This window comes from Gymnoscopelus braueri (genome assembly GCF_963280865.1).
Source record: "Gymnoscopelus braueri genome assembly, chromosome: 9".
Classification (NCBI taxonomy): domain Eukaryota; kingdom Metazoa; phylum Chordata; class Actinopteri; order Myctophiformes; family Myctophidae; genus Gymnoscopelus; species Gymnoscopelus braueri.
The window spans coordinates 34,778,072-34,897,088 of record NC_137610.1 but is presented as its reverse complement, the minus strand read 5'-3'; the positions used below and the strand labels follow the sequence as shown (position 1 = coordinate 34,897,088).

The following is a 119,017-nucleotide window of genomic DNA, read 5'->3' as shown; positions in this document are numbered from 1 at the left end:
ATAACAGATCAACAAGCTCACAACGCGTCGCAAGATACAACACCAAAGGTTAGAATATGGAGGTAAGAGGTGTCTGCCCGACAGCAGCAATAATGGTTTGTATAGTGTCTAAAGTTTAAACACTGAACACAGGAAATCTAATGGTTTGTGGTGTCTAAAGTTTAAATACTGAACACAGGACATCAAATGGTTTGTATAGTGTTTGTGTCTAAAGTTTAGTGCAGCTCTCAGGGCATCTGGGGTCAGCTGGTGCTCAGGGGAAAATAGATCCAGTGTTGTTAGAAGAACCATTAGACCAGTGACACCACACCAATACACAAATAGTCCCGTTAATAATCCTCCTCTCTCTCTCTCATCAGATCCCTTACCTCCTCTCTTTTCTCCTAGCAGTCCTGCATGGCCTCAGTAAACCCTGGTGGTTAAGAGAAAACATCACCCTTTACTTAAAAAAAGACAATCACCGACTGTAGGATTGAATTCAACTTTATGATCTATAATAAATTGCACTTCTTGTTGTATATAGCACAAAAAAAGAAAAGAAAAGGCTCTCCTAAAAGCTTTTTATAATTGTATATAGGCCTTGATTTATTATCCAAAATAGGAGGTCAAGTTTGTGTGGACATACTGTATATTCAGTCTGCAAAGGTTTACCTGGGGGGTGGGTGTGTGATCCCAGTGTTAACTCTCAGAGTCAAATGAACACTCAGGGATATGCACGGTTGTGGGGTAATGAGGTTAAAGGAGGATTGGAGGTCTTAAAATGTCTCTGGTAATTCAGCCCCAGTTTGACATCTCACAGATTAGAGTTGTCAGCCTAAAGCACAAAGACAGCTACAGAGAAAGCTACAGGGAGACACTCGATCGATACTCTTGCAAACTCTCTAAGCTTTCATTTAGAAGGCTATTTATTAACTTTCAGATCAGACTCATGAAATATTGGCTTTACAAGACCAAACTGCACCAGAACTAAATGAAGATGGCACAAAGATAACAACAAAGTACCATGGACTTGGGAGGAAACATTCTGATACCAAATGTGGATTACAGTCCCTTCTTACAACTGAACTGAAGCCGTTTTACGGAAAAGGTATGAAAATGTCGCTTAACAACTTTCAACCCAGCATCCCTATTGTGGTTATGTCACTATAGGCCATAATGTTCAAAATCTTTCAAAAACATTTTTTAATTATCTAACTCTAAATGTTCCACAAATCTTCCCAAATTGTGAAAATAGCTGATCTACATGATCACAACGTGTTGTGATCTTTTGTTCTGTTAGTTGTTTTGCTCTGATCAATTGATAGATGGTTGTATGGCCGATGACCTTGAAGCTTTGTGCAGTACCTCCTGTATTGAAGGACCAATATGATGACATTTTGTTTTGTTGTTGTTTTAAACCACTTGAACACTCTATTCGTACTTTTGAAGTAAAACAGACCTGAGTTACAACTGTAGTTGGACCGCTTTTTCCTGTCTACACCAAATCTCTTTGCCTGAAATAGCTGCCCTTGTAGATCGGCTATTGTTGGCAAAACGTTCACCCCAGATTAGATGCTGGGGTCTCTTTTCTGGGACTAAGCAAGTGCATTTTTGGATTTAGGTTATTTGAAGATTCAATATTTAGGGCGGGTTAAAGGGGGTGTAAGTGATTTTTTATTTTATTTTATTTAAAAAAAAATGAAAATGTTTTGGTTAAAAGGTTAAAGCTCTATATTCTGATAGTAATCATTGCAGAGTGTTTGTTCAATAACAACGGTTTCCCCATCTCTCCACTTTAACAGAGAATATATTTTTAGGTTGCGATACCAAACCATTGGATCATTTATCAGCTTGAATGTGATGTGTTCCAGTTCTACATTTTCTTCTCATATTTTATTTTTTCACCATTTCCTCTATCCTGTATGAGTTCTCTCTACTGATTGGATAAAATTGGTATCCTGAGCTGGAAAGGTATCCTATTTACTGTTTACAAATGAGCTGGATGGGGGGACCTCTGTTACCAAACAAACACTCTATAGTATAGAGTCTATACTATAGAAATGATTGTTATGGGAATATAGAGCTATTTAACACTTATTTGAACAAAACAACATTGATATCATGATAGGCTATTGTTGTGCATGCAGTGTTTTAAAGATCAGTGGCTTAGTGGTCACACTTTTAGTTAAATGACAATTTAGTGACAATTTAGTAAGGAGACAAAAAAATCACCTAATTTTAGACATCTTACATTGCAGTGACTTATAACAAAACAAAACAAATAACATGATATCACTAGCCTGATTATCAGACAAGAAGCAGTCCATTCAGTGGAGTGGGCGGGGTCTATGGTCTGGAGCCACACAGGCTAATGCTATCACTGTCTTATCCTGGGTTAGGAACACTACAGCAGAGGATTTGTGATGGAGTGGATCTAAGCTGATTGTGTTAGCATCATGGGCCAGACACAGAGTGGAGATGAAGAGGTGGATGATGATGAGGAGGTGGAGCTGAGGCAGATCCAGACACTGTACGCAGCGTTCATCAAGAAGTGTCCCAGTGGAGCTCTGCACCTTCACGAGTTCAGGAACATGTTTGGAATTCATAGCTCTTCTGAAGAGGAGAGTTTATACATGGAGACTCTCTTCAGATCCTTTGATACTAATAGGGTAGGAATGCTAATGCTAAAGAGAGAGAGAGAGAGAGAGAGAGAGAGAGAGAGAGAGAGAGAGAGACTGCATACCTATGACAGGAGCAAGCCCAACTTCTAACACCAACATAATAAACTTGACAACATATCCCGAATACCTACTGTATGACACATGTACAACACAAACAGAGTCAGAGAGACACACAGTTTGACATTACTGAATCAGTCTAAGTATTATTAAGTACAATTATTGGGGCGTGTCTCCTGGCAGAGATTTGCGCTCCACTGAGCGCCCATTTCTTTCTCATTATTATTCTCCCTTCAAACATAGGGTAAGGTAAGGGAATGGTGATGGTGATGTAAACTCAACATAAATCTTCATGTAACAAAATGTTACGTTTTGATACTTAAAGGACAACTTTGGTTTTTTACAACCAAGGTTTATATTTGAGCTTGTAATTAAAGTAAATCAAAGATGAGTTTTTTTTTTTTTTTCATTTACTGCTTTCTATAGTTTTAGCAATTTTCGTGATATTTTTTACAGTGGGCGGGGGCATTCTGTCCGGTGGCTAAATATGCCTTTTTTACACAATAAAAAAGGTCCTGTGGTCTTTGATGGCCAGATGTGAGTTATTGGGGGCTAGAAGAGAATTATAATAAAGAAAACACCGGGTTATTGTGTAAAAAAAGACCACCGGACAGAATTCCCCCGCCCACTGTAAAAAAGATCGCGAAAATTGCTAAAACTATAGAAAGCAGTAAATTGAGAAAAATTAACACTCATCTTTTATTTACTTTAATTACAATCTAAAACATAAACCGTGGTTGTAAAAAAACAAAGTTGTCCTATAAGGATAGTAGCATGTGGTACTGGCATCAACTTTAATTTATTGATTGTGAAGCTGTACATTTTTATCTACAGTATATCTCCTCCAGGCCCAAGGCCAGGGATGGAGATTATGTTTTCACCCATCTCTGAGTGTGTGTATGTACAGTATGTGTGCGTGCGTGCGTGCGTGCGTGCGTGCGTGCGTGCGTGCGTGAGTGTGTGCGTGCGTCTGTCTGTCTGAAGCTATCTTGCAAACCGCTAGATAGGGAAACTGGAGATAATATGTTCTCTGCGGAGTGCATATCTTTTTGTCTAATTATATATTTTTTGTAAAAATAAATGAGCAACAGCTAGTGCTAATATGATGATAATATTCCTACAGGACAATGTGATAGACTTCATGGAGTTTGTTGCTGCATGCCATCTGGTTCTAAGGGGCCGCCCAGAAGATAGGTTGAAGTGGACCTTTAAAGTTTACGACCGAGACGGAAACGGAAAACTGGACAGACAAGAAGTCAAACACATCATCAAGGTAAGACTGGAAACTGCAAGAAGACAACATATGCAATATAAATCTATCAAAAATCCAATTCCAATCCAAAGATTACAGTCAATTCCTGCACATACTTATCCTCTATAGTAAGACAATCATACAGTGACATACAGTGGTGCTTAAATACATGATGGTAAATCCACAGCTGTGTTGGAGGTGTATATCCTCGCATGCATGTGCACGCACGCACGCACGCACACACACACACACACACACACACACACACACACACACACACACACACACACACACACACACACACACACACACACACACACACACACACACACACACACACACACACACACACACACACAATGTATGTTTTGACAATTGAGGGAATCTCAAAGTTTGTGTGCTATGATGGATATACCTCCAACACAGCTGTGGATACATAAGTGTAAATAGTAAATACACATGTAATTATGGGCTGTATTTAAGTACTATGTCACTTGATTTTTGATAGATTTTCTTATGTTTCAGATACTCTACAAGATTAAAATGAACCATGATGTAGAAGGAATGACACCAAATGGCATCTGTGACAGAATATTTGAGGCGGTGGATCAAAACAATGATGGTAAGTCTCTATTTTCCTTCCACTGTCAGGGGTGGCCATAGCTAAATGAATGGACTGAGACTAATGACACTAGTCTGTTTGTTTGTTTTACTAAACCACCTTTAGATATAGATGGATTACATTGATGAAAAAAAAATATTAATATTTATCATTCCTGTTTCAGGTCAGATTACACTTGCAGAGTTTATGGAGGGAGCCCAGAAGGATAGCTGGATCATGGACTTTATGAAGGTAGATGTCAATGCCAGTAGATGGTTCAAACGGAACTTTAAAGAGTCGTGAAATAGAGAGTCAGAGACTTGTCAGATAGTTAAATACATACAATACCATATTAATGGCATTGTGGTTAAAGAATATTGCCTGGAAAACTACACATTTGCCTTTTTATTGCTGATACCTCGGAGAATGCATGGATGACTGATGCTTGGATTGCACAGGGCTCTGGCTATAGTATAGAAGAAAGTGGATAAGGAGACAGGGCCCTTTGCTATTGGACAGAAGAGGGGACAGGGTCCTCTGCTATTGGACAGAAGAGGGACATAGTCCGCTGCTATTGGACAGAAGAGGGGACATGATCCTCTGCTATTGGACAGAAGAGGGGACTGGGTCCTCTGCTATTGGACAGAAGAGGGGACAGGGTCCTCTGCTATTGGACAGAAGAGGGACATGGTCTTCTGCTATTGGACAGAAGAGGGACATGGTCTTCTGCTCTAGAGGGGACAGGATACTCTGCTATTGGACAGAAGAGCGGACAGATGCGGACATACTGCTTCACAGTCTGAAACTGCTTTCTCACATGTGGAAGCCATGGTCGCGTTCCATTGACAGGCCTTCTTTATTGACAACAGTCCAGTTGCCCTTATCTTTAATCTAAGTGGAAAGTCTGATTGGACGAGCAAGCATGCTATTGATCTCTGAACTGATCTTGAGTCTCATACATTCTACTTTATGTCCTTTGCCTTGTCGTTTGATGTCACAGAGAGGTTATCCTCTCCTCTGACCTACTGTAGGAGCATCTTGCATGCTCAGTATTTCCTCCACAAAACAATCAACGGCAAAAACAAAACAGCTCAATGTACATGGCAGGTTGGATTACAGGGTAAGCAGGAGGAGAGGGGAAGACTTTTCAGTTGCCCATGTTATCTAAAGTCACAATTCACTATTGGGGTACAGCTTTAGAGATGAGCCAGATTTGAGAGCCACAGCAGGTTAATGATTTTATTTTAGACACAGACATGTAAGAAGAGACCACTATATAATAATTGTCTTAAACATTGTAGTGATATGGCTTCCTTTCAGGATAGCTGGTGGTATGCTACAAGAGGATACAAACTGCTCAAAGACACAAATATGACCATTATTGTTCAATAACAGACCTGGGCACTGTGGAAAGTTTTCTTTGTCCCATACTGAACATCACTATTGACCAACACGGCTGCCATGTTGCTTTTACATCGTGTGTGTGTGTGTGTGTGTTTGGCAGTATGGTGGTCTATTCTAAACACCTGTCACGTAACACAAACCCGACCCAATCCCCCCAAGCTTATAGCAGCTAGAGGGCTATAAGGTTCAAGTCACCCAGAGGGATAAGCTGTAATAGAGCTTATCCCTCTGGGTGACTTGAATCTTTGGTCTCTCCAACTGTGCTTACGCAACAGCTACTGTAGTAGGTGCCCTGAAACACTGACATCACTTTTTTCATTGAGCAAGGCACCAAGGCACCTGCTGTTCATCAGAGAGCAGCACAGTAAATTGTTTAACAATGTGTGCAACAGGGTGCTGGTGCAGCAAGAAGAAAGTTTGCCACCTATTCTTGATCACTGCCAAGAGTTTCTGGCAGTGATTCCCAACCTGTGGGTCAGGACCCACTGGTGGAACATGAGGGTATTGCAAGTGGGCTCCCCAAATAATATAACTAGAAATAAAAATCATAGTATTTTTTTCTTTAACCCATTCAATCCGGCAACGCATCTACAAATGCTCAAACTTTTTCATGTCAAGGACCACCCAAAATGATATGCATTTGGCCACCGACCCCCATCTCAAAATATTTAGTTCCAGTGACCCCCCAGAAGCAAAATAATTTGTTACAAATGTTATGTTAAAAAACATATATTCAAAGATTTCCACAAATTTTCACAATATATTTTTTTTGCAGATCTACAAGCTCATAGCACGGCATTCGGTGCCGCACTATGAGCTTGCATATCTGCTATTTTTTAATAGCCAAAGAAATCTAAAATGACACAGATGCGTTCCCGGATTGAATGGGTTCAAATCAAGAAAAATTTGTTTACATTCTGATACCAATAAATCAGAACTTAAATTATACTACCGGTACGTTAGTTCCATCGATCCAAGCCAGAACACTATCGATAGATTGATCAACATGCTCTGAAAATGCACCCATCTGACCACTTACAACATTTTCAAGTGGGCCCTGATCCAGAAAAGGTTGGGAAACACTGTTTCAGGGAAACCACTCTGTCTATGACTGTCTATTCCTGCTAGTACAAGTGAACTTCTCCCATCAGGTAGAAGCACCTGCTGGTAGAAGCTGGTACAAGCACTGTATGTTGAACAGGTAATCATCTTAGTGGATTACATGTTCAACATATGGTACTGTACAGAGTGCACTACCCTTATTGTTCATCCTCTCTCTAAGACCCCCAGTGTTAACCCCTAACCCTTAACATTTACAGATAAAAAGGTAAATGGAAGGGCAATGTGTAAATAGTTCCATAATCTTTGAAGGTTTTGCTTTTAAAGTTTCATTTTTATTTTTCAAATGGTTTAATCTTTTCCACTTGTCTTTTGAATTACACATTCACTGCTTATCATTTAAATTCAACCCTTGCCATCTATTTTGATGCTGTTCCAAGCATATTTGTAAATAATAAAACATTTGACACTTAATTTAATTTTAAATCGTTTGTTCCTCCAAGAGACTGGACTTATTATGAAACCCAGAAGACATTAATTACAGCAAGACAATGACGCATGGTAAAACTATATTTATTATAGCTAAATAAATCAAAATTACAACAGTAAATATAAAAGACATGATTTCAGATTCATCACATGCTTCATTGTGTGCCTCTCTAAAATCCTATTTACACAAGATATTGTACAACATGGCTAGTGTGGAGTGCGATCATTGGGGAAAATGATTAATACTTTTGTATATTTGTGAACATCTGGGTAAAAAGAACAGATTCAAAGTGCAACACATTCTGTCTTTTGTCACTACAGTGTGAAACTACATTAATTTGTTCAGGTATTCTGTGGTACAAGTTTCCAGAAATCCTTAAATACTTAGTGATCTCTCACAATCAGGATTAGTCTCTTCTCGTGCATGTGTTCTATAACTCTAACACTAAAGGTTATACAGCCTCTACTTAATGATACTACAGTTGTAATAAAGTTATTTTTACAATTAAGAAATAACTAAATGATTTATAATGCCTTCTAGAAATGTTGGAAAATATACAGTAAATAAACAACATTAGAAGAACTGAGTTCATACCGTAGGTCATATCAATGTAATGTAATTATACAATTATAATGTTGGAAAGACAATCATTATTGTGTCACATAATCAGGACCCAACTCTCTAAAACAGAGCTGAACATGGTCCAGTTGTATCAAAACTGTACAAAAACTGAAGGCCCTTCGGTAGATATAGCTTCAATGGCCAAAATACGACCCTGCAACAGTGCTATATTAGCCTTCACATACACAAAGGTAGCTAAATGTGCTTAAAAATATATATTGAACTTCAATATAGTCTTTTATTTGGTGTCTCCCATTTTTTTTTGCTGGTTTATGAGAGGATAGAGGTAATTTGTTTTATATTGTTACTCTAAACATAACATATTCACATTTACAGAAAAGGTAAAAAGCCCTGCAAAACTACTGTATCCATTTCACACATTGTCTACACACAGTAAAATCCTCAGTTAATTTAACTCAGAGAGGGTACACATGGAATCAAATGGACCCATATTAGACAATATTAAAGAACCATGGCCTCTTTGAACGAATCAATCCATCTGTAAAAGAAATGGAAACATTATGCTTAGAACAAATTAAGCATTAGTCAAATGATGAATGCGAGTAGACTTACACATAATCATTAGTACTATGTGTATACTCATATGAACTGAGGAATGGAATGGCATTCATTTTGAACTATGTACCTCTGGGCTGTTTGGATGTCATCAGCTTTGAAAATGTAGTAGAGCGTGTTTTTGTGGTAAAGCTTGAACTGTAACTTCTGAGACGAATCTTCCTTTAACATGAATCCCAACAGGGGTTGACTCTCCAAGGCTGCCACATCCTACAAGGATAAAAAATAAAACATCATGGCCATTAGATCTTCATAACATTTTTTATTTTTTTTTAAACTCATCACTACCTGATTTAGGGTTTTCACGATGGTAAAAGCCCATGTAATTAAATAAATACGGTGAAGGAGAACTCACCTCACTGGCGGCATACGTATAAAGGACCTTGTCCTTGATGACAAACCACAGCCTCTTCACCTGTCTCTTATTGGCCTTTGATCTCTGCAAGTAACCACTCATCGAGGAGTTGTCTGTGTTTGCCGTAACCTTAAGGCAATTAAAAGCAATCAGATGAGTGTTCTAATCTACAGAAGCAATCCTTCTTATCAAGCCAGTGTGTCAGGCCTAATTTATAATGACTATTTTCAGTGCATGACACTGTTGTACGACGGCGTATACTGTATATCAGGCTTCAGTCACCTCTTTGAGAGCAGCGGGTATCTTCTTCTGCTTCCTTGTGAAAGGTAAGACTGCAAAGGTAGACTTGGTACCAGGGGACAGAGCCATGGCCTGTGCTTGTTCACCTGGTGAAATGATTTGTGAAATATGGCTTTAGTTATCTTTGATTTTGAAGTTGTCCGGCGGAAACATTGTATCTCCATATGTCATCTTTTTATGTTTTCTTCTTATATCAATAACCTATTTTTTACTTTGTCATATGAGTGCCAAACAAAAGGTTGTCTGTTTTGGGTTTCTGAAAAGTAACGGTTATGGGTAAGATAATGGTTTCCACCCGACAGCGACGGCTCAGTGTCAGTACAGGTGATGTTCTCAGAACCTAATTTGGGTCCTGCTCTGGAGGTAGTACTAACCTGGGTTCTGGGAGCCGAGAAATAATCATTTTTTTCCCTAAAATACAGTAGCAGCTCTACTAAGTAACTAACTAAGTAAGTAATCTGGATATAATGGAAACGTGGGTTCCGGGTTCTGGAAGGTTCTAGGTTACCCAGTAGAAGGCATAAGGAAACCCTTCAGTAGCGGAAACATTGTATCTCCATATGTCATCTTTTTATGTTTTCTTCTTATATCAATGACCTATTTTTTACTTTGTCATATGAGTGCCAAACAAAAGGTTGTCTGTTTTGGGTTTCTGAAAAGTAACGGTTATGGGTAAGATAATGGTTTCCACCCGACAGCGACGGCTCAGTGTCAGTACAGGTGATGTTCTCAGAACCTAATTTGGGTCCTGCTCTGGAGGTAGTACTAACCTGGGTTCTGGGAGCCGAGAAATAATCATTTTTTTCCCTAAAATACAGTAGCAGCTCTACTAAGTAACTAACTAAGTAAGTAATCTGGATATAATGGAAACGTGGGTTCCGGGTTCTGGAAGGTTCTAGGTTACCCAGTAGAAGGCATAAGGAAACCCTTCAGTAACTTACTTCTCTTCTGCTGGAGGACGGTGAAGCACTGATCACACACGCGTGCCAGCTGGTTCTTTAGATACTCCAGGCAGTACTTGTTGGAGGAGCACGCCTGGCACACCACCTAATGAGCCATTTACACAAAATCAATTAGGACAATTGTTTTACTTGCAGTTTCAATGGATGTTAATGTGCTGCATTCTCCTATTTAGATACGGTATATTTTGGAATTTGTATTTTATCACCTGTTCCGTGTGCATCTACATATTCCTAACTAGAAAGACTGCAATCTGCAATCACAGCGGAGCATCCTACAGTATGAACTATATTTAAAATGTTTTCAAAATGTAAAAAAGTGGAAAAGTGGAAATAGCCGATTTTGGGGAAACAAATTAAATGTAAATGACTGACGATTATGCAAAATAATTGTGATTATCTCAAATAACTGCGATTATCTCAAATAATTGCGATTGTGTAATAATTGTGACAGGAAGCCTCACCTTTCCACATGCTCTGCAGTGGTGCCGCCTCCATGTGAGCGTGAACTCACAGGTGCAGATCATACACATGGTGGCTCGTAGGTCCGGGATCCATATGGGGGCTTTGGAGCCCAAACTAGCACTGTCGCTTGGTTCTATCTGAATATGAAACAACAATCATGCATGTTTTTTATGTACTCTTTCATGTTCATTACAATATTTAACTATTAATTATTTTAACCACTTAAGCCCTATCTAGTTAGTTGACTGAGTAGTCCCCAAGGGGTCTATCCTAGCAGGTCTACTCCCTTTTGCTCTCAAAACCAAATCTCTTCAGTGAAAATAGCTACAATATCTACAAGCTCACAACGGGTTGCGTTTGCATCTGTTAGTTATTTTCACAGGGTTGTCTGCCTCAGAATAGTGGTTAATAATATCAAAGAATAAAGATGGACTAATACTGTATGTGAATCATACTGTACAGTACCTCCTCTGGAGCTTTGCCAGATATAAAGGTTATCTTTTTCCTGGTATAGTCGTTGATCGCCATGGAGATGGCCTCCAGCCACTCATCTCTCTCTGTGGCAGAACTACAGCAAGAGGACAACATGTGCTCACTATGCATGTATAGCTACAGATCGTTGCTGTCGGGTGGAAACCTCATATGTCCAACACTGTACTTTTCAGGATAGCCAATCTACAAGCTCAAAACGCAGATTGGCAATTTTTTTGCTAGTTTTGTGTAACATTGTAAAGTAGAGCATTAAGTTACGAAAAAACTAAAAAAGTGAAAATATGGAGATAAGTGGTTTCTACCCAACAGCGATTATATGCTGTGTTTATTGGCCTGCGTAACGCAGGGGAAAATATATTTCTATTGTTTTTAATACCACAGATTGTCCTTTATCATAACAATAAAGATTTGTCTCTTCCTCTTACCTTGCAGAGAGAATAAACGAACGCTCCACACTCTCAATGTTCAGCTCATTCTGAAAGGCTTCTTGATTCGGCTTGCTAACCTGCAATTATTTTCCATTGTGAGCGGAGAATTGATTACACACAGTCAAATCCAAAGTGTTAATGTGACAGTGCGCCCATTCTCATGACAGGCTTGAAATGGTCAGGGTCAGATCATAGCACAGAAAAAAAGTATTCACCTTCATCCCAGCCAAGGACAGCATATTGTTGAGTTTATACTGGCCCGACTGAACAGGAGTGGTGTACAGCAATGTGTCGTTGAACTACAAGAGAAATGTTGGACATCAGTCACTTTTAGTAGTCTATGCTGTAAAATCCTGAGTTTAAATGTTGCATAGGGAGTGTAGAAATGCCCATACATACATACATACATGCCCATTGAACACTCTCAGAGAAAAATTTACACTCTGGATTTTACAGTGTATAAAGGATTAATACAGTACAGAATCCCCCATTGGGACACAATGCCCATGAGGAATGAATCCCTTCTGAAGGTTAGGAACTGTACCAGGAAGAACGTCCTGGGTTGCATGACCTTCCTGGACAGCTTCATCAAGATGCCTTCTTTCAGAAACACCTGAAAAACAAACATCATATGCTTTCATATGAATTATGACGTTATTTGAAGCAGATGGCACACCGGACTACAGTAGGTGGCCAGTGACTTTGACCAGTTTCACTTTAAAAACCTTTGCCTCATGCACACGCACACAGCACCAATGGTTTTGATAATGTGGATTGTGGAAGTTAAATGGTGGATTTGTGGATAGGACTCTATATGAACAAACTTGTTATATCAACAAAATGCATCGCATTCTGTTTGTGTGACATGCATGCATGATGCAAAGGTTTTGAAAGTGAAACTGGTCAAAGTCACTGGCCACCTACTGTACATGTATATGTGCTGCCATCTTTATTGTAGTTTGGACATTGTACTGTGCACTTATATACAGTAATTAAAGTTTGAATTGGCTTCACAATAATTTGCAGAAACATCTCTTGGGTGGGAAAAGAAAGCTTTGTGCGGTACCCACCCTCCCAGGCTGGACAATCTCATGGTGGCCATTCAGACGACACTGGACCTGGATCAGCTTCTGAAAATTATCCTGAGAGATAGTTGAGATGTTAGGATGGTCCGTCTGCATTCATTAACTATTCATTCACTCACTCACCATTCATTCACCATTCATTAATTCGAGTGGATTTATTTTAGTCTGGCCCTCACCCCTTGTTTCATGATATCATTGGCATGATTAGCCACCTCTTTGACAATACCAAGGGCAGCTGTATGGATGAAAATGTAAAACAATTTAAGTGAAGGAATAGGTGCATATCACATAAATAACAGGATGAGTTTAAAGGAGTAAGTAGTTCAGCCAAAAAATCACGTATTTCCTATCAATTACACACCCCACGAAACACTGAATTAATGTTTTTTTTGTCACGTTCCTAAGCCAATAATTTGATTACCGTGGTCTATCCGGTAGGAGACACAAAGAGTCTCCTTTGTGTCTCCTACCGGATACATAAGCATCTTTATAATTATCATCAAATTATTGGCTTAGGAATGCGACAAAAACAAAAAATCTCCATGAATTCAATGCTTTATGGGGTGTGTAATTGATAGAAAATAAGTGTTTTTTTGGGTGAACTATCTATACTATACTATACTGTCAGAATAGTTCACATTAGCAGGTTTATTGCTGACCATCACATTTTACCTTGTGTGTCTTTGTAATCCACTGAGTCTGGGGCCAGGTTCTTCAGATAGTCTGAAATTACAAACCATTTGAGAGGCAAAGAAAATAAGCTATAGAAGGAAATGAGGCATTTGACAGTACAATGGGTTTTAAGTACTGAGTAGTACATTCTTCTACTACAATTAAATGGGAAAACCCTGGATACAAAATACGCAGGTGCTTACATATTATAATTATACAAGTGTGACGTCAGAAACATTCTTCACATTTTGGCGCTGAACCATGGCACCGCTTATATCACTTACTGTGTGTTAAAGCTTGTTATGTCACCAAATCTGATTTAGTCTGCCTTTAAATCTTATTACATGTGGCTTGAAGGTACATGAGACAAATGCCACACTGAGCTCATTCCTATCACTAGGTGGCAGTGTAACACCTGTGATGAGAGACCTCAAGGTTTGACCATGTTGATCTGATTGAGTATGAATATTGGTTAGTTATTTTTATGTTGGGGGAAAAATGCTTTAAGGAAATAGAATGAATATAGAATGAGAAATGTGCAGTTCAAATGAAGAGAATATTGTGGAAATGTTACCTGTAAGCAGCATCTGATACTGTGGGATTCTTTGAATAGGCTTCAGCAAGTAATGTCTCAGCGCCAGGTTGGCACAGCGTGGACTGGCCTGGCACACAATACACATATTATAATGGGTGCAACAATTAATCAAACTAATCAAATCAGTCAATTATATAAAAACATTTAATAAAAGAATCAAATGTCAAAAATACCGAAAATAGCAGATCTACAAGCTTGCAATGCATCACAAGTTTGTAGATTGTTGCATGACACCGTGGTACGACAAAGTATAAAACAAAGTATAAAATATGACTTAAGTGGTTAATCAGACTATTCGATTAATCAGAAAAAATAATCAATAGAATCATCACTAATGGACATCAACATAGTGCTACAGGGATGAAGAGTTTTTGTAAGCCAACATGAAGGTTTCCTTCACCGTGGATTCCCACCACAACCACAGCTTTCCAATAGACTTTTTGCATTGGATAAATGGTTTGGATTTTGTTCAACAAGATAATCACATAATGGCTTCAAAATTCATAGCTGACGTGCAGTATTAACGGTGATACAAATATACATTTTTCAAAACAAAACTCAAAATGCAAACTCTCTTAGGTGTACAGTATGTTAACCACATGGACTTTACTTTCTGCAATAATCAAAAAGTGCGTGGGGGAAAAAAGGATTGGAAACCTGGCGAGGGAACTCCTTGTGTACTCAGTCATCTCCGGATTATAGGATTACAAATTGTAGTACTCTATATTGCATAGTACATCTCTCTCTGACACCAATCAACCCTCAAAAAAATTAAAAGACCCAAAGACACTCCTCGTAAACAAAATAGCAGGTTGATCAAAACAGGTCTGTCAAGCTTTGTTACCTCAAATTCTCGGAGCACTCCAGCAAACACAGAGTTCCTCTTTGTCTGCTCTTCCAGCTGGGTGACATTCTTGTCGAACTCACGGATGTATGTGGAGTACATCTTTAGATAGGGCCCTTTCTTCACAAAGATGTCTGCTAGCCGGGCACTCTCATCCCTATGAGTAAAACAGCATCCAGACATTTATGCATCATAGAAACATCACCTGGCTGGAAATAGATCTGAAAAGGACATGCTTACAGAGATGCAGCTGTTCATGTCTAGTGTAGACTCAAACTATATTTATTCTTATTTTATCTTAATTTGCTCTTTACTCTCATCTCCCTACTCTTACTTGTATGTCTCCTGTGTTTCATAGTTTACTGCTATTGCCGCTATGATAGTCTCTCAGGCCAGACTACTCTTCCACAATCTATGAATGCTACAGAGTCTTTAACTGCTCCTCGCAATAGTTAGGAAGTAATTTCCGTCAACGAAAATATATTTTAAAATATCTTTAAAATATATTTCTAAGGGCGCTGAGGTGGCGCAGTGGTAAAGTAGCTGCGGAGTCTGGGAGTTCGAATCCACCGCGGTAAATCTTGCTTTGTCGAGCATCTATACAAAGACAATTGGCTTATGTTTGGGTGGGGGCTCCTTACTGGCAGGTGAGCCAGTAGGATACAACAGCAGTGACAACAGGAATCGATTGGCAAAACGACTAAATTGGGGAGAAAAAAGGGGTAAAAAGCAAAGTATGTATTTCTAATATATTTTGCAAAGCAGCAAGCTAGATAGGCTTTGACTAACTTACAGTAGGAGTTATTGACACAACTGTAATGGCTAAATGCAAGTGGGACAGATATGTACAACATACAGACTGTTAAGCAGAAGCATTTGAACATTGTGTGATCCAACAGTCTGAAGAGATCGCTGCTAGGACACTTAAATTACATGGGGATGAATAAAGGTTTATCTTATCTAATCATCAGGTATGACAGACACATGTTGAAGCTTGCGAGCCTGGAATGTGATTCATGTGTGTAATTGTGCCACACATAGAGCCCTTCTAGAGCCCGAATGAAATATCGACCATTATTTAACTTTTTTGATGACAATTGGTATCATCAGTTATGTAGCTGATGTGTCCCGATTAGGGACATAATATAATTAAGCCCCAATTAAGCCCATCACGATGCGTTGTGAGCTTGTAGATTGGCTATTTTACTTTTTGTAAAAAAAAAATACTTTTTGAAAATCTGTGAAAACCTTTGCCAATAATGACAAAATAGGAATGCCAGGTTGAAAGTGGTTAATAAAATACACGTTTCTCAAATTGATTAGAAACATTTCAACTTTTTGACAAAATACAGCGCATCAGTCAGAACGTCTGTAATCAGCAGGCCAGTACTCTCCAAAATCGGGATTTCATCTGAAAAATTAATCTGCAATTGTTTGGCCTCTATCAGTTTTCTAATTTAATATCACATTGTGTGGTTGGTTGTGATACCATTTGGCAACTCTTTGCTCCAGCTCTCTGAGCAGGTCTTGGTTGAGCTCGTACAGCTGGGGAAGGTTGTACAGAATCTGGTTGAGGACACGTTCTTCTATGACGGGCTTCCCACTCTGACGAGACGCCTTGGCCACGGCATCACGGAAATCCTGCAAAGACACAGACAGAGTGCTTAGAATATACTGTATATCAGGGCTCAATTTGTAAAAAAAGAGGGGGTGACATTTTATTATTAAGCCCTACACGTACAGTATATACTTCTTTATATGACCAATATCAAAATTGCATAAATAGTCTACATTTCCTAAAAGGAAATGGATGTATTTAATTCAGTCTGACCAGAAGGAGGGATAATATGTTTATTGCCGTTTCTGTTTTATCCCTGCTTCTGGGATGTCAAAAGCAAAGGCATGGATCCACCCAATCCCCCTAGCAAATCCATCCATGCTGTATATAGAAAGATAGATGGATGGTCACACAAAGTCTCATATCCTGGTAGGTAATTTACCTGGGCATGTGTTTACCCAACTGAGGGCAACGACCAATGCCTGGGCAATCATTTGTTTATCTCATACGCATAGGCCTATGTTTATGTATAGCATTTCATCAACACAGCAACCATGGTGCCCGTCAATGTTTGACGTGTTGAGTTCCTTTCACAGCGAGGTGAGAGCTCACTGCGCGGTGCAACTTTAGCTCGCGTTGATTGTCAGCTACTGCTGTATCAGCCCTTGGGGTTATTAGTTATCAGCCCTCTGGGGCTATCAGATATCACCTTCTCGGTCCTTCTAGGACCACGAGGACAAATAAAGGCTTTGTATGTGATAAAGTCATTAGCAATCAATCTGTCTCAACTCCACAGCAAAATGAGTGACATTACAACACCAAAAACCGTCAGCACTTGTAAATGGGTGAAGGGAGCACACCAGATACGGCAAGTTTAAACATCATCTACAGGTAGCCGTTAAGCCTGGCCCCTGACCCTTACACAAAGCTGTCTTACATTAAGAATCCTTACACTTCCAGGATCCTACAAATCCCTGTACGAAAAAAAGTAGAACAGCAGAGCCTCGGGGTGCCTGAGAAAGCTCATTCTGTCTCACTTTCTGATGACACAGAGTTACTTTGCAGTTTATGGGACACGAGGCTCAGAAAGTGCTTACAGAGAAGGGAACCAGTAGACAGTACCTGTGGTTTACACAGGAGGACCATGGATGATGTTGGAAAAACTTGGATGGTCTTAAAAATAACAGCGACCCGTTTTGATTCATTGAAGCAACGCTGACAAGATGACACGACGTTGCAACTCAAACCAAAGCAGGTACAGTAAAGTAGATACTGGAGTCCTATACACCTTATCCACATGAACCCTAGCGTCCCTAGCGTCCGTTTTCTGCTCATGTCATAATAGGCGAACATTATCAAAAATAGCAGATCTACAAGCTCACGACGCATCACGTTGCGAGATTGTAAATCGAGATTTGATGTAGAAGGAAAAAAGGAGGGGGCCAAGTACAGAGCCCTGGTCAAAATATAGCATTGTGAGGAATACTCTAGGGGTGCATATAAAAAAAACCACTCTTTCTTGTTATAACTCAAACCCTGTTCTTAGTTGACCATATTCCCAAGGGTTCTAGGCCCCCTCCTGTTTTCACTCGACAACAAAATATATTCGGTGACAATAGCTTAATATATGTCTCAAGACTCAAATGTGCCACAAAACGACTCTAGGTTTCAAGTGGTTAAGAACTGGGCCAACGCCAAGTGGCATGTACTGTATATTATCAATAAGATTGTATTGATCATATTTTTCATTGTGACACCAATAAATTGGAACTTAAACTATACTCTCCATTGATCCAAGCCGGAACACAATTAATTGACTCATCATTTATTTTTTCTTTTTTTTTCTTTTTTTTTTTATCCCACGATTTTGTAACCCGATTTTTTTACACCCAGTGCCAATTGTCTATGTAATCCTGGGCACTACCTTCCCTCTGCCAACCTAGGGAGGCCAGGGCCGAGCTCATGCCTCCTTCAATGCATGAGAGCCAACTGACCTTCTTATCACCTGACAGGGGAGAGTTTCCCTGGTTGGACGTAGCGCGTGGAAGGAACACGTTATTCCAACCAGTTCCCTTCCCCTCCATCAGGCGCCCCGGCTGGCCAGGGGGAAGCAGTATAGTGACCAGGATTACTGCATGTTTTTGTGAGGGTACCTACCCTGGGAGACACGGGGAGAACATGCAAACTCCACACAGGAAGGCCCTTTCGCCAACCCCACCTAATTGACTCATCATTAAAATAATCTTTCTCTGAAAATGCACGCGGCCCAACCATCTGGCCGTGTTAAGTGGTCAGGTGGGTGGACGCTTTCGAGATTTTCAAGTGGGCCCTGACCCACTTGGTTGTGAATCACTGGGGTAGAGTATGTCTGTGTTCATGAAACTGTTTACCTCCTCCCCCATCATCCTGTGAAAAGCTGGATGAGTGGAGAGCACTATGACACATCACCATTCCTTTAAATTTGGTCTGACTCCTGTCATCTTTTTGGGGCTTTTGTGCTAAAACAACAACAACTAAAATCTTTAAACGTTCTTCTCGTCCACCTACTGTATGACACAATACATCTGATAATATTCTGAAGTTTACTTAGTATCATTTTGAGTTTTTCTCAACAACAGGAAGAAACAACGTGACTCACTTTCTAAGTTCAGACAAACGTTTGTTATCGTCAGTTCACAAAACCACTGAAGTCTGGGTGAAAAGACTGTGAGGAATGTGAGCGAATGTGGGCGAGACTGAGGAGCAGGACTGCAGGGTCCATACTGTCTATCCCACACGGGGTGTGTCTCAGTGGCTAACATAATCAAACACATATGGGCAATCTTGGCTCACAAGCTGAAGCTCACAGCAGATAACACACACACACACACACACACACACACACACAGTCACACACAGTCACACGCACGCACACGCACACACACCTAAAGCTCTGCACTCACGTTTCACATTACATTACATTACAGTCATTTAGCAGACGCTTTTATCCAAAGCGACTTACAATAAGTGTATTCAACATAGGTAGGGAACGAAAACTACTAATCACCAGAAGTCTTTAGTGCATTTTCTGCAAAAACAAGCAACCAAGAGTATACCTAGCGCTAAGGTAAAAGTGCAATATATCAGCTACCTATTTCCTTAAACAGATGAGACAAAATAGCTAAATCAAATGAGCATGAGCTAAAACAAATAAGTGTATCGACTAAACAAGATCCAATAAACAATCCAATAATCCAATAAACAATACAGCAATAGAAAACAAGCGTTCGTACAACTAGTTAACAACAAGTAGGTCAGGCAGAGAGGAAGGGTAGTGTTTCCTGAAGAGGTGAGTTTTCAGCCTGCGGCGAAATATGGGCAGTGACTCTGCTGTCCTAACATCAGTGGGAAGTTCATTCCACCACTGTGGGGCCAGAACAGAAAAGAGTCGTGACCGTGTGGATCGGCCACGCCGAATATAGGGAACTTAGGGAACTTGTTTTTGTGCTGAGAACCAAATGTATCAACAAACAAAAAAATAAAAAAGGGATACTTACGATATGCAGCAGCTTCAAGACGTCTACGAACCTAAACAGACACAGGAAGTGGGGAGAGTTAAAAATAAAATAAAAAGGGTTGTTGTTGTGAATGGTTGAGGTTGTACACAGTAACTCTAACTTGAACTCTAAATTAATGCTCAGGATTGTAGAGCAGTGGTTCCCAAACTTTTTAGCTCGAGACCCAAAAGATAATTTTGTTGTCTCCTGCAACGCATTGTGAGCTTATAGATCTGGTATTTTCACTACTTCTTAAAAGGTTATTTTTTCTTTCTTTTTTTTAAATGTATGAAATTCTGTAAAAAACAACAATTTTAGTAAGCTAAAAAAAAGGGATATTTACTCGTGACCCATACAAATGGGTGTTTTGGATACACTGTGGTCCTTGAGGGGTTACCAGGGGTCCCCAGTCAAATGATTGATAGTTAAGAACCAAAATGGACCTTTTCAGATCTGTAACTCAGAGAGTGTACTGATGGAACCAAATGGATTTTACAGTATAGATTGGGCTCACAGATTTAAAAAAAATGATATCAAATGGGGCTCCATGGTCTTATGCATATCAAACTGGGGGTCCTTGAAATTAAAAAGGTTTGAGAATCGTTGGTGTAGACTGGAGTGAAAAAAAGGACTGTGCTCTTACACTTTCTCAGAGCTCATGATCTCAGTGGCGATGTGGTGGATCTTGCTCTTTGTTGGTCCGTCCTCAGTCTAACACAAAGACAGAGGTCGTCACAAGGAGTCATTATGCAGTGCACATTTAGTCAAGAAATGTTGCAAAACATGTTTTGGGTACATGTAAAACGTCTTTGAGTACCTATCTGAGATGTAATCATTATGTACACTACAGGATACAGACAACGATATCAGTACATTGGAGGTACATTTCTCATAGCTACACAACACCTGGATATTGTACTGTACAGAATGACATTAATGTAATTGCAAATAGGCTCTGTGCATAACTGTAGCCCCAAGTGGTGTACCCGCTTCAAGTTCCAATTCATTTTCCTATAGCTTCGTGTGATTGGCTCAGCAGCGGATTTGAACCAGAACCTCATTATGTAAGTGTCATATTATGTTTCTGGGTTCAAATCTTCGGCTGAGCCAATCACATGAAGCCGAACAGGAACAGGAAACGAGTATGCCACCTTCTGGAAACTCAGGACTACAGAGCCACAGAGCCTATTAGTGACCATAATTATCCATAAAGCAGAAACAGCCCCATGGGATCAAAACAAAGTATATCCGTTATTTCATCTGATGCATCAAAATGTCTGCTGTGACATGGCTCCATTGTGAGTTCACTTGAGTACACACAGACACTTCTCAACACAAATGCCTTTTTTTCCATTGCATAGAACCGGCTCAACTCGACTAGCTTCGTTTTCCACTGCAGATAGGGCCCCTCAAACAGAGCTGGTCACCATAGCGACGTTCAACCCTCTGCGTGAGAGTGATAAACAATGCTGAAGTTAAAGCTAATGCTAACTAGTGCCGGGAAAAAACATTCATCATTTCAGTGAACGAACATTACATTACATTACATTACATTACAGTCATTTAGCAGACGCTTTTATCCAAAGCGACTTACAATAAGTGCATTCAACATAGGTAGGGAACGATTTAATTTACGTTCACGGCAATGATTCGTTTAAATGATTCGTTCACGTTCTCGTTCAGTAGCGCTTCCAGTTCCGGACGGCAGCGAGTGCGCATGGTGTGGTAAACAGCGCGCATGGTCCGGTGACAGGTCTAAGCTTAGCCCGCGCCCTCCCGTCCTCCTGTGTGCAGTGCGGAGGGGGGGAGGGCGGGGGGTGGCGGGGGTATGAACAAAATCGTGAACGTAACAGTTTCAGGAAGTGAACAGGTTCATTCACGTTCACGGCAAAGAACTAGTTCTTATGAACGAATCGATCATGAACGACACATCACTAATGCTAACGTGAATGCTCTCTGGAAACGATCACTATTGTATCTGTACAGTCCAACAACAAAAACTGTTTCTGATAGCGTTTTAGGCGAGAAATAAGCCATGCAGTTGCTCAATATTGATTTGTTTCACATTTTAGAAAGAGTTTAAAAGATTATTAACAGTATTCGCGAGCTTCCATGAAGTATAGAGGAGTTCATCCTGACACGATTGCGCAATGACGCTTGATTCTCTCTGACCAATCAGTAGTATGCTCTGCAGCTCTGTGGCTCATTTAGCCTATTAAAACTGGGCAAGCATCTGTGTCTTTTTAGATTTTTGCGTTGGCTATTTAAAAATAGCTGATGTACAAGCTCACAGTACATCTGCTATTTTTGAACATTTTTTAAAAATCTTGAAAGTGTGAGAACTACTGATTTTCGAAGGCATTTGTAGCATCAGCCTCAGGTCTTAATGGCTTAGTTCTTGTAGTCGAATAGAGCCACAATGGAGCCTCTTGCTCACCTCCCTCTGCTCTTCCTCTTGGTGTGCAGGATCTCCTTTACTGGAGGTGGAGCTGCCATCATCCTCATCAGAGCTATGGGCCATGATGATGTCATCGTCCCAGGAACCATCATGTAACTGGTCCACCACCTCTTCATCCACAGAGCCTCTAAAAAGGGACAGGATGTTATTTTAAGACGGGTCAAAACAGTCCAAATGAATGAAGCGAGCCCTGCACATACTGTACCTGTGCAAACACATGCAGCTGCACACTTTAAACACATGAATATACGGTTTACAAACAGTTGCACACCAAAAACATCACGCAATTATATATGTAATGCACATACCAAAGTGTGAGTGCAGCACACCCACACATACTGTGAATGCACTCACACTTTGGGACACATAGTTTGGTCATCATGAGGGAAAGATAGCCTGTGAGTTCTGTAAGTGAGGGTAGGACTTGGAATAAGAATAGCTGCATCAGCATTTTATTTAAGGGAGGGTGTCTTTTTTTTAAATAAAAACTGAATATCATAATACAGTGAGTCCAGCACGTATTCTAACATTTCCTGCTCAGAGAGCCAAAAAAAAGAAAAAGAAAATCAGCATGCATGCATTGCATACAGGAAATGGAGCGCTTAACAGAGCAGGAAAAGCCATTTCATGATAACCATCAACACATCACACAGCCCTCCAGCCCTGGACCAGATGCTTCGGTCAGTAGAGTGGTCTGGCTGTGTGCCGGCCACCTCCAACCAAAACAGTAAAATGGCTCAATTCCAAACGGGCTCACTCCCCACTAATTATTATGACTTATGAGCCTTTGTTGATTTGACCTTGAAGATCTGAAATGATTAGTAGATTATTAATAATCTAGCAAAGAGGTGCTGGAGCTTCTATCGTACAGAATAATTTAATTAATAAGACTGTTGAAAGGGAGCCCATCCTTGGAATAACAACAAAAAGAATAGGTTCAGGGTGGCAACTTGATCCCTTTAAATGTTGTTTTAGTACGCAGGAGATTCTGAAATATATGCTCTACCTTCTTCCTCAGTGTACGTGAGGAACAGTCCCGTTGTGTATATAAAACTATTCCAATTCTTTATTTGTTAAGAACTGTCAATCAAATATACTGACTGAGACAGTATATCGTGGATAAAAGTCTAATGGTACTCTTAGTCTCTTCCATCGATCTTTATTATTAACCATTATTGGTTAATAAGAACAAACTCCATTAAATCATCAATGTATCCAGCAAGATAGCTGGGGTACAACTTGAGAGTATGACATCAATGTATGAGACCCTGGTACTTAGGATGGGGAAAGCTAGGGATAGAACACACAGTCAATACAGTCAATACAACCTTTGTATTGCAGCCTTGCAGGCTAGGGCTTGGGATCTTTGTCCCCCACAAGTATAGGACTTCTGAACAAACAGGCCCTATCTCAGTTCTGTACATAAAATGTGTAATGTGATATGTGATGCCACTAGAACTATGACTGGTAGTCTACTCTATTTTCCTCTCTGTAAGAGAGGAGTTGTGTAGTATTGTCAATGTATTGTGTGATCTGCTGTCTATATATTGTGTATTTATGTGTTGTGATTTTTGTGTCCTGATGGCCGCTTGGCACTAAATGAATTTCCACGAGGACAAATAAAGCATCTATCTATCTAACTCAGCAGGCTAATGTTTCTTTGTGATCTTAAATTGCTTACATGGCTCTGGTATACAAGAGCGTATGCTTTGCATCATCACTCCGCTTGGAAGCAGCTCAACGTGTTTTCAACATGTGATTGTTGCACAGTGCAGACAAAAAGGGCTGACATACTAAGCTGCTCGGAGGCACACCGTACTGTACAACGCGTAATCCTCAGACTGCATTTTTTAAGCGCAGACTGACTTTTGGATTGGTAGATATTCAATAAGAAAACTGTATGCATTTTTTAATACATGCATATTTTTGTTATTGCTCTGAATTGACCTACACTACAGACATAAACTGATTAACCACATGAAGCCTAGCGTCCCTATTCTGAAAGAGCAGATCTACAAGCTTTACAACCCCTTGAAACATGATACATTGTGAGCTTGTAGCTTGGCTACTTTCGCTATTTACGTACTAAAGCACAAAAAATATTGTCCCATACAAATTTCACAAATTTCAAGTCTTACAGTCTTTTGTGAGATGGCAAAACTGGTCAAAATCCGAGTCTAAAACTTAAAATATCCTCTGAGCCTGAGCGGCTGTGTAGGTTGTTGTTAACTAGCTGACTCTAATCAACTGTTGCCAGGACCGAGATTGTTTGCATCTAAACATTCTTTCCCAACCAAATGTCCCACATCAAAGTGGTCTCTCTGACAAAGAAAAATAGCTACGGTGAGAATGTTTATTTATGAAAAGTGTGCCATCCTGCCGCTTGTCTGTCTGCTGGTCTGACAGAAAAGTCAACAGAAATGTACCTGCGATGACGTTTCCTTTTTTTACTTCCCTTTAGAATATTGTTGACAGAGAGTCACTCACCTCTGCACATAAACAGCTCCACACAGTCTGTATGACCTATCATTTCTGGTTCTCCCATGATGTCAAAGTTGAACGCTAGAGTCTTTGTCCTTTTTTGGCTTTTTCAATTTGTGTTTTTTTAGTCTTCCTGCTTTGTTTAGTTTTCTACTCTCAATCCGTTTTGTCTAGTCTAGTTAGACTGCAGTTGGTCTCATATAATCCTTGGTGTTTTGTCAGAAAATAAATAAAACGAGAGAGAGAGAGAACGGCAGAGAGAAAGTGAAACACAGATGTATTGAGGTGAGGACAAAGAGAGACAGAGGGAAAGATTTAAAGCCAACTTGCTTTACCTGTCACTGCGCTTCTGTTGGTGCCCAGTGTGTTTCTGCGTGGGGACCATGTAAGGTTCCTGCTCCTCATAAAGGTTCTCATCATCATATGTAGAGTTCTGGTGGGATGTCGCTGCTCTCCCCACAGGTAGGTTCATATAGTCTGTTATCTCCTCATAGTGAGGACTGTTCTCATAGTCCACCGACTGCTCGACACCAGAACAGAACTCATCTCCATCCACATTCTGCTCAAATCCAATCTGCGGGCAGGAGAACTTCCTCACGGCCCACAGTCTAGCGTTGTCCACGTGCTCTTGGGAGCCCCGGAGTCCGTCTCGGTCCCCGTCCACACATTGCTCCGTTTCAGCCGCGGCGCAGTCCGGTGTCTGGCCTCCTTTGGCTTTCAGCTTGGGCAGCATCTTCACAGAGAGCTTCAGGTCAAGGAGCCTGCGGAGAGAGTTCTTTTTCGGTCCCCCGGCATGGATGAGGTCAGCGGAGGTGAAAGACTTGGCTCTCTGCTTGCCCAGGACTGAGCGAGAATCTTTACGGCGTTCAGGAGACACCAGAGTGGGAAAGAGGCTTCTCTTGGTTGTCTTCTCTGGAGGCAGAGGCAGCTCTGTTATTGTCCTCTCCCTCAGGGCTCCATCTTGGACAGTGAGGTCAAGCCTCTTTTCAATGTCTGGGGTTTTCCCCTCCTCCATCTCCCCTGATGGGTCCTTTTCCAGCATCCACGCCATGTGAGCGCTGTGTCTTTGGGGCTTCTTGGGCGCTATCTTCGTAGCCCCATTTACCGGTGACGACTCGTCACCGATTCCCACGGCAGTAGCCGGGTGACGACTGAGCTCCGGCTGGTTTTGTGGCCCGCTGGAATGAGGGAAGTGCGTAACATCACCGTAAACTGCCCCCCGGTCATCTGTTCTTCCTTCCACTCGTGCGGCCTCCCCAATGCCCACGCCATCCACTGAACATTCCATCTCATAGACACCGTTGTTCAAGTCAATATTCTCCTCCTCTGCATACCGTGAGGGTGAGCAAGGGGCAGAGGCGGGCGTCCTCTCAGGTGCGGACAGAAAGGGCTTTTTCCTGGGCGGAGGTGCCGGCGGAGGGCAGGCCTTCCTTGACGACAGCTGCTCGTTCTTACCGACGGTGGTGCTCTGGGCTGGAACAGGCACGTTGACAGACAGAGTTGACAGGCTGCTCTTCCTCTCCACCGACACCTTCACCTCTCTGACGCTCATTTCCCCTCCTCCTCTCCATTCCTCATCCTCATCCTCGTCCTCGTCCTCCACCTTTTCCTGGCGAGCCAGGGCAGCTTTCCTGGGCTTCCGCGGTATAGGGACAGGAAGGGGCTTCTTAGGGCCTGTTGGGAATGAGGTGGGGTTGGCATGGGGCGCGGCTGACGCACGATTAGAGCCAATGGACTCTTCTTCTGGTCCGACAGCGCTTGAAGGAATGACATTACCATTAGCCTCGTCACTCCATGTTCTGAGAGGTAGAGAGGGCCTCACGGTTGCCACTGGGCTGAAGACATCCGCGTGTGACTTAAGGTTTTTATTCTCTATCAGTTTATTTTGAACAGGTGTGTCTGGTACTGGTTTATTGTTAGAACAGTAGGTAAGGATTGTCGACTGTAGAACAATGTCTGTCAGAAGGTTGACATTGGTCACTTGGGACACGCCACTGTCCATTTTCTCCCCTCTGTTATCCACTCGAACCTGAGATCTAGGGAATGATGTTCCGGATTCCTCTGTTTTATTTTTGTGCAATTTTTTCAAGTCTTTCTCACTTTTACCTGAGACTTTGTCTGTTACATTGCCCACGCACTGACAGTTTTCTTGGGTACACAGGCAGATGGGGATGATGTAATCCCAATCTGGCTTCTTGTTCTCTTGCTGTATTCCATTTTTCGAGTTCTGGAGACCAATGTTCTTTGGGATGTCATATATCTCCGATACGGACGTAAACTGGTGAAGGCTCTTTGAAGAGACTGAGTTGGATTCCGGTGCCGCTGCAACACTGAGTTTGGACAGGCAGGGTTTGGGTGCTAATGCCGGTTTGACCCGCTTTGGCGTGCCAGGCGAGGTGTGGGGGAGGCCATCTCGTCTGGGGGTCGAGGGAGATAACTCTGACCTCTGGGGTTGGTTGAGCTTTGGTTTAGGGGCCAACGGTGGCTTTTGCATGCCTGGAGAGACATTATGGAGAGACATGAAGGAAAGAAGTGCTTAAAAAACATGATTAAAGCCTTAAACTGAAATTATAATTTGGTACAACATGAAAATAAGAGCCAGTTTGAATGGCCAAACGGCATGCTTCAGATACTTGAATTAGTCTGACAGATGTTATGATAAACTTTGGTGGGTATCTGTATAATATATGTAGGCCTACTGTACATACAGTATATTATCCAGATACGCACTGTCTAATCTATCAATAGGGAATATGAGTATATCAACAATGAATGTATGAGTGAATATACAGTATGCGAGTCTCGCAACAGTTATCCTTAACAGTCATGGTTATGTATTGTACATTCCAGCAGTCCGTGTACGAGTGTACCAGTCAAGTAGTCAAGTAGTCAGTAATCCAAAAGAACAGAACAGAACATGGGGGTCAGGCTTGGTTGTTGAGCCTGATGGCTACTGGTACAAACAAAGGACTGTTGACTGATGATAGGTGAAGTATGGGCTTATTATCTCCTAAATTGCTCTGTAGTGGACCTGTCCTTAAATCCCCCCCCAGTATCACTAAAGCTATTGTTTGTATTGTCTGAACTGTGTAGTGCTTCCTGCAATGTGATGCCAAGCAAGCTAACAATTAGGGATTGAAGTGAACAGAATTGGCTGAGAGCCTCCTGGAGAATAATACCAGATACGACCAAGTACTACTACAACACTCCTTCCTGCCCAGGGGGCTTACATATCACATGCAGTTGGGTTGCCACACTTCTCAACAAGCCAGTAATCCTGTTAATAAACCAGTCAACAGGCAGCAGGAGGAGAAGAGGGGCAGGTGGGATGGGGTGGGGTGTTGTTGGTACACTTGTTGAAAAGTCAAGATACTGACTAAGCGTCTGTGGTGGATAAAAGTGCAACATGCTGACCTACTAACAGTAACAGATAGTGACAGGCAGTGGGAGAGGTTTGTTGGTCTTGAGTAAACGCCAGTTTTCTTCTCCCCAAATCAGTGTTATTTTCTCCACTCAGCCCTGATCAGCAAAACTATAGAACCCAACGTCTGTTAATGTGTTGACTAAGGTAAACTGTTTAGTGGTTTGGGACAACGGCCACAGGAATTTGACATACATAGAAAATGAGGAACATTAGGATATATAAGAGAGATTCTAATGTATAACCACCCATTGTAGCCTATATGCATATAGCCTGCTCGAAACACAGCTATATAATATAAAGACACGCACATGATGATCTTTTACCAGATTTAAGCCCACAATATGGCATTTTGTCGGCAAAAAAACAATGCGATAGGCATGTTCAAAACACAGTAAGATCATATTAAACTGTGATGAGTGAATCGCTTACCTGACTTCATATTTAGGTTAAATCCACGTCTTCTTTTTGATAAATGTTATACATCAACTTAATGGAAACCAACAGCTCTCTTCTTCTAGACACATTGTTGTAAACAGTGGCGCACAATATTCATTTCTCACAATCCAATCTTTGGAGTTTGTCAGCGCTCCACTGTGATCTTGTCCTGGCAGTAGTTGCGCTCGCCGCTCCTCTGTGTGTTTGTGGCTGTCTGCTGTGCTGTGCTGTGCTGCTCCACACTGTTGCCTGCGAACTCTGAGGCACAAACACGCCACTAGGGGTCGCCCGGAACCGCAAATAAGAGAATACTTACTACCAACCATTCAACCTAATTTATATACAATTAATTAGTCGAATTACTCTGAGGCACCTTGAAAATTATTTCAAGGACCCCCATATTGTACAATAAGATTGTATAATATGATTGCTACATCTTATGATAATAAGATTGTACAACTCTCAAAACAATTGCACAATCTCAGAGTTAAGCAGTCCTGTAAGGCTAATTTGGAACCCTGAGGGTCCTGGAACCCACTTTGAGAACCACTGATTTATACAATTAAGCTTGTTGAATTGGCTCTTATATAAAATATCGAAGAACCCTTTCCATTCAGAGTTTTTGTTTTATGTTACCGATAGTTTACCACAAATTATGAATGAAAAATTAAGAATACCACGGTGTACAACTATATGCACTTCAAGCACTTAATATGTCTTTCCACATGACATTTCTACATCATCATTTCTATTAATAGCGCTGGGATGAGTAAGCAGGGGACAATGTGTCATTTGTGTGCGTATGAGCCAGTGTAGCCAATACCTGCTAACTTGAACACTTTTTTAGAGGAAGTGAAACTCAAAATACATAATTTTATCATCTGTGTGTTAATCAGTGCTACTTTTAGACAAGATGTAGGCCTACGTGGCCACTTTGTCACTACATTCGCCAATGAGTCACCTTCAGACAGGAAGGAAGTGTCATTCCTTCAGCTGAAAGAAGACAAATAAGTAGCATCTCTAGACATTAAAAAAGAAACCAAAGCATGGTTATTTTTGTTTCACTAAAATCTTTATTCCCAAACTATAAAATACAGATGTATGTGTCATTCTTTGTGCAAAATGGTTTTGCTCAAACTTTTTCATTTCAAGGACCCCAGTTTTATATGCATTGGTCCATTTGATTTGATAAAAAAATGAATATCTCTAGGAGGGACCCCAATCTAAGGGACCAAATCTAAAATCCTGTTAATTTAACTCTGACAGAGTACAAAAGGAACCAATTTGGTTCCTCTTGTCCACTGTCGTAGTTACAGACCTGTAAGGGTCCATTTGGTTCCCAACTAACAGTCATTTAGCTGTGGACCCCCTGGAACCCCCTCAAGGACTCCTGGGGTTCCCCGGACCGAGAACCAGTGGCTTAGTGGGTAGAGAGGCCTTCTGGTAATCAGGTCCCAGGGTCACCTGTCCAGTATGTGTCGAAGTCTCCCTGAGCAAGACACTTCTAACCCCTATAACAGCTCCACCCCCAAGCACTCATCATGGTCATCTGAGCAACAGAATTTCCCCTACGGAATAAAAAAAATCACACCCAGTGTGAAGTGGGCGGTGTGGTCATCACAGTGGTCATCATAGTGATGGAAGCTCACTTAATTTTTTTTGATTTTTTTAAGTGCATAATCCTATTTATAGGTTATTAATGTCATCATGTGTCTCGCTAGCCAATCACAGTGCTGAATAGAGTCAGCCAATAGAGTCAGCCAATCACAGTACAGCTAGGGGTGTACTAATGAGCCAATCACAATACAGCTAATGAGGTGTCCCAACCCCACTTATAGGGGCGGCTACACCGCCCAAAAAGGCCTATTCTTTTTTTGAGCGGTGTAACCGCACCTATAAGTGGGGTTGGGGTCGCTGTACTGTGATTGGCTGATAAGTATTCATACCCTTTGCTCAGTACTGTGATTGGCTAGCGAGACGCATGATGAAATCCATAACCTGTACTGTGATTGGCTGATAAGTATTCAGACCCTTTGCTCAGTACTGTGATTGGCTAGCGAGACGCTTCCATCACTGTGATATACACCGCTCATTTCACACTGGGTGTGATTTTTTTTCCGGACCCAGAGGGTCTGGCTTACATGAGGCTTTGTACCTGTTTCGTCCATACATGGGCATGGTCACTTTGTCCTTAGGCCCCAGCCATAAAAGTCTGTCCCCCTTTCGTCCATACATGGGCATGTTTTGTACCTGTTTTCTCCATACATGGGCAAAAAACAGGTTTTGGTCACTTTGTCCTTAGGCCCCAGCCATAAAAGTCTGTCCCCCTTTCGTCCATACATGGGCATGTTTTGTACCTGTTTTCTCCATACATGGGCAAAAAACAGGTTTTGGTCACTTTGTCCTTAGGCCCCAGCCATAAAAGTCTGTCCCTCTTTCGTCCATAGATGGGCATAGACACAGGCTGGCAGAACCAGGTCTCCTGGTCTTGTTTACTCTGAGTGTGTACAAAAAAATCCATTTGTACACTCTCAGAGTTAAATGAAAACATAGTATTTGTCAGTGTACCGTTAGTGGTCAGTGGAAGCGGTGCCAGCACTGTGCTTATTGAATCTTTCCCCCTTCTTGCTTTATGAGGGTTGCCAACTGATGTGTATCCTACTGCCAGTGCCAAACATTAAAACCTGTTCTGCATCCCAAATTTCCAATTACAGCATTGTGAGAGCGGTTCAGTTCAACCCAATTCAACACACCTTATTTGTCCCCAAGGGGCAATTGCAGGCAGGTAGTGATGCAATTAACAAGTAACAAAATACATCTGTGGTGCGTGCTTGCCTGCCAAATAAGCCAATGGAGGTGCTTGCAAATCTCCTTACAAATTGACCTAGCATTTGACCAGGTGATGAGCCTTGAAACCGATGCCGGAGAAGCTCTTAACCACTAGATTGTGTTCAGTGTGTTACTATGGACACAGGACCAGGAGGAATCCTTATGGGCTTCGAGGTAGTGTCTCTCTTCTGTAGCGGTGACATCCCTGGACAGTGAGCGATCGTCCTAATCAGGGTAGAGATTTCACATCAGACGCTAATGCCTAATTCATGCTCCGTCACACGATGATGTCGCACGTCGGAAATAGCTGATCTGCAAGCTCACAATGTTGCATCCTGGAGGCGTTGTGAGCTTACAAATTGTCTATTTTCGACACATGACACCTGACACAGTTATACAATGAATCATACAAATCAGGCTTTATCATCAGACCAGAACAGACCAGAACATGTGGGTTCGTTAAAATTCAGCGGTAGCAACTTGAGTGATGATGAGAATACTAAACATTAACAGAAAAACGATGAAACATACAATACGCAGATCACACTGTAAAATCATCAGTGTCAATTTAACACTGAGAATGTAAACATGAACTCTTAGTAGGGTACCCACCTTGAACTAGTTTGATTCCTTTCCTTTTCCAGTGAAGGAGTTGTCCCTTCAGGGCCTCCTACTTCTGCTGGAGTTGCTGTTGAAGGATCTCCTGAGTGATGCCATATCCTGGCACCTGGTCCATTTATTTTAACACTGCAAGCAATTATGTTTGTTTATGTTCATGTTTATGTTAACATTTTTATTTGTGACAGAGAATATACCCTTAAAATCTCTATAGACTGTATATAATATATATTCAACAGTTGAAGCGCTATATGTCCATATATACACACACGCACGCACACGCGCGCGCACGCACCCACACCCACCCACACACACACACACACACACACACACACACATGTTTTTTTATTTGTTTTAATTTACCACTACATGAAAACAACATATTCAATATATTTCTGAATATGGATAACAATAGATTCAGATCTGTTTGGGTTCTTACAGTATATCAGATCCAGACCCAGTATGGTACCTGAACTTGTAGTCTGAAGGGAGACTCTGGCCCAGTCTGTAGTCTCCTCTGGTTCTAGAGATTTGCTTCTGAAGGTTCCTGGCTGAGCAACAGTAGCTGTTGAAAATGTAATCTGCAAACAGCAGCTTCCCTCTGATATACATCTGTCACATTAAAAAAGAGACCTCATGTTATCTGTGGAAAATACTGCAGCTGGTATGCTATGTGCACAAATAGATTAAAGGTCATTAATCCTATTCATGTTGTATCATCACCCACATGTTTGCAAGACATTGTGGGTGCTGTGGCCATTTCTGGTTGTGATACATCAAAACAGACCACTTCCTGTATTAGCCCCTTTCCTGACATGCTACTGATCTTTGTGTATTCTTACTCAGTTTACAGGGAAGTGATCTCCATCATCCATCATCTCCGTAGTGTCAACTCACAAAACAATTCAATTAGTCATTTATCAATTCCTGGCTTTAGCTTTTCATAACAGAAGAACCTGTTTATCCTGTATGTGACACTCTCTGTGAACAAATTAGAGCTAAGATCTCTGTAAGCCCAAGATCTCATAGTATTATGATCACTTATGACTTTGATTTATGACCCAAAGAGGAAATGTTTCATTATCTGCATTGCAAATCATTTTAGGGACTGCCGTGGGTGTAAGCAAGATTAAAATTTAAAGCTCCTGTCACTAATGGATCAATGCTGTAATTCAAGGGCAAAGTACATAACATGCAGGCCCTACAGTCACCCACCTCCCCTTTTACCCTGAGACCAACTGTGCTGCCACCCAGTGGGACACAAAATGTTTACTACAGTATATACAGTATACAGCAAGCTCATTGATCTTGACAGTATATCAGCTGGCTTTCTTTTTTATATTTCTTACGGTAATATTGTTATTTATTTCTCTTTCTGTCTTTTTATTATGTTCTTTGATTTTGTTTATAATTTTTTATTATACAGCACTTTGGTCAATCCTTGTTTTAAATATGCTTTTGTCCATCCAGTGAAATCTACATGACACTTTATCTGGTGTTGAAATACCCCTTATTGCACTAGTGAAAATGAAAACAAACTAGAAAAAGTGCTCCTCGGAGCACAGGTCTCCGCCAGGTCAGGTACGTTATTCTGGCCTCCTGGTGGCGCTATAATAGGCCAATGTGAAAAGGGTGCCAACCGTGCCATTTATTCTTGCATTGACATTCATGATTTGAGGCATTTTGTTCCAAAAATGTGTTTTGCTAAATTAGACCTGCTGGTGGCGCTATAACAGGCCAATGTGAGAAGGGTGGCATTTCTTCCTCGGCCTAGTGGGAATGTGCGTGTGAAATTTCACGGAAATCCCAAGCTGTGTGTATACTTTGAGGCTTTTTGTTCAAAACGGACCAATCCTGCAAACTTTGGAAGCCAACCTTAGGCAATGAGGATGGAATATGGGAAATCGGACAGATCCGTGTTGATCACATGACTATAGTAATACTGTGTACCGATTTGCATGACGTTTGGATAACATTTGTAGGAGTAATATAAATAAATGGGTTTTGCACAAATTGGCCTCCTGGTGGCGCTATAACAGGCCCATGTGAAAGATTTGGGGCAGAGGTTCTGAATTGGCATCCAGGGAGTGTGTGTGCACAGTTTCGGAGCGACCGGGCCAACGGTGCCGGAGATTAGCTGGTGACAGACGGACACACGGACACACACACGGACACACGGACGGACGGACAAGGGGTAAAACATACTCTCTCGCCATGCCTTCGGCCTGGCGGAGACAATAACAGGGTGTAAAGCCTAACTTATGGGCACTGCTGAGAACACTTGAAATGTATATGTACATTATATACATACATATACTATAGCACAGTGACTTGGGATTTTTTGAAACTCCAAAACAAAAAACAATACAGCCAAATATCCAATGAACTACACACTTTCAATGATAACCTCTCATGGATAATCAGCTGCACTGCAGGCAGGGACATACAGCACTACAGTTCAAGTGTACTACTATGGGTGACAGTGCCCCTTAAGAGAGAAGTACTGGCTTCTCTCTTAAGCCTGCAGCCATCTCACTGACCAGCACCATTCCTGGACCAGCGTTGTGTCTCTGTTGCAGCAGAGCGTTGTGTTGGACTCCAGGACAGGCCTTCCCTGTAAACACCTCATATCTCACCAGGCGGAACGAGTCCATCTGACACTAGACATAAGGAGGAAGTCAAGTCTGTTACTGTTATAGAACAATGCACCATTCTAATGATCGTCCATAGCACATTTGATTTCTCCACCAATAGCACCCAGAACCCCCAACCCCACCCCTCATGCCTTTTCTTGAGTTGGTAAATCAAATCATTTGTATTGTGTGGTGTAATTTTTACTACAGTACACTGAAACTGTTAAGAAATTATGCACACACTTTCATAGGGGGAGAAAGGCGGTGGGGGGTAGTATTTTCTGGTCCCCGGGGGAGGGGAAATTACTGCTTCACCCAGCAGATGGCTGCTCAGATGCCTCTGATGAGCGCACTGTGGGGGATCGTTGATGACACGTAGACTGGGCGAGCCTAGGGTCAAACCGACAACCGTTCCGATTCCCAGATGGCCTCTCCACCCGCTCAGCTACGGCCGGGCCACATCTGAGCCTGCGTGTGTAAGTCTGTGAACATTTGTGTCAAGTGTGCAAACCGCTGTTCAGACCTGCGTGCACGGCGTGGTCCTGCTCTTGTTCATCCTCTCGTATAGCTGCTCAAGCGCGTCCAGCTGGCCGGACAGGGTGTGTGTCTCGAGGAGGGGCTGCCGTGGCGGAGTCACACACACTACTATGATCTGCTCACTGTGTGGGGGCTGGCCATTGATGAAGACATCGTATTCCAGGTCTGTCACAGGCGGCATCGATCTGCAGCTGCAGCAGCACAGCCAGCGCTGCATCTTCTCCCCCAGCAGCGCAGCCCTCAGCAGGGCAGGGCACGGGCTGGGGGGAAGGGAAGGGATGGAGGAAGGCTGCACCGGTACAGAGGGGATGGCAGCGGAGGGCTGCAACTCTGGATTCCTGGGAACAACCACTGAACTGGGTGAGGGATGGGGAGCACAAACAAATGTGACTGTTAAGCCTGATTTATACTTAGTCATACGAAGGTGTCCTGCTCCGGCCATAGCCTACAAGCTCACAACGTGATGCGTTGTGAGCTTGTAGATCTGCTATTAATTAATTTCAGACACTGGTGCGCAACAAAGTATAAATCAGGCTTTAAGCTCATTTTATACTCCATTGCGTGATGGAATATAAATTAGGCGTGAGTGCAGATGAATGCTATGGTAATAATGAGGAGCATTATTGCTTGATAGCTGTACAAACATGGGGTCTTACTCCAATTTGATGTTGCTGCGAACTCGAAAGGTTCCTATTTGAGTGACATGGGACTCCTCCTTCACACGCTTCTTTGGAGTCCTGATAACACACAAATGCCCAAATTAAAATGACTATAAATACACAACATAAACACTTTTCATAACGGTATAAATACAGCTGCATTAATAGTGGGTACCTTTGATGTAGCTGTATCAATTAGCAATTATTACTGTTATTATTGACTAATGTCAGTGCTTCCTTCTTCTATAGTTTATTAGTTTATTTGTGAGGGAAGTGCAGAGAAACATTGACAGCTGCAGAAGCAATGTTCCATGCACTGTACACGTGTATATAGCCAAAGCTCATTTCCAACACTCTCTTGATGGACGTCAGTAGTTGGCATGCCTAAACCAGACTCATTATTAATTTAATTAGCTGCATCTGTCTTCGTTCTGCTATGACAAGTGCATGAAATGGGTCCATTATCTACATGTCCCATAAAAGCTGGGTTTTCCATGTTGAATTTCACAACACATTTTCTCCGTTGAACTCAAACGGCTGTGCATTTTCTATGAGTATACTTGACGTGTGTACCTTGGCAGCCTTAGGGTGCGGTCACACCGAACCAAACTATTAAAAAATTGCAGATATACAAGCTCATAGCGCAGCACAGAGTGCCGCGCTATGAGCTTGTAGATCTGCTATTTCTTTAAATGTTCGCTTTTTAAAGCGAACATTTGTAACTCAAATCTTTGCTTCTGGGAACTAAATATTTAGAGATGGGGGTCGGCAGCCAAATCCTCCTATAATTTGAGAAACCTCTGTGGTGGGTGGTGGTGAGGCCAAAACTGTCTGCCCGGTTCTCCACAGTGGCTGGAGCAATTGATCTGAATTTGCACACAGCCATTGACCATTACCATGTGCACGGAACTGCCTCCCGGGTTGCCAGATCATGTGCGCATATCCCCCCACGGATGCGTCGACCGGGTATGGACTAGTACTTATAATTTTGGGGGTCCTTGACATGAAAAGGTTTGAGAACCACTGATATAGTTTTTCAGAAAACTGTTAGGATTTAGAAGACATTTGTAGATGCGTTCCCGGATAGAATGGGTTAAGGAGAAACCTACCGTAGGAGGTAATCTGCCGCTGGTGCAGACAGGTGTCTCGGCGGGCCCTGCTGTAACTCCACTCTGCCCTCCACTGGATGTCCTTGTTGAGTGACTGCCTGCTCAAGTGGGGTCAGAGAGGGCAGGGCGGCTGACTGTACCTCTCTTCTCAGCCTGGTCCTCAGTGGGGCATCTGGCATCTGCTCTATGTCGGGACACTTGATACCTGAAGGACAGGAAGAGGTCATTCAGAACTGCACACACACACTGAGTGACACAAGTGACCGTGAACAGGATCCTTGTGGAACTGTTCAATAGTGTTGAGGTTGCAAGTTGCAATACAGTAACTTTTGCTCTACTGAACAACCCTATACTGTACAAGTTTGATTTGTTCGAATGTGTCTTTGTAGCACGTTATTATGTACTATATTCATAGCTTTTTATATCAAATCTAGAACAAATTCCAACTTGATCACTACCCGGGGATTGGAAGCAGTATGCAATACATACAGGTCTTATACGGTACATCAAAATGTAGAGCAGGTATGCTTCCTCTGATTGACTCCTTGGCTGTGGGTACTCAGCTACAGTCAATATTTAGTATAAAAAAGCATAAATGAGCGGCTAGCTCCAAAACATTTAAATTAAAGACTTTGGCTCAGATTCACATTATTATTATTTGTTTCTACATCAGGTTGCTAATGTGTTCACCAGAGCATGCGATGAAGGCTCTAGGCTGAAACATGCTAGCTGCCTTTTGTTAGCAAAATCAACGCTGTATGTCCAAAACCGTAAAGCTGGCCTAACCTTTCAGGAAATAACAAAAAAATGGCGCAATGCTATGAGCTATTTTCTCTTGTATGATGAAGTAAGGCATTCATTTGCGAAAAAAAAATTTAAACCTAAAAAGTTGAAATATCTCCTATCTATATTATGGAGATTTCAAGGTTTCTGTCCGACAGCAATGAAATGTGAATCTGAGCTTAAGTCTTGCACTTTTATCATTTGGATGAATTCTGTGGTTTTTAATACTAGGTCTTATACATCAGTATAAAAAAACTGTATTAAAAATTCAAGAGACACAGCTCCAAATGGCTGGCGTAGCGGTCCGGGCACCTAGGCTGTTAATGCCCCGCGGGTTCGAATCCCAATCCCGACGACCTTTGCTGTGTGTCACTCCCCATCTCTCTCTCCCCATTTCATGTCAGTCTACTGTATACTAACAATAAAGGAAGAAAAAGCCAAACAAAATATCTTTGCCATTTTTTTTTTCAAGGGACACTAAAAACAGATTTGACTGAATTGATCGAAACGTTGAAGACGCAATAAAAATACAGTGGAGCTTTTTCAGCATCACCAGTGTGCAGACTCCTCTTTTATGATACTTTTGCTTGTCTTGCACTTGGGCCACAGATGTGCGTGGACTTCCTCATGGACACTAAAAACTGTTACCATTTTAGTTTAACCTCATAAACCGTCATATTTTGGTCACGTAATAGGCAAACTCAGACGATGTATAAGCTCACAACGCATTCAGTGAAGAGATTTGGTGTAGAGCAGAAAAGAAAGGGGACAAAGTCAACGAAGTATATATGGTTGAAGTGGTTAAGAAAATAGTAGTGCATAAAGATCTCTGGCTGGTAAATACGTTTGGGGAATGTGTTCTGGGAACACCAGAAACCTCTGAAATGCATTCGGGTAACATATAATATCCTGGGAACACCACTACAGTATTGGGATCCCTGTAATGTACACTCTGAATGGAGCAGAGACTTGAGAAACATTATATATAATATTATATAACACAATGCTCCCTATGAAGAAGAGCTTTCCATAATTTATTCTTTGTGTTGGTGCGGTAGTGCTGGTGCGTACCGGTGGCTATGCGGTAGTGCTCAAGCCAGTCTTCCAGGGTGTTGCGCACTCTGTGCTGAAGTCTGGTCAGCTCCCTGCCGTTGCGTGCCCTTCCTCTCCACATCAGTGGAGGCTGCTCCTCCAACCCCTCCATCTCCTTGTCCATCTGGAGCACCTCCTGGGAGCACACACACACCTGCCACATATCATTAGATGCACGCTAGAGTAAATGCCATATAACATATGGCATTTAGCAGGAGCTCCTATATCCATATTGACAATGTAGCTAGTACTCTAAATATGGTCCAGAGTTAATGAACCACATTAACCCTGGCATATTGGGCAAATTAAAAATATATATTTATTTATTTTTCCCCCAAAACGTTTTTTTTTTTTTTTTTTTTCTTTCTCGAAAATAGCAGAACTACAAGCTTAGATTGGTTCTTTCTTGATATAGGGCTTATGTGATTAACTAATCAACGATATAACTTTAGAATGTATGTATGACAGGGGCTAACATCAAAATCATGTTCTATACATTTCATTCTCATACGAACTTGTCTCTCCTGATTGTACTGTATATACTGTAGTCTTCATCATCACATTGAAAACATTCTCACTGGTTTTAGTGCCAGGACGCTCTCGCTCTCAGTAACGGTTTTCTTCCTCTTTTTTGCCTGCATGAGTTCCTGTGCTGCATTGGAGGTAAAATTTCCCACTGTCTGCAGACCAGGCTGTAAGGACAGAACCCATAGCACAGATTAGATTCGTCATCAGCCTGAAAGAATTATGTGCACTTCGCTGCCTGACGGTTTCATTCACCAAAAATAACAGATAATTCAATCGTGTTGTCCTTTACAATTAACCTCTTTCATCCTGGTGTACATATTTTGGGCATGTCATTATACTGTAGGTGAAAATCTCTTTTAATTCTAAAACAGCGAAAATAGTATCTGTACAAAATCATAATGCAGCAAGCTTACTCTCATCATTTCCTTTGGTGGGGTGACGTTCGATAGCGCAGAGAGAAACAACTTGACACATTCATTGTGAGTCCTAAAACTGATCATGGCAGAAGTACCACTGAACAGCCTGATTGAGATGAACTCTGACACCTGCAGGGGGACAGAAAGACACAGAATGAGAATCAGAATGAACTTCATTGTCATCATGACACCGGTTTACAGGTGTAAAGAATTATAATGTTTTGTGTGCAAGCTCCATCATTATGTAGTTTTCAGAAAGGGAGGAAGAATAGAGATAGAAAAACCCATTTAGCACATACCATAAAACGGAGGCAATCTTTGGTTTGGCATTATGGAAAGAGGTTATCAATGTCAGGAGACAGTCATAAATTGCTTTTGATGTATTCATGACCATCCGGCTATCCGGGTGATGGCTCTATTCTCAAACAAATGACCCAGCAGTCGTGGTGAAATGCGAGTCTCTTTGTGCTGTCAAATGCTGACAATGATTGTCCATCAGTACGTCATACTTCACGGCCCACATCCCCTGCTTTGTTGTCCTGACCATTAACTTCCCTACATGCACTTTATCACAGGCTATCATATAACCGAGGGATGCAGGCACTTTGCTCGTCTTGACTGGTGTTGTCATTGAATGGTGGTCTTGTTTGGGAAGTACAGACTTTATGTTGTAAGCTGAACTGGCCTGTTTTGTCACTATGCTGTTGCTAAGCAGTTTTGTGTTATGCAGGGACACACTCTACGGTACATATTAAAGTCATAGTGTCTCAGTGCTCACATGTGTTTCATCAACACAGTCTGCACAGACAATGCGGTTGTTCTGATGTTCTGTTGTTAAGAAGAAAATAAAAGAAAAACGGTCCACTACAAACTGCCACTGGCATTCAGGGTGTCACAGCTGTTGTCGGATGAACGACTTTAGATTAGCTTGTGTTTTTCACGGAGACAGAGCACATTAATTAACATAACTGTATTTTAAAACAGAGTTAGCAGAAATAAAGTGTTCCCAAATAGCTCTTTCTCAACTATGGCTAGCAGCATGTTTGCTGTACAGTACCTGTAAAACTGTCTTCTCCTTCAGCTGTGCTCTAGTCTGCCAGGTCCACTCCTTAGTCACCGTCCCATCTGGGTCAAACATAAGTCCACCACTCTGATCCCACACAGCTGTAATGGTGCCACTAAAGAGAGAGACATGTACGGACGGACAGGGGGGTACAATGGTGACGCACTGGGGATTTAAGCTGGGACACCAGAACCCCATGTTTTTCCAGGTCAACTTAAACCCTATACTCAGTTGAACGGAGTCCCCCAGGGGTCTCACTCATTTTCCCTCTACACTAAATATCATCTGGGGAAATAGCAGATCTACAAGATCACACAACACATTGCAATGCAGTGCGTTGTGAGCATGTACATCTGCTATTTTCACCAAATGTTTGCCCAAGAATAGTGATGTTAGGGTTCAAGTGGAAAATAAATACCAATACCAATATTAAATACTACTAACCTGATAGGGTGTGTAACAGTCCCGTGTCCAAATGCTGTAATACTAGCGAGTGTAATAGGACAGTCGCTCTCGCAGAATACATTGGTGTAAAACCCTCCACAGGGCAAACCTGAGTGGCTCTGGCATACAGCCACACGACCCGATGGATAGCTGAGAGGTCACGATCAAGGGGTCAAAAGTCAGCCAGGTTGCTTTATTATCTCCAACAGTGGATGTTCTGGCTAAGCGGGTCAACAAGAATCAATATTCAGCATTATTATTATGAATAAACATGATGAGAAAAGGATACTATATGAGGGAAGAGCCATCGTTGATTCTGTAGTGCAGTTTTTGCGACAGGGGGACCTCTGCTTTCACCTCTGGTATCCGAGGCATCCCGTTAACTAAAGTGACAGGATGGGCCTTGGTCTCTGCTCTCTTCTTCAAATACGGGTTGTCATCGCCATAGTAACGAAGGATGAGGGGCTTGTTCAAGCCCTGCGCTGCTTCTTCAGCTGCTTGCAGTTTTCTGTGGCAGATCGATGAAAAACATTTTTTTTAAATGGCCACTTAGCTTGGACTAAACTAGTTAGCTGGCTCAGGAGTGTTCACCGATATGGGGTTTTGCCAAAATGGCTCTGGCAGTGGCACTATGTCGGGTCCACTGCCAGAGCCTTTTCTACATAGCTATTTGGGTCAGTATTCCATGACAGCATGTAAAAAAAAGAGTACACCTACAGTACTCAAACAAAATTATACTGTAAGTGAAACTCATCTTAGATTATTCTTGAGGTTACTTGTTTTAAGGAGTAAAATGTTAACCAATCTGTATGGCAGTATGTTAATACAATATAAAAGCACATCTACAGTGGTTGGAGGTACTGTATCCTCCGTAAGGTTCCATAGAGAAATTCTGGGTAGGACATCAACTGATTGACAATGTCAATAAAGTAATTTGAAGCAGAAGGCAGAACATTTTAATTACATCTTTCCATTGGGAGAGGGAGAAAGCAGACTTAAAAAAAATTGTAGCTTTAACCTAAACACAGATTTAGTGATTTATTACATCCTTTAATAATTTGTATATTTGCTATATTGAGTGATTATTAAATACCCTTTTCTAAGTAAAAATGAAGCATCCTTGCATAGCGTTTTAAATTAAAACCCAGAGGTAACAACATGCATGCAGAAATACCAACATGAACATGTGAACAACATACATAGGAACTGTTGCCTTCTGCAGTCGGTCTACCACCCATTGACTCGTCTGCTGAGGTTTGTAAAGGAATGAGCCCTTGCTTGGCTGAATGATCCAACCTAGACGCAAATAACATTCAACTGACTCAGCACACTGCAAAGATCACGAATGTAAACTAAGTGTAAAAAACAAAAACAGTGTTAACCACATAAGCCTTAGCATCCCTATTTGTCTTAATCAAATTTTTTCACAATGCGTCAAGATTTGTTAAACTTTTTCTAAAATTAGCTTACAAAGTGCAGCTATTTTCAATATAGAACGTGTAAAATAGGGCTTAAGCTACGGTCACACCTAACTTTGTGTCTGCCTATGTGGCCGTCTTTTTGCAATATAGTTTTCAATGGGAACGGAGCATTTTCACATGGAAAGCTGCACAATGGCAACAAAACCCTCCGTTCCCATTGAAAACCATTGCAAAAAGACAGCCACATACTGTAGGTAGAATTAAAGTTAGATGTGACCATACCCTAAGTGGTTAAATTGAGAATTGAGATTTTGCAGTTCAGTGATACACAGCAGCTGGAGAGGCATAATAAGCTGACATAATAACAAGTCTGTACCACAGCTTACCTTGCTCTTTGCAGATGTTCGATGACATTGAGAAGCTGATTGTCGTGGAAGCATGAGCTGTTGGGAAGTCATCAGAAAGGGGATGCTTTAGCTAAATACCACCCCAGGCATAAAAATCACAACTTTGCATTGGCATCTGAATGTACTGTACACTCCTGGCGGTGCCAAACACAGTAGAGTGGACTCTCAATCATGTATTCAAATGAAGACATCTGCATTGGAATGGGTATAGGCCTACATAATGTTGTGTTGCTTGTTCCTGCTACCTTCACACATCCTTGTGTAAACCAACTCTGTCTCTCCCACTAGATTGTAATCCTAGATGTGATCTCAATTAATGTCAATGAGAAGCACTTAAGAGGTGTTCAATCTTTAATGTCCATTTTCATTACTTCTCACTATCAGGTGAGAGGATAGGTTTTTTAATTAAAACTGCTGACTTTGGGACTGTAAAAGGGCAGTTCTGCAGGTCTACTAATACACTTCCATAATTTACACAGACCACAATGTCCCCCAGGCTCTGCTTTACCTCTCTGGCCATTAGATAGGCCTCCTGACCACTTCGGGAGTATATTTGTGTTGGCTTTTGCTTTTCTCCCCGGACGACCGACATTTCCCACAACAACCGGATTTCCATTTTCAGTTTTCCTCTTGTCATAGTTTGCATTCAGCCTTTGGAGGGTTTCGTCAAAGGTTATGGAGCCTTTAGACTTTTGAGATTTCCCACCCTCGCCACGTTTGACGTGGCTCGCCCCTGAGGTCAAATCCCGCCAGGAACAGTTCAAGATGTTCACAAACCCGTGTGGAATGCATCTCTCCTCAGTCCCCCTGTGTTGTGCAAGTAGGAAAGCCAGATCCTTTAGTAGCTCAGGGGCTCTATGCTTGTATATGTCCACCGAACTGTCATCCATCCCTTCAGATGTCTTTATCTCTGAGCTCCTCTTGGCAGTGGATGGGGCAGGATCATGTTTATCACTCCCATCACTTGGCATCATCTGCACATTGTGCTCTTCACTTTTGGATTCCTTTGCCAAATTGCTGGAAGAAAACCCACTCTCCATTTTAGTTAATAAATGAATACAATTAATAAATGAAGATAAATAAACATGTGAATTCTCAGACCAAAACATGACATTGTAATAAATTCGAGATTTTACCTTGTAGGCCTAATTGTATTTCCTAATCGAGCTCCTGCAATGGCTAAATTAAAGCGTAACATGTTGGTTCTTGTGCCTTTTGTCCGATCCCGTCCAGGCTGGAAATATTCAATTAAATAGTCAAAGTAGAGCTAATGTAGTAGTTTGTGTATGTACAACGTTTCTTTCACCAACAGTATAATGAATGTTTAGCCTACCTGGTCAAAGAAGAACAACGGTCCAGCTCTAAACTCTTTCAGGTTGCTGCCTGGTGGTGAAGTCATCATTTCTTAATCCAAATATTCTCCAAAAGATGTGATGAACACAAGATAATCTTTAAATAACAAAAACAAAAATTGTCATTTCTTTAAATAACAAAATCAACTAAACCAATCATTCAGCCACTGAGTTGTTGTCCCAAAAGCCATGATCTATCCTCACCGTAGCTTACTGTAAATGTAACCTTTATCCCCTCAGTGTATCGGCCTTGTTGCTTGGATACACTGTGCTGCGCCCGTCTCCAAATGCACCATTACGCGCTATAAATTATCAACTAGTCGTGGTAACAATTTCAAAAGCTGCTTTTACCACTAGATCGCCAAGCCTTTACGCGCTAACATGGACCCTCTGAGTGCTGGGCATTGTGAAAACACACCAGTAATGTGACACATGACAAGCTGCTCCCCCATGCAGGTGTGCATGCAGTCAGGACGCAGTAACTTGAGCCTCAGCAGCAAGGACATAATTGGAGAAAGTGCTTATTCTAGCATGCACTGCAAGCATTTACAGGTCATTTAGCGAGGACACGGTGCGCATTATAGCCAGGGTTTGAATCTCCAGCGACATTCACTTAAGAGTTTAGACGAATATCAAAACGCTCGCCCCAAAACACAGTCGCTCCCAGGGCAAATCCGGCGACGTCGGAACGGTCGCCACCTGGTATTCCTAAACGTAAACTAACCTCAGTAAATGCCTAAACTTAACCTTATAAACGGTGCCAAAACCTAACCTTATTCCTATACTTAACCTCAGCAAAATTATGCCTAACCCAGCCTAAACTTATTTCTAACCTCATCCTGAACCGCTGGGGGCAAGCAGTCCGCGAAAAGAAATGGGGGCGATTGTGTTTTGGGCCGACTTATCCGGTTGCCCTTTTGACTTGTTATCTGCATGATACAACATGTAACCTTTATCACAAAACTCGGCCAGCTGTTCGTTTGATGATAAAATAATGTAGTTCCCCAGACAGGGAGTGTCTCTTCTGTCTCATATTCGGGTCAAGTTGTTGCACAGAGATTAGTCTTAATAGCACATTATTGGCTCAGATCAGCAGACCGTCCGGTTCCAGCAGCACCATCATCTCTGACCACTGGAGGCTCCCAGCAGCTTATGCGTCACTTTACTTCATCTCTCAGTCTTGGATCATGGCGGAGCCTCAGACAGAACATGAAGCGGAGCCCGAAGTTCTCAACGGGGACGAGCTGAACGGGGAGAGAGAGGACGCCGACGCCTCGGAGTCAGTGAAGAAAAGGAGGAGGAAAAAGAAGAGGAATAAGAATACCGCATCAGGTAAGATGCATCACTTTTATTGGGGCTTGAAAATCACAGAGGGAAATGTAGCGCAACATTGTCTCCCTCCTGTGCCAGGCAAGAGAACAAGAGCATCCTCTATGCGGGACAGGTCCGACAGGAGGAGACTTTTCAACCTGTCAGAGGAGGGCTCCTGTCCCAGCGCCGTCTCCTGCTGGGACAGGAGGTCCTGCAGAGGGGCCAAGAAGACAAAACTGTTCATCTGGAACTGGGATAGCTATTTACTCAATGCTGTAATGATAAATGATGAACATTTCGTCGGATCAACATATTAAAGCAAACTCAAATATATTTTATTTAAATTTAAGATTTGAACGTGTTCTAACATATACATTCAGTTAGACCATGTGCCATCTGTAAAAGAAATGTTGAGATTTTGGTGCAATCTGATGGCAACCACTGGCATTGTATGTATGCAAAATGAATACTAATTGCAGCCTATACCCATTGGTATTATGGTGAAATTCATGAGTTGCTGAACGTAACCCAACTGTATGTCAACTGTTGGTCACAGAGCAGGCTCTCTGTCATAATGCTGCATGGTACATATGCCCTTGAGGATATTGATTCTCAAGGTATAGAAACTAATTATGCATGGACCCTGCCAAGTTCTGATCACAGTGAATGCACTTGCTTGAAAAGACTCAGAACCACTATTACTCACACTGTGTGTGTGTGTGTGTGTTTGTGTGTGTGTGTGTGTGTGTGTGTGTGTGTGTGTGTGTGTGTGTGTGTGTGTGTGTGTGTGTGTGTGTGTGTGTGTGTGTGTGTGTGTGTGTGTGTGTGTGTGTGTGTGTGTGTGTGTGTGTGTGTGTGTGTGTGTTTTTTGTTTGTTTGTTTGTTTGTGTGTGTGTGTGTGCACACAATATGTGTGCATGGGCTGTTGTGTGTGTGGATATGTATGGTTGCACACCTGTGTGTGCACATGTGTGCGTGCATGCATGTTGCATGCATCTGTGTTCACATCCATGCGTGTGTGTGTGTGCACATGTGTATGCACGTGCATGTGCATGTGCACCGGCCACATGTGTGCATGCGTGTGTGTATGTGTATGTGTGTGACTTTGCAGCAGGGACAAATGAGGCTGAGGGGAACGGAGACACTGGAGGTGTTGGTGATGTGATGAAACTGTTGGAGCAGCAAGCTTTGGAGGACAAGGAGAAAGAGGAGGATGGAGATGAAGGTAATTCTTCTAGATTTCATCATCCTCACCATTTCCAGCATACAGCCAAATCTGGCCAGTTTTCACTGCAGTGGTTTTTTTGGGTCTGCTCTGCTGTCAATGTTGGTCACCCTAAAAAAGTTTGTATCGAAACAAGTGATGTTTTCAACAGACGGAGATGAAGGGGAGAACTCTGCAGGGAAAAAGAAGAAGAAGAAGAAGAAAAAGAAACGCTGTAAGTTTTGCTGCATCACCATCTTTCTCTGCCAAATGAGAGAATGTTCCTTTCTTTCTTTCTTTCTTTCTTTCTTTCTTTCTTTCTTTCTTTCTTTCTTTCTTTCTTTCTTTCTTTCTTTCTTTCTTTCGATAAGCAATGTTGAACTGAAATTCTCTTTCAGTTCAAAATTCGGAGTAAAACGGTCACATAATAACTTGTCAAATTGTCGACATTTTCATGGCACATCTTTTCCAGTGTATTGTCGTTGATAAAATACACTAAATGACTGAACTGAGAGTGAGTTCACCCCAGCCTTTTACTGTAAAAAGATACATTATACATTTTGCATATTTAACCTGTTGTTATAGCACATATGATTTTTTTCACATTAGATGGTTTTACAAAATTACTGTGTGTTTGTGTAATGTGTTACTTCCCTACAGTACCTTGCTGATATACGATACGATATTACTTTATTATCAGCTCTCACTGAAATTTGTCTTGCGACCCAGCAGCCAAGTATGCAACACATAATACAGACATTTGACATAACATAGAAACAAAACAAATTACATACATAAAAACATGAAGACAAGAGCAATGTCCAACACTCGTCCTACCCCTGGCCAGACTCTAAATTAAGCCTCAAAGTCGACTGATGGACAAAGGACTTCAAATCAAAACCACCTAAGTGGAAAAAAGCGGCACTCCAAAATAAATACTGCAAGACGGTGGCTCAGATGTAGTTTCTAATTTTATTGCGAGAAGTGAACGCTAACGCGTTTCGGCCGCTGCCTTCCTCAGAGCAGATTAGATTAAAAAGTCGACAAAGGACTTCCTCAGTCTGACCTTATGTATGACCTTATGTATGTTGGAACGCCGTATCTCCTTCCTGAAGGCAGCAACCTATATTCCCCATACAAAACATGACTAGTGTTTGAAGTGATATTCCTTGCCAACCTTAGCATACTGTTATTATATGTAGATGTCTCTCAAGTGGTTGTCCAACAATCTTTGAACAAATGTTCAGTTGTTGCAGCAGTTGTGACTTTAAGGCAACAGACAAACATCCATACCAGGTGGTACTACAGTACTGAAGAACACTCATAAAAACAAGTGAAAAACAAAAGAAGAATCTGTCTACTTGTACCAAAATATCAGCGAAGAAAATACATTCTTTGCTTTGTTTTCTTACCCACTGATTCAATTTGATCTTTCCAAACGTCTTTATCAAACGTCCATGTGTTGAATATACTGTACAAAGGCTAACTACTGTTTCCTTCTCTCCTTTTTTCTATCTGGGGCAGTGAAGGGACAGACTGACCCTCCCTCAGTTCCTATTTGTGAGCTCTATCCCAGCGGAGACTTTCCAAAGGGAGAGGAGTGCGAATATCCCCCATCAAAAGACGGGTGTGTGACCTCCAAACTGTCCCTCACTCTTGCCATTACAACACAGCATGAGATGTTCAGCTCATATGTAGGTCTCTGTGTGTGGTCGCGTCACCGAGTGCGTTCGCTCTCACACCTTACGTTTCCCAGACGCAGCATTTAATTTTTTTGTGACGTAATTTTTCCTCTGTGTGCAACAGCACTGCTTTTACAGTACCTCTGTATAATGTGCCTAGCCGTGCACAGCAGGACATCATGCTCTCATTACAGTACATTTGCATAATGAGAAAATAACTTCACACCTGCCCAGTGGTGGAAAGTAACTAAGTACATGTACTCAAGTACTGCACTTAAAGTAATACTAGGTAACTTTTTCAACAAAACTAAAGTTAAATTGTATATCTTTTGTGAGTGGCAAATGTTTCACAACACCCACTCCATGAATTTCACCCCCGAAAGCCTTTTCTATTATATTTTCTATTGAAACGGTGGCTAGGTTAGTCATTCCCGCGAAAATGACGTCATCCTGCCGGAAAACGGAAACGGAAATGCACCGGTTTCCTGTTTGGCCAGGAACTACCGCACCGGTTTCCTGTTTGGCCAGGAACTACCGCGCTAATAACAAAAAGGAATCTCACGCTGTTTTTAAGAGATTGTAGGATTTGAAGATCGTAAAACAACAGCAAAAGAAAACACAGCTCACGGTAACTAAAGCTACACTGGCTAAGAGAAACGATCCACAGATAGTATAAAACAATTAAAAGAACGCTTTTTGAAACGCTTCCGTCTTCCGGTGAAAACAAATGGAATTCTGGGTAATGCAGGAATAAACGAACGGCCTGCAGTGACGGTAATGACCAGCAGAGGCTGCTAAAAATCGTTATTTGTGGACCTGCATTGTATTACTTTAAGTACAATTCTGAGGTATTTTTCCTTAATTAAGCATTTCCAATTTTCAATTATTTTACTTCTACTCCACTACATCTCAGAGGAAAATATTATACTTTTAACTCAACTACAACTAACTATTTGAAAACTTTAGTTACTAGTTACTTTTTAGATTTAGCTTATTATTACAAAACAAACATGAACCACTTCAGCCCTATATATACTTTGGCTATTTGAAAATGGTTGAGCTTGTAGATCTGCCATTTTCAAAATATTATTTATTCATTTTATACATTATTTTAATGCCAATTCTTTTGCACTTTTACTCAAGTAAATTTGTTATACTGGTAACAGAGTATTTCTACATTGCAATATTGATACTTTTACTTAAGTGAAACAATGTGAGTACTTCTTCCATCACTGCGTATATCCCCTGCCAGGCGCACTGCAGCGTGGCGAACCACCAGCGATGAGAAGCGCGTTCTGGACCAGGCCAACGAGGAGATGTGGAGTGATTTCAGGCAGGCGGCCGAGGCACACAGGCAGGTCCGCACCTACGTCAGGAGCTGGATAAAACCCGGAATGACTATGATTGACATCTGGTGAGACGAACACTGAAATGTATTCCTCAGACACTTTTTTCTGTGGGACTTCTGTTTCTGCCTTCCCTTTACATAGAGTTTCTATGTAAAGGGAAGTAATAATATGTATACGTATGTAATATAATATGCACTCTTAAAGAGAGTGCATATTATTACTGATACCACTATCTGGTGTGGATTCTGCGGTTGACCTGTCTGACCTGTCTTGCAATGAGCAGTTTTTAAAATGGTGGTGTTCTTTTTTTTTTTTTTTCTCTCTACACAGCAAAATCCAGAGTGTTCATTTAACAATGAAAGTGTAGGTTTCAGGAGTTAAACGAACACTCCAGATTTGATGGTGTACTGTGTGATTTATGTATTGTGCCGTGATGATTGTTCCATTGTCCTTGTCATTGCTTGTCCCTTTGTGCTGCTATCTTTGTGCGGCAGTGAGAAGCTAGAGGATTGCTCCAGGAGGTTAATCAAAGAGGACGGGCTAAATGCCGGCCTGGCCTTCCCAACTGGCTGCTCCATCAACCACTGCGCCGCTCATTACACCCCCAACGCTGGAGACCCCACTGTGCTGCGCTACGATGATGTCACGAAGATCGACTTTGGAACGCACATCAATGGTAAGAACCAAAGACATGCATGTGTCCGCATGTGTCCAGCAGCAGAAGAGATTAGAGATATCTGATAATATCTGCCCCCACGATATTATCGGCCGATATTAATGTAAAAATGTGATATCGGAAAATATCGTTTTTATTTATTAGTTCAACTGCTGCAGGCTTCAGCATTTCAGAATGATTAAATTTGGAAAGCCTTTATGAATGCATCCAGTGGGGCATCACAATAAAATTTGGCATAATGTGTTAATTCCACGACAGGAGATATGTGATGTTGTTACCTGACATTAGTTTGATTTAAAAAAAAGTGGAGAGAGAGGAAACAAGGAGAGAGAGTAGGGGAGTGACATACCGCAAATGGTCCGGCCGTCCAGGAATTGAACCCATGGGACTCGCTGTCAGGTATTAGAGCCCATATGGTACGCGCTTGGCTATCGGGCCGCCCCATCCTAGATGTCTACTAAAGCAATAAGCCTCAAGAGGCCAGAACAGCTAAGAAGCATAGTGAGACACAACGTGGAGTGGAGTGCCTCCGACCCTCTTAGCTGTTCTGTAATCATGGTAAACTGGTTGCCTTGTTGCTTTTCTAAAAAGCTTAACAAATATGGCAACATAAACATCACAGACATCCCAATTAAAACTGTTTTAATTTCATTGCAAGAATAATTTCTACAAGAAAGTAGTCCCCGCGACTGCCTGGTACCGAACAGTACTGGCTTGTTTTAAAGGGATATAAAAAGTAACAATTTTTTTGGGAAAATCGTGCACATACACAAGATGAAAACGAGTGCTCCTCTTACCTTGCCAAAGGAAAAACAAAATTGCGAATGGTAAAGGCTCTTGTAGACTCCCTATATTTAGCAACCGTTTTTAATCCGATAAAAACGTTACGCACACACACCTTGCACACTGAATCCGATTCTTATTTTTCTATTAGTTGAGACAATTTCACAGAACGACACAAAACAGTCATCAAGCAGTGACGATGATTGTGTGGTCCTTTCACTTGTTGAACACAAACGTGTTGATGAAGGAGCTGCAGCCGCTGCAGGATGATCCCAATCGTTTCAAAGTTGATTTCAGTGCCCTAGTTTGATGCTTTTCTAGCAATACTGGAGCCATGTATTAAAAATACCACCCAATTCCACGATTAATAATTAACAGCAGCTGGCAGCAGACACGCACGCACGCACGCACGCACGCACGCACGCACGCACGCACGCACGCACGCACGCACGCACGCACATGCGCACACAGTGGTGTGTTCTACAGTGTTATGCTATATACGTAGTGTGACCTGCAGAAAAGTTTCGTAGCCAAGCGTAGCCATCCAAAAACCCAGGAAGCGTATCTGATACTGCTGGGGGCAGCAAGAATGTAGACTTCAGTTCAAATAGCCTTTTTCATGTGATAATGTGGCGTCTGAGGTGAAGGCTTATGTGTGACTATTGTCTTGAGGTGATAATGACCGCTGGCCGTTGGAGTTGTGCGCGTGCACGTGCCATGTGCGTGGGAGGGAATAATTATAGTATCCCCTCAGAAAAAACACGCACGCACGCACGCACACACACACACACACACACACACACACACACACACACACACACACACACACACACACACACACACACACACACACACACACACACACACACACACACACACACACACACACACACACACACACAATTTGATTGGCATTCCAAATTGTATCATCAGGGAAAATGCATGCACGCTAGGTAATGAGCCTTTCCTGAATCCACAGATACAGTAGGCTATTCATGGTAGAGCCTTAAAACATCTTGAAATCTTGACGGTGTGTAAATGTGATTGACACAAAGGGAGGTCTTTTTTTGTGTGTGGGAGAAGTTCGGACAAAAAATATGGACTTGTGTGCAAGAGCCTTACGCATGTAATGTCTGTAATTAGTGTGGTTGCCCTAACAGGGCAACCAAACTATTGTTATAGAGAAACTGAAAAACTTCAAACCGCATCTCCTCCCACAGTTTTCCCCCAATGTCGTGCCATACGTCAAAATGACCGGCTTGACCGGGAATCGTGCGCTTGTATTTTGCTAAGAGATTGGTTAAATAGTTTAATTGATATTAATTTATTAGTGAATTACATTTCCCCATCCACTTTAATGGAAAATGGGAAAATGAAAAAACTAGATTTCAAGTATTTTTTTCTCAGAAACCGTAAGAGCTAGAGATACCAGATTTGAAGGGGAGGTTCATAATTTAGTCCGAAATTATTTTAAAAATAATCACACCATTTGGCCTCATGGTGGCGCTATAACAGTCCACTTTACGTTTTGGCCTATAACTCTTGAACCGTAGGTCATAGAATAAAAATATATTTTCCCCTAGATTCCTTGGGTCATTACGCAACTCCCCATATAGGCCACGCCCATTTGCGTCAGGATATATCTTCCGCCATTTTGAATTTTCTTCAAAACACACTTATTGCTCCTTATCCTTCAAATTTTGTCCAAATCTCACACAAATCGGTACACGTGATCTATGGACCCATGCGATAAAGATATCCAAACGGCATTTTGATAGTCCTTACCGTTCGTCCGCAATTGGCTTCCAAAGTTAGTGGGAGGGGCCCGTTTTTACAAAGAATGCCAAAAATCACGAACGAAACGTCCGGTCAATCCCAAATTTAAATCACATGTCGAGGGTGGTTTACTCAACAAATCCCCCAAAGCATTTCCACTTTGATCGATATGGGGCGCCACAGTCCTTATTAGTGTGGTTGCCCTAACAGGGCAACCAAACTATTGTTATAGAGAAACTGAAAAACTTCAAACCGCATCTCCTCCCACAGTTTTTATCCCCCAATGTCGTGCCATACGTCAAAATGACCGTCTTGACCGGGAATCGTGCGCTTGTATTTTGCTAAGAGATTGGTTAAATAGTTTAATTTATATTGATTTATTAGTGCATTAAATTTCCCCATCCGCTTCAATGAAAAAGTGAAAAAACTCAAATTCAAGTATTTTTTTCTCAGAAACCGTAAGAGCTAGAGTTACCAGATTTGGAGGGGAGGTTCATAATTTAGTCCAAAATTATTGAAAAAATAATTACACTAATCGGCCACATGGTGGCGCTATAACAGCCCCCTTTACGTTTTGGCCTATAACTCTTGAACCGTAGGTCGTAAAATCAAAATGTCTTTTTCCCTGGATTCCTTGGGTCACTACGCATCTCCCCATATAGGCCACGCCCATTTGCGTCAGGATAGATTTTCCGCCATTTTGAATTTTCTTCAAAACACACTTTTTGCACCTTTTCCTATTTTTTTCCCCCAAATCTCACAAAAATCGGTACACGTGATCTATGGACTCATGCGATAAACTTATCCAAACGGCATTTTGATAGTCCTTACCGTTCGTCCGTAATTGGCTTCCAAAGTTAGTGGGAGGAGCCCGTTTTACCAAAAAGGACAAAAATCACAAACGAAACGTCCAATCGATCCCAAATTTGAATCACATGTCGAGGGTGGTTTACTCAACGAATCCCCAAAAGCATTTCCACTTTGACCCTTAGGGGGCGCCACAACTGCGCAAAACGTAACCGTTTGATGCAAAAACATGATTTTTGGGGGGATCACTCCTCTCAAATTGAAAAGCATAAAGCAGGTGATCTCAGGAGTGACATGACGATGTCATTGGCCCGCTACCTTTGTGGGAGGGGCTTATTTATTTTAGTGGGAGGGGCCAATTTCTTCAAATCAAAACGCCATGTATCACAAACACAGGATCCAATCAGCACCAAATTCGAATGGCACGTCACGCGGCCTCCGACGGTATTCCTCCCAGCGTATTCCTCGAGTCCCGGCGGCAGCGAACCGCGACTAGCGTCGGCGCAACCACACTCTGCAATTGCCCTGAATTGCGACGCGTCTAGTTAGTGTGGTTGCCCTAACAGGGCAACCAAACTATTGTTATAGAGAAACTGAAAAACTTTAGACCGCATCTCCTCCCACAGTTTTTATCCCCCAATGTTGTGCCATATCTCAAAATGACCGTCTTGACCTGGAATCGTGCGCTTGTATTTTGCTAAGAGATTGGTTAAATAGTTTAATTGATATTAATTTATTAGTGAATTAAATTTCCCCATCCACTTCAATGGAAAATGGGAAAATTAAAAAACTAGATTTCAAGTATTTTTTTCTCAGAAACCGTAAGAGCTAGAGATACCAGATTTGAAGGGGAGGTTCATAATTTAGTCCGAAATTATTTAAAAAATAATCAAACCATTTGGCCTCATGGTGGCGCTATAACAGTCCACTTTACGTTTTGGCCTATAACTCTTGAACCGTAGGTCATAGAATAAAAATATTTTTTGCCTTAGATTCCTTGGGTCACGACGCAGCTCCCCATATAGGCCACGCCCATTTGCGTCAGGATATATTTTCCGCCATTTTGAATTTTCTTCAAAACACACTTATTGCTCCTTTTCCTTCAAATTTTGTCCAAATCTCACACAAATCGGTACACGTGATCTATGGACCCATGCGATAAAGATATCCAAACGGCATTTTGATAGACCTTACCGTTCGTCCGTAAATGGCTTCCAAAGTTAGCGGGAGGGGCCCGTTTTACAAAAAAGCCCACAAATCACGAACGAAACGTCCGGTCAATCCCAAATTTAAATCACATGTCGAGGGTGGTTTACTCAACAAATCCCCCAAAGCATTTCCACTTTGATCCATAGGGGGCGCCACAGTCCTTATTAGTGTGGTTGCCCTAACAGGGCAACCAAACTATTGTTATAGAGAAACTGAAAAACTTTAGACCGCATCTCCTCCCACAGTTTTTATCCCCCAATGTTGTGCCATATCTCAAAATGACCGTCTTGACCTGGAATCGTGCGCTTGTATTTTGCTAAGAGATTGGTTAAATAGTTTAATTGATATTAATTTATTAGTGAATTAAATTTCCCCATCCACTTCAATGGAAAATGGGAAAATTAAAAAACTAGATTTCAAGTATTTTTTTCTCAGAAACCGTAAGAGCTAGAGATACCAGATTTGAAGGGGAGGTTCATAATTTAGTCCGAAATTATTTAAAAAATAATCAAACCATTTGGCCTCATGGTGGCGCTATAACAGTCCACTTTACGTTTTGGCCTATAACTCTTGAACCGTAGGTCATAGAATAAAAATATTTTTTGCCTTAGATTCCTTGGGTCACGACGCAGCTCCCCATATAGGCCACGCCCATTTGCGTCAGGATATATTTTCCGCCATTTTGAATTTTCTTCAAAACACACTTATTGCTCCTTTTCCTTCAAATTTTGTCCAAATCTCACACAAATCGGTACACGTGATCTATGGACCCATGCGATAAAGATATCCAAACGGCATTTTGATAGACCTTACCGTTCGTCCGTAAATGGCTTCCAAAGTTAGCGGGAGGGGCCCGTTTTACAAAAAAGCCCACAAATCACGAACGAAACGTCCGGTCAATCCCAAATTTAAATCACATGTCGAGGGTGGTTTACTCAACAAATCCCCCAAAGCATTTCCACTTTGATCCATAGGGGGCGCCACAGTCCTTATTAGTGTGGTTGCCCTAACAGGGCAACCAAACTATTGTTATAGAGAAACTGAAAAACTTTAGACCGCATCTCCTCCCACAGTTTTTATCCCCCAATGTTGTGCCATATCTCAAAATGACCGTCTTGACCTGGAATCGTGCGCTTGTATTTTGCTAAGAGATTGGTTAAATAGTTTAATTGATATTAATTTATTAGTGAATTAAATTTCCCCATCCACTTCAATGGAAAATGGGAAAATTAAAAAACTAGATTTCAAGTATTTTTTTCTCAGAAACCGTAAGAGCTAGAGATACCAGATTTGAAGGGGAGGTTCATAATTTAGTCCGAAATTATTTAAAAAATAATCAAACCATTTGGCCTCATGGTGGCGCTATAACAGTCCACTTTACGTTTTGGCCTATAACTCTTGAACCGTAGGTCATAGAATAAAAATATTTTTTGCCTTAGATTCCTTGGGTCACGACGCAGCTCCCCATATAGGCCACGCCCATTTGCGTCAGGATATATTTTCCGCCATTTTGAATTTTCTTCAAAACACACTTATTGCTCCTTTTCCTTCAAATTTTGTCCAAATCTCACACAAATCGGTACACGTGATCTATGGACCCATGTGATAAAGATATCCAAACGGCATTTTGATAGACCTTACCGTTCGTCCGTAAATGGCTTCCAAAGTTAGCGGGAGGGGCCCGTTTTACAAAAAAGCCCACAAATCACGAACGAAACGTCCGGTCAATCCCAAATTTAAATCACATGTCGAGGGTGGTTTACTCAACAAATCCCCCAAAGCATTTCCACTTTGATCCATAGGGGGCGCCACAGTCCTTATTAGTGTGGTTGCCCTAACAGGGCAACCAAACTATTGTTATAGAGAAACTGAAAAACTTTAGACCGCATCTCCTCCCACAGTTTTTATCCCCCAATGTTGTGCCATATCTCAAAATGACCGTCTTGACCTGGAATCGTGCGCTTGTATTTTGCTAAGAGATTGGTTAAATAGTTTAATTGATATTAATTTATTAGTGAATTAAATTTCCCCATCCACTTCAATGGAAAATGGGAAAATTAAAAAACTAGATTTCAAGTATTTTTTTCTCAGAAACCGTAAGAGCTAGAGATACCAGATTTGAAGGGGAGGTTCATAATTTAGTCCGAAATTATTAAAAAAATAATCAAACCATTTGGCCTCATGGTGGCGCTATAACAGTCCACTTTACGTTTTGGCCTATAACTCTTGAACCGTAGGTCATAGAATAAAAATATTTTTTGCCTTAGATTCCTTGGGTCACGACGCAGCTCCCCATATAGGCCACGCCCATTTGCGTCAGGATATATTTTCCGCCATTTTGAATTTTCTTCAAAACACACTTATTGCTCCTTTTCCTTCAAATTTTGTCCAAATCTCACACAAATCGGTACACGTGATCTATGGACCCATGCGATAAAGATATCCAAACGGCATTTTGATAGACCTTACCGTTCGTCCGTAAATGGCTTCCAAAGTTAGCGGGAGGGGCCCGTTTTACAAAAAAGCCCACAAATCACGAACGAAACGTCCGGTCAATCCCAAATTTAAATCACATGTCGAGGGTGGTTTACTCAACAAATCCCCCAAAGCATTTCCACTTTGATCCATAGGGGGCGCCACAGTCCTTATTAGTGTGGTTGCCCTAACAGGGCAACCAAACTATTGTTATAGAGAAACTGAAAAACTTTAGACCGCATCTCCTCCCACAGTTTTTATCCCCCAATGTTGTGCCATATCTCAAAATGACCGTCTTGACCTGGAATCGTGCGCTTGTATTTTGCTAAGAGATTGGTTAAATAGTTTAATTGATATTAATTTATTAGTGAATTAAATTTCCCCATCCACTTCAATGGAAAATGGGAAAATTAAAAAACTAGATTTCAAGTATTTTTTTCTCAGAAACCGTAAGAGCTAGAGATACCAGATTTGAAGGGGAGGTTCATAATTTAGTCCGAAATTATTAAAAAAATAATCAAACCATTTGGCCTCATGGTGGCGCTATAACAGTCCACTTTACGTTTTGGCCTATAACTCTTGAACCGTAGGTCATAGAATAAAAATATTTTTTGCCTTAGATTCCTTGGGTCACGACGCAGCTCCCCATATAGGCCACGCCCATTTGCGTCAGGATATATTTTCCGCCATTTTGAATTTTCTTCAAAACACACTTATTGCTCCTTTTCCTTCAAATTTTGTCCAAATCTCACACAAATCGGTACACGTGATCTATGGACCCATGCGATAAAGATATCCAAACGGCATTTTGATAGACCTTACCGTTCGTCCGTAAATGGCTTCCAAAGTTAGCGGGAGGGGCCCGTTTTACAAAAAAGCCCACAAATCACGAACGAAACGTCCGGTCAATCCCAAATTTAAATCACATGTCGAGGGTGGTTTACTCAACAAATCCCCCAAAGCATTTCCACTTTGATCCATAGGGGGCGCCACAGTCCTTATTAGTGTGGTTGCCCTAACAGGGCAACCAAACTATTGTTATAGAGAAACTGAAAAACTTTAGACCGCATCTCCTCCCACAGTTTTTATCCCCCAATGTTGTGCCATATCTCAAAATGACCGTCTTGACCTGGAATCGTGCGCTTGTATTTTGCTAAGAGATTGGTTAAATAGTTTAATTGATATTAATTTATTAGTGAATTAAATTTCCCCATCCACTTCAATGGAAAATGGGAAAATTAAAAAACTAGATTTCAAGTATTTTTTTCTCAGAAACCGTAAGAGCTAGAGATACCAGATTTGAAGGGGAGGTTCATAATTTAGTCCGAAATTATTTAAAAAATAATCAAACCATTTGGCCTCATGGTGGCGCTATAACAGTCCACTTTACGTTTTGGCCTATAACTCTTGAACCGTAGGTCATAGAATAAAAATATTTTTTGCCTTAGATTCCTTGGGTCACGACGCAGCTCCCCATATAGGCCACGCCCATTTGCGTCAGGATATATTTTCCGCCATTTTGAATTTTCTTCAAAACACACTTATTGCTCCTTTTCCTTCAAATTTTGTCCAAATCTCACACAAATCGGTACACGTGATCTATGGACCCATGTGATAAAGATATCCAAACGGCATTTTGATAGACCTTACCGTTCGTCCGTAAATGGCTTCCAAAGTTAGCGGGAGGGGCCCGTTTTACAAAAAAGCCCACAAATCACGAACGAAACGTCCGGTCAATCCCAAATTTAAATCACATGTCGAGGGTGGTTTACTCAACAAATCCCCCAAAGCATTTCCACTTTGATCCATAGGGGGCGCCACAGTCCTTATTAGTGTGGTTGCCCTAACAGGGCAACCAAACTATTGTTATAGAGAAACTGAAAAACTTTAGACCGCATCTCCTCCCACAGTTTGTATCCCCCAATGTTGTGCCATATCTCAAAATGACCGTCTTGACCTGGAATCGTGCGCTTGTATTTTGCTAAGAGATTGGTTAAATAGTTTAATTGATATTAATTTATTAGTGAATTAAATTTCCCCATCCACTTCAATGGAAAATGGGAAAATTAAAAAACTAGATTTCAAGTATTTTTTTCTCAGAAACCGTAAGAGCTAGAGATACCAGATTTGAAGGGGAGGTTCATAATTTAGTCCGAAATTATTTAAAAAATAATCAAACCATTTGGCCTCATGGTGGCGCTATAACAGTCCACTTTACGTTTTGGCCTATAACTCTTGAACCGTAGGTCATAGAATAAAAATATTTTTTGCCTTAGATTCCTTGGGTCACGACGCAGCTCCCCATATAGGCCACGCCCATTTGCGTCAGGATATATTTTCCGCCATTTTGAATTTTCTTCAAAACACACTTATTGCTCCTTTTCCTTCAAATTTTGTCCAAATCTCACACAAATCGGTACACGTGATCTATGGACCCATGTGATAAAGATATCCAAACGGCATTTTGATAGACCTTACCGTTCGTCCGTAAATGGCTTCCAAAGTTAGCGGGAGGGGCCCGTTTTACAAAAAAGCCCACAAATCACGAACGAAACGTCCGGTCAATCCCAAATTTAAATCACATGTCGAGGGTGGTTTACTCAACAAATCCCCCAAAGCATTTCCACTTTGATCCATAGGGGGCGCCACAGTCCTTATTAGTGTGGTTGCCCTAACAGGGCAACCAAACTATTGTTATAGAGAAACTGAAAAACTTTAGACCGCATCTCCTCCCACAGTTTTTATCCCCCAATGTTGTGCCATATCTCAAAATGACCGTCTTGACCTGGAATCGTGCGCTTGTATTTTGCTAAGAGATTGGTTAAATAGTTTAATTGATATTAATTTATTAGTGAATTAAATTTCCCCATCCACTTCAATGGAAAATGGGAAAATTAAAAAACTAGATTTCAAGTATTTTTTTCTCAGAAACCGTAAGAGCTAGAGATACCAGATTTGAAGGGGAGGTTCATAATTTAGTCCGAAATTATTTAAAAAATAATCAAACCATTTGGCCTCATGGTGGCGCTATAACAGTCCACTTTACGTTTTGGCCTATAACTCTTGAACCGTAGGTCATAGAATAAAAATATTTTTTGCCTTAGATTCCTTGGGTCACGACGCAGCTCCCCATATAGGCCACGCCCATTTGCGTCAGGATATATTTTCCGCCATTTTGAATTTTCTTCAAAACACACTTATTGCTCCTTTTCCTTCAAATTTTGTCCAAATCTCACACAAATCGGTACACGTGATCTATGGACCCATGTGATAAAGATATCCAAACGGCATTTTGATAGACCTTACCGTTCGTCCGTAAATGGCTTCCAAAGTTAGCGGGAGGGGCCCGTTTTACAAAAAAGCCCACAAATCACGAACGAAACGTCCGGTCAATCCCAAATTTAAATCACATGTCGAGGGTGGTTTACTCAACAAATCCCCCAAAGCATTTCCACTTTGATCCATAGGGGGCGCCACAGTCCTTATTAGTGTGGTTGCCCTAACAGGGCAACCAAACTATTGTTATAGAGAAACTGAAAAACTTTAGACCGCATCTCCTCCCACAGTTTTTATCCCCCAATGTTGTGCCATATCTCAAAATGACCGTCTTGACCTGGAATCGTGCGCTTGTATTTTGCTAAGAGATTGGTTAAATAGTTTAATTGATATTAATTTATTAGTGAATTAAATTTCCCCATCCACTTCAATGGAAAATGGGAAAATTAAAAAACTAGATTTCAAGTATTTTTTTCTCAGAAACCGTAAGAGCTAGAGATACCAGATTTGAAGGGGAGGTTCATAATTTAGTCCGAAATTATTTAAAAAATAATCAAACCATTTGGCCTCATGGTGGCGCTATAACAGTCCACTTTACGTTTTGGCCTATAACTCTTGAACCGTAGGTCATAGAATAAAAATATTTTTTGCCTTAGATTCCTTGGGTCACGACGCAGCTCCCCATATAGGCCACGCCCATTTGCGTCAGGATATATTTTCCGCCATTTTGAATTTTCTTCAAAACACACTTATTGCTCCTTTTCCTTCAAATTTTGTCCAAATCTCACACAAATCGGTACACGTGATCTATGGACCCATGTGATAAAGATATCCAAACGGCATTTTGATAGACCTTACCGTTCGTCCGTAAATGGCTTCCAAAGTTAGCGGGAGGGGCCCGTTTTACAAAAAAGCCCACAAATCACGAACGAAACGTCCGGTCAATCCCAAATTTAAATCACATGTCGAGGGTGGTTTACTCAACAAATCCCCCAAAGCATTTCCACTTTGATCCATAGGGGGCGCCACAGTCCTTATTAGTGTGGTTGCCCTAACAGGGCAACCAAACTATTGTTATAGAGAAACTGAAAAACTTTAGACCGCATCTCCTCCCACAGTTTTTATCCCCCAATGTTGTGCCATATCTCAAAATGACCGTCTTGACCTGGAATCGTGCGCTTGTATTTTGCTAAGAGATTGGTTAAATAGTTTAATTGATATTAATTTATTAGTGAATTAAATTTCCCCATCCACTTCAATGGAAAATGGGAAAATTAAAAAACTAGATTTCAAGTATTTTTTTCTCAGAAACCGTAAGAGCTAGAGATACCAGATTTGAAGGGGAGGTTCATAATTTAGTCCGAAATTATTTAAAAAATAATCAAACCATTTGGCCTCATGGTGGCGCTATAACAGTCCACTTTACGTTTTGGCCTATAACTCTTGAACCGTAGGTCATAGAATAAAAATATTTTTTGCCTTAGATTCCTTGGGTCACGACGCAGCTCCCCATATAGGCCACGCCCATTTGCGTCAGGATATATTTTCCGCCATTTTGAATTTTCTTCAAAACACACTTATTGCTCCTTTTCCTTCAAATTTTGTCCAAATCTCACACAAATCGGTACACGTGATCTATGGACCCATGTGATAAAGATATCCAAACGGCATTTTGATAGACCTTACCGTTCGTCCGTAAATGGCTTCCAAAGTTAGCGGGAGGGGCCCGTTTTACAAAAAAGCCCACAAATCACGAACGAAACGTCCGGTCAATCCCAAATTTAAATCACATGTCGAGGGTGGTTTACTCAACAAATCCCCCAAAGCATTTCCACTTTGATCCATAGGGGGCGCCACAGTCCTTATTAGTGTGGTTGCCCTAACAGGGCAACCAAACTATTGTTATAGAGAAACTGAAAAACTTTAGACCGCATCTCCTCCCACAGTTTTTATCCCCCAATGTTGTGCCATATCTCAAAATGACCGTCTTGACCTGGAATCGTGCGCTTGTATTTTGCTAAGAGATTGGTTAAATAGTTTAATTGATATTAATTTATTAGTGAATTAAATTTCCCCATCCACTTCAATGGAAAATGGGAAAATTAAAAAACTAGATTTCAAGTATTTTTTTCTCAGAAACCGTAAGAGCTAGAGATACCAGATTTGAAGGGGAGGTTCATAATTTAGTCCGAAATTATTTAAAAAATAATCAAACCATTTGGCCTCATGGTGGCGCTATAACAGTCCACTTTACGTTTTGGCCTATAACTCTTGAACCGTAGGTCATAGAATAAAAATATTTTTTGCCTTAGATTCCTTGGGTCACGACGCAGCTCCCCATATAGGCCACGCCCATTTGCGTCAGGATATATTTTCCGCCATTTTGAATTTTCTTCAAAACACACTTATTGCTCCTTTTCCTTCAAATTTTGTCCAAATCTCACACAAATCGGTACACGTGATCTATGGACCCATGTGATAAAGATATCCAAACGGCATTTTGATAGACCTTACCGTTCGTCCGTAAATGGCTTCCAAAGTTAGCGGGAGGGGCCCGTTTTACAAAAAAGCCCACAAATCACGAACGAAACGTCCGGTCAATCCCAAATTTAAATCACATGTCGAGGGTGGTTTACTCAACAAATCCCCCAAAGCATTTCCACTTTGATCCATAGGGGGCGCCACAGTCCTTATTAGTGTGGTTGCCCTAACAGGGCAACCAAACTATTGTTATAGAGAAACTGAAAAACTTTAGACCGCATCTCCTCCCACAGTTTTTATCCCCCAATGTTGTGCCATATCTCAAAATGACCGTCTTGACCTGGAATCGTGCGCTTGTATTTTGCTAAGAGATTGGTTAAATAGTTTAATTGATATTAATTTATTAGTGAATTAAATTTCCCCATCCACTTCAATGGAAAATGGGAAAATTAAAAAACTAGATTTCAAGTATTTTTTTCTCAGAAACCGTAAGAGCTAGAGATACCAGATTTGAAGGGGAGGTTCATAATTTAGTCCGAAATTATTTAAAAAATAATCAAACCATTTGGCCTCATGGTGGCGCTATAACAGTCCACTTTACGTTTTGGCCTATAACTCTTGAACCGTAGGTCATAGAATAAAAATATTTTTTGCCTTAGATTCCTTGGGTCACGACGCAGCTCCCCATATAGGCCACGCCCATTTGCGTCAGGATATATTTTCCGCCATTTTGAATTTTCTTCAAAACACACTTATTGCTCCTTTTCCTTCAAATTTTGTCCAAATCTCACACAAATCGGTACACGTGATCTATGGACCCATGTGATAAAGATATCCAAACGGCATTTTGATAGACCTTACCGTTCGTCCGTAAATGGCTTCCAAAGTTAGCGGGAGGGGCCCGTTTTACAAAAAAGCCCACAAATCACGAACGAAACGTCCGGTCAATCCCAAATTTAAATCACATGTCGAGGGTGGTTTACTCAACAAATCCCCCAAAGCATTTCCACTTTGATCCATAGGGGGCGCCACAGTCCTTATTAGTGTGGTTGCCCTAACAGGGCAACCAAACTATTGTTATAGAGAAACTGAAAAACTTTAGACCGCATCTCCTCCCACAGTTTTTATCCCCCAATGTTGTGCCATATCTCAAAATGACCGTCTTGACCTGGAATCGTGCGCTTGTATTTTGCTAAGAGATTGGTTAAATAGTTTAATTGATATTAATTTATTAGTGAATTAAATTTCCCCATCCACTTCAATGGAAAATGGGAAAATTAAAAAACTAGATTTCAAGTATTTTTTTCTCAGAAACCGTAAGAGCTAGAGATACCAGATTTGAAGGGGAGGTTCATAATTTAGTCCGAAATTATTTAAAAAATAATCAAACCATTTGGCCTCATGGTGGCGCTATAACAGTCCACTTTACGTTTTGGCCTATAACTCTTGAACCGTAGGTCATAGAATAAAAATATTTTTTGCCTTAGATTCCTTGGGTCACGACGCAGCTCCCCATATAGGCCACGCCCATTTGCGTCAGGATATATTTTCCGCCATTTTGAATTTTCTTCAAAACACACTTATTGCTCCTTTTCCTTCAAATTTTGTCCAAATCTCACACAAATCGGTACACGTGATCTATGGACCCATGTGATAAAGATATCCAAACGGCATTTTGATAGACCTTACCGTTCGTCCGTAAATGGCTTCCAAAGTTAGCGGGAGGGGCCCGTTTTACAAAAAAGCCCACAAATCACGAACGAAACGTCCGGTCAATCCCAAATTTAAATCACATGTCGAGGGTGGTTTACTCAACAAATCCCCCAAAGCATTTCCACTTTGATCCATAGGGGGCGCCACAGTCCTTATTAGTGTGGTTGCCCTAACAGGGCAACCAAACTATTGTTATAGAGAAACTGAAAAACTTTAGACCGCATCTCCTCCCACAGTTTTTATCCCCCAATGTTGTGCCATATCTCAAAATGACCGTCTTGACCTGGAATCGTGCGCTTGTATTTTGCTAAGAGATTGGTTAAATAGTTTAATTGATATTAATTTATTAGTGAATTAAATTTCCCCATCCACTTCAATGGAAAATGGGAAAATTAAAAAACTAGATTTCAAGTATTTTTTTCTCAGAAACCGTAAGAGCTAGAGATACCAGATTTGAAGGGGAGGTTCATAATTTAGTCCGAAATTATTTAAAAAATAATCAAACCATTTGGCCTCATGGTGGCGCTATAACAGTCCACTTTACGTTTTGGCCTATAACTCTTGAACCGTAGGTCATAGAATAAAAATATTTTTTGCCTTAGATTCCTTGGGTCACGACGCAGCTCCCCATATAGGCCACGCCCATTTGCGTCAGGATATATTTTCCGCCATTTTGAATTTTCTTCAAAACACACTTATTGCTCCTTTTCCTTCAAATTTTGTCCAAATCTCACACAAATCGGTACACGTGATCTATGGACCCATGTGATAAAGATATCCAAACGGCATTTTGATAGACCTTACCGTTCGTCCGTAAATGGCTTCCAAAGTTAGCGGGAGGGGCCCGTTTTACAAAAAAGCCCACAAATCACGAACGAAACGTCCGGTCAATCCCAAATTTAAATCACATGTCGAGGGTGGTTTACTCAACAAATCCCCCAAAGCATTTCCACTTTGATCCATAGGGGGCGCCACAGTCCTTATTAGTGTGGTTGCCCTAACAGGGCAACCAAACTATTGTTATAGAGAAACTGAAAAACCTTAGACCGCATCTCCTCCCACAGTTTTTATCCCCCAATGTTGTGCCATATCTCAAAATGACCGTCTTGACCTGGAATCGTGCGCTTGTATTTTGCTAAGAGATTGGTTAAATAGTTTAATTGATATTAATTTATTAGTGAATTAAATTTCCCCATCCACTTCAATGGAAAATGGGAAAATTAAAAAACTAGATTTCAAGTATTTTTTTCTCAGAAACCGTAAGAGCTAGAGATACCAGATTTGAAGGGGAGGTTCATAATTTAGTCCGAAATTATTTAAAAAATAATCAAACCATTTGGCCTCATGGTGGCGCTATAACAGTCCACTTTACGTTTTGGCCTATAACTCTTGAACCGTAGGTCATAGAATAAAAATATTTTTTGCCTTAGATTCCTTGGGTCACGACGCAGCTCCCCATATAGGCCACGCCCATTTGCGTCAGGATATATTTTCCGCCATTTTGAATTTTCTTCAAAACACACTTATTGCTCCTTTTCCTTCAAATTTTGTCCAAATCTCACACAAATCGGTACACGTGATCTATGGACCCATGTGATAAAGATATCCAAACGGCATTTTGATAGACCTTACCGTTCGTCCGTAAATGGCTTCCAAAGTTAGCGGGAGGGGCCCGTTTTACAAAAAAGCCCACAAATCACGAACGAAACGTCCGGTCAATCCCAAATTTAAATCACATGTCGAGGGTGGTTTACTCAACAAATCCCCCAAAGCATTTCCACTTTGATCCATAGGGGGCGCCACAGTCCTTATTAGTGTGGTTGCCCTAACAGGGCAACCAAACTATTGTTATAGAGAAACTGAAAAACTTTAGACCGCATCTCCTCCCACAGTTTTTATCCCCCAATGTTGTGCCATATCTCAAAATGACCGTCTTGACCTGGAATCGTGCGCTTGTATTTTGCTAAGAGATTGGTTAAATAGTTTAATTGATATTAATTTATTAGTGAATTAAATTTCCCCATCCACTTCAATGGAAAATGGGAAAATTAAAAAACTAGATTTCAAGTATTTTTTTCTCAGAAACCGTAAGAGCTAGAGATACCAGATTTGAAGGGGAGGTTCATAATTTAGTCCGAAATTATTTAAAAAATAATCAAACCATTTGGCCTCATGGTGGCGCTATAACAGTCCACTTTACGTTTTGGCCTATAACTCTTGAACCGTAGGTCATAGAATAAAAATATTTTTTGCCTTAGATTCCTTGGGTCACGACGCAGCTCCCCATATAGGCCACGCCCATTTGCGTCAGGATATATTTTCCGCCATTTTGAATTTTCTTCAAAACACACTTATTGCTCCTTTTCCTTCAAATTTTGTCCAAATCTCACACAAATCGGTACACGTGATCTATGGACCCATGTGATAAAGATATCCAAACGGCATTTTGATAGACCTTACCGTTCGTCCGTAAATGGCTTCCAAAGTTAGCGGGAGGGGCCCGTTTTACAAAAAAGCCCACAAATCACGAACGAAACGTCCGGTCAATCCCAAATTTAAATCACATGTCGAGGGTGGTTTACTCAACAAATCCCCCAAAGCATTTCCACTTTGATCCATAGGGGGCGCCACAGTCCTTATTAGTGTGGTTGCCCTAACAGGGCAACCAAACTATTGTTATAGAGAAACTGAAAAACTTTAGACCGCATCTCCTCCCACAGTTTTTATCCCCCAATGTTGTGCCATATCTCAAAATGACCGTCTTGACCTGGAATCGTGCGCTTGTATTTTGCTAAGAGATTGGTTAAATAGTTTAATTGATATTAATTTATTAGTGAATTAAATTTCCCCATCCACTTCAATGGAAAATGGGAAAATTAAAAAACTAGATTTCAAGTATTTTTTTCTCAGAAACCGTAAGAGCTAGAGATACCAGATTTGAAGGGGAGGTTCATAATTTAGTCCGAAATTATTTAAAAAATAATCAAACCATTTGGCCTCATGGTGGCGCTATAACAGTCCACTTTACGTTTTGGCCTATAACTCTTGAACCGTAGGTCATAGAATAAAAATATTTTTTGCCTTAGATTCCTTGGGTCACGACGCAGCTCCCCATATAGGCCACGCCCATTTGCGTCAGGATATATTTTCCGCCATTTTGAATTTTCTTCAAAACACACTTATTGCTCCTTTTCCTTCAAATTTTGTCCAAATCTCACACAAATCGGTACACGTGATCTATGGACCCATGTGATAAAGATATCCAAACGGCATTTTGATAGACCTTACCGTTCGTCCGTAAATGGCTTCCAAAGTTAGCGGGAGGGGCCCGTTTTACAAAAAAGCCCACAAATCACGAACGAAACGTCCGGTCAATCCCAAATTTAAATCACATGTCGAGGGTGGTTTACTCAACAAATCCCCCAAAGCATTTCCACTTTGATCCATAGGGGGCGCCACAGTCCTTATTAGTGTGGTTGCCCTAACAGGGCAACCAAACTATTGTTATAGAGAAACTGAAAAACTTTAGACCGCATCTCCTCCCACAGTTTTTATCCCCCAATGTTGTGCCATATCTCAAAATGACCGTCTTGACCTGGAATCGTGCGCTTGTATTTTGCTAAGAGATTGGTTAAATAGTTTAATTGATATTAATTTATTAGTGAATTAAATTTCCCCATCCACTTCAATGGAAAATGGGAAAATTAAAAAACTAGATTTCAAGTATTTTTTTCTCAGAAACCGTAAGAGCTAGAGATACCAGATTTGAAGGGGAGGTTCATAATTTAGTCCGAAATTATTTAAAAAATAATCAAACCATTTGGCCTCATGGTGGCGCTATAACAGTCCACTTTACGTTTTGGCCTATAACTCTTGAACCGTAGGTCATAGAATAAAAATATTTTTTGCCTTAGATTCCTTGGGTCACGACGCAGCTCCCCATATAGGCCACGCCCATTTGCGTCAGGATATATTTTCCGCCATTTTGAATTTTCTTCAAAACACACTTATTGCTCCTTTTCCTTCAAATTTTGTCCAAATCTCACACAAATCGGTACACGTGATCTATGGACCCATGTGATAAAGATATCCAAACGGCATTTTGATAGACCTTACCGTTCGTCCGTAAATGGCTTCCAAAGTTAGCGGGAGGGGCCCGTTTTACAAAAAAGCCCACAAATCACGAACGAAACGTCCGGTCAATCCCAAATTTAAATCACATGTCGAGGGTGGTTTACTCAACAAATCCCCCAAAGCATTTCCACTTTGATCCATAGGGGGCGCCACAGTCCTTATTAGTGTGGTTGCCCTAACAGGGCAACCAAACTATTGTTATAGAGAAACTGAAAAACTTTAGACCGCATCTCCTCCCACAGTTTTTATCCCCCAATGTTGTGCCATATCTCAAAATGACCGTCTTGACCTGGAATCGTGCGCTTGTATTTTGCTAAGAGATTGGTTAAATAGTTTAATTGATATTAATTTATTAGTGAATTAAATTTCCCCATCCACTTCAATGGAAAATGGGAAAATTAAAAAACTAGATTTCAAGTATTTTTTTCTCAGAAACCGTAAGAGCTAGAGATACCAGATTTGAAGGGGAGGTTCATAATTTAGTCCGAAATTATTTAAAAAATAATCAAACCATTTGGCCTCATGGTGGCGCTATAACAGTCCACTTTACGTTTTGGCCTATAACTCTTGAACCGTAGGTCATAGAATAAAAATATTTTTTGCCTTAGATTCCTTGGGTCACGACGCAGCTCCCCATATAGGCCACGCCCATTTGCGTCAGGATATATTTTCCGCCATTTTGAATTTTCTTCAAAACACACTTATTGCTCCTTTTCCTTCAAATTTTGTCCAAATCTCACACAAATCGGTACACGTGATCTATGGACCCATGTGATAAAGATATCCAAACGGCATTTTGATAGACCTTACCGTTCGTCCGTAAATGGCTTCCAAAGTTAGCGGGAGGGGCCCGTTTTACAAAAAAGCCCACAAATCACGAACGAAACGTCCGGTCAATCCCAAATTTAAATCACATGTCGAGGGTGGTTTACTCAACAAATCCCCCAAAGCATTTCCACTTTGATCCATAGGGGGCGCCACAGTCCTTATTAGTGTGGTTGCCCTAACAGGGCAACCAAACTATTGTTATAGAGAAACTGAAAAACTTTAGACCGCATCTCCTCCCACAGTTTTTATCCCCCAATGTTGTGCCATATCTCAAAATGACCGTCTTGACCTGGAATCGTGCGCTTGTATTTTGCTAAGAGATTGGTTAAATAGTTTAATTGATATTAATTTATTAGTGAATTAAATTTCCCCATCCACTTCAATGGAAAATGGGAAAATTAAAAAACTAGATTTCAAGTATTTTTTTCTCAGAAACCGTAAGAGCTAGAGATACCAGATTTGAAGGGGAGGTTCATAATTTAGTCCGAAATTATTTAAAAAATAATCAAACCATTTGGCCTCATGGTGGCGCTATAACAGTCCACTTTACGTTTTGGCCTATAACTCTTGAACCGTAGGTCATAGAATAAAAATATTTTTTGCCTTAGATTCCTTGGGTCACGACGCAGCTCCCCATATAGGCCACGCCCATTTGCGTCAGGATATATTTTCCGCCATTTTGAATTTTCTTCAAAACACACAGTCCCTTCACGTTTTGGCCTATAACTCTTGAACAGTAGGTCGTAAAATCAAAATGTCTTTTTCCCTGGATTCCTTGGGTCACGATGCATCTCCCCATATAGGCCACGCCCATTTGCGTCTGGATAGATTTTTTGATATTGATTTATTAGTGCATTACATTTCCCCATCCACTTTAATGGGAAAATGAAAAACTCAAATTCAAGCATTTTTTTCTCAAAAACCGTAAAGGATAGAGTTTAAAAACTTTGAGGGGGGGGTTCATACTTTATTGCCAAAATATTAATAAAATAATTACACCAGTCAGCCTCATGGTGGCGCTATAACAGCCCCTTTACGTTTTGGCCTATAACTTTTGAACCGTAGGTCGTAAAATAAAAAAATTATCCCCCTGGATTCCTTGGGTCATGACGCATCTCCCCATATAGGCCACGCCCATTTGCGTCAGGATAGATTTTCCGCCATTTTGAATTTTCTTCAAAACAAACTTTTTGCTCTTCTTTCTTCAAATTTTGTCCAAATCTCACACAAATCGGTACACGTGATCTATGGACCCATGCGATAAATATATCCAAACGGCATTTTATTAGTGTGGTTGCCCTAACAGGGCAACCAGACTATAGTACTTGATGAACTTTAATAATCTTCTTCCGGATAAACAATACTTTGGCACACTACTCCTCCCACAGTTTTTCCCCCCCAATTTAGTGCCATATGTCAAAATGACCGGCCTCACCGGGAATCGTGTGCTTGTATTTTGCTAAGAGATTGGTTACATAGTTTTATTGATATTGATTTATTAGTGCATTAAATGTCCCCATCCACTTTAATGGAAAAGTAAAAAAACTCAAATTCAAGTATTTCTTTCTCAGAAACTGTAAGAGCTAGAGTTACCAGATTTGGAGGGGAGGTTCATAATTTAGTCCAAAATTATTTAAAAAAAAATCACACCAATCGGCCACATGGTGGCGCTATAACAGCCCCCTTTACGTTTTGGCCTATAACTCTTGAACCGTAGGTCGTAAAATCAAAATTTCTTTTCACCTGGATTCCTTGGGTCACGACGCATCTCCCCATATAGGCCACGCCCATTTGCGTCTGGATAGATTTTTTGATATTGATTTATTAGTGCATTAAATTTCCCCATCCACTTTAATGGGAATTGCAAAAACTCCCATTCAAGTATTTTTTTCTCGGAAACCATAAGGGCTAGAGTTACATGACTTGGAGGGGAGGTTAATAGTTTATTGCAAAATTATTTAAAAAAAAAATCACACCAGTCGGCCACATGGTGGCGCTATAACAGCCCACTTTACCTTTTGGCCTATAACTCTTGAACCGTAGGTCGTAAAATCAAAATTTCTTTTCACCTGGATTCCTTGGGTCACGACGCATCTCCCCATATAGGCCACACCCATTTGCGTCTTGATAGATTTTTTGATATTGATTTATTAGTGCATTAAATTTCCCCATCCACTTTAATGGGAATTGCAAAAACTCCCATTCAAGTATTTTTTTCTCGGAAACCATAAGGGCTACAGTTACATGACTTGGAGGGGAGGTTAATAGTTTATTGCAAAATTATTAAATAAATAATTACACTAATCGGCCACATGGTGGCGCTATAACAGCCCCCTTTACGTTTTGGCCTATAACTCTTGAACCGTATGTCGTAAAATCAAAATTTATTTTCCCCTGGATTCCTTGGGTCACGACGCATCTCCCCATATAGGCCACACCCATTTGCGTCTTGATAGATTTTTTGATATTGATTTATTAGTGCATTAAATTTCCCCATCCACTTTAATGGGAATTGCAAAAACTCCCATTCAAGTATTTTTTTCTCGGAAACCATAAGGGCTACAGTTACATGACTTGGAGGGGAGGTTAATAGTTTATTGCAAAATTATTAAATAAATAATTACACTAATCGGCCACATGGTGGCGCTATAACAGCCCCCTTTACGTTTTGGCCTATAACTCTTGAACCGTATGTCGTAAAATCAAAATTTATTTTCCCCTGGATTCCTTGGGTCACGACGCATCTCCCCATATAGGCCACGCCCATTTGCGTCTGGATAGATTTTCCGCCATTTTGAATTTTCTTCAAAACACACTTTTTGCTCCTTTTCCTACAAATTTTGTCCAAATCTCACACAAATCGGTACAGGTCATCTATGGACCTATGCGATAAACCTTTCCAAACGGCATTTTGATAGTCCTTACCGTTCGTCCGTAATAGGGCTGGCAAAGTTCGCTTGGGTGGGGGAGTGATTTGGGGGGCGTGGCCAAGGTTCACCATGTTGGTTGGGTCACTACCAGTCTATAGACCCATCCAACAGGGTACACTACTGTATAGCTTGTACACACTGCGGCACATACAAAGAATTACATCAACAATGTTAAAAGCCAACTGCAAAAACAAACTTTCATGTATAAAATGTATAATAATTTGAAAATAGCAGATCTACAAGCTCAAAATGCTTGTAGATCGGCTATTTTCAAATGGCCGAAATGTATGGGCTGAAGTGGTTACTGTATGTTTTGTAGTAATAATCAAAATCTACAAAGTAACCACTGTAGGTCAACGTCACATGAAGGTGTCTTTTATTTGAAAACAAGGTACATTTACAGGTTACTATGTGTATAAAAAAGGAACCTCATCAGGCTCAAAGAGGAGTAAAATGGTCTCTGCCCATCCATATTATAATGTGATCATTAACAGGTGAGGCAACTGGTGACCTGAGCCATCATCATCAGGATTCGGTTATATTTGCATTGAATGAAAGCACTGCATAATGATATAATGGCCTATGCATTTTAGCCATGTGAAAGAATGCGGTTCTATTTGCATAATCATTTTATGTAGAAAGACTATGTATTTTATTGGAAAACATGTACAGGTTACTATGTATATAAAAAGGGAACAGATAATGTATCTACAGAGCATAACCTCATGTCTGCTTTTACTATGCAGAAAGGTACTATTAAAAATAGTTTCAGAACCACACTGGTGCACAAGTTAGTCAGATCACAGCACACTCAGACAACTTTGTCAAGGATTGTCATGTCCTCGCCCACTCCTGGTTTATGCTAGCCTGATTATCAGCCTGTTTGGAACCAGGCTAGGTTTATGCATCAGAGTGATGGGTACCCTACCATTTAATATATGGTACTTGTTGCGTATAGTGCCTATAACTCTCTCTACATGGATCCTGAGGTGTGCTATCTTGCGTGTTTCTTCCACGGTATCTGTCATCTGGGCTGTCAGACAACCAAACCATGCATCGTCTCTTTGTTACGTCGGGAGACCTGGCTGGCTTCCATTTGGGAATGCTGTGAAAAGTTAGTCCGTTGTCCATTTTAGCCCCTTTATTCTCAACTCGTCGATTTTCATACAACAATTCATTCCCATTTTGGCGAAACACTGCTGAAAGAGCACCAACTAGCAGGCTACTATTAGCGAACCTCCGAGTGAAGGGAGATGTCGACCCCACCGACCGGGGGCGGGGCTAGCCGCAGCCGCTGAGTGACACCAGCCTTGCCAGCCCTATTGGCTTCCAAAGTTAGCGGGAGGAGCCCGTTTTACCAAAAATGCCAAAAATCACGAACGAAACGTCCAATCGATCCCAAATTTGAATCACATGTCGAGGGTGGTTTACTCAACGAATCCCCAAAAGCATTTCCACTTTGACCCATAGGGGGCGCCACAACTCTGCAAAATGTAACCGTTTGATGCAAAAACATGATTTTTGGGGGGATCACTCCTCTCAAATTGAAAAGCAGGTGATCTCAGGAGTGACATGACGATGTCATTGGCCCGCTACATTTGTGGGAGGGGCTTATTTATTTTAGTGGGAGGGGCCTATTTCTTCAAATCAAAACGCCATGTATCACGAACACAGGATCCAATCAGCACCAAATTCGAATGGCACGTCACGCGGCCTCCGACGGTATTCCTCCAAGCATATTCCTCAAGTCCGGGCGGCTGCAACCTGCGACCGGCGTCGGCGCAACCACACTTTGCAATTGCCCTGAATTGCGACGCGTCTAGTATTAACATTGTTCTTGAACAATGTTAATAAACAATATTTCAAACCGCATCTCCTCCCACAGTTTATTTTTCCCAATTTAGTGCCATATATCAAAATGACCGGCTTCACCGGGAATCGTGTGCTTGTATTTTGCTAAGAGATTGGTTGCATAGTTTTATTGATATTGATTTATTAGTGCATTAAATTTCCCCATCCGCTTTAATGGAAAAGTGAAAAAACTAAAATTCAAGTATTATTTTCTCAGAAACCGTAAGAGCTAAAGCTACCAGATTTGGAGGGAAGGTTTATATTTTAGTCCAAAATTATTAAACCAATAATTACACCAATCGGCCTCATGGTGCCGCTATAACAGCCGCCTTTACGTTTTGGCCTATAACTCTTGAACCGTATGTCGTAAAATCTAAATTTCTTTTCCCCTGGATTTCTTGGGTCATGACGCAACTCCCCATATAGGCCACGCCCATTTCCGTCAGGATAGATTTTCCGCCATTTTGAATTTTCTTCAAAACACACTTTTAGCTCCTTTTCCTACATATTTTTTCCAAATCTCACAAAAATCGGTACACATGATCTCTGGGCCTATGCGATGAACATATCCAAACGGCATTTTGATAGTCCTTACCGTTCGTCTGTAAATTGCTTCCAAAGTTAGTGGGAGGGGCCCGTTTTAACAAAAATGCTAGAAATCACGAACGAAACGTCCGGTCAATCCCACATTTGAATCAAATGTCGAGGGTGGTTTACTCAATGAATCCCCAAAAGCATTTCCACTTTGACCCATAGGGGGCACCACAAATGCACAAAACGTAACCGTTTGATGCAAAAACATGATTTTTGGGGGGATCAATCCTCTCTAAATGAAACGCAAGTGATCTCAGGAGTGACGTGACAATGTAATTGGCACAGCCTACGACGGTATTCCTCCCAGCGTATTCCTAGAGCCCGGCGGCCGCGACCCGCGACTCGCGTCGGCGCAACCACACTTTGCAATTGCCCTGAATTGCGACGCGTCTAGTTATTATTAGTGTGGTTGCCCTAACAGGGCAACCAGACTATTGTTCTTGGTTAACTGAAGCACGCAATACTTTGGCACGCTACTCCTCCCACAGTTTATTTTCCCCAATTTAGTGCCATATGTCAAAATGACCGGCCTCACCGGGAATCGTGTGCTTGTATTTTGCTAAGAGATTGGTTGCATAGTTTTATTGATATTGATTTATTAGTGCATTAAATGTCCCCATCCACTTTAATGTAAAAGTGAAAAAACTCAAATTCAAGTTTTTTTTTCTCAGAAACCGTAAGAGCTAGAGTTACCAGATTTGGAGGGGAGGTTTATAATTTAGTCCGAAATTATTAAAATAATAATTGCACCATTCGGCCTCATGGTGGCGCTATAACAGCCCCCTTTACGTTTTTGCCTATAACTCTTGAACCGTAGGTCGTAAAATCAAAAAATCTTTTCCCCTGGATTCCTTGGGTCATGACGCAACTCCCCATATAGGCCACGCCCATTTGCGTCTGGATAGATTTTTTGATATTGATTTATTAGTGCATTAAATTTCCCCATCCACTTTAATGGGAATTGCAAAAACTCCCATTCAAGTATTTTTTTCTCGGAAACCATAAGGGCTACAGTTACATGACTTGGAGGGGAGGTTAATAGTTTATTGCAAAATTATTTAAGAAAAAATCACACCAGTCGGCCACATGGTGGCGCTATAACAGCCCACTTTACCTTTTGGCCTATAACTCTTGAACCGTAGGTCGTAAAATCAAAATTTATTTTTCCCTAGATTCCTTGGGTCATGACGCAACTCCCCATGTACGCCACGCCCATTTCCGTCTGGATAGATTTTCCGCCATTTTGAATTTTCTTCAAAACACACTTTTAGCTCCTCCTCCCACATATTTTGTCCAAATTTCACAAAGATCGGTACACATGATCTCTGGACCCATGCGATAAACGTCTCCAAGCTGAATTTTGATAGTCCTTACGGTTCGTCCTTAAATGGCTTCCAAAGTTAGCGGGAGGGGCCCGTTTTACAAAAAAGGCCAAAAATCACAAACGAAACCTCCAGTCAATCCCAAATTTGAATCACATGTCAAGGGTGGTTTACTCAACGGATCCCCAAAAGCATTTCCACTTTGATCCATAGGGGTGCGCCACAAATGCGCAAAACGTAACCGTTTAATGCAAAAACATTATTTCGGGGTGGATCGATCCTCTCAAAATGAAACGCAAGTGATCTCAGGAGAGACGTGACAATGTAATTGGCGCAGCCTCCGACAGTATTCCTCCCAGCGTATTCCTCGAGTCCCGGCGGCCGCAGCCCACGACCGGCGTCGGCGCAACCACACTTTGCAATTGCCCTGAATTGCGACGCGTCTAGTTAGTGTGGTTGCCCTAACAGGGCAACCAGACTATTGTTCTTGATGAACTTTATTATTATTCTATATAAACAATATTTCAAACTGCTACTCCTCCCACAGTTTTTATCCCCCAATGTTGTGCCATATCTCAAAATGACCGTCTTGACCTGGAATCGTGCGCTTGTATTTTGCTAAGAGATTGGTTAAATAGTTTAATTGATATTGATTTATTAGTGCATTAAATTTCCCCATCCGCTTTAATGGAAAAGTGAAAAAACTCAAATTCAAGTATTTTTTTCTCAGAAACCGTAAGAGCTAGAGTTACCACATTTGGAGGGGAGGTTCATAATTTAGTCCGAAATTATTGAAAAAATAATTACACCAATCGGCCACATGGTGGCGCTCTAACAGCGTCCTTTACGTTTTGGCCTATAACTCTTGAACCGTAGGTCGTAAAATCAAAATTTCTTTTCACCTGGATTCCTTGGGTCACGACGCATCTCCCCATATAGGCCACGCCCATTTGCGTCTGGATAGATTTTTTGATATTGATTTATTAGTGCATTAAATTTCCCCATCCACTTTAATGGGAATTGCAAAAACTCCCATTCAAGTATTTTTTTCTCGGAAACCATAAGGGCTACAGTTACATGACTTGGAGGGGAGGTTAATAGTTTATTGCAAAATTATTTAAAAAAAAATCACACCAGTTGGCCACCTGGTGGCGCTATAACAGCCCACTTTACCTTTTGGCCTATAACTCTTGAACCGTAGGTCGTAAAATCAAAATTTATTTTTCCCTAGATTCCTTGGGTCATGACGCAACTCCTTATATAGGCCACGCCCATTTGCGTCTGGATAGATTTTCCGCCATTTTGAATTTTCTTCAAAACACACTTTTTGCTCCTTTTCCTACAATTTTTGTCCAAATCTCACACAAATCGGTACAGGTCATCTATGGACCCATGCGATAAACCTATCCAAACGGCATTTTGAAAGTCCTTACCGGCGGCAACCTGCGACCGGCGACGGCGCAACCACACTTTGCAATTTCCCATAATTGCGACGCGTCTAGTATTAACATTGTTCTTGAACAATGTTAATAAACAATATTTCAAACTGCATCTCCTCCCACAGTTTTTATTCCCCAATTTCGTGCCATATGTCAAAATGACCGTCTTGATTGGGAATCGTGCGCTTGTATTTTGCTAAGAGATTGGTTAAATAGTTTAATTGATATTGATTTATTAGTGCATTAAATTTCTCCATCCGCTTTAATGGAAAAGTGAAAAAACTCAAATTCAAGTATTTTTTTCTCAGAAACTGTAAAAGCTAGAGTTACCAGATTTGGAGGGGAGGTTCATAATTTAGTCCGAAATTATTAAAAAAATTATCACACCATTCAGCCACATGGTGGCGCTATAACAGTCCCCTTTACGTTTTGGCCGATAACTCTTGAACCGTAGGTCGTAAAATCAAAATTTCTTTTCACCTGGATTCCTTGGGTCACGACGCATCTCCCCATATAGGCCACGCCCATTTGCGTCAGGATACATTTTCCGCCATTTTCAATTTTTCTTCAAAACACACTTTTTGCACCTTTTCCTACAGATTTTTCCCAAATCTCACAAAAATCGGTACACATTATCTCTGGACCCATGCGATAATCTGGACCGAAACAGAATTTTGATAGTCCATACCGTTCGTCCGTAAATGGCTTCCAAAGTTAGCGGGAGGGGCCCGTTTTACAAAAAAGCCCACAAATCACGAACAAAACGTCCAGTCAATCCCAAATTTGAATCACATGTCAAGGGTGGTTTACTCAACAAATCCCCAAAAGCATTTCCACTTTGATCCATAGGGGGCGCACACAAATGATCAAAATGTAACCGTTTGATAGAAAAACCTTATGTTGGGGGATCAATCCTCTCAAAATGAAACGCAAGTGATCTCAGGAGTGACGTGACAATGTAATTGGCGCAGCCTCCGACGGTATTCCTCCCAGCGTATTCCTCGAGTCCCGACCGGCGTCGGCGCAACCACACTTTGCAATTGCCCTGAATTGCGACGCGTCTAGTTAGTGTGGTTGCCCTAACAGGGCAACCAGACTATAGTACTTGATGAACTTTATAGATAAACAATACTTTGCCGCGCTTCTCCTCCCACAGTTTTTATCCCCCAATGTCGTGCCATATGTCAAAATGACCGTCTTGACCGGGAATCGTGCGCTTGTATTTTGCTAAGAGATTGGTTAAATAGTTTAATTGATATTGATTTATTAGTGCATTAAATTTCCCCATCCGCTTTAATGAAAAAGTGAAAAAACTCAAATTCAAGTATTTTTTTCTCTGAAATCGTAAGAGCTAGAGTTACCAGATTTGGAGGGGAGGTTCATAATTTAGTCCAAAATTATTGAAAAAATAATTACACCAATCGGCCACATGGTGGCACTATAACAGCCCCCTTTACGTTTTGGCCTATAACTCTTGAACCGTAGGTCGTAAAATCAAAATTTCTTTTCACCTGGATTCCTTGGGTCACGACGCATCTCCCCATATAGGCCACGCCCATTTGCGTCTGGATAGATTTTTTGATATTGATTTATTAGTGCATTAAATTTCCCTATCCACTTTAATGGGAATTGCAAAAACTCCCATTCAAGTATTTTTTTCTCGGTAACCATAAGGGCTACAGTTACATGACTTGGAGGGGAGGTTAATAGATTATTGCAAAATTATTACAAAAAAAATCACACCAGTCGGCCACATGGTGGCGCTATAACAGCCCACTTTACCTTTTGGCCTATAACTCTTGAACCGTAGGTCGTAAAATCAAAATTTATTTTCCGCTAGATTCCTTGGGTCATGACGCAACTCCCCATGTACGCCACGCCCATTTCCGTCTGGATAGATTTTCCGCCATTTTGAATTTTCTTCAAAACACACTTTTAGCTCCTCCTCCCACATATTTTGTCCAAATTTCACAAAAATCGGTACACATGATCTCTGGACCCATGCCATAAACGTCTCCAAGCTGAATTTTGATAGTCCGTACCGTTCGTCCATAAATGGCTTCCGAAGTTAGCGGGAGGGGCCCGTTTTACAAAAAAGGCCAAAAATCACGAACAAAACGTCCAATCAATCCCAAATTTGAATCACATGTCAAGGGTGGTTTACTCAACAAATCCCCAAAAGTATTTCCACTTTGATCCATAGGGGGTGCCACAAATGCGCAAAATGTGACCGTTTGATGCAAAAACATGATTTTTGGGGGGATCACTCCTCTCATATTGAAAAGCAGGTGATCTCAGGAGTGACATGACGATGTCATTGGCCCACTACATTTGTGGGAGGGCCTTATTTATTTTAGTGGGAGGGGCCTATTTCTTCAAATCAAAACGCCATGTATCACGAACACAGGATCCAATCAGCACCAAATTCGAATGGTACGTCACGCGACCACCGACGGTATTCCTCCAAGCATATTCCTCAAGTCCGGGCGGCGGCAACCTGCGACCGGCGACGGCGCAACCACACTTTGCAATTTCCCATAATTGCGACGCGTCTAGTATTAACATTGTTCTTGAACAATGTTAATAAACAATATTTCAAACTGCATCTCCTCCCACAGTTTTTATTCCCCAATTTCGTGCCATATGTCAAAATGACCGTCTTGACCGGGAATCGTGCGCTTGTATTCTGCTAAGAGATTGGTTAAATAGTTTAATTGATATTGATTTATTAGTGCATTAAATTTCCCCATCAGCTTTAATGGAAAAGTGAAAAAACTCAAATTCAAGTATTTCTTTCTCAGAAACCGTAAGAGCTAGAGTTACCAGATTTGGAGGGGAGGTTTAAAATTTAGTTTGAAATTATTAAAAAAATAATTACACTAATCAGCCACATGGTGGCGCTATAACAGCGTCCTTTACGTTTTGGCCTATAACTCTTGAACCGTAGGTCGTAAAATCAAAATTTCCTTTTTCCTGGATTCCTTGGGTCACTACGCATCTCCCCATATAGGCCACGCCCATTTGCGTCAGGACAGATTTTCCGCCATTTTGAATTTTCTTCAAAACACACTTTTTGCACCTTTTCCTAATTTTTTTTCCCAAATCTCACAAAAATCGGTACACGTGATCTATGGACTCATGCGATAAACCTATCCAAACGGCATTTTGATAGTCCTTACCGTTCGTCCGTAATTGGCTTCCAAAGTTAGTGGGAGGAGCCCGTTTTACCAAAAATGACAAAAATCACGAACGAAACGTCCAATCGATCCCAAATTTGAATCACATGTCGAGGGTGGTTTACTCAACGAATCCCCAAAAGCATTTCCACTTTGACCCATAGGGGGCGCCACAACTGTGCAAAACGTAGTCGTTTGATGCAAAAACATGATTTTTGGGGGATCACTCCTCTCAAATTGAAAAGCAGGTGATCTCAGGAGTGACATGACGATGTCATTGGCCCGCTAAATTTGTGGGAGGGGCTTATTTCTTTTAGTGGGAGGGGCCTATTTCTTCAAATCAAAACGCCATGTATCACGAACACAGGATCCAATCAGCACCAAATTCGAATGGCACGTCACGCGGCCTCCGACGGTATTCCTCCAAGCGTATTCCTCAAATCCTGGCGGCGGCAACCCGCGACCGGCGTCGGCGCAACCACACTTTGCAATTGCCCTGAATTGCGACGCATCTAGTTAGTGTGGTTGCCCTAACAGGGCAACCAAACTATTGTTATAGAGAAACTGAAAAACTTCAAACCGCATCTCCTCCCACAGTTTTTATCCCCCAATGTCGTGCCATACGTCAAAATGACCGGCTTGACCGGGAATCGTGCGCTTGTATTTTGCTAAGAGATTGGTTGCATAGTTTAATTGATATTAATTTATTAGTGAATTACATTTCCCCATCCACTTTAATGGAAAATGGGAAAATGAAAAAACTAGATTTCAAGTATTTTTTTCTCAGAAACCGTAAGAGCTAGAGATACCAGATTTGAAGGGGAGGTTCATAATTTAGTCCGAAATTATTTTTAAAATAATCACACCATTTGGCCTCATGGTGGCGCTATAACAGTCCACTTTACGTTTTGGCCTATAACTCTTGAACCGTAGGTCATAGAATAAAAATATTTTTTCCCCTAGATTCCTTGGGTCATTACGCAACTCCCCATATAGGCCACGCCCATTTGCGTCAGGATATATCTTCCGCCATTTTGAATTTTCATCAAAACACACTTATTGCTCCTTTTCCTTCAAATTTTTTCCAAATCTCACACAAATCGGTACACGTGATCTATGGACCCATGCGATAAAGATATCCAAACGGCATTTTGATAGTCCTTACCGTTCGTCCGCAATTGGCTTCCAAAGTTAGTGGGAGGGGCCCGTTTTTACAAAGAATGCCAAAAATCACGAACGAAACGTCCGGTCAATCCCAAATTTAAATCACATGTCGAAGGTGGTTTACTCAACAAATCCCCCAAAGCATTTCCACTTTGATCGATATGGGGCGCCACAACTGCGCAAAACTTAACCGTTTGATGCAAAAACATGGTTTTTGGGGGGATCACTCCTCTCAAATTGAAAAGCAGGTGATCTCAGGAGTGACATGACGATGTCATTGGCCCGCTACATTTGTGGGAGGGGCTTATTTATTTTAGTGGGAGGGGCCTATTTCTTCAAATCAAAACGCCATGTATCACGAACACAGGATCCAATCAGCACCAAATTCGAATGGCACGTCACGCAGCCTCCGACGGTATTCCTCCAAGCATATTCCTCAAGTCCGGGCGGCGGCAACCTGCGACCGGCGTCGGCGCAACCACACTTTGCAATTTCCCATAATTGCGACGCGTCTAGTATTAACATTGTTCTTGAACAATGTTAATAAACAATATTTCAAACTGCATCTCCTCCCACAGTTTTTATTCCCCAATTTCGTGCCATATGTCAAAATGACCGTCTTGACCGGGAATAGTGCGCTTGTATTTTGCTAAGAGATTGGTTAAATAGTTTAATTGATATTGATTTATTAGTGCATTAAATGTCCCCATCCGCTTTAATGGAAAAGTGAAAAAAATCAAATTTAAGTATTTTTTTCTCAGAAATCGTAAGAGCTAGAGTTACCAGATTTGCAGGGGAGGTTCATAATTTAGTCCAAAATTATTATACAAATAATTACACCATTCGGCCTCATGGTGGCGCTATAACAGCCGCCTTTACGTTTTGGCCTTTAACTCTTGAACCGTAGGTCGTAGAATAAAAATCTCTTTTCCCCTGGATTCCTTGGGTTACGACGCATCTCCCCATATAGGCCACGCCCATTTGCGTCAGGAAAGATTTTCCGCCATTTTGAATTTTCTTCAAAACACACTTTTTGCACCTTTTCCTACAGATTTTTCCCAAATCTCAAAAAAATCGGTAAACGTGATCTATGGACCCATGCGATAAACCTATCCAAACGGCATTTTGATAGTCTTTACCGTTCGTCCGCAATTGGCTTCCAAAGTTAGTGGGAGGGGCCCGTTTTACCAAAAATGCCAAAAATCACGAACGAAACGTCCAATCGATCCCAAATTTGAATCACATGTTGAGGGTGGTTTACTCAACGAATCCCCAAAAGCATTTCCACTTTGACCCATAGGGGGCACCACAACTGTGCAAAACGTAACCGTTTGACGCTAAAACATGATTTTTGGGGGGATCACTCCTCTCAAATTAAAAAGCAGGTGATCTCAGGAGTGACATGACGATGTCATTGGCCCGCTACATTTATGGGAGGGGCTTATTTATTTTAGTGGGAGGGGCCTATTTCTTCAAATCAAAACGCCATGTATCACGAACACAGGATCCAATCAGCACCAAATTCGAATGGCACGTCACGCGGCCTCCGATGGTATTCCTCCAAGCATATTCCTCAAGTCCGGGCGGCGGCAACCTGCGACCGGCGTCGGCGCAACCACACTTTGCAATTGCCCTGAATTGCGACCCGTCTAGTTACTTTTAATACACACAATATTCCTTCTAGTGTTCAACACAAGGAAATGTATTCATTTCACGGATGACTTGAAACACACATCTTTTATTAAAGTAAAGTGCGAATTGACTACCCTGAAAAGCGCTCAATAAATAAAATATTATTAACATATTCAAGCAGAATTGAATAACGTATTCTGCTGTTTCCTGGCACACAATGCATACAGGCTCTCCAAAATCTGTAGCAAAAAGTTTAAAAAAATCTACGTACTTGAGGCAAATTCTGTACAGGACAAATACGGAAGGAGAGTTAGGAATGAATAGACTAAGTGGAATTTCGGACAAAAACAAGGCGTTAATACATCCCTAGAACGTTATGGTGAATATTGTAAAAAAGATGTTGGTGCGATGATACATTATGGTCCTGTTCTGTGTTTTTTACAACTCAGCCAGTCTCAAAATCAAGGACTAGACCTATCTGTTTTAGAAAGTTCAGTAGATGTTGGGACTAGAGATAGCTCCACACCATTGTGGAGAGAAAGCCTAAAAAGATGTGTCTGTGTCATACAGTACTCAGGTGCAAAATAGATAAATACGTGAATTTAAAAAGCAGCAACATCATTATAACAATAATAATAACAATGAATTTCCATCTGAGCAGTGTTTGACGCAGATGTCTTAAATTGAATACAGCATTTTGCGTCAATCTCAGTGTGTGGACAGTTTTTCTGAGGCTTTCTAGCCTTATTTCTGTGTTAAAATAAGTTAAATAGCTCTATATTCTGGTAGTAATAATTGCTGATCTGTGATTGTACAGCAACAGGGGTTTCCCCTTCTCTCCAGCTCTTTCGTAAAAAGAAAACGCATATTCAGGTCAGGATACCAATTTTTTCCAATCTGGAGAGAGAACTCAAACAGGATACAGGATAAACAAGTTAAATTGGAAGTGATGACACAAAGAAGTGAGCAGACAAAAATTGGAACATTATAAAATTGAAGCTGATAAGTGGGTACTCTCTCCTGATTGGCTGAAATTGGCAACCCACCTGAAAATGTTTATTTATTTATTAAGAGCTGGAGAGACAGGGACACCACTGTTTCTGAACAAACACTATACTGTAGCAATGATTGCTATCATGATATAGAGCTTTAACGTTTATATTTAGAAAATTACACTTTTCTATACGCATCCAAGACAACATTTTGATGCTTTGCATACAGTATGAAAGGGTTTTGCCCACTTAGAGATAGCCGAGCTATATGTTTTAAGGGACTAAAAACTAAATGCATCATGGTGTAACAAAGTATAATATATCATACAAATAGAAGAAAATCTGATTAATATAATGGATGTTTTGCATAAATATAAATCTTAACATGTTATAAATAGCTCCTATAAATTAACAGCCCTGTTTTTATGGTCATTGTCACCTTAATGGCTGCTGAAGACTTTTTTGGAGCGTTTTATGCTTTATCTTCAGATAGGTCAGGTCAGTGTACAGTAGAGAGGCAGGAAACCAAGGGCAGAGAAGGGAGAAACGCTGACGAAGGCCAGAAGGGCTGAAACGCGTTTGTTCCTGTGATTGCTGCTGTGATGCATTAAAAAGAAGCTTTGAAACTTATATCGGGGGTGCGATTGGATTGTTCCTTTTTTGATCAGAGAGAGAGGAGAGACATGAGACAAGATGGGGGGTCGGATCTGAACCTGCATCCTTGCACTCACAAGGAACACATGGTCCGCGGCCGCGCATCAAATGACTGAGCCACGAGCCACCCCCAAGACTGTAAAACAATAGTTCTCAAAGTGGGGCCCGGGGACCCCCAGGGGTTCTTCAGGGAGTTCCAGGGGGTCCCCAGCAAAATGGAGGGGCAGTTCAACCACTAAAACCTTGTTTTCTACTTTAAAAAATGTTCGCCTTTATTGACATGCCCAAAATATGGACACCAAGTTGAAAGTGGTTAACTTCACTGTTATTTCACCTGCTTGGCGTTAGTCCGAGTTTACTTAGTAAACCTGTGATGTGATAATAAAGCTGAATCTGATTCTGATTCTGAGAGAATGTATAAGAATAACTACTCAAATCATAGGTTTCACTCTCTCCATCTAGTATAGATTGTTTTCTGTACTGAATTCAGTAATAAATCGAATCTAACAACAACAAATGTTCTCTTGTCGGGGTCCCTGGCACAAAATAATGTTCAAAATGGCCTAATATGTATCAATTTGGGGGTCCTTTATATGAAAATGTTTGAGAATCACTGTTATAAAACAATTTCCTCACAAAAGCTGTAACATGACTGTGCTTGATCTTCCAGGCAGAATAATAGACTGTGCCTTCACCGTCACTTTCAATCCAAAGTATGACAGGCTGCTGGAGGCTGTGAGAGATGCTACTAACACTGGCATCAAGGTAACAGTTTTTTAAGCCCCACATGGTGTCTGTTAGCATTAAATTATAGGCATCACAAATGGATCTGCCAGAGATTACTCAATACTATCTGTCTTGCTGTTGAAGAATAATGCTATGTACCCATATAAGTGTAAACACCCCTCTGTCCTCAGTGTGCAGGGATTGATGTGCGCCTATGTGACGTCGGCGAGACCATTCAGGAGGTCATGGAGTCGTACGAAGTGGAGATTGATGGTAAAACGTATCAAGGTGAAGATGGAGTCATTTATCTCTCTTTCGTCATGTACACGTTAGACGGCATCTCGTATTTATCAAACTTTCCACTCGTTCCTTCTACAGTGAAACCGATTAGGAATCTCAATGGCCACTCTATTGGACAGTACAGGATACACTCAGGCAAAACAGTTCCTATTGTCAAAGGGGGGGAAGCCACCAGGATGGAGGTTTGTATGCTCTCATGTCCAAATTTTAAACGTTATTCTTTAATGAGGCTTGTATTAGTCAAATGCATTGGGATGGTTCTTTGAATTTTTGCTGAGCCTTGGATTCCGCTAATGGATTCTGCAACAAAGAATGAGGCCATGGTCTCGGTTGATCTTTTTACCGGTGCGGTCTGACCTTGAATAGAAATAATCCCGTTTTAAATGTTAAGTGTAATCTGAAGAACTTGTGGCTGGTTAGGGTTACGGTGAGGTGTGGACAAGTGATTCCAATTTACTGCTGTGGCAGCTTCTTAGTCGTCGCACTTTAATTACACCCTTCATGAAGTTACCAGACACCATGAAGTATAGCAACACTTGTTGAATTTCCAGGCCCTAAAGTAATTGCACTGTAAAAGCATTGCATTGCGTTGGGCCATTAACAGGCTCTGTATTTCAGGAAGGAGAAACCCCATGGCTTATTCCTTATTGCATTCTGCACTAATGTCAGAATACATTTCCTGAGCCTACCCTTGTCATATCACTGACTACCATATCACTGACTACCCCCCCCCCACACACACACACACACACACACACACACACACACACACACACACACACACACACACACACACACACACACACACACACACACACACACACACACACACACAGACAGCTGCAATGTTGCTATTTGGACAGAACTGAGCATTTTAATTGGCAAGCTGCTGAGTCAAGCTTTTTACCTGATGGTTCCAGGAGAGTGGGGGATGGTGATGGTGATGTTGGGGGCTTTGCTGATGTGGCAGCCTGGTATATGTTGATATTTGTTGTTGGAGTGTGTTGATGTAACGGAGCCATTACTGTCTTTGCGATGGGAGAGTGCATGGCTGGACTGGCAGACTGGGGCGTGCCACAAGGCTGCAAGCACTTTGACTGATTATCAGTGCAGCGAGAGAGGGTGTCGCAGTGTTATCAGCTGATAGCACAGAGACCCCCACCTACAGCCACGTGCTGATAGAGACGCTAAAACACTGGTGAAGACCGGCAACTCAATTCCAGACTCCACTCCTGTCTTTAATACACTGCACAGGAGCATGTCAACTACTGACATCTTGAGTTATTGAATCAATTTCCTAAGAGTCCCTCCTGGAAAGAGATTTGCTCACGGTCTGAGTTCATTCTTTTTCAACGACCTTCAATAGCATTATGCCTGCTGTGTGATTATCATATTTTCTATAAAGGTGTGGACAGCTTGCATTAAATATGGCTTGTGGAAAAGAATAGGGCAATTTTAAATACATATGGAATTAATATGACTTACAAAGAATGATAATCAGGGAATACATTAAATGCTAATGTATGGCCTACGTATGACCCTTTTGACAACAAGAATAATACTTTTCTTTACTTTCAAAAGAAAAATGGGTCAACATTTTCTCCATCGTGTAATAATGTATTAATTAGCATAAAAAACAAGAGTCCACATAACCTAGTGTAACTTGTTCTTGCAATAAACAGTGCGGGGAAGTAACAGTGTGTGGACTCTGTTGTTATATTTTATGTTGATCTTCTGTTTGTCCTGCATCTGATTGAATAAATTGAATTGAGTGAATGTGCATGCTTTTTTTTTTATTAACCCATGCTTAATTTATTACGTCGTACGGCGGAGTTGCATGCCAAAAATAGCAGATCTACAGTACAAGCTCTCTTGTAGATCTGCTGAGGTGCAGAACTTGTAGATTGGCTATTTTTGGTACAACCAAGTATAAATCGGGCTTTAACCCTGATTTCAGAGTTTTATTGCCAAAGGTGAGTGTGTTCTTTCCTGCCTCGCAGGAAGGTGAGGCGTACGCCATCGAGACGTTTGGCAGTACAGGGAGAGGGGCAGTCTATGACGACATGGAGTGTTCGCATTACATGAAAAACTTCAACGTTGGACACGTGCCAATAAGGTCGGAACTGCTGCCTTCCTTTGTCTCATCCCAGATATTCGAGCAAAATATTGATTTAGAAAATGTATTCTTAGGTTGATGTGTGCTCATCGCATTCTTGTTTGTACTTCCATAGCAAACCTTGCTAGTGAATGCAGATCATTTTATTGAGAGCATAATGTAATGTAGTGCTAGCTACATTTTGTGTTTAGGTCTCAATTGTTCTCCTTGTCTTCCTCTCATGGCGCTGCAGGCTTCCTAGGGCTAAACATCTGCTGAATGTGATCAATGAGAATTTTGGGACGTTGGCATTCTGTCGCCGCTGGTTGGACCGTCTGGGCGAGAGCAAGTACCTGATGGCGCTCAAGAACCTGTGTGATCTTGGCATCATAGACCCATATCCACCGCTCTGTGACACCAAGGGCAGCTACACCGCCCAGTATGAGCACACCATTCTACTCAGGCCCACCTGCAAAGAAGTAGTGAGCCGTGGAGACGATTACTAAAGCTTCATTTATACTCCGTGGCACAATAGTGTTGCTTGCCGAAAAGAACAGATTTTCGGAAAGCGATACCGCCGTACTACAGAGTATGAAGTAGGCTTAAGCATGCACTTAAAAGTCAGGATCATGACATCTCAGAGACAAGAAAAAACCTCTTCAGACTGATAACAAATTATGCAATATTTCTGTGACCTAAATTTCCATGGCTTGAAACCCACCTTAGATAATTATTTTAGCAAGAGCAAGAGACTGGTGTCATGGCAATAGCTTACTCATGTTTTTTTCTTTTAGTTTTTTCTAATTTTTCCTCAAAGGATAAAGCCAATAGAATAAGGGCATATCGTATAATCTAGCCATATTGTTTTAACGCTATACTGCTTTTAGAAATTATGCCAACAAACAATATGCAAAGGATTTATGCAAAAAAGGTTTTGGTGAATACATCACCAAATAATGCTATGCTTCAATGCCTTGTTAACAGTAACAACAATAACTGCTATGAAAGTATTTATATTTCTATATTTCTTTGCTCTATTTTATTTTGAGGAAGTTTTATAAGAAATAAATTGTAATAAATCTTCCATCCATTGTTGTGTCTATGTTTACAAAGTTGTATGTTTTGAACCACTTATAACCACTTGTACTAATCAAATCTGGTTCATTATCACAATACCCAGTGACAATGCATTTCTCACTTTTAACCAAAGGAGGGCAGTATTAAAACTAACCAGTCACCTTCAGTAATGATGACTCTAGTTAAGAAAGGCAAAGCTCTAGAGAACATTACACTCCAAAATAGATGTGACCATAAAATGAAACAAAGTTATAAAGAATCTGCCCTCAGGCACAGTTTATGCAATACCACTGGATTAGTAAGCAAAAATGTTACATATAGGACACAAGTAGAAAAAAATGCTGTACAAATGTCACATTGAAGCCAGAGAATGTCCATTCATCACAAATTGTAATTTTTACATGTAGATTATGTCCCTTATCTCTTCGGTCAGTAAAGTCATTTGGGACAAGGACATAGGCAGTGATGTCAGAGCAGAGGAATGCATCATGTCGCCATGCTCCTTGGAGACAGTAGACAGAACTATTCTTAACTGGGCCTGGTTCAAATATGGCCTGTGGACTCTAGATCTGATCACTGACGTCCCCCCCAAAAAACTGCAGTCTTTTAATACATGTATTTTGGGGTCCCAGGGGGTTGCCGGCTAATGAGAGAAACACACTAGCATTTTTAACCACTTAAACCCTCTATACGTAGTAAAACGGACCTGAGTTGCAACTGAACTTGGTACGCTCTTTTTTTACTCGACACCAAATCTCTTCACCAAAAATAGCCGGTCTACAACTTGATCTGCGCAAGCTTGTTGTGAGCTTGCTGTTTTTGGCAAACGTCCCCCCACCCTCAGAATAGGGATACTAGCGTTCTAGTGATTAACCGCTCCCTTTCTCTGACACATGAACGCACACACACACACACACACGCACACACACACACACACACACACACACACACACACACACACACACACACACACACACACACACACACACACACACACACACACACACACACACACACACACACACACACACACACACACACACACACACAACACACCCGTGAAGATTCAAAGTGGCCTTCCCAAGTGGGGCCTTCCCATAGAGTTATAATACATCTAGAGGGCGGACTGCCTCACCCCCAGCTACTCATTTCAATGAAAGTTGCTCACTGGCGTTTGAAGCACCTGGAAGAACGCTCTACTTCCGGGGCACCAAATTTGGGTGCACAATCGTGCGGAAGTCTTGAGCACCGTGCAGACGCACTAGGGTTTCAAACAGTAGAAGCATGCCCAGTGGTGTTTTAAATACGGTATTGCAATCCCAGATTTGACCACCAGGCGACGGCCGCTTCACTGTTCTACCGTGGCTCTGGGGGCTTGGGCCTTCCCCTTCCCCTTGTAAATGGACTAGATGAACTGTCAGCCCTCATTGAGTCACCATTGGCTGAATCCAGCCTGACAATTGTCCCTGCACTGCACTCTCACCAATTCAATGACGGAAGGATAGTAGACCAGTGGTTCCCAATCCCAAACGGTGTGCTGAGGCACACTGGTGTGCCGTGATATGAGACCTTGGGATTTTGTGACAACCACACATTATTATTGCAATACAACTATACAAGAAGTTAAGAATCATTTCTTAATTTATTATATCAGTAGTACTAAATTCCCAATACAAAGGCAAATTCCATACCCTAAAAATATATATAAATATATTTTAACGACTTTCAACCTGGCATCCCTATTTTGTGTTTGTCATCATAGAGAAAGTTGAAAATGTTTTTTTTTATTTTATTTATTTTTAGCGAAAATAGCTGATCTGCAAGCTTGTGACACCTTGTAGACCGGATTTTTTTTGCCATGAATACAGCTGTGCCTTGAGATTTGGACTTGCTGTGTTAAGTGGTCAGATGGGTGGGACACGAGCATTTTTAGAGCATGTTCATTTTTTTTTTAGATTTTGTTTTGGGGCTTTTCTGCCTTTATTGATAGTTTTCATTGAGGATGGACAGGGAAGAGGGAGAGAGACGGGGAGAGTCACGGAGCAAAGGTTGTCGGGAACGGGACTCGAACCCGCGACGTGCTGTCAGGCTACATTAGAGCCTAAGTGCCTGGCCTGCTAGTCCAGCGATCCGGGTCGAGCATGTTTATTTTAATAATCAATCAATCAATTGTGTTCTGGTTTGGATTAATGGAACTATACTACAGTATTCCTATTTATCAGTATCACAATGAAAACTAATTTTTCAAGGTTATAAAGAAAGAAAAAAACCATATCATATTATGTAATATTATGTTTTTATATTAATCTTATATTGCCAATTATTTGGCGGCCCACTTGCAATACCCTCGCGGGCCACCAGTGGGCCCCGGTCCACAGGTTGAGAACCACTGTTTCAAACAAAAAGTTTGAAAACCACTGCAGTAGAATCAACAAATTCTACTGCGAGAGAGCAGTTCACTCATTTGCATATTGTTAGGTCCAGAGGTCAGATGTGAATGTGTTGTACCCTCGTCTTGACAGCACGGGGGGCGAGTGGCGTAGCAGCGGGTGCCATTTTGATTAAGTCGCCTGATTCCTTTTAACGTTTTTTTTCACCCCGCATCCCCCTACACGAGTTATGTGTTCTGACCTGCACAGTCCTACACTCCCCGGCAAGGACATCAAACACACACGTGAGCACGCACACACACACGCACACGCACGCACACACACACACACACACACACACACACACACACACACACACACACACACACACACACACACACACACACACACACACACACACACACACACACACACACACACACACACACACTCACTCACAGTACAAACATTCTGGCAATTCATTCATGATTTATCACCAATGATGGCGAGAACAGGATGATAATTCAGTCCAAACCTCTGCTAGGTTTCAAAGAGTAAAAGCGCTCATTAAAATTACAGTAGGACATAACCTTGCAATTCATGTTTCGGCTTGGTCAGCTTCGACGGATTGAGTGGCCAGGATATGCTATGTCATTAACACTTAAATAAACATTCTGTATTGCTTTATAAATAACCTGAACATATTTATGGGCCAAAACATAATCATATACACATGAAGGAAATCCCAAGACCAACTTCGTTCTCTGTCAAAAGTCTATGATTTTACTATTTTGTCTAGTCTACTGTATATCTTGAGTTTGTCTTCTTTCATGTAGCAGGAGACTATGAGAGACAATACCTAGGTGCAGTTGTCTCTCTATTTGGTTTGTACCATAGGTTTACAACCACAATGCCAGACCCCTAGTGTCCTTAAGAGTGTCTTCCTGAGGAAAGAGAAAATAAATATCTTTTCTCTCTGTTGGCATGTTGTTGTTTTTTTGCCGTCACGTCAGTGTCCAAGCAATGCCAAATTCAAAGACATGCTGCCCATTCTCCCAGTCCTCCACCAAACCATGTGTGTGTATCACAATAACTGTCTTGCTGTCTGTCCATCTGTCGGTCCCCGCCATTGATGAGAACCTACTGTTGGCCGCAGTCTTTCCTGAGCATGTGGAGGACCTTGCGTCCCAGGCTTGACCTCCATGGTTTGACCAGGCTCTTGATGTTGATCATAAGACGGCCAGTCCTCCAGTCCTCATGGCCAGCCACCATGTAATCTGAGCCTGGACAGAACACAAGTAACTTTTAACCTCTGTACATCTCAATTCTAATTCTATAATTTGACTAAATATGACATGACAAATAAACCTGAAGCTTATGTAAAATATCGTTGCCGTGGGCCAGAAACCTTGTATCTCCCTGTTTCAACTTTTAGTTTTTCCGTGAATTAACGCCCTACTTCGTCGTACAAGAGTGTTGCACAAAAGTTGCAAAAATAGCTGATCTACAAGCTCCTAACACATTACATCCATCGCGACACAGTGTGAGCTTGTAGATCTGCTATTTTTGCTATTTTTGAAAACAATTTGAAAACCTGTAGGCTTTAAAATATTTAACAGATGAAAAGTATTAACAAGAGCTTGCAACTAAACAATAACAACAATGGATCCATATGTAAAACGGTTTCTTTTTTCCATTTCCTGAAAAGTAGCCGTTTTTGGACATACAAGTTTTGCGCCCGACAGCGACGACATACACAAATTACTAACTTTTACTAGCCCTAACTTGTTAATGTGCTTGTATGGCCTGCTTCACACTCCAAAAATAAAACTGCATCCTGAGAGGTTGGTCGTGAAATGCTCTAATAACAAAGTGGCAGTTGCAATCTTGTAAATGTCCCACTGCAAATGAATGATATGCTAGGATGCTGGCACCTGTCCAAGACTTCCCTCATGAAGCAGCGACAAGGATTCGCTGTTCAGCACAAAGCTGGCAGATTGTCCACATGAGATTCTACTAATTAGGTGCTCGCCTGCAAAAGTCTGCATTGCGAGCAATTTTCAGGATTTCAAGTTTCTGACAAGAGTGCATGGTGTCAGACTCAGACCTGGGTTAAGGATAGGGCAGGTGCATGGTGTCAGACCTGGGTTAAGGATAGAGCAGGTGCATGGTGTCAGGTGCGTGGTTTCAGACCTGGGTTAAGGATAGGGCAGGTGCATCCCTGAGTGGTCCAGGACTCCGGGTAGAGAGTGATCCCTTCCTTCTGGACCTTCATCTTAGGGCTCTGGTACAAAATCTTCTTAACCTTTACCTCCACCTCTGCATGGGAGCCCTTGTCATGGGCGGACACCACTGTCACCATCAACACTGCAGAGGCAAGACAGACAAAGTCAACTAATCGGTTCTGTCGGCAGGAGCTTAGACATTGCAAAACCCAACGTGTCACTACTGCCTTTTCATTCCCAAAGGTACTCTGAAGACAGATTCCAACATAAGTCAGGACATTTCTTGCTTAACCTTTATTTATCCAGGGTATAGGTAATTATTCAGCACCGCCCTGCTTCACAGTCATGTCAGATACACACATTGACACCTGGCAGCTGCCCAGAACAACCACAGTATTATACCGTTGGCCACTGAGAGGATCCGCTGGAGCGGTTGGGGATAGTGCCTTGCTCAAGGGAAGTTCAACTGTGAGTACTGAGGGACGGGTTAATGTTGCGCCCATATGTTCCTCCTGCCACTCTTGGCGAGCGAACTCAAACAAACGGGCTCCGCTAACATTCGAACCTTAGCATCCCTATCACGGTGGGAAACTTTGGTAAAACAAATATCAGATCTACAAGCTCACAACGCGTTACATCGCGCCGCATGGTGAGATTGTAGATCTGCCTTTTTCGGCAAAGATAATTAGAGTCGAGCTAAAACAGGGGCCTAGAATAGAGCCCTGGGCTCAGGTTTAAAGTGGTTAAGCCACTGATGTCACTCTGGCTCAGCTCATCAGATGCCAAATTTCTGTATATCATTTTATTTTTAGCATTTGGATTTTTTCTTCTTTATGTAGGGGCTCATGGATACTATGCAGCCTCAGATTCCAATAGGCCTATGAGGCCGTCATGGTTGACTCACTGGGTAATTAATTGATTTCCTCTGTCAAACAGCACTCACCATAGTCATACTCCATAGCACAGAAGAATTTGGGGCTGCCAAGGGTCATTTCTACGCACTCGCATTTCTCTGGGAACGAGAAATATGATTGGAGAAGAGGAGGAACAAAATGTCAGAAGTCAAGAATGCAATGAAGCACACACGCCGGGTATTTATACATTCATACTTCCAAAAAAACATCTGCATTGTTATTATGAGCGCGCGTGGGGGGTAGATGTGAGTGCGGAGTGTGTTATGACCTGTGACTCACCAGAGTGGTGCAGTGCAGAGAAAAGCTCCTCTACCCTAAAGAGTGCCGTGTCACTATTACTGCTGCTGCTGTGTCCCGCGTGGCCGCCGGCTGGATGGAAGACCTCCGGATCTGAGCTGTGTCGCAGAACAAAAAAAAAGAAAAGAAAGTACTCATAGTTACTGTCTACCACTGAAAATTGCCAACCAGAGGAAGCATTAGCCTTAGCTTTAATACCTGGGAACAGTAGCTTCCATGGTGTGTCAACGTTTACAATGATGATAAATAAATACGATACGGCCACGTTATTGCCTACTGGCACTCACCCAGAAACGCAGTCACCAGTGTAGGGATCACAGTCGCCTGTGCAGTCACACGGTCGGCAGCCGTACTCGTTGAGCCCCCAGTATCCAGCCAAGCAGCTCTCGCAGTGGGCACCTCCGGCCCCCGGCTTACAGGTGCACTCCCCGCTGACAGGGTCACAGAGGGCGCCGCCACCCGAGAGCGTAGCTCCTACGCGGTGGCAAGAACAGGCTGCAAGGGAGGGTGCGTGTTAATCTCTATATGTAAATCCGTTGACTCTACCCCAAGAGACATAGTTTTTATTCTCACACATATGCTTGCATACAAGTGCAGAATATATACGGTACAGTAAAATGGTACAGTATGTGTTTGGGTGGGTGCCAAAAGCTCCCACGCACGCACACACATACAAACAAAAACATACATAAAGTACATATGGTGAACTCCCAAGACAATGGTGGAAACACAGCTATTCCATCTGCCACCCTTCAACAGTGACAGAACGGAATAATATGGAGCTATTCCACTGGAACATTGCTCTACACTGCAGGACTTAAAACAAACAGTAAATCATTGTCTCTCCTTCATGGTCAGGCCTCACTGCCTGATGGTCCCTTGTGATGACGGATAGATTTTTGTTTCATTTCTTTCCCAAAACGGCATGTTTGTTCTTAAAAATGCTGCAGCACGTCTGGGGAAAAGGGCAAGAATTGGAAAAATGTGCTCGCATTGGGACCATGGGAATGTCTTCTCCCATTGTTTGCGATTACTGTTACATTCCGACACACTAATAGCTCCATCACTCCTACTATGGAGCCCACTGAAGATATCTGACTGTTATATATCACTGGCGCAGAAGGGCTGTGATTTTGAAAGGTCCTGGAGAAAATTGGGTCGTTAAATTTTTATTCTGGACGGTCAGCACAATATGAAATATCATTAAAGAGTCCCCTCACTCACATACATTTAATGTATTATCTTTCCTATTCCTATCCAGGGTCTGTTATAGCTGGCCGGGAACTCAAGCTATATTCACTTTAAAGTCAAAATCTCATGGATGAAACAAAGAAACCACAGAAACAACCACAGAAACACCAGTATTTTACTGCTGACCACTGAGCAGCTCCACTGCAGCAGTTGGGGATTAAGTGTTGGGGGCAGACACTTTGGCCAAAAATAGTGTTGTTTAACCCATTCAATCCGGGAACGCATCTACAAATGTCTTCTAAATCACAACAGTTTTCCGAAAAACGTATGTTGCCATATCAGTGGTGCTCAAACTTTTTCATGTCAAGGACCACCCAAAATGATATGTATTTGGCCGCGGACTCCCCATCTCAAAATATTGTTCCAGGGACCCCCCTCGCTTTTAAAAATACATATATTCAAAGATTTGCACACATTTGCACGATTTTTTTAAAATAGCAGCTCTAAAAGTTCATAGCGAGGCACTCGGTGCTACGCTATGAGCTTGTATATCTGCTATTCTTGAATAGCCCAAAGAAATCTAAAATGACACCGATGCGTTCCCGGTCTTAATGGCTGAAGAGAAGTTGTCAAAAAACTCATTTATGTGGAATGGTTATTGTCAAAAACTGAAAGATTATATATATTTAAATAGGTATAATTGAAAAGGTTACACAGTATGACTTTAAGTGTATTGGAATATTATGGAATGTGCCAAGCACAATATATTGCCTTACGTTTGCAGGAGTCAGGGGCAGACCGTTGTTTGCTGGGGTCCCTGTAGAAGCCTTTCTTACAGTTCTGACAGTGAGGGCCCTCTGTGTTGTGGTGACAGTCATCACATACACCCCCACTCCGTCTCCCCGACGCCAACCACAGTCCGCGGTCGAAGTGACAGCTCTTGGAATGGCTGTTACACTTGCACTCTGTTTTATGATACATATAGACAACAGGTAAGATATATTTTCCTTTGTGGGCTTCCACAATAAGACTAACTGACCGTTATTCAAACAGCTTCTAATTTGCTTTTAAGTCATACTCATAATATGATGAAAGGATAATGATCATCTACGCTGAAGGTTGTTATGAGTACATTAACGAAAACATGAAATCATATTTATAGTAGTCAGATACTGGACTATACATAAATGACCCTATGCACATGTTGAGTCTCCTACACTGTATTTGACCCTCTTGCCCATCTTGCCCCTCTTGTGGCTCAGGAGATATAGCACCCAGTCAGGTAATCGGAGGGTCCCCAGTTCGACCGCCCGTCCAGGCTTAGTGCAGAAGACACTGATCCCCAACCACTCCTGAGCACTGTATTAATATCGCCCACTGATGTCCAATGGTTAGGATGGGTAAATACAGAGGATAAATGTACTTGGCAAATACCCCAACAACATCTCGACTCACTTTTGCACTCATGCGGTGCCCCAAGGATCCCGTTGGCAGGCCGCCAGGGCTGATCATGGTAAAGAGATGCACAGCGCTCGCAGTGGTCACCGGCTGTGTTGTGTCTGCAAACACACTTCCCATGAACCTGCCAGCCAGATACACAACATACAGACAATGGCGCATTGAAGTGCACAGAGAGAAAAGGCAAGCAGCAGTGTTTCCCCAAACATTAAAAAGCCAGGGTGGGCCAGGGCCAAGAGGGCCACCCTGCGTAGAGAGATGCCACCCTGCTTGCATTGGCACAGGTGGAGGGTATAAGCATCATGTGACTTTTTAAACTCAGTTTCAGTGGACACTGCTGCTAAATATTTAAATATATACACATTCTTAAGCAAACAGAATTGTTTCACAGTACGCTTTACACGTGCAAGTCATTCAGTCATTTCAGAGTGGTTAGCTTGCAATGCGTAACGTGGCAGCTATAGTACCTTAAGCCATATGGGTACTCAGCTAGTCTTTTCTATTCTCCATTTACAGTAAACAGAACAACATGGAAGAGACTATGGGTTGTTAAAGCATTAGATTTAACGCTATAATTAAGGTTTCCACATCCCTAAATCCCTGTAATAGAGGGCAAGGGCTATGTGCCGATATGTAGTCCCCTCAGCAGCCCTCAACTGAGGCAGCACATACCACATCACAGCTGTGTAACCAGGGAGTGGTGGGAATACAGCCCATAACCTTCAACTCGCAATCCCGAAACGCAAACAAACAAATACGCATACAAACACAAGGCACAAACATACGTGGCATTACCCAGAATCCTGGGGAGTTTTCACAACAGAACAAATTATGCACAGAGAGCTCTGTTTTTGCACATCATCGGGGGAACACCAGACACCTGTGAGCGGTGTAGTCAGTACAGCGGGCTTTCCAACTTACTCACCATATTATTGGTCCTCTGTCGACTGGGCTGATAGCCATTGGCTGGAACACAGTGCTCTGCGTGCCCATTGCAGAGGCAACTGCCTTTGACAATGAAGTCATAGATAGCATAATGAGCTGTGGGCAGAGTGCTGGCACCAGGATGTTTGGCCTGGCAGGGGCACGGCTGGTGCTGCAGCAGACGGACTCTGAGGTTAGTAACCATTATTTGCTCTTGGACAGCTGGACTGTAGGGATCCATGGAGTGCCAGGGAGATAAGGCCCGATAGATCACCTTGGAAGTAGAAGGACAGGACAACCAATATTAAAAGATTTATGATGAATTAATCAAAATATCAAACTCAAAACATGTGTTGTTCCTCTTGCACATTTCACAAGACTTCAAGAGGCCGCTCCTTGTGGATACAAGGCCAAGCCATGAATCATGTCCGGTTCTGCTCCTTGTTATGGCAAATAAAAAACAGGCATCAATCTGGTCAGCCTTTAATGCACCTGAAATAGCAGCCATTGAAGAAGCCATTGTGTGTGTGTGTGTGTGTGTGTGTGTGTGTGTGTGTGTGTGTGTGTGTGTGTGTGTGTGTGTGTGTGTGTGTGTGTGTGTGTGTGTGTGTGTGTGCGCGTGCGCGTGCGTGTGCGTGTGCGTGTGCGCGTGTGCGTGCGTGCCCATTTCATGATTTATTCCACACGTGATCAAAATATTGAACTTGCAATAAACAATGGGAGCAGCATATTAGCTTGATGTTCTATCTGCTCATTCAGTGCATGTCTTAAATCTCTCCACCAAATACAGGATATCAATTACAGTGAACTCTATTAGTGAACCCCTTCTGTTTTTGTAAGGGCAGGATCAACATTGGGGGTTTCCTTTGAGTGTCTATGGAGACACATAGACACTAATTATGAAGGGTGAGGGGCTTACGCAAGAGAGCTGACATAGCAAGACGCATACCTGTTGCAAATACACTGCAATTATGAGATCAGTCGAAGCCATATATTCATTCAGACATTCAACCAGATCTCCCATCTAGGTCTCGGGCCTTTAGAGTAAAACAAAAAGCTATGTTTGGTCTGTCTGTCTGTCTGTCTGTCTGTCTGTCTGTCTGTCTGTCTGTCTGTCTCCCTCTCTCTCTCTGTCTCCCTCTCCCTCTCTCTCTCTCTCTCTCTCTCTCTCTCTCTCTCTCTCTCTCTCTCTCTCTCTCTCTCTCTCTCTCTCTCTCTCTCATGTCTCTTTAAACAAAAAGGGATGCTCATGAATAAACCATAGCTAGTTACTGCTATCTGGCTCAAACCTCCCACAGCTGCCACGGCATGTGTAAAACATACCTTGGGAGAACTTCAGAAGAATGCAGTTAGTGAACATTGATATTCTATCCATGCATGTTTTTTTTCCGGTACTTGTGTGCCGTTGATAAAAAAAGGTTTCTTTGACAGTCCATCAGACAAAATCAGCTTACAAAGCTCGGTCATCTGCTCATTCAGTGGTTTGTGTGATGTGAGGTGTGTATTGAACGCAATACATCCAAGCACTAAAATACAGTCAATAAGAGCAGGTGTTACATGTTATTGCTGTGAAGTGACTGGGGGAAGGGGGGTAGTCTTTCAGTGTGTTTTGATGTGGTCACGCTCAGATCTCTCTTAGAAGTGAAAACACTTATCCAACACTGAAACCCTCACTATGAACTTTCCTCAGTCAGGCCAAAGTGTCCCTCTGATACCTCTTACAGCTCAAAGGAGAAAGGAGATATGAGGAGTCGTATTCTTAACCACTTGAACCATCACGTCCCTATTCTGGGCATGTCATAATAGGCAACATTCAACAAAAATAGGCAAATATTTGACAAAAATAGCCCAACTGCCAGCTGATCAATTGACACGTATTGGCATGTAACAATTTATCGATTCAAACTGGTGACAATTTAAATCAATTTCATAAAAACAATTATCACGAAGCAAACAGAAGAGGGCGCATAGAAAAAAGAGAAATACAGGATCTTTGTAAGAGAATTGATAAAGAAAAGAGTTTTCAATCATTTGCTACTGTATTGAAAAGAGGATAAGAGAAAACACAGTATTGTTAAAAAAAAAGAAAAAAAAAAGAGAAGAAAATACTGGATTTGTGGAAGAGAAACAAAATAAGAAAGATTTTTCGGTCATCTGTACAATAATTTTGTGTTTAAAAAGTCGTGAAAAATCATATCGTGAGTATCGTGATTCGAATCGTATCGTGAGTTGAGTGAATCGTTACATGCCTAATTGACACGCCAGCCATTCGGGTGCCGTGTTAAGTGGTCAGGTGGGTGGGCCGCGTGCATTTTCAGAGCATGTTTATTTTAATGATCAATCAATAATCGATTGTGTTGTGGCTTGGATCAATTGAATTGACCCAATGTAGTATACTTTAAGTTCTTTATTGGCTTCACTATGAAAACACATTTCTTTTAAGGTTTTAAAGAAAAATACTACATTATAATTTAAATCTTAGTGTTTTGCCAATTATTTGGGGGCCCACTTGCAATACCCACAAGATGGTCTTATACCTGGTTCAAGGTTCAAGACACAAGACCAGCACATTCACAAATCTCACCTCTCCTCTGGTACACGGGAAGCCTCCTGAATACTTGGAGGTGCAAGTCGCTCCTTTTCCTTCAGCAGGAGCTCCTTCAATGAGGCCGAAGGTTCCCTCACAGTCACCGGCGAAATATTTGAGGGTCTTCCACGAGCGGCCCTTGTCCTGAGAGCGTTCCAGCACCATGGCGGCAGGGCGAGGGGATCGGAAGACCAGGATGAGATGGGTGAAGAAGAACTCTGTCTCCAGGTCTAGCTGAAGAGTGTCCTCCTTCACCCCCTCCGCCGACTGCCACCAGGTTCCAGGGTAACGGAACGAGGAGTCGCTCATGGCAGAGGGAAGATGTGCTTGGCTAGGGATGCCAGCGTTACACTTACCGCATTTGGCTGCGGAGCAGGACTCTCGACTGTAGGGGGCAGCAGTCTGTTTGTAGAAGCAATAGGGCTCAGAGACGTTAGAGCCACAGACTGTCTGAGTGGTCAGGACTCTCCCCTGGGCCAGGTTGCCCATGCGTGGGTTGCATGCTCGACCAGTGCAGCGGCTCCCCGCGGTTGTGTCTTTGAAGGATTTAGAAGAACCTAAAAGGGCAGAGAAAAGTTGTGTGTATGTTATATAAGCCTTGAACAATTTTGTAAGGATACAAAAAAAAAAGAATTTGTCTCTCCTTTAATTCTGCTGTCTTCCCCTAGATCTACAAAATGGCCAAAAATGTATCCTTGTTGTGCATGAGAGAAACACTCTTGTGGACTACTGACATTCCTAGACGTTTGCACCAACTGTGCAACTGGAAACAGTTTGGTATGGTTATTGGTATGGAGGAGTACTGTGGGACTGAAGGATACTCATAGGCAGAGATGTCCTAGTGGGTCAGATGACTACAGCAATCTGAATGAATGATTGATTGATGCCTTTATTGACAAAGATGAATATACATAAACATATACAAATCTGCCAAAGGGATACAACACAAAAAAGCTTGAGATTGTTTTCTTTGTGGCCCTTTGTGTATACTGAGGTGGGGGTTAACAGAGACATGCATGCAGACAAACAACATGGGTATATGGGACGTTCTACAACTCAAATAAGTACTGACCTAACTGATAAGACAAGATCAAGATAAGATAAGATACAATAAGATAAGACCAACCTATACTGATGCCTGGAGGGAAATTCAGGTGTGTGTGTGTGTGTGTGTGTGTGTGTGTGTGTGTGTGTGTGTGTGTGCGTGCGTGTGTGCGCGTGTGCGTGTGTGCGTGTGTGTGTGTGTGTGTGTGTGTGTGTGTGTGTGTGTGTGCATGTGTGAGAATGATGAGCATAATGGTCTGTGCACTGAATAACTGAACCACCCAGGTCCCCATGCACAATATCATTTCTATTGACTGTGACAGTCAGATATACCGCAGCTGATTCCACTGAGTATGTGTATGTGTTATTTCATTTGTTTACAAAACAATGTTCTCACACCTTAATTAATTGTTATACTAGTAATAACTAATTACAACTGCTGAGAACGAAGTCCTGCTTTACGGTAATCTTCTTAATAACCAATGACCAATATTTAGAGGCTTTGTTCACTGAGTGTGTGGTTTCATTTGTTTGTGAAAAGGGTAACCTCCTATGACCTTGTGAACTGCTGATAGGCCTACGTTTTGTTTACTGGATTCCAAGATGCCTTAAAATTGCATTAGAATCATGTATAATCAATCAATAGTTAGCCTAAAATGTTTCTACGTCCAATGGGCTACTTCTTTTTTTTAAGTAAATGGGCTACAAATATTCTAAAGTGAAAGTTTTGTCACCAAATGTCATGACCTTAATATATGGTAGGCTTAAGGCTATAAATATCACTCAGGACACGCAGTGTTAATTAAAATCGTAGCCTACACGCGCAATTAAGGCTCTGTTCACTGAAATCCAGATCACCATGAATACAATTTGTTATGTTTGTTCCTGCTCACTCACTACTCACACAAAGGTCACTGTCGTCCGTATTTGCAATTTGCATAAATCTGCACACATGCATATTAAGTAGACTATGTGCCTGCACCCAGTGGTGGGAAAGTAACAAATTACACTCAAGTTCTAGTATTTTTACTTTACAGAATCTACTCCACTACATCTCAGAGGAAAATATTTTACTTTTACTCCACTACAATTATTTGAAAACTTTAGTCACTAGTTATACTAGTTATCACTAGATTATTATCATTAGCTTTTTTATTATTATTACAAAACATAGGCCTACATTAACCACCTCAGCCCTATATATATTTTGGCTATTTGAAAATAGCCGATCTACAAAGCTCACAACACCTCGCTTGTGAGCTTGTAGATCTGCTATTTTCAAAGGCTTTTTATACATTTGGAAACCCAAAATGGGACATTCTGCATAATGAGTAGGCTACTTTAACTTTTGGTAATTAAGTATATTTTGATGCCTATACTTTTGTACTTTTACTCAAGTAAATTTTGAATACCGGACTTGTACTTGTAACAGACTGAGTATTTATTTCTACATTGTGGCATTGATACTTTTACTTCAGTTGGACTGGTAGCCTACAGGCCATTGATTCTCAAAGTGAGGTCCGGGGACCCCCAGGAGTCCTTGGGGGGGTTCCCCAGCAAAACCAGTTAATGTAGCATCACAATCATTTTAACCACTTTATACGTTGGCTATTCAAAAATAGCAGATCTACTTTTATTTATTTATTTTTGATTATTTTTCTTTAACACAAATCTTCTCTTCTGGGGGTCCCTGGCAAAACCTTTTCAGATGGGGGTCCGCAGCCAAATACATATCAGTTTGGGGGTCCTTGAAATGAAAAGATTTGAGAACCACTGCAGTAGGCTACCTACATGGTCAGTCACTCACAACTGGAGATCAAGAACAATCCCCTCTCCTCTATTGGAAATATTGTTTGCGAGACGGACATACTTTCCTCCTGCACGCACATCACTGTCATCGAAGACTCCAGTGGTTCCCAAGCACTGGGTCGGGACACATTTGTGGGTCGCGCGGACACATTTTTATGGGTCACGAGTAAATATCCCATAACGTTTTGTTTCCTACATTTTTTTTTAAAGTATCAAAATAATTTGATCCATACATTTAAAAAAAATCTAAGAAAATCCATTAATTAGAAAACAATGTTTAAGAAGTTGTAGGAAATAGCCGATCTACAAGCTCACAATGCTGCACTAAGCAATGCCTTGTGAGCTTGTAGATCTGCTATTTTCACTGGCGTGGGTCCCGGGAAGACATCAAATATTTATTTTGGGTCTCGAGCTAAAAAGTTTGGGAACCAATAGGCTACTCACCAGGCGAAAGAAGAGACGCACACATCGGGATGGTGAGAATCAGAGTCCACAGTTTCATCCTGGACGCCGCTGAAGTTCTAGTCCACCTTAAGCAACCTGTTGTATATTCTTGACTATAATTGTCACGTCATTTGTTCAAATTAGAAACATTTGAAACTCAAGCAACCTTAAATAACACCTGGTTGATCAATATCAAAATAAAGAGACGCGATCACGAATTCAGTCAAGTGCGGTCAAGTGTAAATAATCCCACATGGTGCATGCCAAAGTCAAATTGACAACCTGACAAATTGACAAAACAATCAGGATCATATCGAGAAAAAACACCTTATATCTGTATTTATAATGGTTAATTACAGATGGCCCTATTAAACTGTCTGTCTGTGAAAGCCAGTGTTATTCTCTCTATCATAACTCCATCCCAGTCGCTTCAAAGTACTACTTTGTTATGGAGAGAGTTCATTGAAAATTGGGAATATGAAGTTGTTGTAGTAAGCCCCGCCTCTTACACAGCGGACTTTCCCAAGCCCCTCCCTCCCTCCCTCCCAGACTATTAATAATTCAGGCATTGTAATGTTTAGCAGTTTAGACTCTAGAATATGCTATTAACCAAAAAGTACTTTTCTTAATGTTTTGCAGTAAATGCTATCAACAGAAAACTTCTCCTTAACACAGGTGGATCTCAATGTGGGGTCCGGTGACCCCCAGGGGCACCCAGTTAAATAATGTTTGTCATGCCTAACAATAAAAATGTTTACATTGTGGTCCCAGAGATAAAGGGAAACAATCTTATCAAATTGAGCATCCAAACTAAAAAGGTTGAGAATCACTGCTTAAAGGAGGAGTTCACCCAAAAAATGACTTATTGTCTCCGCCAGGCCGAAAGGCATTTTTCACATTTGCCTTTTATAGCGCCACCAAGAGGCCGACTTATGTAAAACACATTTTTGGATATTAAGCCTTCACATTTTATCCAAATTTCACACAAATCGGTACACATGATCTCTATAGTCATGTGATCAAGATGGAACTGTTTGATTTTTCATATTTCATCCTGATTGGCTAACAATGACATCTAAAGTTTGCAGAAGTGGCCCGTTTTGAACAAAATGCCACAAATCATGAACGCAGCGTCCGATTGAGGTGACACTTTACAAGCACATTCGCACTAAGTTGAAGAACAAATGCCACCCTTTAACATTGCCCTATTATAGCGCCACCAGGAGGCCGATTTTTTCAAAACTTTTCTTTGTTGTATTACTCCTACAAATGTTGTCCAATCATCATGCAAATCGGTACCCATTATCTCTATAGTCAAGTGATCAAGATTTTTCATATTCCATCCTGATTGGCAAATTCCGAACATTGTTGGCCCACAATAACCTACCTGACCTGGCGGAGACCTGTGCTCCGAGGAGCACTGTTTCTAGTTTTCTATCAATTGCACACCCTATGAAGCCTTGAATCCATGGATTCTTTTTTGTTTTTGTCGCATTCCTAAGCTAATAATTTGATTCCCGTCTCCTACCGGCTAATGTATCCGGTAGGAGACACAATAAAGTAGAGTATTTGTGTCTCCTACCGGGAATACACACGGTCATCAAATTATTGTCTTAGGAATGCCACAAAAACAAAAATAAATCCATGAAATCAAGGCGTCATGGGGTGTGTAATTGATAGAAAATAAGTAATTTTTTGGTTGAACTCCTCCTTTAACACAGCCTTGTGTTTAATACTGTGGTATTACTTTTAAGTAATGATGATGACGATGATGATGATGATGCTGATGACGATGATGACGATGATAACGATGATACTAATTATATTTCTATTTTCCTCATTGTGCTGATCATCATCTCTTCATTTTGGATACATTTTTGCAACAACCAAAAAATAAGTGTCTGCTCCTTGCAATTAACTATTCTTACATTTTCAGCTCATTGTCATTTTGCCAAAGAATCTGAGTATCAGTTTCTGATCAAAAAACTAACCTGAGGAGTTTTTACTTTGCCTCCATAAACCACCCAGGCACTTGAGCCCTGGCTGACAAGTATGTCATTGTGTTGCATTCCTGCTGCATATCACCACTTATAACGAACTGCCACTCAATAACCCTTCCTCTACCCTGCCTTGACAGACGGACAACAACCCTGTAGTCCGGACCGTACCAGGGGGTTGCACAACTCCTGACCCCACTAATCAGCCATTTGCAAGACAGTTTTTTAACCACATGAACCCTAGCATCCCTATTCTGGGCATGTCAGTATAGAAGAATATTCTGCGAAAATAGAAAAACGTTCGGTGCAAATAGCCGACCAGATCGGTTATTTTCTGCAGAGATTTGGATTAGAGGGGAAAATGGAACAGACATAGTATAGACCCCTGGGGGAGACCGGCCAATGAATTATGTAGGGTTTAAGTGGTTAACTCGTCAATGACATCATCTTAGAGTGTCAGAAGAGGACACCTTTGACCAAAAGTACATCTGCAAGCAGCTGATAACATAGAACATTTTCATTCCATGTAGAAGATTATGATGATGACAGACTGACAGAAAGAGAGCGAGACAGTGACGGAGACATTGGGGACTAGGTCATACCTGTTAATACAGAAGGTCAGGGGTAATCCTATGGCATGTCACAGAGTCCTTTGACTCATATATAGGTTCTTACGTTAGAGGGACGGGATGGGAGGGGGTCATAGGAGAGAGAGAGAGCATTCCCTGTCTATCCCTGAGGCATCCCACCCCTGACGGATCAGGACATTCCTGGAATACTGTGCCTCACAGTGACGGCCTCTCTTCTGTTTTAGGTGTGCCTGTGTGTGTGTGTGTGGGGGGGGCGGTTCACATCTGTGTGTTTTTAGATACGTGGGTTGTTTTGTTTGTCTCCGGATGATCTGCCATGGCAAGGACGATGCACCTTGAGCGTATACGTCACTGCCGTGTTTTTCAGTCTTCAGATCCCAGGAGTTACCGTCGAAAATTCTTCAGGAAGGATGTCTAATCTTAGTCAGTCTATGTCATATATTCCCCCCGGCAGGATGAAAACGACCCACATTATGCCAAACAAATTCCTCCCATTCTTCTATGACTCTCATTCCAGTTGTTTGTTGATGTCTGTGTGACACAACTTCAGTTCTACCAAGCCATATCATTAGCGAGAAATCTGTGTTCTTTTTCTTTCCATTGCAAGTTAGCTCAGACCTGTAGCCAGTGATTATCCCAGTGCTGTTGTATGATTAAGCAGCATACCATTCAGCTCAATCTCAACAACAAAGGGCCCTACAGGGATTTGAGGATCCACTTCAGTTAATCAACATCCTTGGGAGAATTAGTGGAGTCACTGTTTGATGACACATGGGCAATTGCATCCAAACACTCAACGCTGTTGTCTGTATTTTAATCACAGCCCTCCATGTCAACCCGTTTCATGTCATGGACAGCTTGGCCATGAACCCCCATTTCAAATGATATAGGCTTTCCACTGTAAATCCTGAGTGTTAATTTAACTCTGAGAGTTAAATTAACACTGCAGGATTTCGCGGTGTACTGGTCCAGTGACATGAAAGACGCGTCTTGGGTCTTGTTCCAGCACCATTAGCCTGCTTTATTTCCAGACTGTAAAAGGATATCAGTCCCTCGCCTCTCATCATGCCATGTCACCTTCTACCTTCAGCTCACTGAACTGTTCAGACCCCTTGGAAGTAATCTGTCTACTCTCCTGTAAAAGCCAGACGAAAAAGCCAGACGTGCTCCAGGCGGAGATGTAAAGGTAAGTGGGTTGCTTAAGGGTGGGTTGTCTTCTCGCCCCGTGTATGAGAGGTTCCACTGGTTTGACCTTCCACATTTTGCCGCATTCATCGATGGGATCCATGTGTTTTTTAACGACCCGGAACACTCCCCTCATCTGTAATTCATCACATGGCTTAGTCTGTAACGACATGCTGGGATGGAAGAATCTCTGCATTACTGTCGTAGTCCCAATGTCCAGCTCTCGCTGTAAGGCAAATACATTATTACTTATTCACATAGCTCGATTTGCTGGGTGGGTTTGGGGGCCCATGCCTCTGCTTTTGATACCCCCCCTGACCCCCTGCCCCGGTTAGTCATTCTTATCACTGGTAGGGATGTTCTATCCCTGCTTTTTGTCAGACTGAATTAAATACATGCATTTCCTTTGGGCAAATGTAGACTTGTTTGATATTTATGTTTGAGTATCACAAATTCATAACAATAATAATAAAAAGTATATAGGGCTTAAGTGGTTAAGAAAATGTCCCGCCCTATGTTTTTTTCTTCTTTTTTTTTTTACAAATGAACCCCTCATATAACAATAAGCTTGTAAACATCTTACTGTGTATTATGTATTTACATTAGACATCTGTAAGTTGTACGGTAAGTCTCCTTAATTGTTAATACAGCACAGCCCCTCTGCCAGCCCCCTCAATAAGGATGGTTCTGGATGTTTTATGATCGTATTTCCGCTCACCTTTTGACATGCTCTCTTATTGCACAGGAAAGTCTCCACAGATGACTGAACACCGGCCTGAATTAGCAGCTGAGGCAGAGAAAGCATACTGTGAAACGAGGCATCTCTGTAAGGCTCACCTATATGAAAGCCTGGCAAATGGATCCGTCCCGTTTTTTGTATTATTGTGAAATGAAGAGAGGAGGTAATAGAAGCCCTCCAGAGAGCCCCAGACCTAAATTGCACGTGTGTCGTGCCATCTCCCTTTTGACACGAATAACAGCATACAGTATTGTTGAGGACAGAGGAGGAGAGAATGGCTGGGCTCCTCGCGGTGACACCTTCCATTGTACAAACCGGAGATACTGTTTCCCATGTTACAACAGGGCAATGTGACATACTTGAGACGACAGTCTTTCGTTTCTATCATACTTTTTTAGCATCTGTAATCCTGTAAGTTTTTACATTTCCTTAGATGAAGAAGAAAAACATTGATCATGTTAATAAAGTCAAGCATATTAAAGCATATTAAAGCCACAGACTACTGATTATGAATCAAGGAGCTTTGGTATCATGGTGTTATACAATGCTGTTCTAAAGTGAGCATAGTGAGGATGTTTCACACTGGGTAAACATTTGAGTACACATCCTCCTTTGAACCAACCATGACACAGTCACTGTAGGATATGATGGACAATAGAGACCTTGGAAAGAAAATGGAAAGCCTCCTGTGGCTGTTATTTGTGAGCATGTGGTACATGTGTGGAAAAACTAAATCAGTCCCGTGGGTACAGACTTCACTGCATATATGCTGGTTCGGAATCTTGGCGTCCCTATTTTGGGCATGTCATTCATTATAGGCAGAAATTCTCAAAAATAGCCTAGGCCTATTTAATTTATACTCTGCCGTACATGCAAGCTCACAACGTGTCGCATATTCGCTATTTTTGCTGTGTGACATTGGCATACCACAAAGTAATCAAGCTTAAGTGGTTAACCAAGGTAGGGGCTCCCAGGGCAAAACAGGATGATAATTTGGGTCCGTGAACGTTTTAATTTCAAGGGCCCCCGCTTTGATACCACAGACCATAGACCCCCATAACTCTGAGAGTGTGGACCCGAAAGGGTCCATTTGGTTCCTAACTATCAATCATTTAGCTGTGGGCCCCCTTGAACCCCATCTAGCACCCCCGGGTATCCACAGACCCCACTATTAGAGAGACTAATTTGGGATAAGGATGAGGAAGAGACTCACGTTATGACAGGAATGTCTGCTGCCCCGGCTACATGTGACCCTGTGTTACTGTAGGCCCCGTGTCGGTCCCTGTGCGCTCAATAACACTCACACAGCAGTCGCACTTCTGACAAAACCACATGTGTAACACATTGCTGCACTGTCAGACAGGTCAGTACAAGGACATGACATCTTCATCTTTGGGACTAAAGGAGTTGCACAGAGAAGCGGCCTGACAGTGGATTCAATTTGTCATCAGGGTATCTAACAATCTCCTGTAGTGAAACTAATCAGTGTCGTTGGATTGTTGCTCAACAGAGTGATTGATCTCTGTGCTGACTCCGCAGCTTGGGGCTTCGTCTCACTGGAATCTCTCCAGCAGAAACAGCCAGTGGTGGAAGAAGTACTCAGATTTGTTACTTAAGTAAAAGTAGCAATACTATACTGTAATGTAGATATACGCTGTTAAGTAAAAGTCCTGTATTCAAAATTTTACTTGGGTGAAAGTACAAATCAAAATATACTTAAAGTACCAGAAGTAAAAGTACTCTTACACAAACATTTTTGAAGATATTTCAAAATGTGTCAAATGTTTTTGGAAATAGCCGATCTACAAGCTCAAAGCGTGTCTCATTGCGATGCGCTTTGAGCTTGTAGATCTGCTAATTTGGAATAGCAGAATAACATGGGTCTGTAACTCTGCATTAATAATAACAATATAATGCAAAGTCACTTGTAGCTAAAGTTTTCAAATAATTGTAGTGGAGTAAAAAGTATAGTATTTACTGATGTATAGTGGAGAAGTATATAGTAAATAGTAAAAAATTTAAAAACTACCTCAAAGTTGTACTTGAGTACAGTACTTGATTAAATGTACTCTCCACCACTGGAAACAGGTGCAGCTGGGCTCTTATCTCCCATCTTTTTGATGATACAGATCACTTCTCGGATCGTACTTTCCCCTTGGCTGTGAAATTACAATGGGGTTTTAGCGATGCTGGCAGAAACAAGGGCTGGAGTAGACTTATCCTGTGTATGTTACTGGCACATTCCAATATAGTGCTCATTGTTTCAGGTTAGATGTCACTGACAATGTTGCCTGGGGAATTTGTTTTACAGAATCAGGAGTAAACCAACAACGATCACATTACTCGCTGTATTTGGAGGTTGATTTGTCAGTGTGCCATAAACTATAGAGTATTGCGATACCACAAACAACACCTGCACACCCCTGTTGCATGTGATAGCTGGTAAACCCTGCATGCTCTCAGACACGTAACCCAGGGAATGGTTATGTGTCTGAGGTCACGTCCAAAGTGGAGCACACATACTTTGGGACCCCATACAGGATTTGTGTTTCAAAAACATTCAAAACTTTCAATATATATATATTCTTTTTAAATTTAAAAAAGAAATAGTTGTGGATCGGCTATTTTCAAATAGCTGATGCATATAGGTTTAAGGTGGTTAAACTGATTTAGATGCTGTTAACTCATTCTCCTGGAACCCCTTCAAGGAGTCCTGGCGGTCTCCAGACCCCACTTTACCACTGCATTAATAGATAGGACCTTCTTCAGTGTCTTCTAATCAGTTTTTACATCTGACTACAGGTTTTACAACAGACTATACTGTTATGAGTAAGTGTAGCCTAATCTGTGTCATTGAGACTTAGGCCTGTCTCCTTTGATAAATATCATATAGGCATGCTGTACAAGTTACTCCAAATAGAAACTAGAGTATTCAGGGCAAAGAAATTATGTTATTCAAAGCAGAAAAACATATCTCTTACTCAGCATCATATTCTTTTTATATTTGCTGATGTGTGGAAAATGTCAACACAGTTGTGTTTCAATTCCATCTTCCAGACATTCTTCAACTCTTGTCATATGGAAACATTACTTTGAGGTCAAAGTTGCATCTACACAGAAAAAAGTATATGGGCTTTCTGAAGCGTATTGATATTGTTAAAGTGTTATGTGTAGGGGGTGTTTTTTGGTTAAAAATAAATAGGTTTAAAAGGTTAAAGCTCTATATTCTGATAGTAATCATTGCTATAGTGTTAGTTCAGTAACAGGGGTCTCCATCTCTCCAGCTTTTTAATAAATAGAAAATAAATGTTTAATTTATCAGATTTATCGGCTTCACTTTTATAGTGTTCCAATTCCAATTCTGTCTGCTCAGTCCCCCCCCCCCCCCCCCCCCACACACACACACGCACACACATACTTGTTTATCTAGTATCCTGTATGATCCTGTATGAGTTATAGCCTGACCTGAAAATGTTTTTCTGGTTATTAACAGCTAGAGAGATGGGGAGACCCCTGTTACAGGACAAACACTCTATATGGCAATGACTACTATCAGAATATAGAGCTATTTCACTTATATTTAAAGAATAATAGTAATAATAATAAAAAATCACTTACAGCACATTTTATCTATCTGAAACAACTAAAGGAACATAGCAATTTGTCTTTCTAAAATTGATACTTAAAGGTATCATGACATTCATTTTCACTTCTTTTTTTTTTCCAATGTTTTATTTGGGGTTTTATGACCTCAATTACACCCAAAAAACCTGAACTTAGAACATTCAGTGGATTTTCTGTGGTCTGGGGTTTTCTGAATAATTAGGCTGAAAAGTAATCTGAGCTTGGCCCTTCGACAGTGAGGTCACAGTCGATTAATCCCGCCCACTCTCCTCCTCGCCCCTCCCCTCCCCTATCCTTTCCTTTGGGGGGGGGCGGAGCAGAGGCGATGATTGACAGGCAAAATCCCTCACCAGCGACACCCGCAGGCAAAGATTTATTTTTTCATTGCAGTTGAAAAGGCTTTAGAAATGTGAGAGAAAAACACCTGCCATGGATCACTGGAATGGAATTTTCACTTAAAACTTTTTGTACACTTTTGAAGGACCAGGACAAAGACTTTGAATGTGGTGTAAAAGTGAATGTCATTAAACCTTTAATAGCATTTATAGTATATAAACGTAAACATATTGAGTGTCTTGGTTGAGCTCAGTGCTCACAGGGTTCAGTGTATCACTGTATATCAGTGTATGTATAGCTATCACTGCATTTGACGGACCAAAATAAAAGTACGCTATTACAGTAAACTGGTTTCCAGCAGCTACTCATGCTTCTGTTTGATTGAAATTCTTGTATTGATTTTATAAGACATAAACAGACAGGTACATCAACATTAGACACAAGACATAACAAGAGAACAAACAAACACCAGACTATAATGCATAATAAACATGCTTCAGTATGAATTGAGTAATTAATCTATTATGATGATTAGTGTTATCACAATTCAAAAGTTGGACACATGAACAACTGGGCAGACACAAAGCAGAGCAGTCATACAGCAGGGTCAAAATGACCTGTGATAGGACACCAGATGGACTCAAATGTTGTTAAACTTTGATTGATTGAATACTTTATTAGAAGTTTGCAGAAAAAAGCACATGACAGTACAGTTCAATACAAGGTCAGCCAAAAGGATTTAAAACCCAAGAAAGCCTATGGCTTGTTTCCATTGGGGTCCTGTGTACTCAATTCATAGAGACATTAAATGACAGACAGATATACACTATGCATAACATCATAAAACTGTCTTGTTTGTTGCCTCTCCATTGTATCAATGATACAAACTCAGTAAGCCATAGTGAAACAAGAAACGGTGGAAGTCTTCCACTCTGTAAAATTATTCTCCTGGCTACAAGTGTACCAAGCATAAGAGTCTGTTGAACAGAGTAGCCTGCCTACGACAGAGCGAGAGAAGCATCAGATTGTTTTATTAAGAATAACCCCTTGAGATGTACTGCAGCATCTTGTTTTCTATGGCACTGATAGGAAAACTGACCTTTGAAAATACATAATCTGGCGCCATCGTCTGGCTGAACTGAGAACACGTGGCTGCAAGATCATAAAATGTAAATGCTTTCTAGTTTCTACAGTTTTTGGAATTGGAAGCAGTATACTGTCTGAATCATGTAATACATTGTCAATTGATTATTTAAAGATTAAAACTGATTTACCTAGATAAGGTCTATATTGGCCATTGAGAGCCTAAGGTGCAGACATAGCCCGCAGTGGTCTAACTAAGTACATGTACTACTCAAGTAGGCTAGTGTAAGTACAATTTTGAGATATTTTTTATTTCACTGGAGTATTTTCAATACTTTTACTTCTACTCCGCTACATCTCATAGACAAATATTGTACTTTTTACTCCACTACAATTATTGGAAACTAAAGCTCTATACATTCAGAGAGTAGCCTGATCACTGCTATAGAGTGTTAACTGGGCTCTCCCCTTCGCAGGGAGATTCCTAATACTGAACAAACACTCTATAAAGCAATGACACTATCAGAATATAGAGAGCTATTTAACTAACACTATTTGAACAAGACATATCACTTTACTGCACCTTTAATGATGCAAACTTTCATTGCAGATACCATTATTGCCACTAGATGGCACCCAATGTTAGCTATCAGACAAATCAACTTAATTCATTCATACATTTGAACCATTTAAATGTGCATTAAATAGACAGATATTAGTCATTAATATTAACGATCAATATGAATTAATCATATCAAATTATAAAATTAAAGTATTTCAGTGGCTACCCACTGTAACTTTATCATTCACATTCTCATTCACTACAAAAACAACTGTTCATAAAAAAACAAGTAACTATTTCTATTTTACATTACTCATTCAATATGTCATAATACGTTATTGCATGTACTTACTTTTATATGACTTAATGTGTAACTTCAAGTTATGAATGTGTAATTCATAATGACATAGTTTTCTTTAAAATAAATTGCTGACAAAACTGCTGTGTGAAGGTTAAACCCCACTTTGAGATTTGAACACATTCTCCTGTAACATCTTTAATTAATGTTTTAATCAACTTTAATTTCAGATAGGCGTAGGCCTACAAGTGCCTTTAATCTTGAATTAGCTCTTATAGTGGAGAGATGAGTTTTCATTTTGTACAGCGTGTTTGACTGTAAGGACACTGTCTCCCTCTCAGCTTTCCCTCTGCCTATCTCTCCTACGTTGTCTCCCTCTCAGCTTTGAGCTTTCCCTCTGCCTGTCTCTCCTACACTGTCTCCCTCTCAGTATCTGCCTGTCTCTCCTACGTTGTCTCCCTCTCAGCTTTGAGCTTTCCCTCTGCCTGTCTCTCCTACACTGTCTCCCTCTCAGCTTTCCTACTGTCTGTCTCTCATACGTTGTCTGTCTCTCAGCTTTCCTACTGCCTGTCTCTCCTGCACTGTCTCCCTCTCAGTTTTCCTACTGCCTGTCTCTCCTATAGGCTACTGTCTCCCTCTCAGCTTTCCTACTGTCTGTCTCTCCACACTGTCTCCCTCTCAGCTTTCCTACTGTCTGTCTCTCCTGTCTGTCTTTCCTACCTTTCCTTTTCAGCTTTCCTACTGCCTGTCTCTCCTACACAATCTCCCTCTCAGCTTTCCTACTGTCTGTCTCTCCTACACTGTCTCCCTCCCTCTCAGCTTTCCTACTGTCTGTCTCTCTTAAACTGTCTGTCTCTCAGCTTTTCTACTGTCTGTCTCTCCTACACTATCTGTCTCTCCTACACTGTCTGTCTCTCAGCTTTTCTACTGTCTGTCTCTCCCACACTGTCTGTCTCTCAGCTTTTCTACTGTCTGTCTCTCCTACACTGTCTCCCTCTCAGCTTTTCAACTGTCTGTCTTTCCTACAGTACGTGTCTCCCTCTCAGCTTTCATACTAAAATGTAAGATTTTCAGGATGAGAGAAAGGTATTTTCTCCTTTTAGCCAACCATGTAGGTTTGTTTTTGATAGTATACAAACAAATTCCACTCTCAACAGAACACACGTACACAACTTTGTAAGGTTTCACTTGACATCAGTAGTTAGTTACGTGTTTTCCATGCAACACTAGTGCTGTGTAATATATTTTGTGCCAGCGTTCTCCCTAGCTCCCCAAGCTGCTTATTTAGAATCAATATGTTCTCTGCTGGGATGAGACATTAACTAAATGAAGGCATCTCATTATTCAACACTTATTAGCCTATTCATCATTAGTTTGTATTAGAATGGCAAAGAACAAGTACAGTGCAACCCACACACTAACAACTTGATCTTTTCATTTTAAACAGGGTGTTTATTCGACGTTTTAACAGTAGCAGATACACCAGCGGTTCCCAAACTTTTCCGTTTGAGACCCAAAAGACAATTTTGATGTCTCCCCAGGGAACCAAACTAGTAGTGGATTTACAGTCTCACAATGCGCGAGCTTGTAGATCTGCTCTCTACTTCTTAAACGTTTTTTAAAATAAAATGTATGAAATTCTTTTGAAAAATGTTTTTTTCTTTAACATTTTTGAAAATGTAATAAAAGAAATGTCCCACTGTTTGGGGAACACTGATAGGCCTATGCACAATCAGGTTATGAACAGAAACTTACATAAATCTCATCAAACGTTACTGAGTGGTTGACTGCTGGTTGCAGTGAGGCCTGAATCCACTGACTGTTGAGTTGAGGGAGGGGACAAATAAAGAGAGATATTAACAGTTAGAGAGATATTAATTAGAGAGATATTACGGTACAAATACTGTCATTTGATGGAAAAGCATGTTTCTATCACACTGGAGTGTGTGTGTGTGTGTGTGTGTGTGTGTGTGTGTGTGTGTGTGTGTGTGTGTGTGTGAGAGTGTGTGTGTGTGTGTGTGTGTGTGTGTGTGTGTGTGTGTGTGTGTGTGTGTGTGTGTGTGTGTGTGTGTGTGTGTGTGTGTGTGTGTGTGTGTGTGTGTGTCAGATGTTAGAAGAGAGTGAATACACATGGTGGAACAGTTGTACTCACAGAACAGTCTCTGTCAGTACAACCAGCAGGAAACAAACTGTTTCTAAATCCAAACAAAACAGTGGATGAACCCCATGAAGCCAGCCATTATATTCAGTACATTTACATGCACACAAGAAACCAGGATAGAGTGAGAGATCACTTAAGGCATTGTATTGTGCTCTGATTTCCATGATCGCCATGGAGAAGGTTGTGATATTCTCTGGTAGTGGTGGGCATGTAGGTCTACTTTACAGTACATCTGCACCATCCGAATGGCCCTGAAAATGTTCCACTGCCACTTTTTTGACACCCCTGCAGATAAACATGCTCTCTTGAAATCTGCAGTTCCAAAGTCAAGGGAAGGCATCTTCCCTGGATAAGGTATGATCTTGTAGTTTCAGATAATGCATGGGCCACATTTCAACCGGCAAAAGTACAGTTGAGAAATATGAGCAAAACTATGACAACACCAAATCCAATTATTATAAATAATCTCTCGCTCATGACTTTAACCACGTACTGTAGGCGTCCCTATGTTCATAAAAATTGCTTATCACAACTCTCAACAACAAATTATATAGGGTTTAAGTGGTTAACATCCTATTAACTATAATTAAAGGTAGGGTAAGTGATATTTTTGGGTTAAAACAAAAAGTATTTTGTTAAAAGGTTAAAGCACTATATTGTGATAGTAACCATTGCTATAGAGTGTTTGTTCAGTAACAGGGGCCTCCCCGTCTCTCCAGCTCTTTAATAAACAGAAAATACATTTTTTGGTAGGTGACAATATTTCAGCCAATCAGAAGAGAGTACCCATTTATAAGCTAAATTTTTTATAGTGTTCCAGTTCCCA

General features: G+C 41.3%; 5 protein-coding genes across 11 annotated transcripts; 2 read left to right on the top strand and 3 right to left on the bottom strand.

The window, feature by feature from the left end:
• Nucleotides 1–2,435: 2,435 nt before the first annotated feature.
• Nucleotides 2,436–4,873, top strand: guca1g (guanylate cyclase activator 1g; the record flags this gene model as incomplete). Its single annotated transcript, XM_080438149.1, has 4 exons — nt 2,436–2,648; nt 3,841–3,990; nt 4,495–4,591; nt 4,755–4,873. 4 exons carry the CDS (start codon nt 2,436–2,438, stop codon nt 4,871–4,873), a joined length of 579 nt encoding a protein of 192 aa, XP_080294275.1.
• A 2,717-nt stretch (nt 4,874–7,590) lies between these two features.
• On the bottom strand, nt 7,591–28,996 carry LOC308092100 (FYVE, RhoGEF and PH domain-containing protein 6-like). Of its 2 annotated transcripts, XM_080437918.1 has the most exons (22): nt 28,802–28,996; nt 26,218–27,444; nt 25,284–26,184; nt 22,447–22,594; nt 20,653–20,720; nt 20,010–20,040; nt 16,405–16,556; nt 14,916–15,072; nt 14,051–14,138; nt 13,477–13,527; nt 12,981–13,039; nt 12,790–12,861; nt 12,264–12,332; nt 11,935–12,018; nt 11,717–11,796; nt 11,265–11,367; nt 10,799–10,936; nt 10,317–10,422; nt 9,358–9,461; nt 9,076–9,204; nt 8,791–8,930; nt 7,591–8,643 (listed from the first exon to the last, which is right to left on the bottom strand). In XM_080437918.1, exons 1-22 carry the CDS (start codon nt 28,809–28,811, stop codon nt 8,607–8,609), a joined length of 3,954 nt encoding a protein of 1,317 aa, XP_080294044.1. In that variant the 5' UTR covers nt 28,812–28,996; the 3' UTR covers nt 7,591–8,606. The 2 variants fall into 2 exon arrangements, with proteins under 2 accessions (XP_080294044.1, XP_080294043.1); XM_080437917.1 differs by having other exon boundaries at nt 25,284–27,444.
• Nucleotides 28,997–31,310: 2,314 nt separating this feature from the next.
• Nucleotides 31,311–45,245, bottom strand: LOC308091686 (uncharacterized protein C3orf20-like). Of its 6 annotated transcripts, none has more exons than XM_080437363.1 (19): nt 45,117–45,245; nt 44,680–44,795; nt 44,483–44,580; nt 43,855–44,363; nt 43,326–43,382; nt 42,718–42,814; nt 41,808–42,026; nt 41,519–41,668; nt 41,069–41,189; nt 40,009–40,140; nt 39,646–39,759; nt 39,047–39,221; nt 37,193–37,397; nt 36,081–36,161; nt 35,411–35,780; nt 34,795–34,914; nt 32,724–32,866; nt 32,249–32,383; nt 31,311–31,861 (listed from the first exon to the last, which is right to left on the bottom strand). In XM_080437363.1, the coding sequence occupies exons 2-19, from the start codon at nt 44,746–44,748 to the stop codon at nt 31,759–31,761; spliced, it is 2,898 nt and encodes a 965-aa protein (XP_080293489.1). In that variant the 5' UTR covers nt 44,749–44,795; nt 45,117–45,245; the 3' UTR covers nt 31,311–31,758. The 6 variants fall into 6 exon arrangements, with proteins under 6 accessions (XP_080293489.1, XP_080293488.1, XP_080293490.1 ...); XM_080437362.1 differs by lacking the exon at nt 45,117–45,245 and adding an exon at nt 44,903–45,000; XM_080437364.1 differs by lacking the exon at nt 45,117–45,245 and adding an exon at nt 44,903–45,000 and having other exon boundaries at nt 39,047–39,203.
• Nucleotides 45,246–45,795: 550 nt separating this feature from the next.
• On the top strand, nt 45,796–90,361 carry LOC308092040 (methionine aminopeptidase 2-like). The gene is made up of 11 exons (XM_080437830.1): nt 45,796–46,030; nt 47,121–47,234; nt 47,386–47,448; nt 48,738–48,840; nt 50,148–50,309; nt 50,739–50,920; nt 86,827–86,921; nt 87,074–87,170; nt 87,261–87,364; nt 89,183–89,298; nt 89,531–90,361. Exons 1-11 carry the CDS (start codon nt 45,886–45,888, stop codon nt 89,781–89,783), a joined length of 1,434 nt encoding a protein of 477 aa, XP_080293956.1. The 5' UTR covers nt 45,796–45,885; the 3' UTR covers nt 89,784–90,361.
• Nucleotides 90,362–90,603: 242 nt separating this feature from the next.
• Nucleotides 90,604–106,046, bottom strand: LOC308091499 (netrin-4-like). Its single transcript, XM_080437153.1, has 10 exons — nt 105,617–106,046; nt 102,317–102,876; nt 99,734–100,006; nt 98,806–98,932; nt 98,127–98,315; nt 96,447–96,654; nt 96,142–96,257; nt 95,892–95,960; nt 94,917–95,090; nt 90,604–94,006 (listed from the first exon to the last, which is right to left on the bottom strand). The coding sequence occupies exons 1-10, from the start codon at nt 105,672–105,674 to the stop codon at nt 93,864–93,866; spliced, it is 1,917 nt and encodes a 638-aa protein (XP_080293279.1). The 5' UTR covers nt 105,675–106,046; the 3' UTR covers nt 90,604–93,863.
• Between the last annotated feature and the right edge of the window lie 12,971 nt (nt 106,047–119,017).

Excerpts from the sequence above, each read along its gene's own strand:
- LOC308092100 (XM_080437917.1), bottom strand. Across the intron at positions 22,595-25,283 it reads CAACAGAAGCGCAGTGACAG|AGGCTCTGTGGATGAAGAGG; the intron begins GTAAAGCAAGTT and ends GTCCCTTTTTAG. Across the intron at positions 10,423-10,798 it reads ACTGCAGAGCATGTGGAAAG|GTGGTGTGCCAGGCGTGCTC; the intron begins GTGAGGCTTCCT and ends ATGGCTCATTAG.
- LOC308091686 (XM_080437363.1), bottom strand. The coding sequence starts at position 44,748 with ATGATGACTTCACCACCAGGCAGCAACCTGAAAGAGTTTAGAGCTGGA. Across the intron at positions 44,364-44,482 it reads AATACAATTAGGCCTACAAG|CAATTTGGCAAAGGAATCCA; the intron begins GTAAAATCTCGA and ends GTTTTCTTCCAG. Across the intron at positions 43,383-43,854 it reads CCTATCTAATGGCCAGAGAG|CTCATGCTTCCACGACAATC; the intron begins GTAAAGCAGAGC and ends ACTTCCCAACAG.
- LOC308092040 (XM_080437830.1), top strand. The coding sequence starts at position 45,886 with ATGGCGGAGCCTCAGACAGAACATGAAGCGGAGCCCGAAGTTCTCAAC. Across the intron at positions 46,031-47,120 it reads GAATAAGAATACCGCATCAG|CAGGGACAAATGAGGCTGAG; the intron begins GTAAGATGCATC and ends GTGACTTTGCAG. Across the intron at positions 50,921-86,826 it reads CTTTGGAACGCACATCAATG|GCAGAATAATAGACTGTGCC; the intron begins GTAAGAACCAAA and ends TTGATCTTCCAG.
- LOC308091499 (XM_080437153.1), bottom strand. The coding sequence starts at position 105,674 with ATGAAACTGTGGACTCTGATTCTCACCATCCCGATGTGTGCGTCTCTT. Across the intron at positions 96,655-98,126 it reads TGCCCCTGACTCCTGCAAAC|CCTGTTCTTGCCACCGCGTA; the intron begins GTAAGGCAATAT and ends CCTCCCTTGCAG. Across the intron at positions 95,091-95,891 it reads TGCTATGGAGTATGACTATG|TGTTGATGGTGACAGTGGTG; the intron begins GTGAGTGCTGTT and ends TTGCCTCTGCAG.